Here is a 144,179-nt window from a genome sequence, read left to right as displayed (position 1 = left end):
GGGCAGGCGGGGTGACTTAATTGCTGATTTTTCCACACAGCTGAGACTTCAAGCCAGAGTAGAAGTTGCAATAGGATAGAACAGAAACCAGCTGAAAACAAGACAGAACCACTTTGCTCCACCACACCAGACAGGGCCCCGGTTTCTCAGGCCACAACACTGTACGGGCCCTCGATAAAACCCCAGGGGAAAAACCAAAGGGAGTAAACCATGGGGCGGAATTAGCGGAAAAACTCTGGTAACATGAATAACCAGAATAGATCAACCCCCCCAAGAAAAGATACGGCAGATGTGATTGAAGATCCCATTCATAAACAACTGGCTGAGATGTCAGAAGTCGAATTCAGAATTTGGTTTGCAGACAAGATTAATAAAATGGAATTAGGAATTCGTGGAGAAATTCAAAAACTGTCTCAAGAATTTAACGAATTTAAAGACAAAACCACCAAAGACTTAGACACACTGAAACAAGAACTTACAGCCCTCAAAGATATGAAAAATACAGTAGAATCCCTCAGTAACAGAATGGAGCAAGCAGAAGAAAGGATTTCTGACATTGAAGATAAAGTCTTCGAACGCTCCCAATCTCTCAAAGAGGAAGAGAAATGGAGAGCAAAAACGGATCACTCACTCAGAGAGCTCTCAGATAATTCGAAAAAACATAACATAAGGGTTATAGGAATTTCGGAGGCTGATGACGTGGCAGCCAAGGGCACAGAGGCCCTTCTACATGAAATTATGAAAGAAAATTTTCCAGACATGCCTAGAGAATCTGAAATTCAGATAGCAGACAGCTTCAGAACCCCAGCACGATTCAACCCCAAAAAGCCATCTCCCAGACATATCATAATTAGCTTCACTAAAGTTAACATGAAAGAGAAGATTCTCAAAGCAGCCCGGCGAAAGAAAACTATAACGTACAAAGGTAAGAATATTAGAATAACTGCAGATCTCTCTGCTGAAACTTTTCAAGCAAGAAGAGGCTGGTCATCAACTTTTAATCTCCTAAAGCAAAAAAACTTTCAACCCAGGATCTTGTATCCAGCTAAACTGAGTTTCATCTATGATGGAGAAATTAAATACTTCAATGACATTCATATGTTGAAAAAATTTGCCATAAGTAAACCAGCTCTTCAGGATGTTCTCAGACCTATCCTCCACAATGACCAACCCAATCCTATACCACAAAAGTAAACTCACTCAGAAACTTCGGATCAAACTCCAACTTCCACACTGGCGAAAAGATTAAAAATGTCCATTGGACCTTTGAAAAACTCGATACCCAAAATTCCACCAGACTTATCCTTACTCTCCATCAATGTGAATGGCTTAAACTGTCCTCTAAAGAGGCATAGGTTAGCTGACTGGATACAAAAACTTAAGCCAGATATTTGTTGCATACAAGAGTCACATCTCAACTTAAAAGACAAATACAGACTCAGGGTGAAAGGATGGTCATCCATATTTCAGGCAAATGGTAATCAGAAAAAAGCAGGTGTTGCAATTTTATTTGCAGATACAGTAGGCTTTAAACCATCAAAAGTAAGGAAGGACAAGAATGGTCACTTCATATTTGTTAAGGGTAATACTCAATATGACGAGATCTCAATTATTAATATCTATGCACCCAACCAGAATGCACCTCAATTTATAAGAGAAACTCTAACAGACATGAGTAACTTGATTTCCTCCAGCTCCATAATCGTTGGAGATTTCAACACTCCCTTGGCAGTGTTGGATCGATCCTCCAGAAAGAAGCTGAGCAAAGAAATCTTAGATTTAAACCTAACCATCCAATATTTAGATTTAGCAGACATCTACAGAACATTTCATCCCAACAAAACTGAATACACATACTTCTCATCAGCCCACGGAACTTACTCCAAAATTGATCACATTTTAGGTCACAAGTCTAACCTCAGTAAATTTAAAGGAATAGAAATTATTCCGTGCATCTTCTCAGACCATCATGGAATAAAACTTGAATTGAGTAACAACAGGAATCTGCATACCCATACAAAAACATGGAAGTTAAATAACCTTATGCTGAATGATAGCTGGGTCAGAGATGAGATTAAGAAAGAAATCACCAATTTTTTGGAACAAAATGACAATGAAGACACAAGCTATCAGAACCTCTGGGACACCGCAAAGGCAGTTCTAAGAGGGAAATTTATAGCACTGCAAGCCTTCCTCAAGAGAACGGAAAGAGAGGAAGTTAACAACTTAATGGGACATCTCACGCAACTGGAAAAGGAAGAACATTCCAACCCCAAACCCAGTAGAAGAAAAGAAATAACCAAAATTAGAGCAGAATTAAATGAAATTGAAAACAAAAGAATAATACAACAGATCAATAAATCAAAAAGCTGGTTTTTTGAAAAGGTCAATAAAATAGATAAACCTCTGGCCAACCTAATCAGGAAAAAAAGAGTAAAATCTCTAATATCATCAATCAGAAACAACAAAGACAAAATAACCACAGACTCATCAGAAATCCAAAAAATCCTTAATGAATATTACAAGAAACTTTATTCTCAGAAATATGAAAATCTGAAGGAAATAGACCGATACTTGGAAGCACGCCACCTTCCAAGACTTAACCAGAATCAAGTGGAAATGTTGAACAGACCCATATCAAGTTCAGAAATAGCATCAACTATACAAAACCTCCCTAAAAAGAAAAGCCCGGGACCAGATGGTTTCACGTCAGAATTCTACCAAACCTTTAAAGAGGAATTAGTACCTATATTACTCAACCTGTTCCAAAATGTAGAAAAAGAAGGAAGACTACCCAACACGTTCTATGAAGCAAATATCACCCTGATCCCCAAACCAGGAAAAGACCCAACAAGAAAAGAAAATTATAGACCAATATCACTAATGAATATAGATGCAAAAATATTCAACAAGATCCTAACAAACAGAATCCAGCAACACATCAAACAAATTATACATCATGACCAAGTTGGTTTTATCCCAGGGTCTCAAGGCTGGTTCAATATACGTAAATCTATAAATGTAATTCAGCACATAAACAAATTAAAAAACAAAGACCATATGATTCTCTCAATTGATGCAGAAAAAGCTTTTGATAATATCCAGCATCCCTTCATGATCAGAACACTCAAGAAAATTGGTCTAGAAGGGACTTTTCTTAAACAGATAGAGTCTATCTACAGCAAACCCACAGCCAATATCATATTGAATGGAGTTAAATTGGAATCATTTCCACTCAGATCAGGAACCAGACAAGGCTGCCCATTGTCTCCATTGCTTTTCAACATTGTAATGGAAGTTTTAGCCACCGCAATTAGGGAAGAAAAGGCGATCAAGGGTATCCATATAGGGTCAGAAGAGATCAAACTCTCGCTCTTCGCAGATGATATGATTGTGTATCTGGAAAACACTAGGGACTCTACTACAAAACTCCTAGAAGTGATCAAGGAATACAGCAGCGTCTCAGGTTACAAAATCAACATTCATAAATCGGTAGCCTTTATATACACCAACAACGGTCAAATTGAAAAAGCAGTTAAGGACTCTATCCCATTCACAGTAGTGCCAAAGAAGATGAAATATTTGGGAATTTACCTAACAAAAGACGTGAAAGATCTCTATAAAGAGAACTATGAAACTCTAAGAAAAGAAATAGCTGAAAATGTTAACAAATGGAAAAACATACCATGCTCATGGCTAGGAAGAATCAACATTATCAAAATGTCCATACTACCCAAAGCAATATATACTTTCAACGCACTCCCTATTAAAGCTCCACTGTCATATTTTAAAGATCTTGAAAAAACATTACTTCGTTTTATATGGAATCAGAAAAAACCTCGAATAGCCAAGACATTACTCAGAAATAAAAACAAAACAGGAGGGATCACACTACCAGACCTCAGACTTTACTACAAATCGATAGTGATCAAAACAGCATGGTATTGGCACAAAAACAGAGAAGTAGATATCTGGAATAGAATAGAGAACCAAGAGATGAATCCAGCTACTTACCGCTATTTGATTTTTGACAAGCCAATTAAAAACATTCAGTGGGGAAAAGATTCCCTATTTAACAAATGGTGCTGGGTGAACTGGCTGGCAACCTGCAGAAGACTGAAATTAGACCCACACCTTTCACCATTAACTAAGATAGACTCTCATTGGATTAAAGATTTAAACTTAAGACATGAAACTATAAAAATACTAGAGGAGAATGCAGGGAAAACCCTTGAAGAAATTGGTCTGGGTGAGTATTTCATGAGGAGAACCCCCCGGGCAATTGAAGCAGCTTCAAAAATACACTACTGGGACTTGATCAAACTAAAAAGCTTCTGCACAGCTAAGAACACAGTAAGCAGAGCAAGCAGACAGCCCTCAGAATGGGAGAAGATATTTGCGGGGTATAACTCTGACAAAGGTTTAATAACCAGAATCCACAGAGAACTCAAACGCATCAGCAAGAAAAAAACAAGGGATCCCATCGCAGGCTGGGCAAGGGATTTGAAGAGAAACTTCTCTGAAGAAGACAGGCGCACGGCCTTCAGACATATGAAAAAATGCTCATCATCTTTAATCATCAGAGAAATGCAAATCAAAACTACTTTGAGATATCATCTAACTCCAATGAGACTAGCCTATATCACAAAATCTCAAGACCAGAGATGTTGGCGTGGATGCGGAGAAAAGGGAACACTTCTGCACTGCTGGTGGGAATGCAAATTAATACATTCCTTTTGGAGGGATATATGGAGAACACTCAGAGATCTAAAAATAGATCTGCCATTCAATCCTGTAATTCCTCTGCTGGGCATATACCCAGAAGACCAAAAATCACAACATAACAAAGATATTTGTACCAGAATGTTTATTGCAGCCCAATTCATAATTGCTAAGTCATGGAAAAAGCCGAAGTGCCCATCGATCCACGAATGGATTAATAAATTGTGGTATATGTATACCATGGAATACTATGCAGCCTTAAAGAAAGATGGAGACTTTACCTCTTTCATGTTTACATGGATGGAGCTGGAACATATTCTTCTTAGTAAAGTATCCCAAGAATGGAAGAAAAAATATCCAATGTACACAGCCCTACTATGAAACTAATTTGGGACTCTCACATGAAAGCTATAACCCAGCTACAACTTAACAATAGGGGGAAGTGGGAAAGGGGGTGGTGGGTAGAGGGAGGGGAATCGGTGGGATCACACCTGTGGTGCATATTACAGGGGTATTTGCGAAACTTGGTAAATGTAGAATATAAATGTTTTGGCACAGTAACTGAGATAACGCCGGAAAGGCTATGTTAACCACTGGGATAAAAATGTGTCAAATGGTTTATGAAGTGAGTGTATGATGCCCCATAATCATATCATTGTATACACTTATGATTTAATAAAAAAATTAAAAAAAAAAAAAAGAAAACACACACGCAATGGTGTCAGACTCCCGGGGCAGTGCTGACCCAGAGGACCACTTCACTAAGCCTAACATGCAACTGGCCCCTCAGGGGGTCATAAGCCTAGACAAAGGAGGGCAGGAGGCTAGAACTGACAGCTAACTGTGCTGTAAATACAAACCTGCAGCAGCAAAGACAGGATCTGAGGCGTAGGTTCTGTGAACTAAAAACAGCTTCTCTTCTGCACGGGAATTTAGCCAGGACAGAAACAAATTCTGCAAAGTTGTTCTGTTCTGTCCGTAACATCAATCAGTGGTGGGGCTGAAACTGAGTGAACAGCCCAGCCTCCATTCAGCACCCAGTGTTTTCAGGCCTCAACTCACTCTGTCAGATAGTGGCAGAGAGCTGCGTCCTGGCTGAGGAGACATAGATTTCCTTGTGATTCAGGCAGGTGCACACCCCTGGAGTTTCTGCTCTTAGGTTGCAACTGGGTAACAGCCCTGAGGAGTTATCAGTGACTGGATGTGACAGAGGTGTAAGGTGGGGAAGGAGGCATCAATCTTCCCAGACTAATCTATTTGCTGGGTTGGGACTCTTGACCTCACAGATCCCTGGAGCAAGTCATATTTGAGTTGTCAGCAGATCCCCGAGATCTAGTTGCCAGAGACCTTTTAAACTCTCCCATCTGAGACAGGTGCTGACAGAGACAATTGGTTCTTTTGAACTGAGCCAATTGTGAGGACTATCAAAGTAGTGCCCTGGGTGTGTGGTTGTAGAAAGGTTTGATTTTCCTTTTCCAATTGCTGCCTGTGGGGAGTGGGGTGACTTAATTGTTGGCATTTCTCCATAGCTGAGACTTCAACACAGAGTAACTGTTTCACTAGTGTTGGACAGGGACCAGCTGAAGACAAGACAGAGCCACTTAGCCCCACCACACCAAGCAGGTCCCCAGTTTCTCAGGTCACAGCACTGTATGGGTCCTTGGCAAAACTAGAGGGAAAAAAGTACAGACCTTAGTCCCAGCTTTTGGGAAAAGGGCTGCTTAATCACTACTCCTAGAGCCCAGAACCCAAATTTTCTTTATCCACTCATCTGGTCAAATGGTGTAAAATAATCATGGGGTGGAATCAGTGGAAAACTCTGGTAACATGAATAACCAGAGTAGATCAACCCCTGATCCACCAAGGAAAGCTATGGGAGATGTAACTGAAAATCTCATTCATAAACAAATGGCCGAGATGTGAGAATTTGGATTGCAAACAAGATTAATAGAATGGAGGAAAAGTTGGAATTAAAAATTCAAGGAGGAATTCAAAAGTTGTCTCAAGAATTCAACAAATTTAAAGACAAAAACACCAAAGAGTTTGACACATTGAAGCAAGAATTTGCAACCCTCAAAGATCTGAAAACTACAGTAGAATCCCTCAATAACAGAGTGAAGCAAGCAGAAGAAAGGATTTTTGACATTGAAGACAAACCTTTTGAATGCTCCTGAACTCTCAAAGAAGAAGAAGAGAAATGGAGAGCAGAAACGGATCATTATCTCAGAGAGCTCTGGGATAATTTGAAGAAGGCTAATATCTGCCTCATTGGAATCCAAGTGATAAAGTGGTTTCACAAGGCACAGAGGTTTGTCCCCATGAAATTATGAAAGAGAATTTTCCAAAAGATTCTGAAATTCAGATAGCAGTCAGTTTCAGAAACCCAGCACAACTCAACACTAATAAGACATCCCCCAGGCACATCATAATTAACGTCACTAAAGTTAATATGAAGAAGAAAATTCTAAAAGCAGCCAGACATAAGAAAACCATAACCTATAAAGGAAAAACTATAAGAATGACTGCAGATCTTTCTGCTGAAACCTTTCAAGCCAGAAGATGGTGGTCATCGACTTTTAATCTCCTACAACAAAATAACTATCAACCCCGGATCCTGTATCTAGCTGAACTGAGTTTCAGTTATGATGAGGAGAAATTAAATATTTTAATGACATTCACGGGTTGAAGAAATTTTCCATAACTAAATGAGTTCTTCAGGATATTCTCAACCTATCCTCCATAATGGACAGCACCATACTCTACCACAAAAATAAACTCACTCAGAAACTTTTGATGAAACTGCAACTTCCACAGTGGTGAAAGGATTAAAAATGTCCACTGGAAGTTCGAAAAACTCAATACCCAAAATTTTACGAGACTTATCAATATTCTCCATTAATGTGAATGGCTTAAACTGTTCTCTAAAGAGGCACAGGTGGGCTGATAGGATACAAAAACTCAGGCCAGATATTTGCGGCATACAAAGATCTCAACTTACATTAAAAGATAAATATAGACTTAGGGTGAAAGGATGTTCATCCATATTTCAGGCAAATGGAAATAAAAAAAAAGCAGGTGTTGCAATTCTGTTTGTAGATACAATAGGCTTTAAATCAACAAAAGTAAGGAAGGATAAGAATGGTCACTTCTTATTTGGTTAGGGTAATACTCAATATAATGAGATTTCAATTATTAATATTCTATGCACCCAACCAGACTGTGCCTCAGTTTATAAGAGAAAATCTAACAGACATGAGCAACTTGATTTCCTTCAGCTGCATAATAGTTACAGATTTTAACACTCCTTTGGCAGTGTTGGATAGATCCTCCAAGAAGAAGCTGAGCAAAGAAATTTGAGATTTAAACCTAACCATCCAACATTTCAATTTAACAAACATCTACAGAACATTTCTTGCCAAAAACACTGAATATACATACTTCTCATCAGCCCATGGAACATACTCCAAAATCTATCACATCTTAGGTCACAAGTCTAGCCTCTGTAAATATAAAGAAATAGAAATTATTCCTTGCATCTTCTTGGACCACCATGGAATAATAATCAAACACATAAACAACAGGAATCTCCACATGCATACAAAAACATGGAAGTTAAATAACCTTATGATGAATGATAGCTGGGTCACAGATGAGAATAAGAAGGAAATTTTCAATTTTTTAGAACAAAATGACAATGAAGACATGAATTATCAGAACCTCTGTGATACTACAAAGGCAGTCATAAGAGGGAAATTTATACCACTGAAAGCCTTCCTCAAGAGAACAGAAAGAGACAAATTTAACAACTTAATGGGACATCTCAAGCTAATGGAAAAGTAAGAAGATTCGATCCCAATCCCAGTAGAAAAAAAAAATAACCAAAATTAGAGCAGAATTAAATGAAATTGAAAACAAAAGAATTATACAACAGATCAAAAAATCAAAAAGTTGGTTTTTTAAAAGTTCAATAAAATAGATAAAGCTTTGGCTAAACTAACCAGGAAAAAAAGAGCAAAATCTCTAATTTCATCAATCACAAATGACAAGACAAAATAACAACAGACTCCTCCGAAATTCAAAAAATACTTAATGATATTACCCGAACCTTTATTTTCAGAATTGACCAATACTTGGAAGCATGTCACCTTCCAGAATCAAGTGGAAATGCTGAACGGGCCTACATCAAGTTCTGAAATAGCATCGACCATACAAAATCTCCCTAAAAAGAAAAGCCTGGGACCAGATGGCTTCACCTTAGAATTCTACCAAACCGTTAGAGAGGAACCAGTACCTATATTACTCAACCTATTCCAAGTATACAGAAAGAAGGAAATCTACCCAACACATAATTTCTCTGTTACGTATATACCCAGAAGACCAAAAAAATCGCATTATAACAAAGATATTTGCATCAGAATGTTTATTGCAGCCCAATTCAAAATCACTAAGTCATGGTAACAGCCCAAGTGCCCATCACTCCATGAATAGATTAATAAATTGTGGTATATGTACACCATAGAATATTATGCAGCCTTAAAGAAAGATGGAGACTTTACCTCTTTCATGTTTACATGGATGGAGCTGGAACACATTCTTCTTAGTAAAGTATCTCAAGAATGGAAGAAAAACTATCCCATGTTCTCAGCCCTACTATAAAACTAATTTATGGCTTTCATATGAAAGCTATAACCCAGTTATAGCTAAGAATATAGGGAATGGGGTAAGGGAGCGATGGAGGGGGGAGGATGGGAAGAGGAAATGTGATTGGTGGGATTACACCTGCGGTGCATCTTACAAGGGTATATGTGAAACTTAGTAAATGTAGAATATAATTGTCTTAATACCATAACTAAGAAAATGCCAGGAAGGCAGTGTTAACCAGTGTGATGAGACTGTGTCAAAGTGTTTATAAAACCAGGATATGGTGCCCCATGATTGCATTAATATACACAGGTATGATTTAATATTAATTTAAAAAAACCAAAGAAAAAGTAAAGAAATAGCTGAAAATATTAACTAATGGAAAAACATACCATACTCATGGCTGGAAAGAATTGACATTTTTAAAATGTCCATATTACCCAAAGCAATATACACTTTTAATGTGATCCCTATTGAAGCTCCACTGTCATACTTTAAAGATCTCAAACAAATAATAGTTCATGATATATGGAATCAGAAAAACCTCCAATAGCCAAGACCATACTCAGTAATGACAACAAAGCAGGAGGAATAACGCTACCAGACCTCAGACTATACTATAAATTGATAGTGATCAAAACAGCATGGAACTGGCACAAAAACAAAGAAGTAGATGTCTGGAACAAAATAGAGAACCAAGAGATGAACCCCAGCTGCTTACTGTTGTTTGAACTTTGACAAGCCAATTCAAAACATTCAGTGGAAAAAAGATTCCCTATTTAAAAAATAGTGCTGTGTAAACTGGCGGGCAACCTGCAGAAGACTGAAACTGGACCCACACCTTTCAACATTAACTAAGACAGACTCTCACTGGATTAAAGATTTAAACTTAAGACATGAAAGTATAAAAATACTAGAAGAAAGTGCAGGGAAAACTCTTGAAGAAATTGGTATGGGTGAATATTTTATGAGGAAAACCCCTGTGCAATTGAAGAAGCTTCAAAAATACACTACTGGGACCTGATCAAACTAAAAAGCTTCCACACAGCCAAGAACACACTAAGTAAAGCAAGCAGACAGTCCTCAGAATGGGAGAAGATATTTTCAGGTTATTTCTTGGACAAAGGTTTAATAACCAGAATCCACAGAGAACTGAAACATATAAGCAAGAAAAGAACAAATGATCCCATCACTGGCTGGGCAAGGGACTTGAAGAGAAACTTCAGTGAAGAAAACAGGAGCATGGCCTACAAACATATGAAAAAATGCTGATCATCCTTAATCATCAGAGAAATGCAAATCAAAACTACTTTGTGATATCATCTACCTTCAGTGAGATTAGCCCATATCACAAAATCCCAAGGCCATAGATGTTGGCATGGATGTGGAGAATGCACCTACACTGCTGGTGGGAATGCAAATTAATACATTCTTTTTGGAAAGATGTTTGGAGAACACTTAGAGGTCAATACAATGACTGCCCATTTGATCCTATAATTCCTGTACTAGATATATACCAGAAGACCAAAAATCACATTATAACAAAGATATTTATACCAGAATGTATATTGGGGCCCAATTCATAATTGCTAAGTCATGAAAAAAGCCCAAGTGCCCATCAATCCACAAATGTATTAATAAATTGTGATATATGTACACCATGGAATATTATGCAACCTTAAAGAAAGATGGAGAATTTACCTCTTTCATGTTTAAATAGATGGAGCAGGAATATATTCCTCTTTGTAAAACATCTCAAGAATGAAAGAAAATGTATCCAATATACTCAGCCCAACTATGAAACTAATTTATGGCTTTCATATAAAAGCTTTAATCCAGTTATAACCTAAGAATATGGGGAAGGGGGAGAGGGAGATGAGGGAGGGGGCAGGATAGGCTGAGGGACGGTAATTGGTGGTATTACACCTAGGGTGCATCTTACAAGGGTACATGTGAAACTTCACAATAACTAAGAAAATGCCAGGGAATTTGTATTAACCAATTGATGAAAATATGTCATATGATATATAAAACCAGTGTATGGTGCCCTGTGATCACATTAATGTACACAACTATGATTTAATTAAAAAAAATTTACCCAAACACAGGAGCAGATGAAAGAAATCTTCCTGCAGGAGCAGGAGCAGGAGCAGATGAAAGAAATCTTCCTGCAGGAACACTCACAACTTGTCTGCCCATATATTTTGGGGCAGGAAGCACCCCACCCTTACCCCAGTGACCAGCCAAGGAAAGAGAGTAAAATAGTCCAGGGCCTGTAGCTCAGGAGGCTAAGGTGCCAGCCACATACAACAAAGCTGTGAGGCAGGAATCAAGCCTGGGCCTGCCAAACAACAATGACAGCTACAAGAAAACAATGGCCAGGTGTTGTGGGGGGCACCTGTAGTCCCAGCTTCTTTTGAGGCTGAGGCAAGAGAATCACTTAAGCCCAAAAATTGGAAGTTACTGTGAGCTGTGATTCCACAGCACTCTACCCAGGGTGACAACTTGAGGATCTGTCTCAAAGAAAATAAAAAGAAAGAAAGAAAGAGAGAAAAATAAACAGCTCTAATTACAGAAGAGTATCCACCAGGTATCTGTTAGTACTTGGGTCTTTCTGTTGCAAAAATGCTTCTGATATCATTCATTCATTTCCTTGTATTCAGCTCAAGAGAACTAGAGACTAAATGATGACATTTGCCTGCCACCCATCATGTCTACACATCAGAGTAAAAATAAGAATAGTAATTAAATGAAAACTAATTGAAAGGATAAAGTGCATGCTAACTGAAATACAAAGAACAAATCAAGAAAACTACCTTTAGATTCCACTTCCATGTGGTGGAAGGGAGACAGTGGCTGACAGAGATTGGGGAGGAAGAGTTTGTGGTGACAGCTTGAGTTTGGGAAGCTGAAAAAGTCATGCAGACTGATGGTGTTTACACAGTAATACAGAAGCACTTAGTCCCAAAGAACCACACACATAAAAGCGATCAAAATGGTCATCTTTAAATGCTATATTGCCCTCTTCAACAAAAAAAGATCCCCAGCATGTTTACACTGCGCTCCTGGCCATGAAGCACATAAGTTTGCATGGGCATACACACACTCACACACAGAGTCACACAGTCAACCTTGCGGAGAGGGTGGAGGGCAGAAGGGGAAACAAACAACCCCCCCAAATGTGCCTTGTTTGGGTAGCAAGTGTGTTTCCTTCTGTTTAGCTATAGAATAGCCAAAGGAAAGGAAATTAAAGAAAGGCCAGCTCATCCTTTGCTGTTTTCTTTTAAAGATACTCCCTCTGAGGTCTTGTGCTCATCTGCAAGGGTATAAAGCACTCCTTTCTCCTGCTGCTGGGTCAGAGGGTTTTGTTCTGATAGATGAGCACAACTGTTAACAATGGGAGACTTTTTTCTCACAACATTAAACAAATCCATATTTTATATGCATTATCTCTTTCTTTAGACCCTGTATTATTTGCATAAACATGTCTTATCCTTCAAAAATGTTAATTCTGTGGCGAAATTCATAGAGACAAGAAGTGAAAAAGTTGCCAGGGGCTGAAGGAAGGGAAAATGGGAAGTCATTTAATGAGTATGGAGTTTTGTTTGCAAGATAATAAGGTTGTGAAGATCTGTTGTACAACAAGGTGGATATATTACCATAGCTAAACTACATGCTCAAACATGGCTCCAATGGTGAACTTTGTGTTAAATGTACTCTTTACTACAATTAAAAATAAAAAGGACAGGTGGCACCTGTGATATATATATACCTGTGATATATATATACACATACACTTCTCTAAGAGAAGAAGATAGAATAAAATAAGCTTTTTATTACAAAGAATCAGTACTCATGAAACACAATTTCTCAACATGCTTCATTGACATTTCTTCAAATTATGTTTCCATAGACTACTACAATAATCAAAACCCTGAACCAAGTTGCCTGGGAGTCTGATGTTCTTGGTGAGGAGAAGTTTTACAACTGCTGATTTCATGATATCTCAGGAAGACATAACCCAGTCTAATCCACTGTGGGCTTTGCACCTATTTTAAATAACTTCTGCACTGAGGTATTTCCTCATGTCACTGTCCTTGCTGGGATCACTAACCCCAGCTCATGTTCAATATTCCCCTGCCTATACTTCTATCTCCCACCACCATGCCACCAAGTACTGATCGGATCTTGTAATATGCAGTTGAGTTATTGATGATCCACATTCCCTAGTGAAGAGCATCAGAATGTGTCACCCCAAAATATGACACTTTGGCATAAGGATCATTTTGAGCTGAAAGCAACTGAGAGAAGCAGCAGGTGCATGAAGGGCTCTTCACTTTCTGTCTTTCTGTCTAAAAGCAGGACATGCCTACCCCTTTGGTAAAGGTGACACAAATTTCCATTTCTAAAAAGTTCTCCTCTCCCACACCAGAAAATGCAGAACTGACTGAACAACACTTATCTTTCATACATTTCCTAGTTACTATCCCATAATTTATTGTCTTTACAAGCCCAAACTGCCCTTTTCTTTTCTCTGGTCAATTCTCTGTGATTTATTGACCTTTGTTAAAATAGCATATAAGCTTCCAAGTCTAACCAACCTTTTACATTTTTATTTCTTTTCTATGAAGCTTCTGTGCATGTAAAATATTATCAAGTAAAATTGATATGACTTTCCTCCCATTAATATGTGTATTGTAAGTTTAATTTATAGACCCTAATAACAGAACTGAAGGGAACAGAGGAAATGTTTTTCCTCCCCTGCATGAATCTGGTGACCTAGCCATTATACATAAGGCAAAAAAAAAAAAAAATGTAAATTGTGGAGATGAATTTCTATTTATTTGCATCCAAGAGGTAATCTAGCTAAATCTATACATCTTTACTGTCTAATTCTTTATTAGACAGTAAAGAAACTTCTTGAGCCAAATATGGCTTATACCAAAAAACAGCTTCTTAGTATAAAAAAATATTTTCAATTGAAGGCCATTTGAACCCAAAAAATACAATAAGGGGTTTTCCACATTTCCTGCCCCCTGAACTCAATATATGGCAGAAGTTAAGGTCAAGTTGTCAGCTGACCTGGCTGAAATCATTCAAACAATAAATACCACTACATTTCACAGGAGAGACCTACTACAAACTGAACCTACCTCCCTTACTAGGATGCCTAGGCATTCTCCTGCCAGGCATAAAACTGTATAAATATGTAAATATCCTTTGACGGCAATTCTGAGCTCCCAGCACTTCCCTCCACTCTCTCTGAGACCTGAAAGCCTGTCCCCCAGGAGTTCAGATTCTTGGGTGACTCCTAAAGGGGAGAGGACAGTCCCCAAGCTGCGGCTGGTCAGCGCTGATTCTGGGGCACGGGAGAGAGGTGAGGACAGTCAGCGGAGGGAGACCCTCACCAGGGCGGTACTTCCCTAAGGGGAGGTGCAGCAGACCTCCTTGGGCAACAATACAACCAGGCATATAACTGAGTCAACTCACTACCAGCTGCTCTGAGATCCCTGCTGCTCTGAGCTCCTGGCACTCCCCCACCCTCACTCTGTGGTCCAGAGAACTGAGCACCTGCTGTGTGACCAGGCAGGGAGCAGGGTGAGCTGAGTCTGTTTTTTACAGCCTGGTGGTTCTGGGCTCAGCCGCTCCCTCCACCCCGCCCCCACTCTGAAGCCTGAAGGTTTGTGCTGCAATGGTACAACCAGGCGAGAGACTAGGAGGAACGGTATTTGCTCGATGTTGACCGGGCTCCCTATGGCTCAGAGCCCCTGCTGGCTCTGGGCTGCAGGCGCTCCCCGCCCTCACTCTGTGGTCTAGAGACCTGAGCACCTGCAGTGTGGCTGGGCAGGGAACTGGGGGGAGCCGAGTCTGTTCACTGCCCAGCGGTTCTGGGCTCCAACCGCTCCTGAGCCTGCCCCCAGCCTGAAGCCTGAGCTGCGGCAGTACAACCTGGTGAGACACTGGGAGAAACTGAATTTCCTCACTGCAGACTGGGCTCCCTGCAGCTCTGAGCCCTTGCTGGCTCTGGGCTCCCAGGGCTCCCCCCTGCCCTCGCTCTGTGGTCCGGAGACCTGAGCATCTGCCGTATGGCTGGGCAGGGAATGGGGTGGAGCTGAGTCTGTTTGCTGCCCTGTGGTTTTGGGCTCCAGACACTCCCCCAACTCCGTACCCACTCTGAAGCCTGAAGACTTGAGCTGTGGTGGTACAAATGGGTGAGAGACTGGGAGGAACTGAATTTGCTGGCTGCTCACTGGGCTCCCTACAGCTTGAAGAACCTGCTGGCTCTGGGCTCCCAGCGTTCTCCCCGCCCTCCCTCTGTGCTCTGGAGACCTGAGTGCCTGAAGTGTGGCCGGGCAGGGAACTGGGTGGAGCTGAGTTTGTTCTCTACCTGGCGGTTCTGAGCTCCAGGTGCTTCCCCCACACAGCCACCACTCTGAAGCCTGAAGACTTGAGTTGTGGTGATACAAATGGGCAAGAGACTGGGAGGAACTGAATTTGCTCACTGTCGACATGGCTCCCTGTGTCTCGGAGCCCCTGCTGCCTCTGAGCTCCCGGCGCTCCCCCGCTGCCCTTGCTCTGTGGTCTGGAGACCTGAGCTTATGCCGTGTGGCTGGGCAAGGAACTGGGTGGAGCTGAGTCTGTTCGATGCCTGGCGGTTCTGGGCTCCAACTGCTCCCCTCACACCACCCTCACTCTGAAGACTGGAGGCTTGGGCTGCAGCCATGTGGTGGAGCCAAAGATTGGGAGGAATTGAGTGAGCTTGCTGCCGTTGGCTCTGAGCTCTCAGCACCCCACCCCACCCTCACTCTGGGATCTGGAGGCCTGTACCCCAGGAGTTCAGATTCTTGAGGGATTTGTTGGGGCGTAGACAGTGCCTGAACTGCAGTACCGTCTTGACTCTGGTACATAGGAGTGAGGCTGGGGGATACCTACATAAGAGCGGCAGTTCCCTGAGGTGGCTGAAGCCATACCCCCTGCCTCCGTGGGCAACCAGAGGAGGCCACCCCTGAGTACAGGATTTGCCTGAGGTGACTCACAGACCCCAGAAACATCCAGGGTAGGGCCGCCTCAGAGAACTGAGACTTCAACCCAGAGTAAGTGCTTCACTGAGATCAAACAGAAGCCAGCTGACAATAAGTCAGAACCACTCAGCCCCACCACACCAGACAGGGCCACAGTCTCTCAGGCTACAACAATAAATGGGCCCTCAACAAAACCTTAGGAGAAATATCAAAGGGAGTAAAACAACCATGGGGCAGAATCAGCGGAAAATCTCTGGTAACATGAATAACCAGAATAGATCAACCCCCCCACCCAAGGAAATAAATGGCGAATGTAATTCAAGATCCCATTCATAAAAAACTGGCAGACATGTCAGAAATTGAATTCAGAATTTGGATTGCATACAAGATTGATAAAATGGAATTAGGAATCCGAGGAGAAATTCAAAAGTTGTCTCAAGAATTTAACGAATTTAAAGACAAAACCACCAAAGACTTAGACACACTGAAGCAAGAATTTGCAGCCCTTAAAGATATGAAAAATACAGTAGAATCCCTCAGCAACAGAATGGACCAAGCAGAAGAAAGGCTTTCTGACATTGAAGATAAAGCCTTCAAACACTCCCAAACTCTCAAAGAGGAAGAGAAATGGAGAGATAAACTGATCATTCTCTTAGAGAGCTATGGGATAATTCGAAGAAGGCAAATATACGAATAATAGGAGTTCCAGAAAATGATGAAGTGGCATCAATGGGCACAGAGGCCCTTCTGCATCAAATGATGAAAGAGAATTTTTCAGACATACCTAGAAATTCTGAAATTCAGATAGCAGACAGTTTCAGAACTCCAGCATGATTCAACAACAATAAGTCATCCCCCAGACATATCATAATTAGCTTCACTAAAGTCAGCATGAAGGAGAAAATTCTCAAGGTTATTAGGTGAAAGAAAGCCATTACCTACAAAGGTAAGAACATAAGAATGACTGCAGATCTCTCTGCTGAAACTTTTCAAGCCAGAAGAGGTTGGTCATTGACTTTTAATCTCCTACAGCAAAATAACTTTCAACCCCAGATCTTCTACCCAGCTAAACTGAGTTTCATCTATGATGGAGAAATTAAATACTTTAACGACATTCATATGTTGAAGAAATGTGCCAAACCAAACCAGCTCTTCAGGATATTCTCAGACCTATCCTACATATTGACCAACCCGATCCTCTACTACAAACATAAACTCACTCACAAACTCCTGATCAACCTCCAACGTCTACAATGGGGAAAATATTAAAATTGTCCACTGGACTTTTGAAACACTCAATACCCAAAATTTCATCAAATTTATCAATAATCTCCCTTAATGTAAATGGCTTAAACTGTCTTCTAAAGAGACATAGGTTAGCTGACTGGATACAAAAACTCAGAACAGATATCTGTTGCATACAAGAGTCACATGTTAACTTAGAATTCAAATACAGACTCAGGGTGAAAGGATGGTCATCCATATTTCAGGCAAATGGTAATTTGGTTGCAATGGTTGCAATTTTATTTGCAGACACAATAGACTTTAAACCAACAAAAGTAAGTAAGGACAAGAATGGCCACTTTATATTTGCTAAGGTTAATACTCCATATGATGAGATTGCAATTATTAATATCTATGCACCCAATTAGAATGCACCTCAATTCATAAGAGAATCTCTAACAGACGTGAGCAACTAGATTTCCTCCAGCTCCATAATTGTCGGAGACTTTAACACTCCTTTGGCAGTGAGGGATCGATCCTCCTCTCCCTAGACTCAGCCAAGAAGAAATAGAGCTCCTGAACAGACCAATGTCAAACGCTGAGATCAAAGAAATAATAAAAAATCTTCCAACCAAAAAATACTCTGGTCCAGATGGCTTCACTCCAGAATTCTTTCAAAGCTTCAATGAAGAGCTTATATCTGTACTGCAGAAATTATTTCAACATTTGAGGAGGAAGGAATCTTCCCCAACACATTCTATGAAGGAAACATCAACCTGATAACAAAACCAGGAAAAGACCCAAGGAAAAAGGAGAATTTCAGACCAATCTCACTCATGAATATAGATGCAAAAATTCTCAACAAAATCCTAGCCAATAGATTACAGCTTATCATCAAAAAAGTCATTCATCATGATCAAGTAGCATTCATCCCAGGGATGCAAGGCTGCTTTAACATATGCAAGTCCATAAACGTTATCCACCATATTAACAGAGACAAAAATAAAGATCACATGATCCTCTCAATAGATACAGAAAAAGCATTTTACAACATCCAGCATCCTTTTCTAATTAGAACACTGAAGAGTATAGGCATAGGTGGCACATTTCTAAAACTGATTGAAGCTATCTAGGACAAACCCACAGCCAATATTTTAAACAATGGAGTAAAACTGAAAGCTTTTCCTCGTAGAACAGGAAACAGACAAAGTTGTCCTCTGTTACCTTTACAATTCAACATAGTGCTGGAAGTTCTAGCCAATACAATTAGGCAAGACAAGGAAATAAAGGTAATCCAAATGGGAGCAGAGGAGGTCAAACTCTCCCTCTTTTATGACGACATGATCTTAGACTTAGAGAACCCCAAAGACTCAACCACAAGACTCCTAGAAGTCATCAAAAAATAAAGTAATGTTTCAGGATATAAAATCAATGTCCACAAGTCAGTAGCCTTTGTATACACTAATAACAGTCAAGATGGGAAGCTAATTAAGGACACAACTCCCTTCGCCATAGTTTCAAAGAAAATGAAATACCTAGAAATATACCTAACGAAGGAGGTGAAGGACCTCTATAAAGAAAACTATGAAATCTTCAGAAAGGAAATAGCACAGGATATTAAAAAATGGAAGAACATACCATGCTCATGGATGGGAAGAATCAACATTGTTAAAATGTCTATACTTGAAAAAGCAATCTACCTATTCAATGCCATTCCTATCAAAATACCAACATCGTACTTTCAAGACTTGGAAAAAATGATTCTGCGTTTTGTATGGAAATGGAAAAAAACCCGAATTGCTAAGGTAGTTCTTAGTAATAAAAATAAAGCTGGGGGCATAAGCATCCCAGATTTTAGTCTGTACTACAAAGCCATAGTGGTCAAGACAGCATGGTACTGGCACAAAAACAGAGACATAGACACTTGGAATAGAATTGAAAACCAAGAAATGACATGAACATCTTACAACCACCTAATTTTCGACAAACCAAATAAGAACATACCTTGGGGGAAAGACTCCCTATTCAATAAATGGTGTTGGCAGAACTGGATGTCTACATGTAAAAGACTGAAACTGGACCCATACCTTTTCCCACTCACAAAAATTGATTCAAGATGGATAAAGGACTTAAATTTAAGGCATGAAACAATAAAAGTACTGAAAGAAAGCACGAAAAAAACACTGGAAGATATTGGGCTGGGGAAAGACTTCATGAAGAAGACTGCCATGGCAATTGCAACAACAACAAAAAAAAACAGATGGGATTTCATTAAACTGAAAAGCTTCTGTACAACCAAGGAGACAATAACGAAAGTAAAGAGACAACCCACACAATGGGAAAGGATATTTGCATATTTTCAATCAGACAAAAGCTTGATAACTACGATCTATAGAGAATTCAAATTAATCCACATGAAAAAAGCCAACAATCCCATATATCAATGGGCAAGAGACATGAATAGAACTTTCTCTAAGATGACAGACGAATGGCTAACAAACACATGAAAAAATGTTCACCATCTGGGTAGCGCTTTTGGCTCAAGGCGTAGAGTGCCAGTCCCATATGCTGGAAGTGGCGGGTTCAAACCTAGCCCCGGCCAAAAACCAAAAAAAAAAAAAAAAAAATGTTCATCATCTCTATATATTAGAGAAATGCAAATCAAAATAACCCTGAGATATCATCTAACCCCAGTGAGAATGGCCCACATCACAAAATCTCAAAACTGCAGATGCTGGCGTGGATGTGGAGAGAAGGGAACACTTTTACACTTCTGGTGGGACTGCAAATTAGTACAACCTTTCTGGAAGGATGTACCGAGAAACCTCAAAGCACTCAAGCTAGACCTCTCATTTGATCCTGCAATCTCATTACTGGGCATCTACCCAGAAGGTAAAAAAATCCTCTTATCATAAGGACACTTGTACTAGACTGTTTATTGCAGCTCAATTTACAATCGCCAATATGTGGAAACAGCCTAAATGCCCACCAACCCAGGAATGGATTAACAAGCTGTGGTATATGTATACCATGGAATACTATTCAGCCATTAAAAAAAATAGACTCATCCCAAGGATGCAAGGCTGGTTTAACATACGCAAGTCCAAAAACGTTATCCACCATATTAACAGAGGCAAAAATAAAGATCACATGATCCTCTCAATAGATGCAGAAAAAGCATTTGATAAAATCCAGCATCCTTTTCTAATTAGAACACTGAAGAGTATAGGCATAGGTGGCACATTTCTAAAACTGATTGAAGCTATCTATGACAAACCCACAGCCAATATTTTACTGAATGGAGTAAAACTGAAAGCTTTTCCTCTTAGAACTGGAACCAGACAAGGTTGTCCTCTGTCACCTTTACTATTCAACATAGTGCTGGAAGTTCTAGCCAATACAATTAGGCAAGACAAGGAAATAAAGGGAATCCAAATGGGAGCAGAGGAGGTCAAACTCTCCCTCTTTGCTGATGACATGATCTTATACTTAGAGAACCCCAAAGACTCAACCACAAGACCCCTAGAAGTCATCAAAAAATAATGTTTCAGGATATAAAATCAATGTCCACAAGTCAGTAGCCTTTGTATACACCAGTAACAGTCAAGATGAGAAGCTGATTAAGGACACAACTCCCTTCACCATAGTTTCAAAGAAAATGAAATACCTAGGAATATACCTAACGAAGGAGGTGAAGGACCTCTATACAGAAAACTATGAACTCCTCAGAAAGGAAATAGCAGAGGATATTAACAAATGGAAGAACATACCATGCTCATGGATGGGAAGAATCAACATTGTTAAAATGTCTATACTTCACAAAGCAATCTACCTATTCAATGCCATTCCTATCAAAGTACCTACATCGTACTTTCAAGATTTAGAAAAAATGATTCTGCGTTTTGTATGGAACTGGAAAAAACCCCGTATAGCTAAGGCAGTTCTTAGTAACAAAAATAAAGCTGGGGGCATCAGCATACCAGATTTTAGTCTGTACTACAAAGCCATAGTGCTCAAGACAGCATGGTACTGGCACAAAAACAGAGACATAGACACTTGGAATCGAATTGAACACCAAGAAATGAAACTAACATCTTACAACCACCTAATCTTTGATAAACCAAACAAGAACTGATCTTGGGGGAAAGACTCCCTATTCAATAAATGGTGTTGGGAGAACTGGTTGTCTACATGTAAAAGACTGACACTGGCCCACACCTTTCCCCACTCACAAAAATTGACTCAAGATGGATAAAGGACTTAAATTTAAGGCATGAAACAATAAAAATCCTCAAAGATAGCATAGGAAAAACACTGGAAGATATTGGCCGGGGGGAGGACTTCATGAAGAAGACTGCCATGGCAATTGCAACAACAACAAAAATAAACAAATGGGACTTCATTAAACTGAAAATCTTCTGTACAGCTAAGGAGACAATAACCAAAGCAAAGAGACAACCCACACAATGGGAAAGGATATTTGCATATTTTCAATCAGACAAAAGCGTGATAACCAGGATCTATAGAGAACTCAAATTAATCCACATGAAAAAAGCCAACAATTCCTTATATCAATGGGCAACAGACATGAATAGAACTTTCTCTAAAGACGACAGAAGAATGGCTAACAAACAGATGAAAAAACGTTCATCATCTCTATATATTAGAGAAATGCAAATCAAAACATCTCTGAGATATCATCTAACCCCAGTGAGAATGGCCCACATCACAAAATCTCAAAACTGCAGATGCTGGCGTGGATGTGGAGAGAAGGGAACACTTTTAAACTGCTGGTGGGACTGCAAACTAGTACAACCTTTCTGGAAGGAAGTATGGAGAAACTTCAAAGCACTCAACCTAGACCTCCCATTCGATCCTGCAATCCCATTACTGGGCATCTACCCAGAAGGAAAAAAATCCTTTTATCATAAGGACACTTATACTAGACTGTTTATTGCAGCTCAATTTACAATCGCCAAAATGTGGAAACAGCCTAAATGCCCACAAACCCAGGAATGGATTAACAAGCTGAGGTATATGTATACCATGGAATACTATTCAGCCATTAAAAAAAATGGAGACTTTACATCCTTCGTATTAACCTGGATGGAAGTGGAAGACATTATTCTTAGTAAAGCATCACAAGAATGGAGAAGCATGAATCCTATGTACTCAATTTGATATGAGGAAAATTAATGACAGTTATGGTTATAGGGGGGGAAACAGAAAGAGGGAAGGAGGGAGGTGGGTGGGGCCTTGGTGTGTGTCACACTTTATGGGGGCAAGACTTTATGATTGCAAGAGGGACTTTACCTAACAATTGCAATCAGTATAACCTGTCTTATTGTACCCTCAATGAATCCCCAACAATAAAAAAAAAAAAATAGAGACATTACATCCTTCCTACTAACCTGGATGGAGTGGAAGACATTATTCTTAGTAAAGCATCACAAGAAAGGAGAAGCATGAATCCCACGTATTCAATTTTGATATGAGGACAATTAATGACAATTAAGGTTATGAGTTGGGGGGAAGAAGAAAGAGGAAGAGAGGGAGGGGGGTGAGGCCTTAGTGTGTGTCACAATTTACAGGGGCAAGACATAATTGCAAGAGGGACTTTAACTAACAATTGCAATCAGTATAACCTAGCTTATTGTACCCTGAACGAATACCAACAATGAAAAAAAAAAAAGCTATGAAAAAAAAAGATATTTTAGATTTAAATCTGACCATCCAGCATTTAGATCTAGCAGACATCTACAGAACATTTCATCCTAACAAAACTGAATACACATACTTTCATCAGCCCACAGAACTTAATCCAAAATTGATCACATCATAGGTCACAAATCTAACCTCAGTAAATTTAACGGAACAGAAGTTATTCCATGCATCTTCTTGGACCATCATTGAGGACAACTTGAGCTGAGTAACAACAGGAATCTACATACTCATACAAAAACATGGAAGTTAAATAACCTCATGCTGAACGATAGCTGGGTCAGAGATGACATCAAGAAGGAAACTGCCAAATTTTTGGAACAAAATGACAATGAAGACACGAACTATCAGAACCTCTGGGACACCACAAAGGCAGTGCTAAGAGGGAAATTTATAGCGCTGCAAGCCTTCCTCAAGAGAATGGAAAGAGAGGAAGTTAGCAACTTAAGGAGACATCTCAAGCAACTGGAAAAGGAACAACAGTCCAACCCAAACCCAGTAGAAGAAAAGAAATAACCAAAATCAGGGGAGAACTAAATGAATTTGAAAACAAAAGAACAGTACAACAGATCAATAAATCAAAAAGCTGGTTTTTTGAAAAGGTCAACAAAATAGATAAACTATTGGCCAACCTAATCAGGAAAAAAAGTGTAAAATCTCTAATCTCATCAATCAGAAATGACAAAGAGGAAATAACAACAGACTCCTCAGAAATCCAAAAAAATCCTTAATGAATATTCCAGGAAACTTTACTCTCAGAAATATAAAAATCTAAAGGAAATGGACCGATACTTGGAAGGTCGTCACCTTCCAAGACTTAGCCATAATCAAGTGGAAATGTTGAACAGTTCCCATTTCAAGTTCGGAAATAATATCAACCATACAAAACCTCCCCAAACAGAAAAGTCCGGGACCAGATGGTTTCACATCAGAATCCTACCAAACCTTTAAAGAGGAATTAGTACCTATATTACTCACACTGTTCCAAAATGTAGAAAAAGAAGGAAGACTCACCAACACGTTCTATGAAGCAAACATCACCCTGCTCCCCAAAGCAGGAAAAGACCCAACAACAAAAGAAAATTATAGACCAATATCACTAATGAATATAGACGCAAAAATATTCAACAAGATCCTAACACACAGAATCCAGCAACGTATCAAACTAATCATACATCATGATCAAGTTGGCTTTATCCCAGGGTCTCAAGGCTGGTTCAATATACATAAATCTATAAATGTAATTCACCACAAAAACAAAGTAAAAAACAAAAATCAAATGATTCTCTCAATCAATGCAGAAAAAGCTTTTAATAACATCCAACGTCCCTTTATGATCAGAACACTAAAGAAAATCGGTATAGAAGGGACATTACTTAAGCTGATAGACACCATCTACAGCAAACCGACGGCCAATATCATATGAAACAGAGTTAAATTGGAATCATTTCCACTTAGATCAGGAACCAGACAAGGCTGCCCATTGTCTCCATTGCTTTTTAACATTGTAATAGAAGTTTAAGCCACCACAATTAAGGAAGAAGAGGCAATCAAGGGCATCCACATAGGGTTGAAAGAGATCAAACTTTTGCTCTTCACAGATGATATGATTGTACATCTAAAAAAAACTAGGAACTCTACTACAAAACTCTTAGAAGTGATCAAGGAATACAGTAACGTCTAAGGTTACAAAATCAACATTCATATATCGGTAGCCTTTATATATACCAACAATAGTGAAGCTGAAAAAACAATTAAGGACTCTATCCCATTCACAGTAATGCTAAAGAAGATGAAATATTTGGGAGTTTATCTAACAAAGGATGTGAAAGATCTATATAAAGAGAACTATGAAACTCTAAGAAAAGAGATAGCCAAGAATGTTAATAAATTGAAAAACATACCATGCTCATGGTTGGGAAGAATCAACATTGTTAAAATGTCCATACTACCCAAAGCACTATATAACTTCAACGCAATCCCTATTAAAGTTCCACTGTCATACTTTAAAGATTGTGAAAAAACAATACTTCATTTTATATGGAATCAGAAAAAACCTCGAGTAGCCAAGACATTACTCAAAAATAAAAACAAAGCAGGAGGAATCATGCTACCAGACCTCAGACTATACTACAAATCGATAGTGATCCAAACAGCATGGTATTGGCACAAAAACAGAGAAGTAGATGTCTGGAACAGAATAGAGAACCAAGAGATGAACCCAGCTACTTACTGTTATTTAATCTTTGACAAGCCAATTAAAAACATCCAGTTGGGAAGACAGTCCCTATTTAACAAATGGTGCTGTGTGAACTGGATGGCAGCCTGTAGAAGACGGAAACTGGATCCACACCTTTCACCACTAACCAAGATAGACTTTTACTGGATTAAAGACCTAAGCTTGCGACACGAAACTATATAAATACTAGAAGAGAGTGCAGGGAAAACCCTTGAAGAAATTGGGTTGGGTGAGTTTTTAATGAGAAGGATCCCCCTGGCGATTGAAGCAGCTTCAAAAATACACTTTTGGGACTTGACCAAACTAAAAAGCTCTGCACAGCCAAGAAGACACTATGTAAAGCAAGCAAACAGCCCACAGAATTGGAGAAGATATTTGCTGGTTATGTTTCTGACAAAGATTTAATAAACAGAATCCACAGAGAACTCAAATGCATTAGCAAGGAAAGAGCAAGGGATACCATCACAGGCTGGGCAAGAGAATTGAAAGAAACTTCTCCGAAGAAGACAGGCGAGCGGCCTTCAGACATATGAAAAAATGCTCATCATCTTTAATCATCAGAGAAATGCAAATCAAAACTACTTTGAGATATCATCTAACTCCACTGAGACTAGCCTATATCCCAAAATCCCAAGACCAGAGATGTTGGCGTGGATGTGGAGAAAAGGGAACACTTTTGCACTGCTGGTGGGAATGCAAACTAATACATTCCTTTTGGAAAGATATATGGAGAACACTCAGAGATCTAAAAATAGATCTGCCATTCAATCCTGTAATTCCTCTGCTGGGCATATACCCAGAAGACCAAAAACCACATCATAACAATGATATTTGTACCAGAATGTTTATTGCAGCCCTATTCATAATTGCTAAGTCATGGAAAATACCCAAGTGCCCATGGATCCATGAATGGATTAACAAAATGTGATATACATACACCATGGAATACTATGCAGCCTTGAAGAAAGATGGAGACTTTTCCTCTTTCATGTTTACATGGATGGAGCTGGAACATATTCTTCTGAGTAAAGTGTCTCAAGAATGGAAGAAAAAATATCTAATGTATTCACCCCTACTATGAAACTAACTTAGGACTTTCACATGAAAGCTATAACCAAGTTACAATCTAAGAACAGGGGGAAGGTGGAAAGTGTTGGGAGGGAGGGGGGATGTGGGTAGAGGGAGGGGGATTGAAAAGATCACTCCTGTGGTGCATCTTACAAGGCTACCTTTGAGCCTTGGCAAATGTGTAATGTAAATGTCTTGGCAAAGTAACTAAGAAAATGCCAGGAGGGCTATGTCAACTAATGAGATGAAAATGTCTCAAATATTCTATGTAACAAGTGTATGGTGCCCCATGAGCATAATGATGTACACAGCTATAATTTAATAAAAAAAAAACAACTATAAATACCTGTCTGTTGTTGTAATCTACAAGTCATTCTCTTGCCCCCACCCATTTGTTATCCTCAGAAACCCTTTTTTGGACCTATATTTCCAAATTCCCCCTCCAAAAGGTAAGCATAAAAATATCTGAACTTCAGGGGGGTGGGGCAATATGGCCGACTGGAAGCAGCTTCTGACAGAAGCTCCCAACCAGAGGGAAAAATAATGTCCAGAAAATACCCAATTAAGCTGAAGACTGGGAACCTAGCCAAGAGAGAAGAGTGATGACTGCAGGCCACCTCTGATGAGGCAAGCTCTGACTCCAAGAAAGCAAACTTCAGATATAAAATTCATCAGAAAAAAAAAGTGTCCAAATCTTCCCCCAAAGAAGCTGTGTGTTTTTTCTTCTTTTTTTTTTTTTTTCCTTTTTCTCTTCATTTGCAGATGCAGGTTTTCTATAGGCCAGTGGTGAACTGAGGACCTCTTATCTCACCCCACGAGAGAGAGCTGTAGGAAGTGGGAACTACTTCCCCAGAGGAACTCTGCTATGACTCTGAACACTATTTTGCCAGAAAAAAAAAATTGAACTAATGTTTTCCCTGCCATTCTGAACTTTTAGTCCATCCTTCACCCCTCATCTGATGAACCAGAAGCCTAATCCCTGTAGAGACTGTAATAGGAAACTCAGGAGGATCTTCCCCACCTCCAGCCCCACCCTGGTCTTCTGGACCAAGTATCCTGCCCACTCCCCTAAGGCCAGAGCCTGCTACATCTGCATGTCCCTGGTGCCCTCCCTGCCTCTGTGTTGTGTGGCTAGAAACTTCTAGAGCCACACATCCTCACTGCCTTTGTGCCACACCCAGCCAGAGACTGCCAGAGCCTTCCACAATGCACCCTGCCCCACCCACATGCCCTATCTCCAAGATGCGCCCATCCTTCCCAGAATTGTGAGCCAACTGCTCTCCTTGCCAATGTCACCAGGCACCAGGCACTGCCAGAATCATGTGCAGCATCCCCCGCCCTGCTGCTGGATCCATGCCCCACACTCCCAGAGCTGATGCTACAGTCAGATCTCCCTGGCAGTGGCAGTCACAAAGGACCTGCACAAGGTTACTTCCCACAAAGATCCAGCAACAGTAGAGTGATCCCAATGTAGAGGGACATCTCCCCAACTCTCAGGTCTGCCAAAGGAAACCAGAACTCACCCTATAGTTATACCAGTGCAGCAGAGCACCAGGGGCAAAGGCTTGATGGATGAGAGAGAAAAGCATTTGCTGACTTGTTACCCTCAGGATTAGACTGAGTCCTGGTGGAACACTGGCCAATTGTTATTGAGTACCCAAGACAGGCAGGTCTCAGCTCTCAGCTCCCCCAGCTGGCTGATGGCAGATGGTAGTGGCCAGGCAGCGGGCACATCGACCTTCCTTTGACTCTGACAGGCATTAAGCCCTGGCACATCTGCTTATTGGAGGGAATAGGACTGCAGCCCTGTGAGGTCAACAGTGCCTGGTGTGAAAGAGGAGCAAAGTGGAGAAAGAGACTCAGTCCCCTGGTCCAACCCTGCTACTGGGCGGGCCTTTCTGACTCCATAGAGCACCTGTGTGAGAGAATCTTAGTGATAGAGACAATAATTGCCTCTAGGAGTGATGAAATTGACATTCCAAGAAAAAAAGTTATTGCTTACAGACTTGCCCTGTACGCAACATGAAAGGCAACAGTTTGTAATGAATGGACTGGAAAGACAGTATCTGATGTATTGAATGTAATCAATTCACAGAAATAGAAGAGAGATAATAAAAGAGATAGGAGATAAAACTTCTAAGAGGACAGTGCCTGTGGCTCAGTGAGTAGGACGCCAGCCTCATATATGTAGGGTAGTGGTTTTGAACTCTCCCCAAGCCAAACTGCAACAAAAGAATAGCCGGGTGTTGTATTGGGGGCCTGTAGTCCTAGCTTTTCAGGAGACTGAAGCAAGAGAACCACCTAAGCCCTAGAGCTGGAGGATACTATGAGCTGTGATGCCACGGCACTCTACAGAGTGCAAAAAAGTGAGACTGTCTTTAAAAAAACAAAACAAAATAAAACTTCTAAGTAGAGGGGAGGAGACAAGATGGCTGACTGAAGCCAGCTTTCCACAGAGGCTCCCATCCAGAAGGAGAGTTAAAGTACAAAAATTCAGCAAGTAACCTGGTGGATTTGAGCTGCACTAAGAGAGAAGGTTGTAGAATGCACGTTGAGGCGAGCTGTGACCACAAAGATACAAACAAAAGGTACAAAATCCATCACCAAGCAGACGGGAGTCCCCTCCCCCATGGGAATGGCTTAGAGTACCCCACACACAACCGGGCAGAGTTCAAAGGTCCTCCCACTACACTCCATGGGAGAAACCCTCTAAAAACTGGACCTACCTCCCCTACTAGGGTGTCACGGCGTCCTCCTGCCAGGCATAAAACTGTATAAACTGTATATAGTCTCTACCTGGAATTCTGAGCTCCAAGCACTCCCCTTCACTCACACTGGTATCTGGAGGCCAGTCCCGGTCAGTCGGTGGAGAGGAGACTGAACCAGAGTGGCAGTTCCCTGAGGCACAGTGCGACAGCCGTCTTTTGGTGACAATACAGCCAGGCATAAAACTGTGTAAAGCTGTGTGTGTTCTCTACCCGCAACCCCAGGCTTCCAGTGCTCCCCGCGCTCCCCTCTGCTCTTGCTCCCAGGTCTGGAGGCCTGTCCCCCAGGGGTCCAAACACTTAGGCAATTGCTCAAGGGGTGTAGACAGTGCTGGGCTGCAACCGGTTGCTGCAGACTCTAGGATACGGGAGCAGAGAGAGGACGGTTGGCCAGAGGGGAGCTACACTGGAGCAACAGTTGCCTGAGCCATAAGGCAGCAGCCCTCTTTTGCTAGCAATATGGCTCACTACAGAATATTCTGAAGCCACACCCCCTGTCTCCCTGGGCAACCAGAGACTCTGAGTTTGCCTGAGGCAACTCCAATTTGCAAACCAGGGAAACTCCCAGGGTTGGGCTGACCCAGAGGTCCGCTTTACTAAACCTAAGACACACCTGGCCCTCAGGGGATTGTCAGCCTATAGACAATACAAGAGCAAAGACAAGCTGATTTGGAACTCAATTCAGCTTCTCTTCTGCAGGGGAAATGCAGAGTTGTTCTGTTCTGTTCTGTCAGCAACATTAATGAGGATTGAGACTGGACCTGAGTGAAAACCCCTCAACCTTCATCTAGAGCCCGAGGTTGTCAGGCCTCACCTCCTCCTGCTGGAGAGAGGCAGAACACAGCGGCCTGGCAGACTTCCTTGTAATTCAGGCAGGTACAAACCCCTGGAGTACCGATTCACTACAGGCAACTGGGTCAGCCACCTACAGGGCTATCAGTGACTGGATGTGAAGTGGTGCAAGGTGGGGAAGGAGGCAGCAAACTTCCCAGACTGATTCATAGGCTGGGTGGCTTCTCCTGACTCCACGCAGCACTGGAGCAAGCCATACCAGAGTAGTCACCAGACCCCTGTGATCCAGTTCCCAGAGACCTCTTAAACTCTCTAACCCGAGACAGGTGAAGACTGAGACAATTGATTTGGACATTTTTGAACAAAACCAATCACCTGAGGACAAATCAGGTAGTGCCCTAGGTGCACGGTGGTAGGAAGGTTTGATTTTTATTTTCCAATTGCTTGCCAGTGGGGGGGTGGAGTGACTTAAATGCTGATATTTCTCCACACCTGAGACTTCAATCCAAAGTATCTGTTTCACTAGGCCCCAGTTTCTCAGGCCACAGCACTGTATGGGCCCTTGACAAAGCCCCAGGTGATAAAATCAGAGGGACTCAAACAACCATGGGGCAGAATCAGCCGAAAAACTCTGGAAACAAGAATAACCAGAATAGATCAACCCCCCCAAGGAAAGATATGGCAGATGTAATTGAAGATCCCATTCATAAACAACTGGCTGAGATTTCAGAAATCGAATTCAGAATTTGGATTGCAGACAAGATTAATAAAGTGGAATTAGGAATTCGAGGAGAAATTCAAAAGTTGTCTCAAGAATTTAACGAATTTAAAGACAAAACCACCAAAGACTTAGACACACTGAAGCAAGAATTTGCAGCCCTCAAAGATATGAAAAATACAGTAGAATCCCTAAGTAACAGAATGGAGCAAGCAGAAGAAAGGATTTCTGACATCGAAGATAAAGCCTTTGAATGCTCCCAAACTCTCAAAGAGTAAGAGAAATGGGGAGCAAAAATGGAACACTCTCAGAGAGCTCCAGGATAATTCGAAGAAGGCGAATATCTGAATCATAGGAGTGCCAGAAACAGATGAAGTGACCTCACTGGGCACAGAGGCCCTTCTGCATGAAATTATGAAAGAGAATTTTCCAGACATGCCTAGAGATTCTGAAATTCAGATAGCAGACAGCTTCAGAACCCCAGCACGACTCAACCCCAATAAGACATCCCCAAGGCATATCATAATTAACTTCACTAAAGTTAATATGAAGGAGAAAATCCTCAAAGCTGCCAGGAGACAGAAAACCATTACCATCAAGGGAAGAATATTAGAATGACTGCAGATCTCTCTGCTGAAACTTTTCAAGCCAGAAGAGGGTGGTCACTAACTTTTAATCTCCTAAAGCAAAATAACTTTCAACCCCGGATCTTGTATCCAGCTAAACTGAGTTTCATTTATGATGGAGAAATTACTTTAATGACAATCATATGTTGAAAAAATTTGCCATAACCAAAACAGCTCTTTAGGATATTCTCAGACCTATCCTCCATAATGACCAACCCAATCCTATACCACAAAAGTAAACTCACTCAGAAACTTTGGATCAAACTAGTGAATGATGCCCCATGATCATATCAATGTAGACAGCTATGATTTAATAAAAAAAAAAACTTCTAAGTAGAAAAGAGATAAGATGAGAAGAAGAAACAAAGTAGTTATATTTACCCAGGAAGAACATTTTGATGACAAAATATGGCAGTCATGTGTAGGTGATGTAATTACTTCTCTATGTTGTAAAATTTTCTTTCCAAATCAAGTCCACCTATAATCAATGGTAAAAATGACATATTGTTCCTAAAATTACTTTATAACAACTATTAATACTCAGTGACTAAGTGAATAATAAAAGCAGGAAAAAAAAAGAGAGGAGAGGTGGGTGGGATTAAGGAAAGTAGAAAGAAAGAAACTGCAAAAATTGGTAAAGGCATAACAGAAGAAACAAATAACAGCAGAGACATCTGAGTTTTAGAGCTTATGGATAATGAAGACAAATAAAATCCAGATTATTAATATAGGAAATGTAATCTGTTCTCTCCTATAAGTGAAATATGACTTTAATGTATTTTGTACCTTTGTGTCCCCTGCAGCAACTTCCCTATCCTCTGAAACCTATACGTCAATATGACTTTAATGCATTTTGTGCCATTGTGCCTTCTGCAGGAACTTCTTTCTCTTCTGAAAACATGAAAATACACTGACCTAGACAGTGTATTTTTTTAAACATTGAGGAAAACATGTACATACCCAAGAGTCTTACAGTTTTGAGTAGATGAACCATAGTTCTATAAAGTAAAAGTAAAATTAAGAATCACAAAACAATGAGTCTTTAGTCCCATAATAATAAATAACCATGTTTGTTTATATTGTACAGACATACTTCCCTAGCAGATGACTCAGTGAATCAAACTAAGAATACATATACTGCATCTCTGCTACTTTGAAAATAGGTTTATGTAGGACATTTCTTAAACTGATAGAGGCCGTCTACAAAAAACTCACAGCCAGTAGCAGCATCTCAGGAAACATGATCAATACCTACAAATTAGTAGCCTTTGTACATGCCAACAGTAAAGTCAAAAATAAAATCAAAGACTCACCTCCTTTTACAGCAGCTCTAAAGAATATGAAATACCTAAGAATGATATCTAACAAAGGATGTGATGATCTGAAGAGAACTATGAAACTTTGAGAAAAGAGAGGGCAGAAGCTGTTAACAAATGGAAAAACATACCATGCTTTGGGCTGGGAAGAATCAAAATTTATTTTTTCTTTTTTTATTCGAGACAGAACCTCAAGCTGTTGCTTTGTTGAATACTGTACCATCACAGTTGACACCATACCATCATAGTTGACACCGAACTCCACTCCTGGGCTTAAATGATTCTCTTGCCTGAGCTTCCCAAGTAGTTGAAACTACAGGCCCATGCCACAACACCTGGCTATTTTTTGGTTGTAGTTGTCCTTGTTGTTTGGAAGGCCCAAGATGGATTCTAACCAGCCAATTCTGGTGTATTTGGCTGGTGCCTTAGCTGCTTGAATTTCATGGAGAAATTCAAAAGCTGTCTCAAGAATTGAATGAATTTAAAGACAAAACCACCAAAGACTTATACACACTGAAGCAAGAATTTGCAGCCCTCAAAGATATGAAAAATACAGTAGAATCCCTTAGAAACAGAATGGACAAAGCAGAAGAAAGGATCTCTGACATTAAAGATAAAGCCTTTGAATGCTCCAAAACTCTCAAAGAGGAAGAGAAATGGAGAGCAAAAATGGATCAGTCTCTCAGAGAACTCTGGGATAACTTGAAGAAGGCAAATATCCGACTTATAGGAATTCCTGAAACAGATGAAGTGGCCTCACTGGGCGCAGAGGCCCTTCTGCATGAAATTATGAAAGAGAATTTTCCAGACATGCCTAGAGAACCTGAAATTCAGATAGCAGATAGCTTCAGAACCCCAGCACAACTCAACCCCAATAAGACATCACCCAGGAATATCATAATTAAGTTCACTAAATTTAATATGAAGGAGAAAATTCTCAAAGCAGCCAGGCGAAAGAAAACTATTACCTTCAAAGGCAAGAATATTAGAATGACTACAGATCTCTCTGTGAAACTTTTCAAGCCAGAAGAGGGTGGTCATCAACGTTTAATCTCCTCAACCAAAATAACTTTCAACCCTGTATCTTATACCCACCTAAACTGAATTTCATTTATCATGGAGAAATTAAATACTTTAATGACATTCATATGCTAAAGAAATTTGCCATAACTAAACCAGCTCTTTAGGATATTCCCAGACCTTCCTCCATAATAATCAACCCAATCCTCTACTACAAAAGTAAACTCACTCAGAAAATTCTGATCAAACACCAACTTCTACAATGGCAAAAGGATTAAAAATGGCAATTGGACTTTCGAAAAACTCGATACCCAAAATTCCACCAGAATTATCAATACTCTCCATTAATGTGAATGGCTCAAAATGCCCTCTAAAGAGGCATAGGTTAGCTGATTGGATACAAAAACTAAGGCCAGACATTTGTCGCATACAAGAGTCACATCTTAACTTAAAAGACAAATACGGACTCAGGGTGAAAGGATGGTCATCCATATTTCAGGCAAATGGTAACCAAAAAAAAGCAGGAGTTGCAATTTTATTTGCGGATACAATAGACTTTAAACCAACAAAAGTAAGGAAGGGCAAAAATGGTCACTTCATATTTGTTAAGGGTAAGACTCAATATGATGAGATTTCAATTATTAATATCTATACACCCAACCAGAATGCACCTCAATTTATAAGAGAAACTCTAACAGACATGAGCAACTTGATTTCCTCCAACTCTATAGTAATCGGAGATTTTAACACTCCTTTGACAGTGAGGGATCAATCCTCCAACAAAAAGCTGAGTAAAGAAATTCTAGATTTAAATCTAACCATCCAGCATTTAGATTTAGCAGACATCTACAGAACATTACAACCCAAAAAAACTGAATACACACACTTCTCATCAGCCCACGGAACTTACTCTAAAATTGATCACATCTTAGGTGACAAGTCTAACTTCCGTAAATTTAAAGGTATAGAAATTATTCCATGCATCTTCTCTGACCATCATGGAATAAAACTTGAGATGAATAACAACAGGAATCTTCATACTCATACAAAAACATGGAAGTTAAATAGCCTTATGCTGAATGATAGCTGGATCAGAGATGAGATCAAGATGGAAATTGCCAAATTTTTGGAACAAAATGACAACGAAGACACGAACTATCAGAACCTCTGGGACACCAAAAGACAGTTCTAAGAGGGAAATTTATAGCACTGTCATCCTTCCTAAGGAGAACAGAAAGAGAGGAAGTAAGCAACTTAATGGGAAATCTCAAGAGACTGGAAATGGAAGAACACTCCAACCCCAAATCCAATAGAATAAAAGAAATGACGAAAATCAGAGCAGAACTCAATGAAATTGAAAACAAAAGAATAATACAACAGATCAATAAATCAAAAAGCTGGCTTTTTGAAAAGGTCAACAAAATAGATAAACCTTTGGCAAACTGAACAGGAAAAAAAGAGTAAAATCTCTAAACTCATCAATCAAAAATAACAAAGATGAAATAACAACAGACTCCTCAGAAATCAAAAAAATCCTTAATGAATATTACAAGAAACTTTACTGTCAGAAATACGAAAATCTGAAGAAAATTGACCGTTACTTGGAAGCACATCACCTTCCAAGACTTAAACAAAATCCAGTGGAAATGTTGAACAGGCCCATATCAAGTTCAGAAGTAACATCAAACATACAAAATCTTCGCAAAAAGAAAAGCCCGTGACCAGATGTTTTTACATCAGAATTCTAACAAACCTTTAAAGAGGAATTTGTACCAATGTTACCCCACCTGTTCCAAAAGGTAGAAAAAGAAGGAACACTACCAAACACGTTCTATGAAGTAAACATCACCCTGATCCCCAAATCAGGAAAAGACCCAACAAAAAAAGAAAATTATAGACCAATATCACTAATGAACATAGATGCAAAAATATTCAACAAGATTCTAACAAACAGAATCCAGCAACACATCAAACAAATCATACATCATGACCAAGTCGGTTTTATCCCAGGCTCTGAAGGCTGGTTTAATATACGTAAATCTATAAATGTAATTCAGCACATAAACAAATTAAAAAAAAAAAGACCATATGATTCTCTCAATTGATGCAGAAAAAGCTTTTGATAACTTCCAGCATCCCTTCATGATCAGAGAACTTAAGAAAATTGGTATAGAAGGGACATTTCTTAAACTGATAGAGGCCATCTATAGCTAACCCGCAGCCAATACCATATTGAATGGAGTTAAATTGGAATCATTTCCACTCAGATCTGGAACCAGACAAGGCTGCCCATTATCTCCATTGCTCTTTAACAGTGTAATGGAAGTTTTAGCCACCGCAATTAGGGAAAAAAAGGGTATCCACATAGGGTCAGAAAAGATCAAACTTTCGCTCTTCACAGATGATATGATTGTATATCTGGAAAATACTAAGGACTCTACTACAAAACTCTTAGAAGTGATCAAGGAATACAGCAGCATCTCAGGTTACAAAATCAATATTCATAAATCGGTAACCTTTATATATACCAACAATAGTCAAGTTGAAAAAACAATTAAGGACTCTATCCCATTCACAGTAGTGCCAAAGAAGATGAAATACTTGGGAGTTTATCTAACAAAGGACGTGAATAATCTATATAAAGAGAACTATGAAACTCTAAGAAAAGAGATAGGTGAGAATGTTAACAAATGGAAAAATATACCATGCTCATGTCTGGGAAGAATCAACATTGTTAAAATGTCCATTCTACCCAAAGCAATATATAATTTCAACGCAATCCCCATTTATCTCCACTGTCATACTTTAAAGATCTTGAGAAAACAGTACTTCGTTTTATATGCAATCAGGAAAAACCTCGAATAGCCAAGACATTAATCAAAAATAAAAACAAAGCAGGAGGAATTATGATACCAGACCTCAGACTATACTACAAATCGATAGTGATCAAAACAGCATGGTACAGGCACAAAAACAAAGAAGTAGATGTCTGGAACAGAATAGGGAACCAAGAGATGAATCCAGCTATTTACCATTATTTGATCTTTGACAAGCCAATTAAAAACATCCAGTGTGGAAAAGATTCCCTGCTTAACAAATGCTGCTGGGTGAACTGGCTGGCAACCTGTAGAAGACTGAAACTGGACCCTCACCTCTCACCATTAAGCTAGATAGACTCTCACTGGATTAAAGATTTAAACCTGAGACATGAAACTATAAAAATACTACAAGAGAGTGCACGGAAAACCCTTGAAGAAATTGGGTTGGGCGAGTTTTTTATGAGAAGGAACCTCCGGGCAATTTAAGCTGCTTGAAAAATACACTATTGGGACTTGATCAAACTCAAAACTTCTGCACAGCCAAGAACACAGTAAGTAAAGCAAGCAAACAGCCCTCAGAATGGGAGAAGATATTTGCAGGTTATGTCTCCGACAAAGGTTTAATAACCAGAATCCACAGAGAACTCAAACGCATTAGCGTTTGAGAAAAGAACAAGGGATCCCATCGCAGGCTGGGCAAGGGACTTGAAGAGAAAATTCCTGAAGAAGACAGGCGCACGGCCTTCAGACATATGGAAAAATGCTCATCATCTTTACTCATCAGAGAATTCAAATCAAAACTACTTTGCGATATCATCTAACTCCAGTGAGGCTAGCCTACATCACAAAATCCCAAGACCAGAGATGTTAGCGTGGATGTGGAGAAAAGGGAACACTTCTGCACTGCTAGTGGGAATGCAAATTAATACATTCCTTTTGGAAAGAGATATGGAGAACACTTAGAGATCTAAAAATAGATCTGCCATTCAATCCTGTAATTCCCCTACTGGGCATATACCCAGAAGACCAAAAATGACATTATAACAAAGATATTTGTATCAGAATCTTTATTGCAGCCCTATTCATAATTGCTAAGTCATGGAAAAAGCCCAAGTGCACATTGATCCACGAATAGATTAATAAATTGTGGTATGTGAACACCATGGAATATTACGCAGCCTTAAAAAAGGTGGAGACTTTACCTCTTTCATGTTTACATGGATGGATCTGGAACATATTCTTCTTAGTAAAGTGTCTCAAGAATGGAAGAAAAAGTACCCAATGTGCTCAGCCCTACTATGAAACTAATTTGGGGCTTTCACATGAAAGCTATAACCCAGTTACAACCTAAGAATAGGGAGAAGGAGGAAAGGGAGGGGAGGGGTGGGTAGGTAGGTGGAGGGAGGGGGATTAATGGGATTACACCTGCGGTGCATCTTACAAGGGTATATGTGAATCCTAGTAAATGTGGAATGTAAAGGTCTTAGCAAAATAACTAAGAAAATGCCAGGAAATCTATGTTAACTAGTGTGATGAAAATGTGTCAAATGGTCTATGAACCAATTGTATGGTGCCCCATGATCATACTAATGTATACAGCTATGATTTAATAAAAAAATTAAAAAATAAAAAAAAATAGCCAGGTATTGTGGTGGGCGCCTATAGTCCCACCTACTCGGGAGACTGAGGCAAGAGAATTACCTAAGCCCAAGAGCTGGAGGATGCTATGAGCTGTGATGCCACAGAACTCTACCGAGTGTGACAAAGTGAGACTCTCTCTACAAAAAAAAAAAAAGGAAACTTCTAAGTAGAAAATAGAGAAGATGAGAAGTAGAAAACAAAGTAGTCATATTTACCCATGAAGAACATTTTGATGACAAAATATGGCAGTCATGTGTGGGTGATGTAATTACTTCTCTAAATATGTTGTAAAATATTCTTTCCTAATCAAGTCCATCTATAATCAAATGGTAAAAAAGACAAATCGACCCTAAAATTACTTTATAACCAGCTATTAATACTTAGTGACAAAGTGAATAATAAAAGCAGGAAAAAAAAAAGAGAGGAGAGGTGGGTGGGAGGAAGGAAAGTAGAAAGAAAGAAACTGCAAAAATTGGTGAAAGGCATAACAGAAGAAACAAATAACAGCAGAGACATTTGAGTTTTAGAGCTTATGGATGATGGAGACAAATAAAATCCAAATTATTTTTAATATAGAAAATGTAATCTGTTCTCTCCTATAAGTCAAATATGACTTTAATGTATTTTGTACCTTTGTGCTTCCTGCAGGAACTTCTCTCTCCTCTGAAAACATAAAAATACACTGACCTAGACAGTGTAATTTTTTTAAAACATTGAGGAAAACATGTACATAATCAAGAGTCCTACAGTTTTGAAGTAAATGAACCATAGTTCTATAAAGTAAAAATAAAATCAAGAATCACAAAGCAATGGACTTTAGGCACATTATAATGAATAACCATGTTTGTTTATATTGTGCAGACATACTCCCCTAGCAGATGACTCAGTGAATCCAAGTAACAAGACATATAGTGCATCTCTGCTGCTTTGAAAATAGGTTTATGTGGGACATTCCTTAAACTGATAGAGGCCATCTACAAAAAACTCACAGCCAATAGCAGCATCTCAGGATACCAGATCAATACCTACAACTCAGTAGCCTTTGTACATGCCAACAGTCAAGCCAAAAATAAAATCAAAGACTTTCTTCCTTTTACAGCAGCTCTAAAGAAGATGAAATACCTAAGAATGATATCTAACAAAGGATGTGATGATCTCAAGAGAACTATGAAACTTTGAGAAAAAGAAATAGCAGAAGCTGTTAACAAATGGAAAAACAAATCATGCTCTGGGCTGGGAAGAATCAACATTTGTTTTTCTTTTTTTTCCAGACAGATCTCCAAGCTGTTGCCTTGTTGAGTGCTGTAGCATCATAGCTCACAGCAAACTCCACTCCAGGGCTTAAGTGATTCCCTTGCCTCAGCCTCCGAAGTAGCTGATACTACAGGCGCCTGCCACAATACCTGGCTATTTTTTGGTTGTAGATGCCATTGTTGTTTGGCAGGCCCAAGATGGATTCTAACCAACCAACTCTGGTGTATGTGGCTGGCTCCTTAGCCACTTGAGATACAGGCGCCAAGCCAGAATCAACATTATTAAAATGTCCATACTACCCAAAGCAATCTACAGATTTAATGTAATCTCTATTAAAGTACCAAGGTCATACTTCCCCTAAATAGCAAATATATTATTTAGAAATAAAGACAAATCTGGAGACATCACATTACCAGACTTCAGGTTATTATTTTACAGATTTATAGTGATCAAAGCAGCATGATATTGGGCACAAAAATAGAAAGGCAGATATATTGGATAGAATAGAGAATCTAGAGATGAACATATCATCATTTGATTTTCCATAAGCCTAACAAAAACATGTACTGAGGAAAAGAAGCCCTATTTAATAATGGTGCTGGGAGAACAGGTTTGTCACATGTAGAATGAAATTACACTCACACCTCTCACTACCAACAAAAATCGATTCTCACTGGATAAAAGATTTAAATTTAGGACATGAAACATTACAAATTATAGAAGACAGTATGGGGAAAATGCTTTAACTATTGGCCTGGGTAAAGATTTTATGTGAAAGAACCCCCTGTCAATTACAGCAACACCAGTAAATAACTGTGATTTGATTAAGCTAAAAAGCTTCTGCATAGCTCAGGCATGGTGGCTCATATCTGTAATCCTACTACTTTGGGAAGCTGAGGAAAGTGGATTGATTGAGGAGTTTGAGACCAGCCTGAGCAAAAGCAAAACCCCATCTCTAGTAAAAATAGAAAAACTGAGGCAGGAAGATTGCTTGAGCTCAAGAGTTGGAGGTTGCTGTGAAATATGCCGGTAGGACACTCAATCCAGGGCAACAACTTGAAACTGTCTTAAAAAGACCAAAAAAAAAAAAAAAAAAAAAAAGCTTTTGCACAGCTAAGGGTACCATCACTCAATGAAACAGCCTACAAAATGGGAGAATATTTTTTATTATTTTTGCATTTTGAATCTGACAAAGGCCGGATAATCAGAATTTACAGAGAACTCAAATTAAACAAGAGCAACCTCATTTCTATATGGGTAAGAAGATAACAGATAAGTGACCAACAAACATGTCAAAATTCTCATTGTCTTTATCATCAGAAAAGCCCAAATCAAAACCATGCTGAGATACCACTCAGCCTACATCACAAAGTACCCAAACTGCAGATTTGGGCATGCATGTGGAGAGAAGGGAACACTTCTACACTGGAGGTGGGACTGCAAACTAATACAACATTTAGGGAAAGAAGTACAGAGAATCCTTAAAAAAATACAAGTTTATCTTTCATTTGATCCCACAATCCCATTACTAGCTATCTACACAGAAGAACAAAAATCTTGTTTGTTTGTTTGTTTTTTGAGACAGGGTTGCACTTGGTTGCCCTCAGTAGATTGAAGCTATTGTCACAACCACAGAAACCTCAAACTTCTGGACTTAAACAATTCTCTTGCCTCACACTCTCAAGTAGTTGGGACTATAGGCACCCGCCACAACACCCAGCTATTTGTTTTGTTGTAGTTGAAATTGTTGTTTAACAGGCCCAGGCTCCGTTCACCAGCCCCAGTGTATTTGGCTAGCACCCTAACCACTGAGCTACAGGGGAAAACCCAAGAACAAAAATCATTTTACCTCAAAGATATTTGCACCAGATTTTTTTTCCCCACTGGTTAAAGACTGCTTTATGGGTAGCAATTAATACAAATCAATAAATATTGATCCCCAGTGAAGAGCTCAGTTACTCATCAGTTTACTAGTCCATACAGAGCTAAATGAAAGTGAACCAAGTGATTGCTGGGAGGACTGAAGTCAATCCTGCTTCTTGGGAAATGAAGCCAGCCAGCAGATATATGGCACCTGCTGTTCCACCAACTGTAAGGACTATGGTGGCTCTATACAGTAGGAGGGCATCAAGGCAGCACACCCTTTAGGTGAACTGGAATCCCATTATCCTCCTGAAACAGCTTTTGCTTTTCTGAAACTTTATTTTCAAAATGCCTGCATGAATCAGTGCTTATGGTCCTCTGCAAAATCAGACAGACAGCCAACAGATTCTGCAGCATCTTGCCTCAGTTACTGCCCACCAACCGCTACAACTGAACACAGAGAAGGAAAAGTTGCCACACCGGAACTGGTGCAGGGTGCACCAGAATTTTTATTGCAGCTCAATTCATAGTTGCCAAGTTGTTGAAGCAACTTGAGTGCCCATCAACCCATGAATAGATTGAAACATTTTGGTATATGTACACTATGGAATGCTATTCAGCAATAAAAAAGAGCTAGACTTTACATCTTTTATGTTTACCTAGATGGAGTTGAAACACATTCTTCTTAGTAAAGTATCTCAAGAATGAGAAACAATTCTAATATGAAGCCAATATAAAAAAAAATCACATGCTCTGGGCAACGCCTGTGGCTCAAGGAGTAGGGCACCGGTCCTATATGCCAGAAGTGACAGGTTCAAACCCAGCCCCGGCCAAAAACCATAAAAAAAAAAAAAATCACATGCTCATACAATTGGTAAAGCATAAATATATTGTAGCAAGTGGGGTGAGGAGGGTTTAGGGGGAGGGTGATACGTGGGAGGCAGGAGGGCATTAGACAAGGTCTCACCTAGTGTGCACAATGCAAGGGTGTTCAGCGGAAGGGTTCTTGTGTAATTTGAACTTTATCTTGGAAGATAGAACAATGTAACCTAAATACTTGTACCCTCGTATTAATTTGAAATTTAAAACAATATTGAAAAATTCAGGTACCATATCTAGTGGGAGGACCTGTTACAACTTCTCAAAAAGGTTAATAATGTGGAAAAAAAAATTTTGTAGTTTTTTTTTTTGGCAGGGGCAGGATTTGAACCCACCACTTCCGGCATATGGGGCTGGCGCCCTACTTCTTTGAACCACAGGTGCCACCCAGAAATTTTTGTTAACACATTGTCAATACAGAAAATTCTGAGTTTAGAAAAATACTGTGTTAAACTGAACAAACTTCTAACCCTTTTCTAGCATAACTGAACTGCATCCTAAAATATGGTATGTATTAAAATCAATACTTGTTTCTCCCATATGTATTAAACATTTACCAAAGTAGGAGTTAGGATTTAATACATCACTCTTCTTTCAACCACAAACTTAAAGAAGTTATGTTCTACTGTATGTCTTACTATAACTGGAGCCTGTTTATTTTTTTAAAGTCAAGATTTTTTATTCAATATTAATATTATTTTGCAAAATTAAGTCCTATTTTAAAATTATACCATTATATTGTGGCATGCAAAGATTCCTAAAAATATTTTTAATATAAATATTTAGCTTTTGGGATAAAAGTAAATTTCCCTTTAGTTATATGCATCAATTCACATTACTGTATTATTATTTTTATCTTACTCTTCAGAATCTTCACAGTAGACCCAAACACTTCAAAAATCTTACAGTAATTTATATTTATCAGATAATCATAGACACATCAAATAAAAACTTTTGTGTGTGTGCATTTGAATTTTATCTTACAGATGGGGACATGCCCAGTTGCCCAGGCCGGAGAACAGTGGTATATACATAGCTCACTGAAACCTAAACTCCTATTCTTAAGCTTCCTGTCTCTCTGGGACTTACCAGCATGTGACATCACACCTGGTTAATTTCTTAAGTATTTTTTATGACTGATTTGAAACTTCTGACTTCAAACAATGTAGCATGGTCCTTGGGCTCGCAAAGTGCTAGAATTTATATTCATGAGCCACTGTGCCCAGCAAACTCATATTTATTCTACTGGTACATGTCTAAAAAGTTTTTGAATATTGAGTTTAATACATAATTTTTCTACTGAATCCTAATTATGGTTCATTTTAATGGCTTAATACATAATATTTCTACTGAAACTTAATTATGGTTCATAAGTGTTACCTTAATTTTTAAAAGTAAATACAACACAATATAAAACTATTTTAAAGTTTGTAATTCAGTGGTAATAAACTTTTCCATCACCCAGTAGGAAACTCTATACTCATTACTTAGTTCTCCTTAATCCCTAGACTCAGGGAGCCTGTCACCTGCTTTCTTATGTCTATACCAATGTTTTTGTTACATACAGGTTCTGCACTGATTAGAGTTCCAAACTGATACAGCATTTAAAATTATTTTTTATTTCATTTTCTGTATCGTCCTATTACCCAGCCCTATCCTCCTGTCACCAATCTAGTAAAAATGTGTTTTAAATGTTTGAAATCCCCTTCACTTCAAGGATTTTTTAACAAACCTTCAAGGGATATTCATGATTCTCACCACAAAGAAAGCCAGTGACTGAGACATAGGGATTGTCCAGGAGGAAAGGATTTTCTACAGGAGATGCATCTGCTGGGTGGGGAGGGACATAGAATGCTTCAAATTCACCCCCCATCCAACATGGTCAGTGAGTTCAAGAAGGTAAAAATAATACCTGAGGGACGTAAATGCCATCACATATTTGGGGTTGAGTGCAGGGCACACAAGTGCAGTGAGAAATCATTCCAGCACATACAGCCCAGGAACAAAAATGGTGGGCAAGTCCCTCCTAGATTAGGGATTTAGTATTATAATGAGCTGGGGGTGAACAATGCTCATTCCCTCAGCCTGTGGACAGGCTCAGTGTGTCCTTGGACACAATGTGGTGATGTTACTGCTAATCTTTTATAAACACACAGGTGGTGTAAGGTCCTATAGTGATCTGAGGGTTTTAAGGAGGATCTGTCATTGCTGGGAAATAAACTGCTTATCTTTTATAAACACACAGGTGGTGTAAGGTCCTGTAGTTATCTCAGGACTTTAAGGGAAAGAAACTCAAAAGCAGATCCCTTAGTGTGACAGAAAGTTATAACGTTTTGGTCAGTACCTCTTACTGGCTTGCAACTTGAAACATAACAACTATAAACCCCATCATCACTAGCACTATCACAAAACCAGAAAAAATATTTTCTTGTTTACAGCACTGGTTGCAAAAGAGATCTATGTATTCATTTACTTATTTGTTTAAAACATTCTGTAGGAATGAGATTAAATACATCATACTAAGTAAAATAAGTAGTTTGCACTATTTTAATTAGATAAATTTCACATAGTAGGAAGCAATGCTCTTGGCTAAGTGTTACAGATTTATTCATTCATCTCACACAACGAGCTCGGCCCAATTCGGCTCACCCGGACATCCCCCCTCACCTCTCTTCCCCTGTCTGACTTATATGCTTGGCTCTCCTTGTCTCTCCCAACATCCACTCTTGGCCCCTCTTAGTCTCTTTGACCTTCGTGATCGGCCCTCTTCGTAGCTCTCATGTAAAGGTTCGTCCCCTTCCTCACTTCCCAACATCCACATTCATCTGTTTTTGTCTCTCCTGAAGTCTATGCTCGGCTGTCTGTTTCCCTCCTGCCTGTCAGGGCTCGGCCCTCCCCGCCCCCAAGAAAAATTCTCATAGACACATTATAATTAACTTCGCCAAAGTAAATAGGAAGGAGAAGATTTTTCAAGCTGTAAGACATAAGAAAATCATAACCTACAAGGGGAAGAATGTTAGAATGAGGGCAAATCTCTCTGCTGAAACTTTCAAGCTAGAAAAGTGTGGTCATTGACCTTTAATCTTCTTAAAGAAAATAACTTTCAACCCAGGATCCTGTATCCAGCTAAAATGAGTTTCATCTATGATGGTGAAATTAAATACTTTAATGACAGTTACATGCTGAAGAAATTTGCTATTACTATACCAGCTCTGCAGGATATTCACAGACCTATCCTCCATAATGAACAACAAAATCCTCCACCACCAAAGTAAAATCACTCAGAAACTTTAGATCAAATTCCAAGTTTGATAGTGGTGAAAGGATTAAAAATGTCCACTGGACTTTTGAAAAACTCGATACCCAAAACTCTATGTGGCTTATCACTTCTCTAGATTAATGTGAATGGCTTAAATTGTCCTCTAAAGACACACAGGTTGGCTAACTGGATACAAAACCTCAAGCCTGACATCTGCTACATTCAAGAATCTCACCTTACATTTAAAGATAAGCATGACTCAGGGTGAAGGGATGGTCATCTATAATTCAGGCAAATGAAAATCAAAAAAAGGGGCATGGGTGAGTATTTTATGAGGAGGAATCCCCCTTCCCGGGCAATTGAAGCAGATTCAAAAATACACTACTGGGACCTGATCAAACTAAAAAGCTTCTGCACAGCCAAGAACACAGTAAGTAAAGCAAGCAAACAGCCCTCAGAATGGGAGAAGATATTTGCAGGTTATGTCTCTGACAAAGGTTTAATAACCAGAATCCACAGAGAACTCAAATGCATTAGCAAGAAAAGAACAAGTGATCCCATCGCAGAAACTTCTCTGAAGAAGACAGACACGTGGCCTACAGACGTATGAAAAATTCTCATAATCTTTAATCATCAGAGAAATGCAAATCAAAACTACTTTGAGATATCATCTAACTTCAGTGAGACTAGCCTATACCACAAAATCCCAAAACCAGAGATGTTGATGGAGCTGGCGTGGATGTGGAGAAAAGGGAACACTTCTACCCTGCTGGTGGGAATGCAAATTAATACATTCCTTTTGGAAAGCTGTTTGAAGAACACTTAGAGATCAAAAATAGATCTGTCATTCAATCCTATAATTCCTCTACTAGGCATATACCCAGAAGACAAAAAATCACATCACAACAAAGATATTTGTAGCAGAATGTTTATTGCAGCCCTATTCATAATTGCTAAGTCATGGAAAAAGCCCAAGTGCCCATCAATCCACAAATGAATTAATAAATTGTGGTATATGTACACCATGGAATACTATGCAGCCTTTAAGAAAGATGGAGACTTTACCTCTTTCATGTTTACATGGATGGAGCTGGAACATATTCTCAGTAAAGCATCCCAAGAATGGAAGAAAAAGTATTCAATGTACTCAGCCCTACTATGAAACTAATTTATGGCTTTCAGATGAAAGCTATAACCCAGTTACAACTAAGAATAGGAGGAAGGAATGGGAGGGGGGGAGGTGGGCAGAGGGAGGGGGATTGGTGGGATTACACCTGCGGTGCATCTTACAAGGTTATATGTGAATATTAGTAAATGTAGAATGTAAATGTCTTAGCATGATAACTAAGAAAATCCCAGGAAGTCTATGTTAACCAGGTGATGAAAATGTGTCAAATGTTCTATGAAACTAGTGTATGGTGCCATGATCACATTAATGTACACAGCTATGATTTAATAAAAAAAAAAAAAAAAGAAAGAAAGAAAGAATTCAAAGCAATAAAAAAAAGAAAATCAGAAAAAAGAAGGTGTTGCAATTTTATTCACAGATACAATAGGCTTTAAACCACTAAAAGTAAGGAAAGATAATGATGGTCACTGCTTATTTGTTAAGGGCAACACTCTACATGATGAGATTTCCATTATCAACATCTATGAACACAACCAGAATGCGCATCAATTTATATGAAAAACTCTAACTGACATGAGCACCTTGATTTCCACCAGCACTGTAATTGTCAGAGAATTTAACACTCCTTTGGCAGTGTTAGAACCTCCAAAAAGAAGCTAAGCAAAGACATGTTTGACTTAACCATTCAACATTTGCATCTAACAGACATCTAAAGAATATTTCATCCTAACAAAAGTGAATACACATTCTTCTCATCAGCCCATGGATCATCCTCCAAAACTGATCACATCTTAGGTCACAAGTCTAACCTCAGCAAATTTAAAAGAATAGAAATCATTCCTTGTATTCTCTTGGACCATCATGCAATAAAATTTGAACTCAGTAACAACTCCACATGCATACAAAAACATGGAAACAAAATAACATCATGCTGAATGATAGGTAGGTAATAGATGAAATCAAGAAGGAAATTACCAAACTTCTGGAACAAAACACAAACTATCAGAACCTCTGGGATACCCCAAAGGCAATTCTAAGAGGAAAATTTATAGCGTTGCAAGCCTTCCTCAAAAGAACGTAAAGAGAAGAAGTCAACAACTTAATGTGACATCTCAAGCAACTGGAAAAAAAAGAACTTTCCAACCCTATACCCAGTGGAATAAAATAAATAACTAAAATTTGAGCAGAACTAAATGAAATTGAAAACAAAGGAATCATACAATAGATAAACCAATCAAAGAGTGTTTTGTGTTTTTTTTTTTAAGGTCAATAAAATAGATAAACCTTTGGCTAACCTAACCAGAAGTAGAAGAGTAAAATCCCTAATTTCATCAATCAGAAATGATAAAGGCCAAATAACAACAGACTACTCTGATATGATTAATAAATAGTGGTATATGTACACTATGGAATATTATGCAGCCTTAAAAAATGATGGAGACTTTACTTCTTTCATGTTTACATGGATGGAGCTGGAACATATTTTTCTTAGTAAAGTATCTCAAGAATGGGAGAAATAATACCCAATGTCACAGTATTATTATGAAACCAATTTGTAATCACCCACACTTTCATATGAAAGATAAAAGACAACTATAGCTCAGGATGAAGGAGGACAGAGGAGGGGGATGGGAGTAAAGGGAGGAGGTTGAATGGAGGAAGTCTAAAGGTGGGGAAACACCTATGGTGCATATTGCCAGAGTACATGTCAAATCGATTAAGTGTATAGGATAAATGTCTTTATGCAATAATTGAGGTGAAGGCTATGTTAATCAGTCTGATGTAAGCATTCCAAATTGTATGCAAAATCAGCACATTGTACCCCATAAATACATTAATGTACAGTTATGATTTAATTAAAAAAAATAAAAACAAAAAGAAACAAAAATTACATTAGATGATAGTGTATCAGAATTACATATTAGCGTTTATGGATTCCTGATAAAATAATGGGTTATAGATGATGATAATTTAAGGTTGATAAACTAGTGAATGAAATTCTGAGAGAATCTTTTTTTTTTTTTTTTTTTTTTTGGCCAGGGCTGGGTTTGAACCCGCCACCTCTGGCATATGGGACCGGCGCCCTACTCCTTGAGCCACAGGCGCTGCCCAAATTCTGAGAGAATCTTAATGATGAGACACAATAATTGCCTCTAGAAGTGATGGAATTGACATTCCAAGAAAAAAAAAAATTATTGCTTACAGACTTGCCCTGTAAGAAACATGAAAGGCAACATTTTGTAATGGACCAGATCATTTTGTAATGAATGGACCAGAAAGACGGTATCTGAACTAATCAGTTCATAGTACTAGAATAGAGATAATAAAAGAGATAGGAGATAAAAATTCTAAGTAGGATGGTGCCTGTGGCTTAGTGAGTAGGGCACAGGCCCCATATACCTAGGTGGCAGGTTTGAACCCAACTCCAGTGCTGCAGTTGGAAATCTGAACTAATCAATTCACAGTAATAGAAGAGAAATAATAAAAGAGATAGGAAATAAAACTTCTAAGTAGGATGGTGCCTGTGGCTCAGTGAGTAGGGCACAGGCCCCATATACCTAGGTTGACAGGTTTGAACCTAACCCCAGCCCAACTGCACAAAAGAATACCCGGGTGCTATGGTGGGTGCCTGTAGTCCCAGTTACTCGGGAGACTGACTCAAGATAATCACCTAAGCCCAAGAGCTGGAGGATGCTATGAACCATGATGCCACAGCACTCTACTGAGTGTGACAAATTGAGACAATCTCTATAAAAAGAAAGAAAGAAAGAAAGAAAGAAAGAAAGAAAGAAAGAAAGAAAGAAAGAAAGAAAGAAAGAAAGAAAGAAAGAAAGAAAGAAAGAAAGAAAGAAGAAAGAAAGAAAAAAAGAAACTTCTAAGTAGAAAAGGGAGAAGATGAGAAGAAGAAAACAAAGTAGTCATATTTACCCATGAAGAACATTTTGATGACAAAATTTGGCAGTCATGTGTAGGTGATGTAATCATTTATCTAAATATGTTGTAAAATTTTCTTTCCAAATCAAACCCACCTATACTCAAATGGTAAAAAGGACAAATAATTCCTAAAAGTACTTTATAAACAACTATTAATACTTAGTGGATAAGTAAATAATAAAAGCTTATTATATACATGATATACATATATTATATATTATATAAAATATATTTTATATATTATATATAAAATAAAAGCTTATTATTATATAGGTGGGAGGCACTACTCCAGGAGTGTTAGGATTAGAGGATTGAGCCACCACTCCAGGCCTTGAAGTTACGATATTTATTTATTTTCATATTTTATACTTAATTTATTTTTTATTAAATCATAAATCTGTACATTTATACAATTATGGGGTTCACTGTAGTGATTTGATATACAAAATGAAATGCTTACATTGAACTGATTAAAACAGCCATTACAAATATATTCTTTTCTTAATAGTTTTGAAATATTCCACTGCATCATGCACATTAGGTAAGGCCTCCCAAACACCCTTCACCTCATGCCTCCCACATCCCTTTCCCTTTCTGTCCTCTTCCCTTCTACTTTCTTGACTATAGTTATGTTTTTCCATTCCTATGAATGTGTAGGTGATTCTATACTGAATTCATAGTGGTAATGAGTACTTTGGATACTTTTTCTTCCATTCTAGAGATACTTCACAAACAAGAATGTGTTCTACGTTCATCCAGGTAAATAAGATGGGAGGTCTTTGTCTTTTTTAAAGCTGCATAGTATTCCACGAGGTACATATATCAACATTTGTTCATGCATTCATGGGTAGATGGGCACTTGGGCTGTTTCCATGTCTTCTAAATGATGAATTGGGCTCCAATAAACAGCAGGATCCAAATGTTATTATTTTAAAATGATTTTTGTTCATCTGGGTATCTATCTAATAGAGGGATTGAAGGATGAAATGTAGGTCTACTTTTAGTTCCATTGGTATTCTCATGTGCATAATGCAATGATAAATTTCTGTACTATTATGAATAGAGTATGAATATTTTAAGGAAGGACACCATTCTATTATTCTGTCGTATGTAAACATTCTACATTGTATATCAAATCCCCACATTGCACCCTCTAAATGCATCAATGTACACAGTTATGATTTAATACAGAATTTTCAAAATTGCCATATTAACTTGCATTCCCAACAGCAGTGTAGAAGTTTTACCTTCTCTCCACATCCATGCCAATATCTGTGGGATTGGGATTTTGTGATGTGGGCTCATCTTACTGCAGTTAGGCAAGATCTGAAAGTGGTTTTGATTTGCATTTCACTGCTGATTAACTATGCTGAGCATTTTGTCATGTGTGTAGAGGCCAGGTACTTGTCTTCCTCACATAAATTTCTGTTCAAATCTCTTGCACACATAGAAATAGGATTATTCTTTTCTTATTGATGAGTTTGAGTTGTATATGGATTCCAGTTATCAGATCTTCATCAAGAAAACAGGAAGAGAAGAACCAATGCCTTAATGGGTCATCTCAAGCAAATGAAATAGGAAGAACATTTCAGTCCCAAACCCAGCTGAAGAAAAGAAACAAAATTAGGCGATAATTAAATAAAATTGAAAGAAAAGAATTATTCAGAAGATCAATCATATCAAAAGTTGTTTTTTTAAAGGGATTAATAAAATTAAGAAGCCTTCGGCCAACCTAACCATAAACAGAAATGTAATATCTCTAATACCATCTATCTAAAATGATAATGGATAAATAACAATAGACATCTGATAAATTCAAGAAATCCTCAATGATTACTACAAAAGAACTCTATTCCCATACCATGAAAAAATGAGGGAAATGAACCAATACCTGGAATCACAACTTTCTGTGACTGAAATAGTCAGAAATCTAGAATAGACTATTACTGAAAGAGCTTCCACTAGGCACAATCTCCCAATAAAGGAAAGTCCGGGACTAAACACATCTAAATTCTGTCAAACCTTTAAAAAGGAACTAGTACCAATATTATACAAACTTTTCCAAAACATAAAAAGGAAGGAAAACTGCCCAACACATCCTATGAAATAAATATCACTCGCAAGTGTGGATTTGTTTAAAACTATTGTTTGTGGCCAGCAGTGGTTCTTCATGATTGTCATCTTGGTAATTTGGGAGGCCCAGACAGTTGGAGTGTCTGAGCTTCTGAATTGGAGCCCAGCCTGAGCAAGGGTGAAACCCCGTCTCTGAACCACAAAAAATAGCTAGAGATTGTGCAGACACTTATAGTCCCGGCTGAGAGAATAGGTTCACTTGATGACAACACTTGAAGACTGCTGTAAGCTATGCTACCAGGACACTCTACCGAGGGCAACAAAATGATACTCAGTCTCCATGTAGAAATGAAGAAAACTGTTGTGATGAAACTTACCCCTCATTTTTACTCTTTACCCTGGATCTAGTTTCAAAATTTTGCCCATAGATTAGATGTAAACTAGAGAAATTATTCTATCATAATGAAGTTGTTTTCCTAAAACTTGAATTAATAAAGCCTTTGGATTTTATGTAACTCTGACCCTTTTATATCCTGGGTTCACTGTAGTCCCCTAAAAACTGCACCCACAGTGAATTCATGCCTAAAATCAGGCTTTTTATATGAACACTATCTAATCCAGAATGTACTCTATCTCCTCATTTGGGGTCTTTCAATTTTAGCCAATATTCCCTTGGCCCAGTCACTCTATGGCTGCATCCCAGACATTTCTGGACAACACCTACACTTCAGATCCATTGACAATATCCCAACTAAACAATCCCAAACCCTCTTGTACTGAATCACTCATTCCTCCATACATGGGCCCAAATAAACTTACTCCTTTATGTAGTCCCCTATTCCACCTGACTACAGACCCATCCTTGTACTTTTGCTCTTGTAAACTTGGAACAGCAAAATGTTGTTCTTTCTTTGTTTTTCTTTTTTAATTTTTATATAGGCAGACACTCACTGTGTTGCCCAGGCTACAGTGTCATGGCATAAGCCTAGACACAGCCACCTCCAACACTTGGGTTGAAGGAATCCTCTTGCTTCAGCCTCTTGAGAAGCTGAAGCAACAGGAAAGTGCCACAGGCTTGGCTAATTTTTCCATTCAGTAGAAACCAGGTAGGGGATCAGTGGTTAGCGTGTCTCCATGTTGCTCAGGCTTGTCTCCAACACCTGAGCTTGGAGGATTAATCCCTCTTGGTCTGCTAGAACATCCAAATATTTTAGTCATGTTTATCAAAAGTCATTGAGTTCCAGCTAAAAATTGACCCTTTCTGCAGCTTTGAGGACTGTCCAATCCTCAGGTCTTTATGACACATGAGGATTATATCAGGATTATTTTGATATCTGTGGTGGCACATATCACAGAAATTATGCACGGATCTTTTATTTGCCTATCAATTTTCATAAGTGTTTGTGTATTCATTGTCAGGCCCAACATAACTCTTGTACTTCCTATGTGGTCAAGAGAAACCAAAAGTCTGGACACCACTTGCACTGAGGTGAGGAATGTTGAAACTTTCCAGATAGGCTAATATTACCAATGATCTTCATAAATACATGGAGCTATTGAGGACATTATTGGACACAGTGCCTATCTCTGTGTTAAGAGAGCATGTTCAGTGAGGCACCTACCTTTCTAATCAAGCCTATTCTAAAGAAGTAAAACACCATGAAAGTAGAAGTGAGAATTATGTGACATATCTGTCAGGTCTGTAAAATCAATGTCTGATTTTTGTGCTTGATTTCCTGGTCTACAACATTCCAGGGCAGAAGTAGGTGTAAACCATACTGTTCCATGTTCTTACAGCTTCATGGAGTGAAAAAGGAAAGAAAGTGCCCTTGAATACCTTTGCACCCAGTTACAAAGAAACTTTGCAGAACAGGAATTGAGTGTGGAGAAAAGAAACCACTCTTTTGTAACAGTTTGAAACACAAGAACCACAAGAAATCCTGACATCCATTACCCAGGCTTAGCATGAATAAGGCTAAGCTTGAAGATGGTAACATGGGACAACACCCATGTGATGTCATCCACTGTGACAATGTAGTGACTTCATCTTGTAAGGTCTTGGGATCCAGGCTATGGTCAAAGATACTAGATGGCCTTTTCTGATCATTTCGGCTGGTATCCATGAAGGGTTTGGAATGGGAAACTTGTTTGAAATCCATCCATAGAGAGAGGAATGTTCTCCCATTTGTGCCTTATTGACTCTCATGACAGTTCAGTTTCTGACACTAGGTTAGCACAACAGTTAAGATTTTGTAAAGCACTGTGACTCAAGCTTCATCACAGCTGACAAAACTAGATGGAGTATCTTAAGTGGCATCCTATTTCAAATAACTGTTTTGATACATATCTAAAATGATCCATATTGTAGAAGCTTCCAATTTCCTATGTTTACCAATAGCCTCAATTTTTTCATATCTTTGAAAGTCTTCAAACACGTCCAGTTTTCTTAAACAATCAAGGCAATTCTGGTGTTCATAGATGATAAATATATTTGCTGTTAGTTTGTTTAATTACCTGGGCGCATGCATGTGTGTATGGGTATGATTGTGATATAATTTCCCTATGTTGCTAAGTGGCCTCAACCTAGATCACAGCAACCTCAAACTCTGGGATTCAGGTAATCCTCCTGCCTCAGCCTCCAAATGAGTAGGACTACAGACCCTGAAGCAATGCCTAGATAATACTTCAATTTTGTAGCAGAGACACGATTTCACTCTTGGCCACTCTCTTCTCAAAACCACCTACTTCAAGAACTGCACTCATTTCAGCTTTTCAGAGAGCTAGGAGTGTAATTGGGAGCCACTATTATTGGGTCATTTCCTCTTTCTTGGTTACCCCCCCCTTTATCCATCCTTCTCTCATTCTATCTATTTCTCTCTCTCTTGTTCTTTCTCTACTTTCTTTTCATTCTTTCATCTCTTTATAACCTCTCTATATCATTTTCACTCTCTCTCTTCTACACATTCGGGGAAACAACTCTAGGAAAATATGAAGAAAGTATACGAGTGATCCCTGACAGTATAGTCTTGAACTACATTCATTAAATGGGTGAATTGTGGAGTGTGTGAATTATCTGAATACAGATGTTATTTTTATTTTTTTTGTTTATTTATTTATTTATTTTTATTAAATCATAGCTGTGTACATTAGTATGATCATGGGGCACCATACACTTGGTTCATAGATTGTTTGACACATTTTCATCACACTAGTTAACATAGCTTTTGTAGCATTTTCTTAGTTATTTTGCTAAGACCTTTACATTCCACATTTACTAGGATTCACATATACCCTTGTAAGATGCACTGCAGGTGTAATCCCATTAATTCCCCTCCCTTCACCTATCTCCCCCCTCCCTCCCCACCCTTTCCCCCTTCTCCTTATTCTTAAGTTGTAACTGGATTATAGCTTTCGTGTGAAGGTCCTACATTAGTTTCATAATTAGTTTCATTAGTTTCATAATGAGTACATTGGGTACCTTTTCTTCCATTCTTGAGACACTTTACTAAGAAGAACATGTTCAAGCTCCATCCATGTAAACATGAAAGAGGTAAAGTCTCCATCTTTCTTTAAGGCTGCATAATATTCCATGGTGTACATATACCACAATTTATTAATCCATTCGTGGATCGATGGGCACTTGGGCTTTTTCCCTGACCTAGCAATTATGAATAAGGCTGCAATAAAGATTCTGATACAAATATCTTTGTTATGGTGTGATTTTTGGTCTTCTGGGTATATGCCCAGTAGAGGGATTACAGGATTGAATGGCAGATCTATTTTTAGATCTCTAAGTCTTCTCCATATCTCTTTCCAAAAGGAATGTATTAATTTGCATTCCCACCAGCAGTGTAGAAGTGTTCTCATTTCTCCACATCCACGCCAACATCTCTGGTCTTGGGATTTTGTGATATAGGCTAGTCTCACTGGAGTTAGATGATATCTCAAAGTAGTTTTGATTTGCATTTCTCTGATGATTCAAGATGATGAGCATTTTTTCATATGTCTGAAGGCCGCTTGCCTGTCTTCTTTAGAGAAGTTTCTCTTCAAGTCCCTTACGCAGCCTGCGATGGGATCCCTTGTTCTTTTCTTGCTAATGCGTTTGAGTTCTCTGTGGATTCTGATGTTATTTTTAAATGTACGGGCTCTTATTTGCTATGAAAATATAGAGAAACCTTCATCAAAACAAAAGAATGGATGAGCATCGTAGCTGAAACCTATAATTCTAGCACATTACAGGCCCTAGGCTCACTTGAATCAAGGGGTTCCAGAGCAGAATTAACAACTTATTGAGACCCCATTTGTCCAAAAAAATTGCAAAACTCAGCCAGAAGAGATGGCATGTGCCTGTCTTCCCAGTGGCTGAGGAGGATCAATTTAGGAATATCACATGAGGTAAGCAGATTGCATTACCTAGAGCCATGACTGCACCCTGTATTTTTCTGGGGGGAAAGGGGGAGACAAAGTCTCAAATATATAAGTGACAGACTGTATATTTGCAGAAGAAGTCCTGTAGTATACAAAATATTCTAAATAATGTCATCAAATTTGATTTCATACCAGTAAATCAAGTCTTTGTCAATAAAGGAAAATCAACAAATAGAATACACTACATTAATACAACAAAGAAAAGAAATCACATGATCATGTCCAGAGACAAAAAAAAAGACATTGTATAGATGGAAGACATCCTGAAGATGAAAATCATTTAAGAAAATAAGACTAGAAGGGACTTCTTCAGGAGTGTAAATGCAATCAACAGATGATGGGATAGGTATAATGTGCTATGTTCATATGATGGATTATTTTTTAACATTAAAAAGGAATGAAGTGCATATTTATGTTACAATGCAAATGAACCTTAAGAATATTATGATGAGGAAAAGGGGACTTCCAAAAGGCCACATATACTATCATTGAACATATGAGAAAACATCAAGACAAGGCCAAACAATGCACTCTAAGAGTAGAAGGGAGATGGGGGAATGTAGTGGAGAAGATGAAAATGACTGTTAGCAGGTATTGAGTTTCTCTGGGAAGGAAGAGAAGAAAAAGTTTTGAAGTTAGATTGTGCTGATAGCTGTACAATTCTATGAATATACTAAGAAACACAGAATTGCATTTTACAAGGGTATATGTTAAATTTACTAAGTGTACAATATAAATGTCTTGACACAATAATGAAGAAAATACAGTGAAGGTTATGTTAACCGGTTTGATGAAAACATTTCAAATGGTATAGAAAACCAGCACATTGAACCCATGATTGCATTAACATACACAGCTGTGATTTAATAAAAAAACAAAAAAGAAAGAAAGAAAAGAAAATGGTGACCTATTTAAATAAAACCACTTAAACATGTTTTCCAATTTTTTAGGTGCTCTAAATGCTCCCAGAATAATAAATACCATTGTAATGTGAGTGGTGAGGAGACAGTTAACCCTATGTCCCTTCTCACACTAATGCTATCATGAATGGACATGGAAGGCATATTGATCTGTACTATTGAAGTAGGTTTTTTTTTTCCTTTGAGACCGAGTCTTGCTCCTTCACTCTGGGTAGAGTGCCCTGATGTCCTTGTAGCTAACAGCAATCTCAAATTCTTGGTCCCTAGACATCCTATTGCCTAAGCATCCTCAGTATCTGGGAGTACAAGTGCCCATCTCCAATTCCCAGTTACTTTTCACCACCCAGTTCTGCTCCCCAGCGTATTAGGATAATAGGTGGGAGCCACCACTCCAAGAGTGTTAGGATTAGATATGTGAGTCATGACTCCAGGTCTTGAAGTTGTGATAGTTTCTTCAACTTTTATACTTTTACTTCTTTTTTATATATTTTATTTGCTTTTATTAAATCACAAGTGTGTACATTTATGCATATCTGGGGTTCACTGTATTGATTTGATATACAATGTGAAATGCTTAAATTGAACGGATTAGGACAGCCATCACAATAATGTTCTTTATAGTTTTGAAATGTTCCACTGCATCATGCACATTTGGTGAGGTCTCCCCAAAAATCCTCTCTCCTCCTGCCTAACCCATCAACTCCCCACCTTCTCCAATTCCTTTTACTTTCAGAACTGTAGTTATGTTTTACCATTTGTGTGAATGTGCAGGTGATTCTATATTGAATTCATAGTAATATTGAGTACCTTGGATACTTTTTTTCCATTCCTGGGATACTTTACTAAGAAGTTGAATATGTTTTATCTCCATCCAAGTAAACATAAAAGATGTTAAGTGTCCATCTTTTATGACTGCATAGTATTTCATGGTGTACATGTATCATCATTTGTTAATCCATTCATGGGTCGATGGGCACTTGGGCTGTTTTCATATCTTGGCAATGATGAATTGGGCTGCAATAAACATCCTGGTGCAAATGTCTTGGTTGTAAAATTATTTTTGTTCATTTAGGTATCTTCCTGGTAGAGGAATTGCAGGATGACATAGTAGGTCTACTTTTTGTTCCTTCAGTATTCTCCAAACGTCTTTGAGAAAGGTCGTCTTAGCTTGCATTCTCACCAGCAGTGTAGAACCATTCCCTTCTCTCTGCATCCATGACAAAATCTGTGGTTTGGGGATTTTTGTGATGTGGACTCATGTTACTGGAGTCAGGTGATATCTCAAAGTCCTTTTGATATGCATTTTACTGATGATTAAAGATGATGATCATTTTGTCATGTTTTTAGAGGACACATACCTGTCTTCTTCAGAAAAGTTTATGTTCACTTCCCCTGGCCACATAGGAATGGGGTTATTTGTTCTTTTCTTTTGATTACTTTGACTTTTCTATGGATTCTAGTTATCAGCCCTTCATCAAGAAAATAGAAAAAGAGGAAGCCAACACCTTAATGGGTCCTTTCAAGCAACAGGAAAAAGAAGAACATTCCGACCCCAAACCCAGCAGAAGAAAAGAAATAACAAAATTTCAGCTACAAATAAATGAATTTGAAAACAAAAGAATCATTCAGAATATTAACAAATCAAAAAGTTGGTTTTTTTGAAAGGATTAACATAATTTAGAAAACTTTGGCCAACCTAAGCAGAAACAGAAACGTAACATCACTAATACCCTCTATCCAAAATGATGAAGGAGAAATAACAACAGACACCTCAGAAATTCAAGAAATCCTCAATGATTACTATAAAATAACTCTATTCCCAGAACTGTGAAAATATGAAGGAAATGGACCAAAACCTGCAAGCATGCCATTATCCTAGACTCAAGCAGAAAGAATTAGAAATCTCAAATGGACCAATATTCATCGCTGAAATCTCTTCAACAAGACCCAATATTCCAAAAAAGGAAAGTCCTGGATTAGATACATCCAAATTCTATCAATCTTTTAATGAGGAACTAGTCCAGAGATTATGCCACATTTTTCAAAGCACCAAAAAAAGGAGGAAAACTTCTCAACACATCCTATGTAGCAAATATCACCCTGAATTGGTGTTATGTTTAAAATTATTGCATGTGGACAGTAGTGGTGCTTCATGTCTGTCATTGTGGCACTTTGTGAGGTGCAGCCAGTTGGATAGTCTTAGTTCTGAATTGTAGCCAAGCCTAACCAAGAGTGAAACCCCAATCTCTGAACAAAAAGAAATGGCTGGATTTTGTGAAGGCATTTGTGGTCTAAGATGAAGGAATAGATTCATCTACTGACAACACATTAAAATGTGGCAAGCTATGATACCAGGACACTCTACTAAGGGTAAAAAAAAGAGACTCTTTCTCAATATAGAAATGAAGAAAACCATTGTGATGGGACTTACCCCTCTTTTTATTTTTTTTATCACAGATTAGTTTTGAAAGTTCACCCCTAGATTGGATGTTTATTACAGAAAATACTATATCAGAAGGGAATTGTTTTCCTAAAATCTACATTATTCAAACCTTTTCATTTGATGTAACTCTTACCATTTGACATATCCTGGATTTTTTCAGTCCTCTAGAAAAAGCCCCCACAGTGAATTCTTGCCTAAAATCAGGCTTTTTATACGTATGCACCCTAACTAATGCATAGTGTCTCCTCCGCCCACTCTGTTGGTCTCTGTCAATCAGGGCCAAAGTTCCCTTGCCCTAATTACTCCAAGCACAGTTACCAGACAACTCTGGACACTTCAAGTACACTGACAATATCTCAACTCCTACACTTCAAGTACACTGACAATATCTCGACTAAGCAATCCCAAATCTGCTTTTCCTGACTCACTCATTCCTCCATACATGGGCCACAATAAACTTGCTCTTTTATGTAGTCTGCTATTCCACCGGACTACTGACACATCCTTGCTCTTGGAAACTGTGAATAGCAAAATTTCTTTCTTTCCATTGTTTTCTTTTTAGTCAGACATAGTCTCATTTTGTTCCCCAGGCTATAATGTCATGGTATCAGCCTAGAACACAGTCACCTCCAACTCATGGGTTGAAGTAATCCTCTTGCCTCAGCCTCTGAAATAGCTGAAACTATAGGCAAGTGCCACACAATGCTTGGCTACCTTTTCCAATTTAGTAGAAACCAGATGGGAGATCAGGGCTGAGGGTGTCTTGCTATTGCTCAGCCTTGTCTCCAACACCTGCACTCAGGCAATCAACACCCCTTGGCCTGCCAGAGAATTCAAATATTTTAGTCATGCTTATCAAAAGTCATTGAGCACTAGTTATAAAATGACCCTTTCTTGGGCTTTGATGACTGTCCAATCCTTAGGCCTCAATGACACATATGGATTATGTCACTGCTATTCTGCATAACTGTGGTAGTAGATATTACCAAAATTTTTTGCTTGTCAGTTTTCATTAGTGTAGTGTATTCAATGTGTGGCCCAACATAATTCTTTTCTTTCCTATATGGCCAAAGAAGCCAAAAGGTTTGACACCCCTGGTATTGAGGTCAGGAATGTTGGAACTTTCCAGATTGGCTAATATTATCATTGATCTTCATAAATAACAGGAGCTATTGAGGACATTGATGGGCAGAGGGCCTTTCCCAATGTTAAGAAAGGACTTTCCCAGTGAGATACTTTTTTTTTTTTTTCCAAATCAAGCCTATTATAGAGAAAGATGTAACATACAATGAAAGTAGAACTGAGAATTGTATGACGTACTTGTCAGGTCTTTGAAATCAGTGTCTGATCTTTGTGCTTGGGTTCCTGGTCTATAACATCCCAGAGCAGCAATAGGTATAAACCACACTCTTCCACTTTCTTGCAAATTCATGCATGAAAAGGAAAGAAAGTCTGCTGGCATATCTTTGCACACAGATACAAAGAAATTTTGCAAAGCAGGAATTGAGTGTGAAGAAAAATCCCACTTTTGTAATAGTTTGAAACACAAGAACAACAACAACAAGAATCCCCAATACCCACTACCCAGGCTTAGCAGAAATAAGGGTAAACTTGAAGAAAGTAACACAGAGCCACACCCACTGTGATCTCATCCACTGTGACAATGTAGTGACTTCATCCTGTGATGTCTTGGGATCCAGGCTAGTGGTCAAGGATACCAAGTGGCCTTTTCTGCTCACTTCAGCTGGTATCCTTGAAGGGTTTGAAACAGAAAACTTTTCTTTTTCTTTTTATTTTTTTTTTGCAATTTTGGCCAGGGCTGGGTTTGAACATGCCACCTCTGTCATATGGGGCCAGTGCCCTACTCCTTTGAGCCACAGGTGCTGCCTAGAACAGAAAAGTTTTAGCCCTCCATCCACAGAGAGAGAAATGTTCTCCCATTTGTGCCTTATTGATTCTACTGACAGTTGAGTTCGGGATCTAGGTTCACGCAACAGTTGAGATTTTGTACAGCACTGTGACTCAAGCTACATCACAGCTGACAAAACTCCATGGGTCATTTAAATGAGATGCTATTTCAGGGACCTATTTTGACACATATCTAAAAAGATACAATTTATAGAAGTTTACTAATTTCCTATGCATGGATACAGCCCCAATTTGGTCATATCTTCACAGGTCTTCAAACATGTCCACTTTGCTTGGATCATGAAGGTAATTCTGATCTTTTTAGATGTTGAAAATATTTGCTGTTGTTTGTTTGTTTGTTTGTTTCTGAGTGTTTTTCTATGTGGTGGGGAAATTTTTGAGATAGAGTTTCTCTGTGCTGCCCAGGATAGACTTACATCTCCTCCACCTCCTCTGTGGGGCTTTTTGAATCTGCACAACTTTTTCCTTGCCCCACTCACTCCATGGCCAGATCTGAGAAATCTCTGGACTGCCCCTACCTTTCAGATCCACTGACAATACCTCAACTAACCATTCCCAAACCTGCTTGTACTGACTCACTCATTCTTCATACATGGCCCACAGTAAAATGTTTATTTATATAGTCGCTTATTCCATCTGACTACTGACCCATCCTTGTAATTTTGCTCTTGGAAACTCTGAAAAGCAAAAATTTTTTTTATAGATTTTTTTGTTTGTTGTTGTTGTTGTTTTTAAGAGATAGATGCTCACTCTGTTGCTGAGGCTAAAATGTCATGGCATCAGCCTAGAACACAGCCACCTCCAATTCTTGGGTTGAAGAGATCCTCCTGCCTCAACCTCTTGAGAAGCTGGACTGACAGGGATGTGCCATAGGAGTGGTGACCTTTTCTAGTTTAGTAGAAACCTGGTGGAATATAGGGGCTGAATGTGTCTTGCTGTTGCTCTTGTCTCCAACACCTGAGCTCAGGGGATCAACCCCTCTTGTCCTGCCAGAGCAACCAAATATTTATCAAAAGTCATTGAGCTTTAGTTTAAAAAAATGTTCCTTTTCGGGGCTTTGAGGACTGTCCAATCCTCAGGGCCTTATGACACATATAGGTTATGGCTGGACTATTTTTCATACCTGTGGCGGCAGATATCAGCATAATGTTGCAGAGAAATTTTTTTTTCACTTTTCAGTTTTCATTACTGTTTGTATATTCAACATATAGCCCAACATAACTCTTCTCCAACCTATGTGGATAAGACAAGCCAAAAGCCTGGACACCCTTGGCACTGAGGTCACAAATGTTAGAACTTTTGAGATAGCCTCATATTTCCAATGATCTTCATAAATAACTGGAGTTATGAAGGACATTACTGGACACAATGCCTATGCAGATGTTAAGAGAGGATGTTAAGTAAGGCACCTTTTTTTTCCAATCAAGCCTATTCTAGAGAAAAGTAAAACACCATGAAAATAGAACTGAGAACCGTGTGACATACCTGTCAAGTCTGTGAAATCAATGCCTAAAATTGGTACATGTGCTCCTCGTCTACAACATCCCAGGGCAGTAGGTTGTTTTTTAAACACACTCTTCAATTTTCTTACAAATCTATAACATGAAAAGGAAAGAAAGTTTCCTTGAATACCTTTGCACACATACAAAGAAACTGCAAAATGGGAATTGAATGTGGAGAAAAGAACCTCATTCTTTTATAACAGTTCGAAATACAAGAACAACAACAAGGAACCCTGACACCCACTACCCAGGCTTAGCAGGAATAAGGCTAAACTTGAAGATGGTAACATGGGGCAACACCCATTGTGATGTCATCCACTGTGACCATGTGGTGACTTAATCTGGCAATGTCTTGGGCTCCAGGCTTGTCCATGATACTAAGTGAAAAATGCTGCTCACTTTAGCTGGTATCCCTGAAGGGTTTGGAACAGGATACTTGTTATCCTTCCATTTACAGAGAAGGAAATGTTCTCCCATTTGTGCCTTATTGATATTAATGACATTTGAGTTTCTGGCATAAAGTTAACAGAACAGTTGAGATTTTGATAGCACTGTGACTCAAGCTGCATAACAGCTGATAAAACTGGATGGAGTCATTTCAGTCAGATGCTGTTTCAAGGGCCTGTTTTGAAATATATCTAAAATGATCTCCCTTCCCCATATTCTTATGTTATAACTGGGTTATAGCTTTCGGGGAAGAGGGAGGGGAGGGGAAGAATGGGCAGAGGGAGGATGATTGGTGGGGTCACACCTATGGTACATCTTCCAAGAGTACATGTGAAACTTACTAAATGTAGAATATAAATGTCTTAACACAATAACTAAGAAAGTTCCAGGAAAGCTATGTTAACCAGTGTGATGAAAATATGTCAAATGTTATATAAAACCAGTTTATGGTGCCCCACTATTGCATTAATGTACACAGCTATGATTTGATGATTAAAAAAATTTAAAAGAAATTAAAAAATTAAAAAGAGGGGCGGCGCCTGTGGCTCAGTTGGTGGGGCGCCGGCCCCATATACCGAGGGTGGCGGGTTCAAACCCGGCCCCGGCTGAACTGCAAACCAAAAAATGGCTGGGCGTTGTGGCGGGTGCCTGTAGTCCCAGCTACTTGGGAGGCTGAGGCAGGAGAATCGCTTGGGCCCAGGAGTTGGAGGTTGCTGTGAGCTGTGTGAGGCCACGGCACTCTACCGAGGGTGATAAAGTGAGACTCTGTCTCTACAAAAAAAAAAAAAAAAAAAAAAAAATTAAAAAGAAAGGATCCATTTTATTGATGCTTACTTACTTCCTAAGCCTGGCTATTGCCTGAACTTTGTCATAGCTTCACAGGTCTTAAAACATGTTCACTTTGCATGAACCATCAAGGTAATTCTGCTCTCAGATGATCAAAATGTTTGCTGTTGGTTTGTGTGCGGGGGAAGTGGAATTTTATTGCTATTTACATTCCCTATGTTGCCCAGGCTAGACTTACTTGGCCAGCCTACATCATGGCAACTGCAATTCCAGCATTCAGGCTATCCACCTGCCTCAGACACCCAAATGGCTAGGACTACAGGCCCTAACACAATGCCTTGATAATTGTTTTATTTTATAGAAGACACAGGGTCTGACTGGTCACTCTATTCTCAGGACCACGTTGTTCAAGAATTCCACTCATCTCAGTCTCACAGAGGGTTAGAATTATTGGTGAGAGTCACCAAGATTGGTAATTACTCTTTCTTTGTTTCTCTCCCTCCCTTCATTTATCCTTCCTTCCTACCACATTTTCTCTCTCTCCTTTCTCTTCTTTTTTCATCTCTTTCTTTGCACCTTCTCCCACTTTCATTCTCTCTCTTCTACATATTCAGGAAAATTACTCTAGTTATAAATGAGCAATAACACAAGTGACCCCTGAAAATAATGGCTTGTACTGTATACTGGAAATGAGTGAATTTGGAGTGTGTGAATTGTTTCTGACTAAAAATATTATTTTTAATTTATAGGATATTATCTTTTGTGAAAATAGAGAATATCCTTCATCAAAACAAAAGCATGGATGAGCACTATAACTCATGCCTATAAACTTAGCACTTTAAGAGGTCCAGAAAATAGGGACACATGAAGCGAGGGGTTCCAGACCAGAATGAGCAACTTAGCGAGATCCTCACTTCTCAAAAAAATAAATAAATAAATAAATAAAAAGTTAGCCAGCACTGGTGGCATGTGCCTATACTCCCAGCTTCTGATGAGGATAATGAAAGGAAGATAACTTATGGTAAGCAGGTTGCATTGACTAGTTCTATGATGGTATCACTGTATTTTTCTTGGATGAAGGAGGGAAACATGATCTCAAATACATAATGGACTGCATATGTGCAGAAGAAGCTGGTAGCATAAAATATAAACACATCCACCAAATTTGATTTCATACCAGTAAATCGAGTCTACATCATAAAGGGAAAATCAACTAATGGAATATACCACATTAATAGAACAAAGAAGAAAGACCATGTGATCGTGTCAAGAGCTCTCAAAAAGGCATTTGAGAGGAGCATTACATTTTGAAGTTGAAAACAATTTAAGAAACTAAGACTAGAAGAGAACTTCTTCAATAGTGTAAAGGGATCTACAGATAATTGGATAAGTATAATGTGCTTTATTCTTATAATAGGATATTGTTTAACATTGAGAAGTAATGAAGTGCATATGTATGTTATAATATGAATGAACCTTAAAAGTATTATGAAAAGCAAAAAAGGCCAGTTACAAAAGACCACATATACTGTGATTGAACATAAAAGAAAACATAAGGACAATGCCAAACAATGCATGCCAGGAGTAGAGAGGGAAGGGTGGTGGAGAAGATGAAAGAGACTGCTAGTAGGTATTGGCTTTCTCCTTGTTGGGGGAGAAGAAAAAGTTCTGAATTTAGATTGTGATAATATAGCTGTACAATTCTGTGAATATAGTAAGAAACACAGAATTGTACACTTGAAAAGGGTGAACTACATCTTTCAATAAAGGTACTTAAAGATGTTTTCCTAAACTTTAGGTGCTCTAAATGCTGCCAGAATAAAAATTACCCAGGTAGGGGAGGGAGACAAGATGGCGGACTGAAGCCAGCTTTCAACAGAGGCTCCCATCCAGAAGGAGAGTTAAGGGACAGGAATTTAGAAAGTATCCTGCTGGACTTGAGCCTCACCAAGACAGAAGGTTGAAGAACGCACATCAACAACGCTGAGGCAAGCTGTGATCACAAGGATGCAAACAAAAGCTGAGACTTCAAGCCAAAGTAGAAGTTGCAATAGGATCGAACAGAAACCAGCTGAAAACAAGACAGAACCACTTTGCTCCACAACACCAGACAGGGCACCAGTTTCTCAGGCCACAACACTGTACGGGCCCTCGATAAAACCCCAAGGGAAAAACCAAAGGGAGTAAAATAACCATGGGGCAGAATCAGCAGGAAAACTCTGGTAACATGAATAACCAGAATAGATCAACCCCACGAGGAAAAGATACGGCAGATGTGATTGAAGACCCCATTCATAAACAACTGGCTGAGATGTCAGAAATCGAATTCAGAATTTATTGCAGATAAGATTAATAAAATGGAATTAGGAATCCGAGGAGAAATTCAAAAATTGTCTCAAGAATTTAACGAATTTAAAGACAAAACCACCAAAGACTTAGACACACTGAAGCAAGAATTTACAGCCCTCAAAGATATGAAAAATACAGTAAAATCCCTCAGTAACAGAATGGAGCAAGCAGAAGAAAGGATTTCTGACATTGAAGATAAAGTCTTCAAACGCTCCCAATTTCTCAAAGAGGAAGAGAAATGGAGAGCAAAAATGGATCACTCACTCAGAGAGCTCTCAGATAATTCAAAAAAAAGCAACATAAGAATTATACGGATTTCTGAGAAAGATGAAGTGGCCTCCAAGGGCACAGAGGCCCTTCTGCATGAAATTATGAAAGAAAATTTTCCAGACATGCCTAGAGAATATGAAATTCAGATAGCAGACAGCTTCAAAACCCCAGCACGATTGAACCCTAAGTCATCCCCCAGACATATCATAATTAGCTTCACTAAAGTTAACAAGAAAGAGAAGATTCTCAAAGCAGCCCGGCGAAAGAAAACTATAATGTACAAAGGTAAGAATATTAGAATAACTGCAGATCTCTCTGCTGAAACTTTCAAAGCCAGAAGAGGTTGGTCATCAACTTTTAATCTCCTAAAGCAAAAAAACTTTCAGCCCAGGATCTTGTATCCAGCTAAACTGAGTTTCATCTATGATGGAGAAATTAAATACTTCAATGATATTCATGTGTTGAAAAATTTGCCATAAGTAAACCAGCTCTTCAGGATATCCTCAGACCTATCCTCCACAATGACCAACGCAATCCTATACCACAAAAGTAAACTCACTCAGAAACTTCGGATCAAACTCCAACTTCCACACTGGCGAAAGGATTAAAAATGTCCACTGGACCTTTGAAAAACTCGATACCCAAAGTTTCACCAGACTTATCAATACTCTCCATCAATGTGAATGGCTTAAACTGTCCTCTAAAGAGGCATAGGTTAGCTGACTGGATACAAAAACTCAAGCCAGATATTTGTTGCATACAAGAGTCACATCTCAACTTAAAAGACAAATACAGACTCAGGGTGAAAGGATGGTCATCCATATTTCAGGCAAATGGTAATCACAAAAAAGCAGGTGTTGCAATTTTATTTGAAGATACAGTAGGCTTTAAACCATCAAAAGTAAGGAAGGACAAGAATGGTCACTTCATATTTGTTAAGGGTAATACTCAATATGATGAGATCTCAATTATTAATATCTATGCACAAAACCAGAATGCACCTCAATTTATAAGAGAAACTCTAACAGACATGAGTAACTTGATTTCCTCCAGCTCCATAATTGTCGGAGATTTCAACACTCCCTTGGCAGTGTTGGATCGATCCTCCAGAAAGAAGCTGAGCAAAGAAACCTTAGATTTCAACCTAACCATCCAATATTTAGATTTAGCAGACATCTACAGAACATTTCATCCCAACAAAACTGAATACACATACTTCTAATCAGCCCACGGAACTTACTCCAAAATAGACCACATTTTAGCTCACAAGTCTAACCTCAGTAAATTTAAAGGAATAGAAATTATTCCATGCATCTTCTCAGACCATCATGGAATAAAACTTGAATTGAGTAACAACAGGAATCTGCATACCCATACAAAAAAATGGAAGTTAAATAACCTTATGCTGAATGGTAGCTGAGTCAGAGATGAGATTAAGAAGGAAATCGCCAATTTTTTGGAACAAAACGACAATGAATACACAAACCATCAGAACCTCTGGGACACCACAAAGGCAGTTCTAAGAGGGAAATTTAAAGCACTGCAAGCCTTCCTCAAGAGAACGGAAAGACAGGAAGTTAACAACTTAATGGGACATCTCACGCAACTGGAAAAGGAAGAACATTCCAACCCCAAACCCAGTAGAAGAAAAGGAATAACCAAAATTAGAGCAGAATTAAATGAAATTGAAAACAAAAGAATAATACAACAGATCAATAAATCAAATAGCTGGTTTTTAGAAAAGGTCAATAAAATAGATAAACCTCTGGCCAACATAATGAGGAAAAATGAGTAAAATCTCTAATATCATCAATCAGAAACAACAAAGACGAAATAACCACAGACTCATCAGAAATCCAAAAAATCCTTAATGAATATTACAAGAAACTTTATTCTCAGAAATATGAAAATCTGAAGGAAATAGACCGATACTTGGAAGCACGCCACCTTCCAAGACTTAACCAGAATCAAGTGGAAATGTTGAACAGACCCATATCAAGTTCAGAAATAGCATCAACTATACAAAACCTTCCTATAAAGAAAAGCCAGGAACCAGATGGTTTCACGTCAGAATGCTACCAAACCTTTAAGAGGAATTAGTACCTATATTACTCAACCTGTTCCAAAATGTAGAAAAAGAAGGAAGACTACCCAACACATTCTATGAAGCAAACATCACCCTGATCCCTAAACCAGGAAAAGACCCAACAAGAAAAGAAAATTATAGACGAATATCACTAATGAATATAGATGCAAAAATATTCAACAAGATCCTAACAAACAGAATCCAGCAACACATCAAACAAATTATACATCATAACCAAGTTGGTTTTATTCCAGGGTGTCAAGGCTGGTTCAATATACGTAAATCTATAAATGTAATTCAGCACATAAACAAATTAAAAAACAAAGACCATATGATTCTCTCAATTGATGCAGAAAAAGCTTTTGATAATATCCAGCATCCCTTCATGATCAGAACACTCAAGAAAATTGGTCTAGAAGGGACTTTTCTTAAACTGATAGAGGCTATCTACAGCAAACCCACAGCCAATATCATATTGAGTGGAGTTAAATTGGAATCATTTCCACTCAGATCAGGAACCAGACAAGGCTGCCCATTGTCTCCATTGCTTTTCAACATTGTAATGGAAGATTTAGCCACCGCAATTAGGGAAGAAAAGGCGATCAAGGGTATCCATATAGGGTCAGAAGAGATCAAACTCTCGCTCTTCGCAGATGATATGATTGTGTATCTGGAAAACACTGGGGACTCTACTACAAAACTCCTAGAAGTGATCAAGGAATACAGCAGCGTCTCAGGTTACAAAATCAACATTCATAAATCGGTAGCCTTTATATAAACCAACAACAGTCAAATTGAAAAAGCAGTTAAGGACTCTATCCCATTCACAGTAGTGCCAAAGAAGATGAAATATTTGGGAATTTATCTAACGAAAGACATGAAAGATCTCTATAAAGAAAACTATGAAACTCTAAGAAAAGAAATAGCTGAAAATGTTAACAAATGGAAAAACATACCATGGTCATGGCTGGGAAGAATCAACATTATCAAAATGTCCATACTACCCAAAGCAATATGTAACTTCAACGCACTCCCTATTAAAGCTCCACTGTCATATTTTAAAGATCTTGAAAAAACATTACTTCGTTTTATATGGAATCAGAATAAACCTTGAATAGCCAAGACTTTATTCAGAAATAAAAACAAAACAGGAGATATCACACTACCAGACCTCAGACTTTACTACAAATCGATAGTGATCAGAACAGCATGGTATTGGTAGAAAAACAGAGAAGTAGATATCTGGAACAGAATAGAGAAGAAGAGATGAATCCAGCTACTTACTGCTATTTGATTTTTGACAAGCCAATTAAAAACATTCAGTGGGGAAAAGATTCCCTATTTAACAAATGGTGCTGGGTGAACTGGCTGGCAACCTGCAGAAGACTGAAATTGGACCCACACCTTTCACCATTAACTAAGATAGACTCTCATTGGATTAAAGATTTAAACTTAAGACATGAAACTATAAAAATACTAGAGGAGAATGCAGGGAAAACCCTTGAAGAAATTGGTCTGGGTGAGTATTTCATGAGGAGAACCCCCCGGGCAATTGAAGCAGCTTCAAAAATACACTACTGGGACTTGATCAAACTAAAAAGCTTCTGCACAGCTAAGAACACAGTAAGCAAAGCAAGCAGACAGCCCTCAGAATGGGAGAAGATATTTGCAGGGTATATCTCTGACAAAGGTTTAATAACCAGAATCCACAGAGAACTCAAACGCATCAGCAAGAAAAAAACAAGGGATCCCATTGCTGTCTGGGCAAGGGATTTGAAGAGAAACTTCTCTGAAGAAGACAGGTGCACGGCCTACAGACATATGAAAAATGCTCATCATCTTTAATCATCAGAGAAATGCAAATCCAAACTACTTTGAGATGTCATCTAACTCCAATGAGACTAGCCTATATCACAAAATCTCAAGACCAGAGATGTTGGCGTGGATGCGGAGAAAAGGGAACACTTCTGCACTGATGGTGGGAATGCAAATTAATACATTCCTTTGGAAAGATATATGGAGAACACTCAGAGATCTAAAAATAGATCTGCCATTCAATCCTATAATTCCTCTGCTGGGCATATACCCAGAAGACCAAAAATCACAACATAACAAAGATATTTGTACCAGAATGTTTATTGCAGCCCAATTCATAATAGCTAAGTCATGGAAAAAGCCCAAGTGCCCATCGATCCACGAATGGATTAATAAATTGTGGTATATGTATACCATGGAATACTATGCAGCCTTAAAGAAAGATGGAGACTTTACCTCTTTCATGTTTACATGGATGGAGCTGGAACATATTCTTCTTAGTAAAGTATCTCAAGAATGGAAGAAAAAGTACCCAATGTACACAGCTCTATTATGAAAGTAATTTGGGACTCTCACATGAAAGCTATAACCCAGCTACAACTTAACAATAGAGGGAAGTGGGAAAGGGGGGGTGGCGGGAGGGGGATCGGTGGGATCACACCTGTGGTGCATATTACAGGGGTATTTGTGAAACTTGATAAATGTAGAATGTAAAGGTTTTGGCACAGTAACTGAGATAACGCCAGAAAGGCTATGTTAACCACTGTGATAAAAATGTGTCAAATGGTTTATGAAGTGAGTGTATGATGCCCCATGATCATATCAATGTATACAGTTATGATTTAATAAAAAAAAAATTACCCAGGTAGGGAGAGTCCCTCTGGAGACAGTCAACCATATCTCCCTGTTCACTGTCATGCTGCCATGAATTGACAAGGAAGGCACATTCCTCAGTAGTATTGAAGTTGGGAATTTATTTTTATTTGCAACACTGTCTTTACTTCACTCTGGGTAGAATGTGCTGATATCATTGTAGCTAATAGAAATCTTATGCCCCTGGGATCTAGAGATCCTTTTGCCTCAGCCTCTTGATTATCTGAGTATAGGTTTCCCCACCCCACAAAGCCCAGTTGCTTTTCAACTCCAGCTTCTGATTCACAGAGTATTAGGATTAAAGTTGGGAGCAATCACTGTAGTACTGATAGTATGAGAGGTGTGAGCCACCACACTGGGGCTTGAAGTTGTGATTTTTTTTTTATCTTTTATACTTTTTTATACTTTTATACTTCATTTTTATTTATTTTTAATTTTTTTATTTTATTCAATAAAAACTGTGTATATTTTTATATATATGGGGTTCACTATACTGATGTGATATACAATGTGAAATGCTTAAATTGAAGTGATTAAAACAGCCATCACATTATATTCTTTTGTTAATAGTTTTGAAATGTTCTATTGCATCAAGAACATTTGGTGAGGTCCCCCTAAAACACTTCCCACCTCCCACCTTACTGTCTGCTTAACTCTCTGTCTATGTCACTTCTATTTTCTGGATTATAGTTTTGTTTTACCATTAGTACAAATGTGTATGCTATTCTATATTGAATTCATATTAGTATTGAGTACATTGGATACTTTATGTTCCATTCTGGACGTACTTCACTAAAAATATGAATATGTTCTAGCTCCATCCAGGTAAACCTAAAAAAAGTGACGTCTCCATATTTTTGATGGCTGCATAGTATTCCACTGTGTACATATACCAGCATTTGTTAATCCATTCATGAGTAGATTGGAACTTGGGCTCTTTCCATGTCTTGACAACAATAATTTGGGTTGAAATTAATATCCTGGTCCAAATTTCTTTGTTGTAAAATCGTTTTTGTTCATCTGTGTATCTATCTAGTAGAGGAATTGCAGTATGAAATGGTAGTTTTACTTTTAGTTCTTTAGTATTCTCCAAACATCTTTCCAGAAAGGTCATATTAGCTTGCATTCCCACCATCAGTGTAGAAGTGTTCCTTTCACTCTGTATCCACACCAATATCTGGAATTTGGAGATTTTGTGATTGTGAGTTCATCTTACTGGAGTTAGGTGATATCTCAAGGTGGTTTTCATTTGCATTTCACTGATAATTAAAAACGATGAGCATTTTGTCGATGTGTTTAGAGGCCATGCACCTGTCTTCTTCAGATGATTCAGTTCATGTTTTTTACCCACATAGAAATAAGGTTATTTGTTCTCTTTTTATTAATTAGAGTTCTACATGGACTCCAGTCATCAGTCCTTCATCAGGAAAACAAAAAGAGAGGAAGTCAACAATTTAAGAGGACATCTGAAGCAACTGAAAGAGCTAGAATACTCCAACCCCAAACCCAGGAGAAGAAAAGAAATAACCAAAATTAGACCAGAATTAAATGAGTTTAAAAACAAAATAAAAGAATCATTCAGAATATTAGTGAAAGAAACAGTTTGTTTTTTGAAAGGATTAATAAAATTGAGAAAACTGTGGTCAAGCAAACCAGAAGCAGAAACATAACATCTCTAATATTGGCTATGCAAAACAATTAAAAGAAATAAAAACAGACACATGAGGAATTCAAGAAATTCTGGAAGATTACTACAAGAAAAACTCTATTCCCAAAAGTATGAAAATCTGAAGTAAATGGACCAATAACCTGGAAGCACACCACCAAAGAATATATGATTCTCTCAATTGATGCAGAAAAACCTTTTGCTAATATACAGCATCCCTTCATGATCAGAGCACTGAAGAAAATTGGTATAGAAGGGACATTTCTTAAACTGATAGAGGCCATCTACAGCAAACCCACAGCCAATCTTGTATTGAATGGAGTTAAATTGAAATCATTTCCACTCAGATCAGGAACCAGACAAGGCCGCCCATTGTCTCCACTGCTCTTCAACATTGTAATGGAAGTTTTAGCCACCACAATTAGGGAAGAAAAGGCGATGTATCCATATAGGGTCAGAAGAGATCAAACTTTCGCTCTTCGATGATATGATTGTATATCTGGAAAACACCAGGGATTCTACTACAAAACTCTTAGAAGTGATCAAGGAATACAGCAGCATCTCAGGTTACAAAATCAACATTAATAAACTGGTAGCCTTTATATACCAACAATAGTCAAGCTGAAAAAACAGTTAAGGACTCTATTCCATTCCGGTAATGCCAAAGAAGATGAAATATTTGGGAGTTTCTCTAACAAGGGACATGAAAGATCTCTATAAAGAGAACTATGAAACTCTAAGAAAAGAAATAGCTGAAAATGTTAACAAATGGAAAAACATATTATATTCATGTCTGGTAAGAAACAACATTGTTAAAACGTCCATACTACCCAAAACAATATAGAATTTTAATGAAATCCCTATTAAAACTCCACTGTCATACTTTAAAGATCTTGAAAAAATACTTCATTTTATATGGAATCAGAAAAAACTCAAATAGCCAAGACATTACTCAAAAATAAAAACAAAGCAGGAGGAATCATGCTACCAGACCTCAGACGATACTACAAATCAATAGTGATCAAAACAGCATGGTACTGGCACAAAAACAGAGAAGTAGATGTCTGGAATAGAATAGAAAACCAAGAGATGAATCCAGCTTTCCCATTATTTGATCTTTGACAAGCCAATTAAAAACATTCAGTGGGGAAAAGATTCCCTATTTAACAAATGGTGCTGGATGAACTGGCTGGCAACCTGTAGAAGACTGAAACTGGACCCACACCTTTCACCATTAACTAAGATAGACTCTCACTGGATTAAAGATTTAAACTTAAGACATGAAACTATAAAAATACTAGAAGAGAGTGCAGGCGAGTGCAGAAAAACCTTTAAGAAATCAGTCTGAGTGAGTATTTTATGAGGAGGACCCCCATGGCAATTGAAGCAGCTTCAAAAATACACTACTGTAATCTGATCAAACTAAAAAGCTTCTGCACAGCCAAGAACACAGTAAGTAAAGCAAGCAAACAGCTCTCAGAATGGGAGAAGATATTTGCAGGTTATGTTTCTGACAAAGGGTTAATAACCAGAATTCACAGAGAACTCAAACGTATAAGCAATAAAAGAACAAGTGATCCCATCGCAAGCTGGGCAAGGAACTTGAAGAGGAACTTCTCTGAAGAAGACAGGCGCACGGCCTACAGACATATGAAAAAATGCTCATCATCTTTAATCATCAGAGAAATGCAAATCTAAACTACTTTGAGATATCTAACTCCAGTAAGATTAGCCCATATCACAAAATCCCAAGATCAGAGATGTTTATGTGGATGTGGAGAAAAGGGAACACTTCTACACTGCAAATTAATACATTCCTTTTGGAAAGCTGTTTGGAGAACACTTAGAGATCTAAAAATAGATCTGTCATTCAATCCTATAATTCCTCTACTATGCATATACCCAGAAGACCAAAAATCACATAGAATGTTTATTGCAGCCCTATTCATAATTGCTAAGTCATGATGGAAAAAGCCCAAGTGCCCATTGATCCATGATAGGATTAATAAATTGTGGAATATGTACACCATGGAATATTATGCAGCCTTTAAGAAAGATGGAGACTTTACCTCTTTCATGTTTACACTGATGGAGCTGGAACACATTCTTCTTAGTAAAGTATCTCAAGAATAGAAGAAAAAGTATCCAATGTACTCAGCCCTACTATGAAACTAATTTATGGCTTTCACGTGAAAGCTGTAACCCAGTTATAACCTAAGATTTGGCAGAAGGGAGAAAGGGAGGGGAGGGGGGTGAAGGGAGGATGACTGGTGGAGTTACACCTGTGGTGCATCTTTTTTGTTTTTTTTTTTTTTTCAGTTTTTGGCCAGAGCTGTGTTTGAACCCACCACCTCCAGTATATGAAGCCAGCACCCTACTCCTTGAGCCACAGGGGCTGCCTGTCTGCGGTGCATCTTACAAGGGTATATGTGAAACTTAGTAAATGTAGAATGTAAATGTCTTAACACAATAACTAAGAAAATGCCAGGAAGGCTATGTTAACCAGTGTGATGAAAATGTGTCAAGCGGTCTATAAAACCAGTGTATGGTGCTCCATGATTGCATTAATGTACACAGCTATGATTTAATTAAAAAAAAAAAAAAAGAGAAAGAAGTAGAAAATCTCCAATAAACCTATATCCATCACTGAAATAACTTCAACTAGATGCAATCTCCTATGAAAGAAAATCTGGGACTAGATACATTCGTATTCTATCAAACCTTCAAAGATGAACTAGTACTGATATTATACAAGCTTTTCCAAACCATTGTAAAAGATGGAAAACGTTCCAACACATCCTCAGAAGCAAATATACCCTGAAGGTGATATATTTAAAACTATTGTTTGTGGGTAGCACCTGTCGCTCAGTGAGTAGGATGCCAGCCCCATATACCAAGGATTGCAGGTTCCAACAGGGCCCCAGATAAACTGCAACATAAAATAGTGTGGCACCTGTAGTCCCAGCTACTCAGGAGGCTTAGGCAAAAGAATCATCTAAGCCCAAGAGCTGGAGATTGATGTGAGCTTTGACACCACAGCACTCTACCAAGGGCAACAAAGTGAGAATCTGTCTCAAAATAAACAAATGAACAAACAAAAAACCTATGGTTTGCAGCCAGGTGTGGTGCTTCAAGCCTGTCACCTTGGCACTGTGGGAGGCCAAGTCATTGAACTGGAGCCCAGCTGGAGCAAGGGTGTGACTCCCATCTCTAAAGATTAAAAAATGGCTGGACATTGTGCAGGAACCTATAGTACCAGGTGAGGGAATAGGTTCACTTGATGATAACACTTGAAGATTGTGGCAAGCTATGATACCAGGACACTCCACCGAGGGCAACCAAATAAGATGCTTTCTCAATATAGGAATGAAGAAAACCATTGTGATGGGACTTATCCCTTATTTTGACTTTTTACCATGAATCTAATTTTGAAATTTTACCCCTAGATTGGATGTCAATTAGAGAAAATACTATTAAAAAACAAAGAAAATACTATATAAGAAGGGAATTGTTTTTCTAAAAATTTTTGTTAATGAAGCCTTTCATTTGATGGAACTCTTATCCTTTGATAACTTGGATTGTTGTAGTCTCCCCCATAGTGAATTCTTACCTAAAATCATGCTTTCTATATGCACAAAAACAAACCAGAGTGTCCCCTTCACCTTTTCTTTTGGGTTCATTCAATCTGGGTCAATATTCCCTTGCCCCAGTCAGTTCAAACACAGGTACCAGATATATCTGGACAACCCCTACACTTCAAATCCACTGACAATATCCCAACTAACCAATACCACACCTGCTTGACTTGACTTACTCATTACTCCACACAAGGGCCACAATAAACTTGCTCCCTTTTTTTTTTAAATTAAATCATATCTGTGTACATTAATGCAATCATGGGGTACCATGCCCTGGTTTTATACACAATTTGAAATATTTTCATCACACTGGTTAACATAGTGTTTCTGACATTTTCTTAATTATTGTGTTAGGACATTTATATTCTACAATTAGTAAGTTTCACATGTATCCTTGTAAGATGCACTGTAGGTGTGGTCCCAACAATTACCCTCCCTCTTCCCATCCTCCTCCTCCCCTCCCCTCCATTTCCCCTTTTCCCATATTCTTAGGCTATCATTGCATTATAGCATATGAAAGCTATAAATTCATTTCATGGTAGGGTAGAGTACATTGGATATATTTTCTTCCATTCTTGAGATACTTTGCTAAGATTAACTTGTTCCTTTAAGTAGTCCACCATTCCACCAGACTACTGACCCATCCTTCTATTTTTGCTCTTGGAAAGTGTGAATAGCAAAATTTCTTTCTTTCTTTTATTTTTTGTTTTTTAATGAGACAGACTCTCACTCTGTTGCCAAGGCTAGAGTGTCATGGCATTAGCCTAGAACACAGCCAACTCCAGTGCCTGGATCAAAGGGATCCTTCTTCCTCACTCTCTTGAGAAGCTGGAACTACAGTTAAGTGCCAGAAGACTTGGCTACCTCTTCTATTTTAGTAGAAACCATGTGAGGGTTGAGGGTAAGGGTGTCTTGCTATTGCTCAGGCTTGTCTCCAACACCTGAGCTCAGGGGTCCTATCCCCCTTGGCCCACCCAAGCATCCAAAAATTTTTTATTCATGTTTATCAAAAGTCATTGAGCTCTACTTAAAAATTGATTGTTTCTGGGGTATATAAGACTGTCCAGACCTTAGGCCCCTATGACACATATGGATTATTTCATGAATATTTTGCATATCTGCAGTGGCATATATCACCAACATTATGCATGTCCTGTTTTTCCTCTTACCACTTTTCATTAGTGTTTGTGTATTCAATGTGTGGCCCAACCAAACTATTCTCCTTCCTATGTGGCCAAGAGAATCCAAAATCTTGGGCACACCTAGCACTAAGGTCAGGAATGTTGGAACTTTCCAGATAGCCTGATGTTTCCAATGATCTTCATAAATAACTGGAGCTATGGAAGACATTACTGGACAGAATGCCTATCCTGATGTTAAGAGAGGATATTCAGTGAGACACCTAGCTTTAAAATAAAGCCAATTCTAGAGATAGAAGTAAAATGCCAGGAAAATAGATCTGAGAATATTGTGTCATGCCTATCAGTGAAATGAGTATCTGAACTTTGTGCTTGAGTTCCTGGTCTACAACATGCAAAGGAAGCAGTAGATATAAACCACACTCTTTCATGTTTTAGAAATCCATGACATGAAAAGGAAAGAAAGTAGCCTTGAATACCTTTACACAAAGATACAAAGAAAATTTCCAAAGCAGGAATTGAGTCTGGAGAAAAGAACCCCACTCTTTTGGAACAGGTTGAAACACAAGGAATACAACAATAAGAAACCCTCACAGCCACTTCCCAGGCTTAGCAGCAATAAGGCTAAGCTTGACAATGGTAACAAGGGACAATGCCCATTGTGATGTTATCCACTGTGACAATGTAGTGACTTCATCCTGTAATGCCTTGGGATCCAGGCTTGTGGTCAAAGATAATAAGTGGCCTTTTCTGCTCACTTCAGATAATATCCCTGAAGGGGTTTGGAAGAGGAAACTTGTTAGTCCTCCATTCCCAGAGAGAGAAATGTTCTCCCAATTGTGCCTCATTGATTCTAATGGCAGTCGAGTTTCTGGCTGTAGGTTCAGACAAAAGATGAGATTTTGTACATAATAAGTTGCATAATAGCAGACAGAACTGGATGGAGTCACTTAAATGGGATGCTATTTCAGAGACCTGTTCTGAGGCATATCTAAAAAGATCCTTTTCACAGAAACTTACAAACTTTCTATACCTGGCTACAGCCTCAACTTGGTTATAGCTTTCACAGATCTTAAAACATGTCCACTTTGCTTGAACCATCAAGGTAATTCCAGTCTTTTTAGATGATGAAAATGTTTGTTGTTGATTTCTTTTTTTGTCTGTGCATGAGCGTGTGTCGGGAAATTTTCGAGATACAGTTTCACTCCATTGACAGGCTAGGGGAGCACTGGGAGCTCAGAATTGCAGGTAGAGACTATATACAGTTTATACAGTTTTATGCCTGGCAGGAGGATGCCGTGGCACCCTAGTAGGGGAGGGAGGTCCAGTTTTTAGAGGATCTCTCCCGTGGAGTGTCGTGGGAGGACCTTTGAACTCTGCCCGGTTGTTTGTGGGGCACTCTGAGCTGTTCTCATGGGGGAGGGGACTCCCGTCCTCTTGGTGATGGATTTTGTATCTTTTGTTTGTATCCTTGTGGTCGCAGCTCGCCTCAGCGAGGTTGATGTGCGTTCTACAACCTTCTCTCTTAGTGCAGCTCAAATCCACCAGGTTACTTGCTGAATTTTTGTCCTTTAACTCTCCTTCTGGATGGGAGCCTGTGTGGAAAGCTGGCTTCAGTCAGCCATCTTGTCTCCTCCCCCAAGAAATTATTATATAATAAGGGAATTGTTTTCCAAAAACCTGTATTAATCATGCCTTTTTATTTGACATTAATTCTGACCCTTTGACATCATGGAGTCTAGCAGACCCCTGGAAACTGCACCCCCTCCAGAGAATTCTTGTCTCAAATCAGGCTTTTCATATGCAAACTAGCCAATCAAGAAGTCCCCTCCATCTCCTCTGTTGTGCTCTTTCAAACTGAGCCAATATTTCCTTGCTCTAATCACTCCAAGGACAGGTACCAGATATCTCTGGACAATTCATACAATTCAGACCCACTGACATTATTCAAACTAAACAGTCCTGAACCTGCTTATCCTGACTCACTCATTACTTCCCACAGAGGCCATAATAAAGTAGCTCCTTTATGTTGATCGATATTCCCACTGCCTACTGACTCATCCTGGCAGGAAACTGTGAATAGCAAACTGTTTTTGAGACAGATTCTCACTCTTATGCCAGTATAGAGCGTAATGGCCTCATACTAGCTCACAGTCAAGTCATTAAATCATTAAGAAAACACAGGAGTTCACCACCCACCTCCCTCCTTCCCTCTTTCTGTTTTCCCCCCCCATAACCATAATTGTCATTAATTGTCTTCATATCATGTGTGTCACACTTTATGGGGGCAAGACATGATTGCAAGAGGGACTTTACCTAACAATTGCAATCAGTGTAACCTGGCTTATTGTACCCTCAATGAATCCCCAACAATAAAAAAAAGAAAACACAGGAGTTCCAAATCGTAACAACTGCATGGCAGAATCCAAAGGTGTATTTGGAGTCTGTGTAAATAGTGGCCATTTTTTCTTCTGCCAATGTGCAAGCTCTAGTGAGGGCTACAAGTTTAGTAGATTGTGCTGATTTTAGAGTAGGTAGAATTATGTCTCCAGGGTTTCATGTGGGGAAACTAAAGCATAGCCAGCTATTATACTACCTTTTGAATCATGTTTGCAAGAGCCATTGCAAAAGAGAATTAAGTCTGGGTTGTTTGTAGGAATGTCTGAGATATCTTCTTGTGGTTTTGTGATCATATCAACAGCTGTAAGGCAATCATGTGAGATGGAGTGGAGGTTTCTATCATCAGGGAGAGATAGGAGTGTAGCTGGATTTAAAGTGTTGCAATGGGGTAAAATAATGGAGGGGTTGGTTAGTAAGGCTTTTTCATAGGTGATTTGTCATCTAGTAGAGAGATGATGTGTTTTATGGACTTGTAATGTTAAGGTGAAAGAAAAGCAAGCATAATTCCATTTTGATATAATTCTTTTTCCTGAAAATCAGTAAGAAGGCAAAGAAGGCCTGATTCCATTTTGTTGTTTTGTTACATTTTATTGCATTTAAAAGCCCAATTCCACTTACCTCCCCTCACGCATGGTATTTTATGTGTACTTGGTTAGAACTGTTAGAATTCTTAGAATTGTGCAGAAAGTCACTAACTACACTTGTGACAACTCTCATGATTATGTTAAGGTGGTCTTCATGCCATCTGTATATGATATGGAAATGATAAAAGAGCAAGTTTGACTTCATTTTACTGTTCACTCACTTTCTGTCACATTCCATTACTTTAAAAACTGGTTCTTCTTGTTTGCCTTCCCTTTGTATAACTGTGAATGCATTCAAGTAAAATTGTTATTGATGTAAGTTACTGACTGCACTTGTATTTATATTCTTGGTGATTATTGCTTTTTGTGATTATACTGTTTATGAACCCCACCTGCAAGTCCCTCTCCCTAAACTACTTTAGGACATTGTTTATTGTACTTGTTTTATAAAAAAGAATTACTAAGTGCATTCACAATCATAGCACTGTCAACTGACTAAGCCACCTTACCCTCATGATTTCCCCTAACTGCTGGTTTTTGCTTCAGTAACTATGCTTGCTTGCCCCTGGAAATATTTTGCCTTATTAAAGTCAGAGGGTCGAACTACTCTGGGCTGCTCTCAGAAACCCCATGTTGGGACACTGAGGCAGTCACTGACTGCTTGTCAATAAAAGGACTCTTTTTTCATTTGACTTGTCCGGTAATATGATCTTTGAGAGACTCCTGGGTATAACAGTAAGAGAGCAGATGCAGCTTGGGGGAACAGGCAAATAAATAAGGGAACCTAATTTAGGGGCACTGGCTTTGTTAATTAGGGTGGCAGCTGCTGCTACTGCATTAGGTATGCAGTCAGTATGTCAGGCATGTCTAGTCACGCCTGAAGCCATGGGTTTCAATTGACATGAAAAATACACTATAAGACAGATCTGAGATGAAAAAGGTTATCCTGAAATAAGAACAGCAATTCCATTACTTTGATGGCAATATAGATGAAAAGGAAGGCTATGTTAACCAGTTTGATGTAAGCATTCCAAATAGTATATAAAATCGGCACATTGTATGACATAAATGCATTAATGTATACAGTTATGATTTAATAAAAAAAATCATAAATTAGGCTCTGCACTGGTCGCTCTGAGGCTAGAGCACCAGCCACATAAACCAGAGGTGGCAGGTTTAAATCCAGCTTAGGCCTGCCAAATAACAATGGCAACTACAACCAAAAATAATAGCCAGGCATATTGATGGTCACCTGTAGTCTCAGCTACTTGGGGGGCTGAGGCAAAGAATCACATAAGCCCAAGAGTTTGAGATTGCTGTGAGGAGTGATGCCACAGCACTCTAACAAGGGTGACAAAGTGAGACTTTCTCAAAAAAAAAAAAATCATAAATTAAAATAAAATAATAAGAAATTAAAATAAAGTAAAATTTTAAAGAAAGGGGAAAAAATGGGTAAGCCCTGTGCAGGAGGTGAGGATAGAGCTAATTGAAGACTTTTAAAGGAGTCTAATTTCTCTGAAGGCCACAGGATACGCTCGTGGATACTATCAGGAAGGATGGAATATAATGATTTAGTGAGGGTAGCAAAATCAGGAATCTTTGGGTGGCAGTAACCAGGTGCTCTTAGAAATTTACATAGTTGTTTTTTAGTTTTGGGAAGGGGCATAGACAAAATTGACTCAAGGCATTTTGTGGTGAGTTTTTGAGTATCTTGAGATACTTCATGTTCTAAGTAAATAACAGTTGTCTGTACCCTTTGAAGTTTAGACTTAGACACTTTATGGCCTTTTTTAAGCTAGAGTTTTCAAAAGAGTAAGAGATTCTGAGAGGGCACCTTGTTAATGTGGAATACAGAGTAGAAGATCATCAATGTAGTAAACCAGAGTGGACTCGTGGGGTAAAGGTTATAGAATCTAAATCAGTTTTGAGAATTTGAGAGAATATTGAGAGAGATTCACAGTATCCTTGGGTCCAAGTTAATTGTCTCCCTCTAAAGGTAAATGCAAAGAGAAAATGTGAGTCAGGGAGTAAGGTTATTGAAAAGAAAGCTGAGCAGAGGTCAATTACTGTAAACCAGGCAGCATTAGCAGAAATCGAGGTAAGGGTTGTAGATGATTTAGGTACAACAGAGTGTCCAGAAATTACAAAGGAATTCATAGCTCCCAGATCTTCTACAAATAGATAGATCTAGTTTCTTTCTGAATCAAATTTTCCTTCCCTTTTTACGGGTAGAATTGGGTGTTACAGGGTTAGGTGGTAAATTGAGTATTCCTTGCTACAAAAGGGAGTCTATTATAGGTTCAATTGCCTATTCTACATCTCATGAGAGGGGATACTGAGCTACTGAAGGAGAAGATTTTTTTTTCTAGGAAATGCTTATAGGCTCTGCACCCACTAGTAGTCCAACATTGTTTACGTGTTGTGCAAAAGGGTATTCAAGACACTGTCTAGGATTATGTCATTAAGGGAATTTAAATCAGAAAGAATTGCTATTAAGGAGAGTAAGAAGTTTGGAGTTCGATCTGAGGGCAGGGAAATAAAGATACGATTTTCATTACATTGTAAAGTAGCATATAATTTACATAACAGGTCTCTACCAAAAATGTTTGCTGGTGAAGAATCAGATATTAGAAAGTCTTGTTGAGTATTTAGAGGACCCAGATGTGAGAGACAGGCTAACAAAATAGGTTGTCTAGAGACTCCAATAGCTTGAATAGAATTAGAGGAGAGAAGTAGAGAAAATTCTTCTGATGGAATGGTAGAAAATGTTGTACCAGTGTCAGTTAAAATTCCAATTCCCAATCCTCTAATTTAAGTTTATTGGTGGGACCTGTGGTGTGACTGAGGATTGGCTGTCCCTGTGAATCAACTGGATACTGGCCTACAGGAGAACAATTAACTTTCTGAGACTTGGGAAGGTTTATCCTTGAGATTTTTTTTTTTTTAATTAAAGGAGTGGACAGTTAATTTTCCAATGTCCAGGTCTTCTGCAATATTTTCAGACATCTGGAGGAATTAAATAAGACAATCTTATTTTCAGAGCACTGTCTTTGCTTTTGCAATGATGCAATTTGTAAAGCAAAGAGTACATGTTTTAAATCTTTATTTTCTTGTTCTCTTGTAAGTTATTTTCAAAACATTGTGTGGCTGCTTCTATTATAACACTTAAAGGTTGACCAGTCCAGCTGAGTATACTATTTTGAATTTGTTTTTTTACTATGGGGAAGTATATTTCCTACCAGGGCACTAATTAAAAGATTTCTATGATCTGGCACTTCAGGATTTAATGACCTATGTCTTTGGAAAACTAAAACTTGGCTGACTCTTTCAATGAAGGCTTTAGGATGCTCTCCCTTCTTCTGAGTACATAATTCAACTTAAGACCAATTCACTTTATAAAGGAAAGCCTATCATATTGCCCCTGATAGGTCCTGAATGTCAGCATTTATCTGAGCAATTTTTTGTTCATCTGCAGTAGGTCCAGGAAGAGTATCTGGCCACCTGCACCCTCTATGAAAAGGATCTTCACTTTTGGCTTGTCAAATGACTGCAGTATAGTCATATGGGGGAATAACACTGCTTAGCAGCCAGTCAAGATACCTTGAGAGAGATTATGTATGGCTATAAGCCTCTCCAATTCATCTCCAAATTTGGTGAGGTCTTCTGAAAGTGCAGGCAAAAAGTTTTTGCAATTCAGAAGATCTATGGAAGTCCAGGGGACATGAATTCTCTGTTGCATGTAGAGGGTGGTGCTGGGTACATTCTTAAAGGTTAATGCATAGAGGGAGGCCCAGGGTTGATGGATTTAGGTTACACAGCCCTGGGAAATAAGAGGCATTATATGGCACAGAAAATAGTTTTAATTTGTCTCTGTAACAGACCTAATTCTTGCTTATCAGCTTTTATGCAATCAACCTGTATGTTTCTGGATGGTAGATCAGGCCTGTGTGCCTTCTGTAAATTTTAAAAATATACAGAGATTAAGGTAGGCAACTGGCTATCAAAAATATTTTCTGGATATGAGCCAGTGCAGCACATCTGCACTGATTCTGAAAGGCAGCTTGGGGTCAACTCTGAAGGAACACCAGACCCGGCCTGGGGAGGGAACGTTCTAGTCCCAACTCCATTTCTCCCATACTGGGAGACCACCTGCTAGGCATGTTTCCTGCAGACAGAAAATGGATGGCTTGTGTTTTTAAATCCCCTCAGGTAATCTATGCCTCTTCTGTGGGGAATTCAAGCCTTTAACATTTATTGAGATAGACCTCACAGATTTGAGATCAGTCTGAGCCAGAGAAAGACCTCATTTCTAAAAATAGCGGGGTGTTTTGGCAGATGCTTGTAGTCCCAGTTATTTGGGAGGCTGAGGCAAGAGAACTTAAGTAAAGAGTTTGAAATTGCTGTGAGGTAGGACACCATGGCACTTTACCAAGGGTGACAAAGTGAGACTCTGTCTTAGAAGAAGAAACAAAAAAGGATTTTTCACGTGTTTGTTATGTTGTGAACTGAAGGACTTCAGAAAAACCATGGAATCCTTTCAAAATAGTATATCCAAACCACTCTACCCGCAGAGATGGTGGCCAGAAAAAGAACATCCTGTGGGCCATGCAGCTGCAGAAGGAGGGAGTGGTGGTGAAGTTGCCAACTATTATTCTTTCTCATGTTTTTTTTGTTGTTGTTGTTGAGACAGGATCCCACCCTATGCCCCTGAGCAGAGTGCAGTGGGCGTGGTAGCTCACCACAACCTCAGACTCGGGCTGCGGGCACCCCGCTGCCTCAGCCTCCCGAAGCCGCTGGGATTACAGGCGCTTGCTGTGGCACCCAGCTGGGTTTTTCCATTTTTTTCACGAGTCGGGGTCTCACTGTCGCTCAGGCGAGCCTCGAACTCCTGAGCTCAAGCGATTCTCCCTCCTCAGCCTCCCACAGTGCTGGGATTACAGGCGTGAGCCACTGCGCCCAGCCTTTCCCACGTTTTTAAACAAACTCCATGATTCTTCCACCCGGACCTCTGTAAGAGGTGCACTGTGATACACGACTCATGATTGGCACCCACCCAGACCTCCAGAAGAGTTGTGCCACAACCAGTGACTGGTACCTGCCCGGAACTCCAGAAGAGCTGCACTGTCACCCACGACTGATACCCACCCAGACCTCTGTAAGAGCTGCGCAGCCACCTGCAACCTGCGACCGGACCTCCATAAGAGCTGTGCCACAACATGCGACCTGCGCCCACTGGGCCTCCACAGGCCCTGAGCAGGAACTCTGGCAGCCTTGCAACCCTACATCCTACCTCTTGTACCCTCCCTGCCTCCACACTGGCCCACTAGTCTGGCCAGGGATTCTGGTAGCTGTGTGCCCTCCAAGCCCTCACTGTTTCTGTGTGAAGCCCTTCTCCTGGACAGAGACTTCTGGAGACTTGGGCCCTGTGTGCAAACGTTACTAGGTGCCAGGCACTCCCAGAACTGTGTGCACCACACCCCACCTTGTTGCTGGATCCAGGTGTGTCTAATTCCAGTGTCTAACAACCAGAACTCCCTGGCTGGGGCATCCCCAGAGGAGCTATACAGGGTCACTCCCTACAAAGATCCAGCAACAATAGACTGAACCCACTGGGGTCTAATCTTGGAGAAACACCTCTCCAACTCTGAAGATGACCAGAGGCAATGGTAAAAATCAATTATGAGGTGAAATCAATGAAAAACTCTGGCAATATGAATAATCAGAGTTGATCAACTCCCACAAGGAACAATGGGGAAGACACAGCACAAGATCCCATGCACAAACAAATAGCCGAGATGTCAGAAATTGAATTCAGAATCTGGATAGCAAATAAGATTGAATTAGAATTTCAAGCAGCAACCCAAAAGATGTCTCAAGAATTCAACAAATTCAAAGATCAAATGACCAAAGATTTTGACACATTGAGACAAGAAGTTGCAGCCCTCAAAAATTTGAATAACACAGTAGAATCCCTCTGTAACAGAATGGAGTAAACAGAAGAAAGGATTTCTGACATTGAAGACAAAGCTTTTGAACACTCCCAAACTCTCAAAGAGGAAGAGAAATGGAAGGCAAAAACAGATTACTCTCTCAGAGAGTTCTGGGATAATTCAAAGAAAATCAATATTCGTCTTATAGGAATCCCCAAAAGTGATGAAGTGGCTTCACAAGGCACAGAGCCTCTTCTCCATAGATTATGATAGAGAACTTTCCAGACATGCCAAGAAATTCTGAAATTCAAATAGCAGAAAGTTTCAGAACTCCAGCACACCTTAACCCAAAAAGACATCCCCCACATACATCATAATCAATTTCACTAAAGTTAATATGAAGGAGAATATTCTGAAAGCAGTCAGACAAAAGAAAACCACTACCTACAGGGGAAGAATATTAGACTAACTGAAGATCTCTCTGCTGAAACCTTTCAAGCTAGAAAAGGATGGTCATTGACTTTTAATCTCCTAAAACAAAGTAACTTTAAACTCAGGATCATGTACCCAGCTAAACTGAGTTTCTTTTATGATGAAGAAATTAAATACTTTAATGGCATTCACATGTTGAAGAAATTTGCCATAACTAAACTAGCTCTCCAGGATATTCTCAGACCTATCCTCCATAAAGACCAGTGGAATTTTCCACCACAAAAGTAAACCCACCCAGAAAATTTTGATCAAATTCAAACTTCTACAGTTACAAAAGGATTAAAAATATCCACTGGAGCTGCGCCTGTGGCGGCAGCACCTATGGCTCAGTGAGTAGGGCGCTGGCCCCATATGCCAAGGGTGGCAGGTTCAAACCCAGCCCCGGACAAACTGCATCCAAAAAATAGCTGGGCATTGTGGTGGGTGCCTGTAGTCCCAGCTGCTTGGGAGGCTGAGGCAAGAGAATTGTGTAAGCCCAAGAGTTAGAGGTTGCTGTGAGCTGTGTGACCTCAGGGCACTCTACCCAAGGGCAGTACAGTGAGACTCTGTCTCTACAAAAAAAAAAAAAAAAAATCCACTGAACTCTCAAAAGGCTAATCAATATTCTCAATTAATGTGCATGGTTTAAATTGTCCTGTAAAGAGGCACAGGTTGGCTGACTGGATACAAAACTCAAGGCAGATATCTGCTGCATACAAGAATCGCATCTTACATTAAAAGACAAATATAGACTCAAGGTGACGGGATGATCATCTATACCCCAGGCAAATGGAAAGCAGAAAAAAAGCAGGCAGTGCAATCTTATTCACAGATGCAATAGGCTTTAAACCAACTGAAATAAGGAAGAATAAGGATGGACACTTCATATTTGTTAAAGGTAATACTTAATATGATGAGATTTCAATTATTAATATTTATGCACCCAACCAGAATGTACCTCAATTTATAACAGAAACTCTAACAGACATGAGCAACTTGATTTCCTCCATTTTCATAGTAGTTGGAGATTTTAACACCCCTTTAGCAGGGCTGGATAGATCCTCCAAAAAGAAGCTAAGCAAAGAGTTTTGAGATTTAAACCTAACCATTCAACATCTGGGCTTACAGACATCTACAGAACATTTCATCCCAACAAAACTGAATACGCATAGTCATCAGCCCACGTAACATACTCCAAGATCAACCACATTCTAGGCCACAAATCTAACCTCAGCAAATTTTTAAAAATAGAAATTATTCCTTGCATCTTCTCAGACAATCATGGAATAAAAGTTGAACTCAATAACAACAGGAATCTGCATACCCATACAAAAACATGGAAGCTAAATAACCTTAAGCTGAAGGATAGATGGGTTATAGATGAGATTAATAAGGGAATCACCAAATTTTTGAAACAAAACAACAATGAAGACACAAATTATCAGGACCTCTGAAACACTGCAAAGGCAATCCTAAGAAAGAAATTTATAGTACTGCAAGCCTTCCTCAAGAAAATGGAAAAAGAGAAAGTTAATAACTTACTGGGACATGTCAAGCAACTGGAGAAGGAAGAAGATTCCATCCCCAAACCCAGCAGAAGAAAATAACCAAAATCAGAGCAGAATTAAATGAAATTGAAAAAAAAGAATCATACAACAGATCAATAAACCCAAAAGTTGGTTCTTTGAAAAGATCAATAAAATAGATAAATCTTTGGCCAGCCTATCCAGGAAAAAAAGAGTAAAATCTCTAATTTCATCAATCACAAATGGTAATGATGAAATAACAACGGACCCTTCAGAAACTCAAAAAATCCTCAAAGAATATTACAGAAACTTTACTCTCAGAAATATGAAAATCTGAAAGAAATCGACTAATACTTTGAAGTACACCACCTACAAAGATTTAGCCAGAATGAAGTTGAAATTTTGAACAGGCCTATATCAAGTTCTGAAATAGCGTCAACTATACAAAATCTCCCTAAAAAGAACAGCCCAGGACCAGATGGCTTTATGTCAGAATTCTACCAAACCTTTAAAGAAGAACTAGTACCTATATTACTAAACCTCTTCTAAAATATAGAAAAAGTAGGAACACTACCAAACACATTCTATGAAGCAAACATCACCTTGATTCCTAAACCAGGGAAAGACTCAACAAGAAAAGAAAATTATAGACCAATGTCACTAATAAAGATTGGTGCTAAAATACTCAATAAGATCCTAACAAACAGAATCCAAAACTCATCAAAAAAAATAATACACCATGACCAAGTGTGATTTATCCCAGAGTCTCAAGGCTGGTTCAATATACGTAAATCTATAAATGTAATTAGTACATAAACAAACTAAAAAATAAAGATCATATGATTCTGTAAATTGATGCAGAAAAGGCTTTTGATAATATCCAGCATCCCATCATGATCAGAACACTTACGAAAATTGGTACAGAAGGGACATTTTTTAAACTAATAGAGTTCATCTACAGCAAACCCACCTCCAATATTGAATTGAATGGAGTTAAATCGAAGTCATTTCCACTTAGATCAGGAACAAGGCAAGGATGCCCATTGTCTCCATTGCTCTTTAACATTGTAATGAAAGTTTTAGCCATTGCAATCAGGGAAGAAAAGGCATTAAAGGGTATCCACAAAGGGTCGGAAGAGATCAAACTTTCACTCTTTGCAGATGACATGATCATATATCCGGAAAACACTAAAGATTCTACTACAAAACTTTTAGAAGTGATTAAGGAATACAGCAATGTCTTAGGCTACAAAATCAACACCCATTAATCTGTAGCCTTTACATACACCAACAATAGCCAAACCAAAAAAACAGTCAAGGACTCTTTTCCTTTCACAGCAGTGCCAAAGAAGATGAAAAATTTGGGAGTTTATCTAACAAAGGACATAAAAGATCTCTATAAAGAGAACTATGAAACTTTAAAAAAAGAAATAGTTGAAGATGTTAACAAATGGAAAAACATATCATGCTCATGGCTGGGAAGAATCAACATTGTTAAAATGTCTATACTACACAAAGCAATATATAATTTTAATTCAATTCCTATTAAAGCTGCATTATCATATTTTGAAGATCTTGAAAAAATAATACTTTCTTTTATGTGGAATCAGAATAAACTTTGAATAGCCAAAACATTACTCAGCAATATAAACAAAGCAGGAGGAATCACACTACCAGACCTGAGACTGTACTATAAATCGATAATGATCAAAACAGCATGGTACTGGCAAAAAAAACAGAGAAGTAAATGTATGGAACAGAATAGAGAACCAAGAGATGGATCCAGACACTTACCATTATTTATCTTTGACAAGCTAATTAAAAACATTTAGTGGGGAAAAGATTCCCTATTCAACAAATGATGCTGGGTGAACTGGCTTGCGATCTCTAAGACTGAAACTGGACCCACACCTTTCATCATTAACTGAGATAGACTCTCACTGATATAAAAGATTTAAACTTAAAACATGAAACCATAAAAATACTTGAAGAAAGTGCAGGGAAAACTGTTGAAGGAATGGGCCTTGGTGAATATGTTATGAGGACTACCCAGGCAATTGAAGCAGTATCAAACATAAATTACTAGGACCTGATCAAACTAAAAAGCTTCTGCACAGCCAAGAATATAGTAAGTAAAGCAAGCAGACAGCCCTCAGAATGGGAGAAAATATTTGCAGGTTATACCTACGATAAAGGTCTAATAACCAGAATCCACAGAGGACTCAAACATATTAGCAAGAAAAGAACACATAACCCCATCTCAGGGTGGGCAAGGGACTTGAAGAGAAACTTCTCTAAAGAAGACAGACGCACGATCTACAAACACTGAAAAAAAGCTCATCATCCTTCGTCATCAGAGAAATACAAATGAAAACTACTTTGAGATATCACCTAACTGCAGTAAGATTAGTCCACAAAACAAAATCCCAAAACAATTGATGTTGGCCTGGATTTGGAGAAAAGGGCACACTTCTACACTGCTTGTGGGAATGCACACTAATACATTCTTTTTGAAGGATGTTTGGAGAATAATTAGAGATCTAAAAATAGACCTGCCATTCGATCCTATAATTCCTTTACTGGGTATATACCCAGAAGATCAATAATCACAATATAACAAAGACATCTGTACCAGAATTTTTATTGCAGCCAAATTTATAATTGCTAACTCATGGAGAAGCCCAAATGCCCAATGACCCATGAATGGATTAATAAATTGTGGTACATGTATACCATGAAATATTATGCAGCCGTAAAGAAAGATGGAGAATTTACCTCTTTCATGTTTACGTGGATGGAGCTGGAACATATTCTTCTTAGCAAAGTATCTCAAGAATGAAAGAAAAAGTATCCAATGTACTCAGCCCTACTATGAAGCTAATTTATAGCTTTCATACGAAGGCTATAACCCAACTATAGCACAAGAGTATGGGGAAAGGGCCAAGGTAGGGGAAGGAAGGGGAGAGGTTGCAGAAGAGAGAGGGTAATGGGTGGAGCCACACCTATGGTGCATCTTAGAATGGGTACAGGTGAAACCTATTAAACGCAGAATATGAATACCTACATACAATAACTAAGAAAATGCCATGAAGGCTACATTGAACAGTTTGATGAGAATATTTCAGATTGTATATGAACCAGGGGTTCAATACATTGTATCCCTTGATTGCACTAATGTACACAGCTATAATTTAACAATAAAAAAGTATGAAAAAAAGAAAAAAATATATTTTCTTAAAAAGTTGGATCTGTGATAGTTTTATCTCTTAAGGATGGGGTTTGAGGAATTGAGATTGCATTTTGAAGTTGAATTTGTCCAGGAACCCAGTGATCCAAAAGATCTTTTGAGGGAACAGGGATAGCTAATTGAAGATAGAGAGGAGTCTAATTTGCAGGGGGGGTTAAGGTGGAGGCATATTTTAACTTTCCTCCTAGTTCAGATTTCTGCTCCTCAGTTTTTTTAAGGGAGTTTTTAAGGCTAACCAAAACGCTGATGTTTATTTTCTTTTCAATTTGATCTTCCCATAAATATAAACAAGGAAATTTCTTAGGATGACAGCCCTCTAAAATTTTCTTCATATTAAGCAGTTTTCAAACTTTTGTCAAAAGCATAACCTGCGAATATCCTCTCCCATTCTGAGGGCTGTCTGCTTGCTTTACTTACTATGTTCTTGGCTGTGCAGCAGATTTTATTTTGATCAGATCCCAGTAATGTATTTTTGGTGTTGCTTCAATTGCCCAGGGGATCCTTCTCATAATGTATTCTCCCAGGCCAATTTTTTCAAGTGTTCCCCCTGCACTCTCTCCAAGAATCTTTAGAGTTTATGTCTTAAGTTTAAATCTTTATCCAGTGAGAGTCAATTTTTGTTAATGGTGAAAAGTGTGGGTCCAGTTTCAGTCTTCTACAAGTTGCCAGCAAATTCACCCAGCACTATTTGTTAAATAGGGAATCTTTCTCCTAATTTGTATATTTGATGGCTTTATCAAAGATGAAATGACAATAAAGTGTCTGGATTCATCTCTTGATTCTCAATTTTCTTCCATACATCTTCCTCTCTATTTTGTGCCAATACCATGCTGTTTTCATCACTATAGATTTGTAGTATAGTTTGAAGTGTGGTAATGTGATTCCTTCTGATTTGTTTTTATTTCTGAGTAATATCTTGGCTATTCAAGTTTTTTTCTGATTCCATATAAAATGAAGTACTCTTTTCTCAGCTCTTTAAACTATGACGGTGGTGCTTTGATAGCGATTGCATGGAATTTGTAAATTGCTTTGGGTTATATGGACATTTTAACAACGTTGATTCTTACTAGCCATGAGCATGGTATGTTTTTCCATTTGTTAAAACCAGAATCCACACGGAACTTAAATTTATAAATAAGTAAGGTAATCCAATTTCATTGTGGGCAAGGAACTTGAACAGAAGCTTCTCTGAAGAAGATAAGCACATGGCCTACAAACACATGAACAAATGCTGATCATCTTTAATCATCAGAGAAATGAAAATCAAAACCACATTGAGATATCATCTAACACCAGTAAGAGTGGCTCACATAACAAAATCCTAAAACTACAGATGTTGGTGTGGATGTGGAGAAAAGGGAACACTTCCACACTGCTGGTAGAAGTGTAAGCTAATACATCCCTTTTGGGAAAAAGTATGGAGAATACTCAGGGGTCTAAAAGTAGACCTGCCCTTTGATCCTGCAATTCCTGTACTATGTATATATCCAAAAGACCAAAAATCACATTATAACAAAGATATTTGCACCCAATTGTTCATTGCAGCTCAATTCATAATAGACATGTCATGGAAGAAGCCCAAGTGCCCATCAACCCATGAATGGATTAATAAATTTTGGTATATGTATATCATGGAATATTATGCAGCCTTAAAAATAGAGACTTTATCTCTTTTACATTTACATGGATAAAGCTGAAACATATCCTACTTAGTAAAATATCTCTTTTTTTTTTTTTTTAATTTGGCCGGGGCTGGGTTTGAACCCGCCACCTCCAGCATATGGGACCGGCGCCCTACCCACTGAGCCACAGGCACCACCCAGTAAAATATCTCAAGAATGGAAGAAAAAATATCCAATGTTTTCAGTACTATTATGAAGTGAATTTACAATCACTCACACTTTAATGTGAAGAATAGATGAGAACTATTGCCCAACATGAAGAAGGGAGGAGGGGAGGATAGAAAGGGTGGAGAGGGTTCAATCAAGAAAGGGTGAATGGTTGGATCACACCTGTGGTTCATAATGCAAGGCTACATCTCAGATCTATTAGTATAGAGTATAAACGTCTTAACACAATAATTAAGTAAATGAGATGAGGTATATATTAACCAGTGTGATGTAAGCATTCCTAATTTGTACCCCATAAATGCATTAATGTATACATGATCTATGTGTTTATCATTTAGTAAAATTGACTAATTAATTAATTTAGGGGGTTTTCTAGTTCAAAGCATCCATTTTCTGCCCATTTACCATTAGAATTTTCTTTGGTAGACTCAGTCTAATGCATTTTTATAAAGTCCAGGTGATAAAGGGCATATAGAAAGCTCAAAGACTTTTCAAAGAAAAGGCTGTTTCCCAGATTCCTAATACTTCACTCTCAGAAATATACTTCTGTTAGAATACACAATAACAAAAGACTCACACCTCAGACCTTCAAACATTTGGTACACACAGTGTGCTGCTTAGAATCTTATGTATCTTGGATTCCCAGTCTTAACAGACTGGCTGCCTGATCTGTTCCTGAAAATGCATGCCCTCCAGATGCAGGAGACTGAGGAGAGAATTCCCACTTAGTCACCAAGTCAAACTCACAGAAATAAAACAGGATGAGAGGAAAACCTCTTATGGGTTTTGTTTCAGGGACCTACAACAAAATTTGTCTTAAGAGACACAAAACTAGCCAGAGCCATGCAACTAGCTAGTATGCAGGACCATTTTGAGTATTGAGCTGATGGGGAGCTAGGCCTACATTCTTTCCCATGGTAACCCTTTTTAGACAAAATGACACAGAAAAACAAGTGACAAAACAAAAACAAGCAATAACAATGACAGTGACTAGAATCTATTACTGAGAGGAGGTGGAATCAAACAATATGAATATCCATACACCACAAAGTATCTAAAAACATACCTATACCAGAGTTGCTTTCAAGGCTAGTCACCAACAATAAGTTTTTCAATGTGAAAAGGACAAAGATCTTTTACCATCTGCTCAACTGAAGCCCCAAGAGAGAGAAAAACGTGGAAACTGACTGGCAGGTAAAACGTCTCACCATATCCAGGGAGGTGTATGGGTTTAAATCCTTCTGCTGTTGATTTCAGAAATGCAGAGTGTCTTTGAGACCCTGCTGTCTATTGCACAAAGTAGGGATGAGGGCAAAACCTGCCCTTTTCCTTTTGGTTGTTTCACTGAAAGATCAACTAACAATTATAGCAGATTAAGAAGACAAAAGTTTCTTTCCAAATACCATGTACCTGGGGGGAAATCACAAGAATGATTACCCAAAGTTTCAATGATGATCAGAGACTTTTATACATGGCTTTTGGAAGGGAGGGGGAGATTGTGGAAAATATTGGTGCACCAAGTAGTTGCCAGAGGGGGATGTGTGTAGATGGGTGAAAACCGATTGATTTGTAGATTAACCTGAGAAACAGGTCTTATGCTTCAAAAGACCTAGGGGCCTGGTCTATTAGCATGTAATAAGGAAGTCAGCAGCCACCTTTTATAAATCAGGTTAATCAGGTTTTATGTAGAGAGAGTAAAAGCTTCAAATGCATTCTGATCATTAATGGGTTGAAATTCAAAATATTCATTATACCAAGGAATCATATTTTGGGGTTAAATTTCCTTAGCTCCTTGACATGAAAATTATTTCTCTTTAAATTTCACCATCTTCTTGGAATTTTAGAATTTGTTTCCCTAGTCTCAACTGATTCCTGACTGTCTCCTATGAACAATGAAATATGAACAATCAGGTCTTAGGATTGGAACCACCTGGAAAAATAATCTGTCTTCAGTCTTGTTAGAGGAAAAATGGACACAGCATTCACATTCACACTACACTGTCAATTTTGGCTACAGTTACTTTTTTTATCCCCCTTAAATTTAAGCACCCTCTGGACCTTAGGGCAGACAATCTTCCTTTTCTTTTTTTTTTTCCAGTTGTATACCATCCTATATCCCTTCTCTCTGTTCCCTCTCTTTCTCCTCCCCCTTCTAAAATATAAAACATACATTTCAATTCTATTCTTGGTCCAGAGAAATTCTTTTCGCATCCAGGTGAGAGAGCACCTCCTGAGTTTTTCCACTGAACGGTTCCACATCCAATAAACAGGTTTATAACCAGTACCTCTCAGTGAGATATTTAACAAAGTCTAGTTACACAGTCAAGAGGTCATCTTTAGTTTACAGGCCTAGGTTTTATTACTCATGTGTCCAATAAAGGCATCTTGAGTCACTATCAATTTTTTTTTTCATTTTTTTCTGCCTATCTTATATCAAACCTTTAACTATCAATGTGAGACTTGGTAGGGACATAGCCTTTTACCCATCACAGCACCAGCAAAACTTAAAAATGTACCTTGAGTTCAAAACAGGAGGATTGGCGGCTCCCAGGAGTTTGATGTTGCAATGAGCTATGATGGCACCACAACAGTGTAGCCAAAGAGATGGAGAGAAATGGCTGGGTGCCCATAATCAGTGGTTAGGGCACTGGGCCACATATACCAGGGCTGGCAGGTTCCATCACATCCTGGGACTGCTACACAACAATGAACAATGACAACTACAACAACAACAATAACAAAATAGTCTGAACTTGTGGCAGGCACCAGTTGTCCCAGCTACTTGGGAGCTTGTGGTAAAAGGTTCCCTTGAGCCCAAGAGTTTAAGGTTTCTGTGAGCTGTGGTGCCACGGCAATCTCCCAAAGGTGACACAGTGAGACTCCACCTAAAAACAAACAAACAACCAGAAACCCTGTCTCAAAAACAATATGTAGTTTGTATTCTACAACAATTAATTTTTTAAATTCCTTTCAAAAAAGAAGTGTGCATGATTTCCTCCTTGAGAAGGGACAATAAAAAGGGGGCTTTAAACAGGGGGAAAGATAATCTGGCCTGATGAACTAAGAAGTCGGAGAACCCATAAGAATGTGGGTATGAAGTCTCCTAGGTAACCAATGACCAATAGAAAGAGACCATCAATGACCAATAGGAAGGGGCAATACTGCCTGGAAGCCCAGAGAAGCTAATGAAAGACTTGCAGCCAATTTGAAATGGAGAAAGTATTTACACTCCTGTCCATCTTTGCCTCTCTGTCTCTCACACATTTTCTCCTCTATGAGAGGACCTACCTTTACCTCTCTTTGGAAGTGCTCTAAACTTTCTCTTTGTTCTTCTTAAATAAAATCTCTCTTCATTACCCTGAAATTTGTTTATCCCTGAAATTTTCTATCCACACCACCTGAGCAGCTACAGGTTTTTTCTCAGTTTCCACTCACTATTTCTCTTGGTTACCACTGTGTTTGAGAAGTTGTCCCAGCTACTTGGGAGCTTGTGGTAAAAGGTTCCCTTGAGCCCAAGAGTTTAAGGTTTCTGTGAGCTGTGGTGCCACGGCAATTGTTCAGCCCAGTAATTGAACCAGGGCAACTGAGTTCGGGAATTGGGGCCCCTGATCCTCAACTTTCCTACTCTAAATAGATGTCCATTTCATCAGAAGCACTTAATGTTGAGGGTTACTAGGAATCCTCTACAAACCACTGCAAGCCATGATTTGTATAAGTGTACAGCTTCTGCATTAGATAAAACAAGCTGCTGACTTTAGAACTTCTATCAAAAACAACAGAAGAAAATTATACCCAGCTAATTTTATTCTATTTTAAGTAGAGCCATGGTCTCCATTCTTGCTCAGCCTGGGTCAAAATCTTGAGCTCAAGGGATCCACTGTCCTCAGCCTCCCAGAGTGCTAGGATTACAGGTATGAGTCACCACACCCAGCCTCATGTAACATTTCAGGAAATATTTAGGGGACCAAGGGGGCCTTGTTCACTAAATTTCCTACTCATATTTCCTATTATTACACTACAACACACACTGAAACACTAATATTGAAATAGCATAGCACCCTTCCCTCTCATAGATATGGAAGCATAAAATTGAGAGTGGAGAAAATGTAATAGAGGAAATACCCTGAAAAAAATATCAAAAAATATTTTTTGTCTCTTTTCAAAACTGAGACATGCATCCCTACCTTTTTTGGTAATCAAGAGGGGCAGGGAAATGGTCTTTTATTATTTTGCACTAGGAAGGTGGGCTTAGAAGTTGGAGCTTGGCTGATTGGAAAAGGTTCTGAGCTGCTGAGCTGGGGGGTAGGCCTCCCAGGTGTGCAACAGAGAGGGCAGTTGTGTCTTCAACTGACATGGGACATTAACTATAATTGAATAACAAGAAACTATCTTTCTTAAGAGCTCTGTGATGCTAGACTTAGTGGCCCACGCCAATTATCCTATTGCTCTGTGAGGCCTAGGCAGATGGTTTGCTTGTGCTCAGGAGTTTGAGACCAGCCTGAGCAAGAGCAAGACTCCATTTATACTAAAAATAGAAAAAATGAACCCGATGTTGTTGTGGGTCGCTATAGTCCTAGGTTCTGTGAGGGCGGGTGGAAGAGAATCACTTGAGCCCAACACTGTGAGGTTGCTGAGAGCTATGATGCCTCAGCACTCTACCCAGGGTAACAGAGGTAGACTCTGTCTCAAAAGAAAAAGAATACGAAACTCTGTTTCTGCTTTGTGTAGAAAAAATCAGTATTTTGAGACTTGAAATCTGTCATTTTTCCTCCTTGAGAGGAGGTACCTAGAAAGGAAAAGTCTAAGAAAACAGACCTCTTCTCAAGGTGGCCCCAAGGACACACCTGCAAAATCCTCCCCATGGTGAATTTGTAAAACTTCACTTCCTGGTACCTTGAAAGTAAGGCTTGCGACTGGTTATGTAATAGCCTGCAGTTCTGTAAAAGCAGGAGTCCCTTTCTCCAGCTTGATTCAAACTGACCTTTCAGAAAGGTACTCATGCGCTGGAACGTTTTGACCAGACATACAAAGGAGACAAGTGAGCCAGTCACAGAGCATGGTTATATGGAGAGTCTGGGTATGCTCCAGCTATGCCAGCTAGAATACAGCCCTTCCAATTTTATACAGGGTGTTTGGATGTTATTTCTGTCCATTGGGCCTCATCTTCCTGTACCACCTGTAGTGCAATAGATTTCCTTTTCCTTCTGAAAAAACACTTCTTCTTGTGTGTTTTTTGATGTGGCTTCCAGAAGAAGTGTCAGAATGCTTACTACCCTTCTTTAGAATTCTATCCCTTGAAAGCTTATTTTATATTCAGAATGTATTTTATACTTGTCTGTTCACTTCTTTTTCAAAGGGCTAGACTGTATGTCACCTGGATTCATGGGTGACCCATGAAAATTTCACTAGTATATGCTGAAAGTCCACCCATAACAGTGCTTTATAGGATCTCCAATAAGCATTTTTGCAAAACCTTGGAGTTAGACACATGAGTGTCTCTCTTCCTTGAAAACTATTTATAGCAGATATGATAAAGGTTTATTACCTGTAATATATAAAGAACTGATATATATCTAGAATCTCTTTTTGCAGCAACTTGATGATGTAATCAACTTTAAAGATTCCTGTGAGGAGGAGCATGATGGCGGACAGGACGGACGTGTAGCCCACCTCTCCCAAGCCACCAGGTGAGAGGAAAGGTGGTCTAGACCTTCCCTGTGTGTAGATTATTGGAGTAGACAGACAGCTGGAGATGCCCAGCGAACTGGCGTTTTGCTATATATGAGGGGTAATTTAAAATCACAGACTCTGTTGCAGAGATTCTTCCCTGCTTGGCCATGCCGGCCAGCAGGCCCCTCCCCTACGGAGGTCAGGGCTTGTAAATGCTGGCAAAATCCAATTGACAAATAATTAATCCTGAACTGAGGGAAGCATCCGAAAGGAGAGCCACTCAAAACCATGGGAAGCTGGGCAAACTGTTGGACAATTGAAGGGAAGGGATCCTGCCCAGGAAACAGATATTTTGAACTACCCAAAAGGGGGGTCACCTTTCCCCCAGGTGTTGGATGGGGCACGGCAAACTGGCCGGCGCCCATCCAAAAGGGAAACTCTGAACCATAAAAGTCAGAATAAGTCCCCTGAGCTCTCCACCCATGGGAACCAACTTGAAGCCTAGGACCCGGCTTTGGCTTCTGGAGCCATGAAGCTACTGAAGCCGTGGACCGGCTTTGGCTGCTGAAGCTGCGGGAACCAGCTACAGGAGATAGAGCCGCGAGCCCACCAAAGACCTCGCGAACTCAGCACCACTCCCCTTATGGCTGATTGCAGTCATCAGTTTGCGGGGTCCCTGGAAAAAGAGTGGAGGGACTTAGGAAGTGTGGACACCTGCACTGAGTGGGAAGGACCGTCGCAAATGCTGTCTGGTAAAGAACAGCTGAGGTTGCACAATTCTTAGGCAACAAACTTTTACAGAAACTCCAAAATAGCGATTGGCCATGGAATGTGGTTACCATGGTAACGGTATAAACTGTAAATAAGGTATAAGTCTGGGAACCACTCACACAGCCATCTGGTGTCCAGAAAGTATATTGCAGTATGAATATATTCCTACGAAAGTTGATCCCTACAGCAGACATATAAATATTTATAGGTATATTTCTACACACTAGAATATTTTTGTAGTCGGTGCCTTTTCTTTTGTTTTGTTTTGATTTTTTTTTTGGTTTTTGTGGGGGGTTTTTTGTTGTTATTGTTTTGTTTTTGTCTGTTTTTTCCTCACCATTATCTTAGAGGAGATTTCGATAATTTTTTATTATTACTTTTTATAGAAATTTTTTTTATTTCTATGTATTCTAATTTTAATTTCTTCTTTCTTCTCATTTAAGCATTTCTTCTAACACCACTTTTTCTCTCTTTTTTTTCCTTTCTTTCAATTATTTTATCATTATCACTATTTTTATTGCAGTTGTTCTTATATTGCTGTTCTCGTGGCTGTTGCCGTTATGTCTATGTGTTTCCATCTGTCTCTATATCTATGGGCCCATGTGCCTGGTAACCTTTGTATCTGTTTATTTGTTCATTTGGTCTCAATGAGCCTGGTGTAATGACCTGCAACTCTGAGCTCCTAACAGTCCCCTCCACTCTCACTCTGTGATCTGGAGACATGCCCCTCCCCCAGGAGTCCAGATTCTTGGGTGAACTCTCAAGAGGTGTAGACAGGACCTGGAATGCAGATGTCCAGTGCTGACTCCATAGCAAAGGAGAAAGAAGACGATGGTTGGCTCAGAGGGAATTACACTGGAGCGGTGGTGCCCCGAGGTTCAGAGCAACAGCCGTCTTCAGCAATAATAAGGCCCACCTTCAGATATAACATTGCCTCTCCTCCTGTCTTCCTGGGAAACCAGATGAGGCCGAGCATCTTCTCAGATAACAACCACCATGGAACAGACCTGGGACTGAAACACAGGCCCCATGAGTAAAGGGTTTTCCTGAGACGGTACCGACCTGGGTGGAACACAGGGACTAGAAAACACACCCGCAGAGCTGGGAAACTCCCAGGGTGGGGCTGATACCAAAGACTGCTATACAGAGCCTAAGACGCACCTGGACTTTAGGGGATCACTAGCATATACACAAAGGAGGCCAAGAGGCTACAGCCAACAAGTGATTGTGCTGCGAATACAAACCCGCAGGAGTAAAGACAGGGCCTGAGGCACAGGTTCTGGGAACTCAAATCAGCCTCTCCTCTGCAGAGGAATCTGGCAAGGTCAGAAACAAACTCCCACAGGGTTGTTCCTACACCCAGTAACATAAACTAAGGGTGGGGATGGAACTGAGTGAACACCTCCAGCCTCCATAAAGTGCCCGAGGTTGACAGGCCACACCACCCCCTGCTGGAAAAAGACAGGGAATAGCAGCCTAGGCAAACAGATGCAGACTACCCTGTGACTTAGGCAGGTGCAAACCCTTGGAGTATCTGCTTACTGCAGACAACTGACTGGGTCACAGCCCTGTGGGGCTAGCAGTCACTGGGTGTCACAGAGTTGCAAGGTAGGGAAGAAGGCATCAATCTTCCCATACTGATCTATTTAATGGGTGGCTCTTACTGACTGCATGCAGCACTGGAGGAAGCCATATTAGAACAGTCACCAGAACCCTGTGATCCAGTTCCCAGGGACTTCTTGAACTCTCCCACCCAAAGGGCCTGCTGACTGAGACAATTGACTTGGACTTTTTCAACTGAGTCACTCACCTGGGGACAATCCATGTGGTGACCTGGGTGTGTGGTTGTAGGAAGGTTTGATTTTCCTTTTCCATTTCTTGCCTGTGGTGGGTGGGGTGACTTAATTGCTGGTATTTCTCCACAGCTGAGACTTCAAACAAGAGTAACTGCTTCACTAGGGTCACATAGAAACCAGCTGGAAACAAGACATAACCACTTAGCCCCTCTACAAGAAACAGGGCCCCAGTTTCTCAGGCCACAGCACTGTATGGATCCTCAACAAAACACCAGAGGAAAATTAAAGGGAGTAAAACAATCATGGGGCGGAATCAGCAGAAAAACACTGGTAACATGAATAACAAGAACAGATCAAAAACCCCCCCAAGGAAAGATACAGCAGATGTAATTGAAGATACAATTCACAAACTACTGGCTGAGATGTCAGAATTCGAATTAAGAATTTGGATGGCGGAGGCAGAGCAAGATGGCAGCTGAGTAACAGGTTCCTTGCATCTGGGCACCGTGAGTCTGGGGATATAGGACTCCAGGCATCTCTGGCTGGTGGGATCTGCCTATCATCACCCCTGAGAGGATACAGGGAGGCAGCAAGAGACTTCTGGACCCCAAGAGGAGGATTAAAACAGTGGAAAACCGGCAGGTGGTCGCATGTGTTCAATCCGTCTAAACCCGCCCGCAACTGTAAGTTCAGTAGCAGCGAGACTGCAAACCAGAAAGGCCTTACCTGTGAACTGTTTTGGTGTCTTTGGACTTGGCACTCAGCTGAACTGCCTTGGCGAGAGCCAGAGCGGGAGTGTGGAGAACTTTGGCCTTTGTCTAGGGCCCCAGTCTGAGACGCTAAGCCAGACGGAGCTAATAGTGTTTGGCTCTGAGTCACAGGCAGACATTGTGAGTGATCTGCCCCGGCAAGCTCCGCCATCAGGGTCACAGAGCTGGAACTCGGTGGGAGTTGGTAACCCAGCGACCAAGTAGCCTAAGGGTGGGGTCTGAGCCGCCTTGCAGCCCTAACCCTCGGGGGCAGAGGGAGAGCAGTTTTGGCACACAGGGTAAGTGGATAGCCACTTCAGCAGTGATTCCAGCGACAAGCACTTCCCTGAGAAAGCTTCTGCTCAGTAAGTGAACAAGATCAAAGTGCCTTTTAAGTGGGCTGAAGAGAGATTTAGGGTGTCTACCTGCTCGGGTTTGAGTAACTAGCAGCCTCGAGTTGTATCAGAACTGTGATTAACATCTCATACCCCAGAAGACCACGTGTTGCCCAGACAATATTCAATAACATATACATACTGCTTTGTTTTTGGTTGTGGTTTTTTTTTTTTTTTTGGTTTGGTTGTTTTTTTTGTTTGTTTATTTTGATGTTGTGGATTGTTGTTTTGTTTTTTAAGTTCAACCTTTTCCATACAGATCCTTTTTCTTTCTCAATTTTTCTAGTTTAATTATAATTTCCCATTGCTGCCTATTTCAATAATTAGAACTTCATTTTTGTTAGTGTTTCTACCGCTATTATTTGATTTTTCCAGCCAATTTTATCCAGTAAAATTTTCTGTTTGCTTGTTTTGGTTTGATTTGTAGCATTTTTGTCTTTCCTCTCTACTTGGTGGAGGTGGGGTACTGTGTCTGATCAGGTTAGCAAAGAGCTGCTGACCTCAAGGTAACCACCCAACTGGGCACCCCCAGAAGGTGGTTTTTTTCAGATTGTATCAAAGTACCCTACACTACACCTATATTGCTCTGTCTCCCTCTTTCTGTGCCTCTCTTCTTTTTGTTAATATTCCTTTTACCCACCCCTCTCCTTTCCTTACTTTTCTTTTTTTTCCTTATCATTCGGTCCTCCTTTCTTTCCTCCCATTTTTGCTCTTAAACATTCTCACCCTTATGGTCCTGTAACCCTTAGTCCACAGGCACGAGAACTTAAATAGCAAGAGGAAGAGAAAGGAAAATTAGGGCAAGGAAACAGATAAAAGAAATCACCCATGAGGAAGAATTAACAGAAAACTCCAGGCAACATGAAGAACCATTCCAGAACAACCCCGCCAACGGACTATGAGGTAGCTACTGCAGAGGATTCCACCTATACAGAAATGTTAGGCATAACAGAAAGGGAATTTAGAATACACATGTTGAAAACAATGAAAGAAATGATGGAAACAATGAAGGAAAATGCTAATAAAGTGGAAAATAACCAAAAGGAAATTCAAAAACACAATCAAATCAGAGATGAACGATATGAAGAATATAAAAAGGATATAGCAGAGCTGAAGGAAATGAAACAATCAATCAGGGAACTTAAAGATGCAATGGAAACTATCAGCAACAGGTTAGACCATGCAGAAGAAAGAATTTCAGAGGTAGAAGACAAAGTTTTTGAGATAACTCAGATAGTAAAAGAGGCAGAAAAGAAGAGAGAGAAAGCAGAACGTTCACTGTCAGAATTATGGGACTTTATGAAATGTTCCAACATACGAGTTATAGAAATTCCAGAAGGGGAAGAAGAATGCCCCAGAGGAATGGACGCCATACTAGAGAATATTATAAAAGAAAATTTCCCAAATATCACCAAAGATTCTGACACACTGCTTTCAGAGGGCTATCGGACCCCAGGTCGCCTCAACGCTAACCGAGCTTCTCCAAGACACATTGTGATGAACCTGTCCAAAGTCAAGACAAAAGAAAAGATTCTGTAGCTGCCAGGAATAAGCGCTAGTTGACCTACAGTTGACCTACAAATCCATCAGATTGACAGCAGACTTCTCTAATGAAACTTTCCAAGCAAGAAGACAATGGTCATCTACCTTTAATCTACTTAAACAGAACAATTTCCAGCCCAGAATTCTGTACCCTATGAAGCTAAGCTTCAAAATTGATGGAGAAATCAAATCAATAACGGATATACAAACATTGAGGAAATTCGCCACAACAAGACCAGCTCTACAGGAAATACTTCAACCTGTTCTTCACACTGACCACCACAATGGATCAGCAGGAAAGTAAGAACTCAGAAATCAAACGACAGAACCTAACCTCCACACTGATGCAAAAGATAAAACTAAGCAATGGACTCTCACCAAATAAGACGAATAGAATACTACCACACTTATCAATTATCTCAATAAATATTAATGGCTTGAATTCCCCACTGAAGAGACATAGATTGGCTGACTGGATTAAAAAATACAAGCCATCCATTTGCTGTCTGCAAGAAACACACCTGGCTTCAAAAGACAAATTAAAGCTCTGAGTCAAGGGTTGGAAGACAATTTTTCAGGGAAATGGAATTCAGAAGAAAAGAGGAGTTGCAATCTTATTTGCAGATACATGTGGATTTAAAGCAACTAGTGTCAAAAAAGACAAAGAGGGTCACTTTATATTGGTTAAGGGAAAACTACAACAAGAAGACATTTCAATTCTAAATATTTATGCACCCAATGTAAATGCTCCCAGATTCTTGAAACAGACATTACTCAGTCTGAGCAATATGATATCCGATAATACCATCATAACAGAGGACTTTAACACTCCCGTTACAGAGCTGGACAGATCCTTTAAACGGAAATTAAACAAAGATATAAGAGATTTAAATGAGACCCTAGAACAACTGTGCTTGATAGACGCATATAGACCACTCCACCCCAAAGATAAAGAATATACATTCTCCTCATTACCCCATGGAACATTCTCCAAAATTGATCATATCCTGGGACACAAAACAAATATCAACAGAATCAAAAGAATTGAAATTTTACCTTGTATCTTTTCAGACCATAAGGCACTAAAGGTGGAACTCAACTCTAAAAAAATGCTCGACCCCACCCAAAGGCATGGAAATTAAACAATCTTCTGTTGAATAACAGATGGGTGGAGGAAGAAATAAAACAGGAAATCATTAACTTCCTTGAGCATAACAACAATGAAGACACAAGCTACCAAAACCTGTGGGATACTGCAAAAGCCGTTTTGAGAGGAAAATTCATCACTTTAGATGCCTACATTCGAAAAACAGAAAGAGAGCACATCAACAATCTCACAAGGGATCTTATGGAATTCAAAAAAGAAGAACAATTTACACCTAAACTCAGTAGAAAAGTAATATCCAAAATCAAATCAGAGATCAATGTAATTGAAAACAAAAGAATATTCAGAAAATTAATGACACAAAGAGGTGGTTTTTTGAAAAAATAAACAAAATACATAAACCATTGGCCAGACTAATTAGAAATAGAAAAGTAAAATCTCTAGTGACCTCAATCAGAAACAATAAAGGGGAAATAACAGCAGATCCCACAGAGATACAAGAGATCATCTCTGAATACTACCAGAAAAACTATGCCCAGAAATTTGACAATGTGAAGGAAATGGATCAATATTTGGAATCACACCCTCTCCCTAGACATTGACAGTAAGAAATAGAGCTCCTGTACAGACAAATTTCAAGCACTGAGATCAAAGAAACAATAAAAAAACTTCCAACCAAAAAATACCCTGGTCCACATGGCTTCACTCCAGAATTCTATCAAACCTTCAAGGAGAGCTGATTCCTGTACTGCAGAAATTATTCCAAAAAATTGAGGAAGAAGGAATCTTCCCCCACACATTCTATGAAGCAAACATCATGCTGATACTAAAACCAGGAAAAGACCCAAACAAAAAGGAGAATTTCAGACCAATCTCACTCATGAACATAGATGGAAAAATTCTCAACAAAATCCTAGCCAATAGATTACAGGTTATTATCAAAAAAGTCACTCATCATGATCATGTAGGATTCATCCCAGGGATGCAAAGCTGGTTTAACATACGCAAGTCCATAAATGTTATCCACCATATTAACAGAGGCAAAAATAAAGATCACATGATCCTCGCAATAGATGCAGAAAAAGCATTTGATAAAATCCAGCATCCTTTTCTAATTAGAACACTGAAGAGTATAGGCATGGGTGGCACATTTCTAAAACTGATTGAAGCTATCTCTGACAAACGCACAGCCAATATTTTACTGATTGGAGTAAAACTGAAAGCTTTTCCTCTTAGAACTGGAACCAGACAAGGCTGTCCTCTCTCACCTTTACTATTCAACGTAGTGCTGGAAGTTCTAGCCAATACAATTAGGCAAGACAAGGAAATAAAGGGAATCCAAATGGGAGCAGAGGAGGTGAAACGCTCCCTCTTTGCTGACGACATGATCTTATACTTAGAACACCCCAAAGACTCAACCACAAGAATCCTAGAAGTCATCAAAAAATACAATAATGTTTCAGGATATAAAATCAATGTCCACAAGTCAGTAGCCTTTGTGTACACCAAAAACAGTCAAGATGAGAAGCTAATTAAAGACACAACTCCCTTCACCATAGTCTAAAAGAAAATGAAATACCTAGGAATATACCTAACGAAGGAGGTGAAGGAAGTCTATAAAGAAAACTATGAAATCCTCAGAAAGGAAATATCAGACGATATTAACAAATGGAAGAACATACCATGCTCATGGATGGGAAGAATCAACATTGTTAAAATGTCTATACTTCCCAAAGCAATCTACCTATTCAATGCCATTCCTATCAAAGTACCTACATCGTACTTTCAAGATTTGGAAAAAATGATTCTGCGTTTTGTATGGAACCGGAAAAAAACCTGTATAGCTAAGGAAGTTCTTAGTAACAAAAATAAAGCTGGGGGCATCACCATACCAGATTTTAGTCTGTACTACAAAGCCATAGTGCTCAAGACAGCATGGTCCTTGCACAAAAACACAGACATAGACACTTGGAATCGAATTGAAAACCAAGAAATGAAACTAACATTTTACAACCACCTAATTGTTGATAAACCAAACAAGAACATACCTTGGGAGAAAGACTCCCTATTCAATAAATGGTGTTGGGAGAACTGGATGTCTACATGTAAAAGACTGAAACTGGACCCACACCTTTCCCCACTCACAAAAATGGATTCAAGATGGATAAAGGACTTAAACTTAAGGCATGAAACAATAAAAATCCTCCAAGAAAGCATAGGAAAAACACGGAAGATATTGGCCTGGGGAAAGACTTCATGAAGAAGACTGCCATTGCAATTGCAACAACAAAAATAAACAAATGGGATTTCATTAAAGTGAAAAGCTTCTGTACAGCTAAGGAGACAATAACCAAAGCATAGAGACAACCTACACAATGGGAAAGGATATTTGCATATTTTCAATCAGACAAAAGCTTGATAACTAGGATCTATAGAGAACTCAAATTAATCCACATGAAAAAAGCCAACAATCCCTTATATCAATGGGCAACAGACATGAATAGAACTTTCTCTAAAGACAACAGGCGAATGGCTGACAAACACATGAAAAAAATGTTCATCATCTCTATATATTAGAGAAATGCAAATCAAAACAACGCTGAGATATCATCTAACCCAAGTGAGAATGGCCCACTTCACAAAACTGCAGATGCTGGCGTGGATGTGGAAAGAAGGGAACACTTTTACACTGCTGGTGGGACTGCAAACTAGTACAACCTTTCTGGAAGGAAGTATGGAGAAACTTCAAAGCGCTCAAGCTAGACCTCGCATTTGATCCTGCAATCCCATTACTGGGCATCTACCCAGAAGGAAAGAAATCCTTTTATCATAAGGACACTTGTACTAGACTGTTTATTGCAATTCAATTTACAATCGCCAAAATGTGGAAACAGCCTAAATGCCCACCAACCCAGGAATGGATTAATAAGCTGTGGCATATGTATACCATGGAATACTATTCAGCCATTAAAAAAAATGGAGACCTTACATCCTTCGTATTAACCTGGATGGACGTGGAAGACATTATTCTTAGTAAAGCATCACAAGAATGGAGAAGCATGAATCCTATGTACTCAATCTTGATATGAGGACAATTAATGACAATTAAGGTTATGGGGGGGAAGCAGAAAGAGGGATGGAGGGAGGTGGATGGGGCCTTAGTGTGTGTCACACTTCATGGGGGCAAGAAATGATTGCAAGAGGGACTTTACCTAACAATTGCAATCTGTGTAACCTGGCTTATTCTATTATCAATGAATCTCCAACAATAAAAAAAAAAGAATTTGGATGGCAAACTGCATTAACAAAAGGGAACTAGGAATTCGTGGAGAAATTCAAATGCTGTCTCAAGAATTTAACGAATTTAAAGACAAAACCACCAAAGTCTAAGACACACTGAAACAAGAATTTGCAGCCCTCAAAGATATGAAAAATACAGTAGAATCCCTTAGCAACAGAATGGACAAAGCAGAAGAAAGGATCTATGACATCGAAGATAAAGCCTTTGAATGCTCCCAAACTCTCAAAGAGGAAGAGAAATGGAGAGCAAAAATGGATCACTCACTCAGAGACCTCTGGGATAACTCGAAGAAGGCAAATATCCGACTCATAGGAATTCCTGAAACACATGAAGTGGCCTCAATGGGCGCAGAGTCCCTTCTGCATGAAATTATGAAAGAGAATTTTCCAGACATACCTAGAGAACCTGAAATTCAGATTGCAGATAGCTTCAGAACCCCAGCACGACTCAACCCCAATAAAACATCCCCCATGCATATCATAATTAACTTCACTAAATTTAATATGAAGGAGAAAATTCTCAAAGCAGCCAGGTGAGAGAAATCTATTAACTTCAAAGGGAAGAACATTACAATGACTGCAGATCTCTCTGCTGAAACTTTCAAGCCAGATGAGGGTGCGAATCAACGTTTAATCTCCTCAAGCAAAATAACTTTCAATCCTGGACCTTCTACCCAGCTAAACTGAGTTTCATTTATGATTGAGAAATTATATACTTTAATGACATACAATGCTAAAGAAATTTCCCATAACCAAACCAGCAATTCAGGATATTCTCAGACCTATCCTCCATAATAACCAACCCAATCCTCTACTACAAAAGTAAACACACTCAGAAACTTCTGATCAAACTCCAACTTTCACAATGGCAAAAGGATTAAAAACTCTCACTGGACTTTCAAAAAACTCAATACACCAAATTTCACCAAACTCATCAATACTCTCCATTAATGTGAATGGCTTAAACTGCCCTCTGAAGAGACATAGGTTAGCCGATTGGATACAAAAACTCAGGCCAGACATTTGTTGCATACAAGAGTCACATCTTAACTTAAAAGACAAATACAGACTCAGGGTAAAGGATGGTCATCCATATTTCAGGCAAATGGTAACCAGTAAAAAGCAGGAGTTGCTATTTTATTTGCGGATACAACCGGCTTTAAACCAACAAAAGTAAGGAAGGACAAAAATGGTCACTTCATATTTGTTAAGGGTAAGACTCAATATGATGAGATTTCAATTATTAAAATCTATGCACCCAACCAGAATGCACCTCAATATATAAGAGATACTCTAACACACATGAGCAACTTGATTTCCTCCAACTCTATAATAATTGGAGATTTTAACACTCCTTTGGCAGTGAGGGATTGATCCTCCAACAAAAAGCTGAGTAAAGAAATTCTAGATTTAAATCTAACCATTCAGCATTTAGATTTAGCAGACATCTACAGAACATTTCATCCCAACAAAACTGAATACACATACTTCTCATCAGCCCACGGAACTTATGCTAGAATCTATCACATGTTAGGTCACAAGTCTAACCTCAGTAAATTTGAAGGAATACAAATGATTCCATGCATCTTCTTGGACCATCATGGAATAAAACTTGAGATGAGTAACAACAGGAATCTGCATACACATACAAAAACATAGAAGTTAAATAACCTTATGCTGCATGATAGCTGGGTCAGAGATGAGATCAAGAAGGAAATTGCCAAATTTCTGGAACAAGACGAAAATGAAGACATGAACTATCAGAACCTCTGGGACACCGCAAAGGCAGTTTTAAGAGGGAAATTTATAGCACTGCAAGCCTTCCTCAGAAGAACGGAGAAAGAGGAAGTAAGCAACTTAATGGGACATCTCAAGAGACTGGAAATGGAAGAACACTCCAACTCCAAATCCGGTAGAAGAAAAGAAAAGACCAAAATCAGAGCAGAACTAAATGAAATTGAAAACAAAAGAATAATACAACAGATCAATAAATAAAAAAACTGGTTTTTGAAAAGGTCAACAAAATAGATAAACCATTGCCCAACCTAATCAGGAAAAAGAAGTCAAATCCCTAATCTCATCAATCAGAAATAACAAAGATGAAATAACAACAGACTCTTCAGAAATCCAAAAAATCCTTAATGAATATTACAAGAAACTTTACTCTCAGAAATAAGAAAATCTGAAGGCAATTGACCGATACTTAGAAGCACGTCACCTTCCAAGACTTAAACAAAATCAAGTGGAATTGTTGAACAGGCCCATATAAAGTTCGGAAATAACATCAACCATACAATCTCTCCCCCAAAAGTAAAGCCCAGGACCAGATGGTTTTACGTCAGAATTCTACCAAACCTTTAAAGAGGAATTAGTACCTAAGTTACTCAACCTGTTCCAAAAGGTACTAAAAGAAGGAAGACTACCCAACACGTTCTATGAAGCAAAGATCACCCTGATTCCCAAACCAGGAAAAGACCCAACAAGAAAAGAAAATTATAGACCAATATCACTAACGAATATTGATGCAAAAATATTCAACAAGATTCTAACAAACAGAATCCAGCAACATATCAAACAAATCACACATCATGACCAAGTCGGTTTTATCCCAGGGTCTCAAGGCTGGTTTAATATACATAAATCTATAAATGTAATTCAGCACTAAAACAAATTAAAAAACAAAGACCATATGATCTGCTCAATCAATGCAGAAAAAGCTTTTGATAACATCCAACATCCCTTCATGATCAGAACACTCAAGAAAATTGGTATAGAAGGGACATTTCTTAAACTGATAGAGAACATCTACAGCAAACCCACAGCCAATATCATATTGAATGGAGTTAAATTGGAATCATTACCACCCAGATCAGGAACCAGACAGGCTGCTCATTGTCTCCATTGCTCTTTAATATTGTAATGGAAGTTTTAGCCACCACAATTAGGGAAGAAAAGGCGATCAAGGGTATCCACATAGGGTCAGAAGAGATCAAACTTTCACTCTTCCCAGATGATATGAATGTATATCTGGAAAATACTAGGACTCTACTACAGAAGTCTTAGAAGTGATCAAGGAATAAAGCAGTTTCTCAGGTTACAAAATCAACATTCATAAATCGCTAGCCTTTGTATATACCAAAAATAGTCAAGCTGAAAAAACAATTAAGGACTCTATCTCATTCACAGCAGTGCCAAAGAAGATGAAATACTTGGGAGTTTATCTAACAAAGGACATGAAAGATCTATATAAAGAGAACTATGAAACTCTAAGAAAAGAGATAGCTGAAAATATTAACAAATGGGAAAATATACCATGCTCATGGTTGGGAAGAATCAACATTGTTAAAATGTCCATACTACCCAAAGCAGTATATAATTTCAAAGCAATCCCCATTAAATCTCCACTGTCATACTTTAAAGATATTGAAAAAACAATACTTTGTTTTATATGGAATCAGAAAAAACCTCAAATAGCCAAGATATTACTCAAAAATAAAAACAAAGCAGGAGGAATCACGCTACCAGACCTCAGACTATACTACAAATCGATAGTGATCAAAACAGCATGATACTGGCACAAAAACAGAGAAGTAGATGTCTGGAACAGAATAGAGAACCAAGAGATGAATCCAGCTAATTACCGTTATTTAATCTTTGACAAGCCAATTAAAAACATTCAGTGGGGAAAAGATTCCCAACACATGGTGCTGGGTGAACTGGCTGGCAACCTGTAGAAGACTGAAACTGGACTCACACCTCTCACCATTAACCAAGATAGACTCTCACTGCATTAAAGATTTAAACTTAAGACATGAAAATATAAAAATACTAGAAGAGAGTGCAGGAGAGTGCAGAAAAACTTTAAGAGCAAGGGACTTGAAGAGAAACTTCTCTGAAGAATACAGACGCACGGCCTTCAGACATATGAAAAATGCTCATCATCTTTAATCATCAGAGAAATGCAAATCAAAAGTACTTTGAGAGTGCAGGGAAAACCCTTGAAGAAATTGGGTTGGGCGAGTTTTTTATGAGAAGGACCCCCTGGGCAATTGAAGCTGCTTCAAAAATACACTACTGGGACTTGATCAAACTAAAAAGCTTCTGCACAGCCAAGAACACAGTAAGTAAAGCAAGCAAACAGCCCTCAGAATGGGCAAAGATATTTGCAGGTTATGTCTCCAACAAAGGCTTAATAACCAGAATCCACAGAGAACTCAAAGGCATTAGCAAGAAAAGAACAAGGGATCCCATTGCAGGCTGAGCAAGGGACTTGAAGAGAAACTTCTCTGAAGAAGACAGACGCACGGCCTTCAGACATATGAAAATATGCTCATCATCTTTAATCATCAGAGAAATGCAAATCAAAACTACTTTGAGATATCATCTAACTCCAGTGAGACAAAATCTCAAGACCAGAGATGTTGGCATGGGTGTGGAGGAAAGGGAACAATTTTGCTCTGCTGGTGGGAATGCAAATTAATTATTGGAAAGAGATATGGAGAACACTTAGAGATCTAAGAATAGATCTGCCATTCAATCCTGTAATCCCTCTACTGGGCATATACCCAGAACACCAAAAACCACACTATAACTGATATAAAGATATTTGTATCAGAATATTTATTGCAGCCCTATTTATAATTGCTAAGTCATGGAAAAAGCCCAAGTGCCCATCGATCCATGAATGGATTAATAAATTGTGGTATATGTACACCATGGAATACTATGCAGCCTTGAAGAAAGATGGAGACTTTACCTCTTTCATGTTTACTTGGATGGAGCTGGAACATATTCTTCTCAGGAAAGTATTTCAAGAATGGAAGAAAAAATATCCAATGTATTCACCCCTGCTATGAAAGTAACTTAGGACTTTCACATGAAAGCTTTAACCAAGTTACAACCTAAGAACAGGGGGAAGGTGGAAAGTGTGGGGAGGGAGGGGGGAGGTAGGTAGAGGAAGGGGGATTGAAAGGATCACACCTGTGGTGCAACTTACAAGGGTACATGTGAGCCTTGGCAAATGTGGGATGTAAATGTCTTGGCAAAGTATCTAAGAAAATGCCAGGAGGGCTATGTCAACTAATGAGATGAAAATATGTCAAATATTGTATGAAAAAAGTGTATGTTGCCCCATGATCATATTGATGTATACAGCTATGATTTAATAAAAAAAAAATTGTGGTATATGTACACCATGGAATATTATGCAGCCTTAAAAAATGGAGACTTTACCTCTTTCATGTTTACATGGATGGAGCTGGAACATATTCTTCTTAGTAAAGTGTCTCAAGAATGGAAGAAAAAGTACCCAATGTACTCACCCTTATTATTAAACTAATGTAGGACCTTCACCTGAAAGCTATAACCCAGTTACAACCTAAGAATAGGGAGAAGGGGTAAAGGGAGGGGAGGGAGGGGGGAGGTAGTTGGAGGGAGAGGAATTAATGGGATTACACCCGCGGTGCATCTTACAAAGGTTAATCATAGTAAATGTGGAATTTTTTTTTTTTTTTTTTTTTTTGTAGAGACAGAGTCTCACTGTACCGCCTTCTGGTAGAGTGCCGTGGCGTCACACGGCTCACAGCAACCTCCAACTCCTGGGCTTACGCGATTCTCTTGCCTCAGCCTCTCGTGCAGCTGGGACTACAGGCGCCCGCCACAACGCCCGGCTATTTTTTTGTTGCACTTTGGCCGGTGCCGGGTTTGAACCTGCCACTCTCGGTATATGGGGCCGGCACCCTGCTCACTGAGCCACAGGCGCTGCCCCATAAATGTGGAATTTAAAGGTCTTAGCAAAATAACTAAGAAAATGCCACGAAAGCTTTGTTAACTAGTGTGGTGAAAATGTGTCAAACGATCTATGAACCAAGTGTATGGTGCCCCATGATCATACTAATGTACACAGCTATGATTTAATAAGAATAAATAAATAAATAAATAAATAAATAAATAAATAAATAAATAAATAAATAAATAAATAAATAAATAAATAAATAAAAAAGATTCCTTTTACAATAGACCTAGAAACATTTTATGGATTAGTTGAGGTGTTCGTGCAAGTTACCCTGGCTGAACATTGGAGGTATTTTTCCCTTCCTTTGTTTACCCTTTCCATTTTTCATCCAGCCATTCTGTTCATGTGAAGTGTAGACTCTCTTCCCTCCTTCAAATATTTAGAAATATTCATTGCATCTGACATAATTTTCTACCACATATCTGTGACATCACATGAGAGTGTCTTAACTTACTATATGTGTAACAAGAATATCAACATCGATGGCACCGGCAGCCTTGACTATATGTGTGTGTGTGTACATATGTGTATATATATATTTATATATATATATATATATATATATAAAATTTCATTTTCATGTGGTCAGTGCTTCAAGATTAATTCTCATTTCACATTGGAGAAAAGACATGAATAAATATTATCAATCCCAAATACTGGAGTTTTAAAACATGTTTTAACATAAATGTGAACCTTAAAAGCAAAAGTGAACTCAAAACCAACATTGAACAAAACAAAAAGTGAAATCGTTCTGATTGAAACTTTAAATAGGGAAGTTTTACATCTCAGCCAAATGATTATTTGAGAGGAAATAAATGTCTTATGTGTCAGTGTCCTTAATGGAGAAGAATTTCATTTTAAATTTTGTCTCCTCAAATAATAGATGCACAATGTCAATGGCTGGAGGAGTTGGAGCCAGAGTGTACACTCTCCCCAAAGACTTTGTGGAAGTAAAGCCCCAAATGGTATGACAATGTTTCGTGTTAATGGGCAGGGCAATGAAGAGAGTGTAAAATAATTAATATGAATAAAACCACCTTACTCCCAGGGGGATGATTCCCCAGTCAGCTATATGCAGGTGAAGTGCTCATGGCTTAAGGAACTCTTGGTCCTTAAAAGACTTCAGTTTTGATTAAAATTCTAGTTCAGGGTGGCACCTGTGCTTAAAGGAGTAGGGCGCTGGCCCTGTATACTGGAGGTGACAGGTTCAAACCTGGCCCTGGCCAAAAACTGCAAAAAACAAAACAAAACAAAAAAAGAAAAATACTATCTCATCATGAGAGCCCTCAGAGGAAAATGTTCTAATAAAAACAACTCCTCTTTCCAATTGTCAAACTTGGATTTCCCAGGCACAGCTGAAGTGTGCTCATAACCAAACTATTTTACTCTTTCCTGTTGCTCTATGTTCTTTCTCCCTCTCTTCTTTTTTCCTCTTAAAATGTCTCTGTCTTTGGTCCTGCTTAGATGACTGGATATGAATATTATTAGATAACAATTTTGCTTCCCAACCAATGTTAGTTCTCATTTGAAAACAATGGCGATAGGGTATTTGGATATGAGTATCCTTTCCTTATATTGCTGTACTGAAAATTTGCAAAAGTAACTGTCAGTGAAGAATGTAATAAAAGATTTCCTTATGCTTTTATTTTTAAGATCAGTATCTTTTACAGTATTCTTTCTACATGATTCATTTTTATTCATTTAAGAATATTTTGATTACATCAAACAAGACTGCTGATCTTGCTACTTTTTCTAGGGGTCTTCAAGTAAGTGAAAAACATACATTTGTAGATAGAGAAAAAAATGTACCATAAATTCACATCTTCCCTCTCACACTAAAGCTGTAAACATTTGAAATATTTTGTCTTAAATCACTTGGTGAAATACATGCTTATTTGTTTTAAAACCTGTGTTATCATGCTGTCTCTTTAAAATTAGAATGCTCTGGAATAGGCACCAGAGGAGAAAGTGTGCTCAGAACATCAATGCAATTCAGTAGGGCAAGTCTGCTAAGTGTACATTATATTATATTCACTTAGCTGAAATGGAGATACTAGTTAAGTAAGAGCAATATATATGAAATACCATGGTTTTCTCCAATTTACCAAAATTTCCTTATCTAGTTTTTCCCCACCCCTATTTTTAGTCTCCCTCAATCTTTATACAGACCCTGAAACAATGGAGATCTGAACAACTTGAGAAGTGAAATGATGAATGGAAAATTTTTTTCAACTTCATCACTATGAACATTTTGGGATGGGTATTAATTCTTCCTTGGAGGTGGAATATGAAGAGATTGTCATGTATATCATGGCAGATTTAGCCATATTAATAACCTCTACCTGCTAGATGTCAATAGCACAGCCCCCAGTTGTATCAATCAAAAATTTCTCCAGACAGGGCCAGATGTTGCCTATGTGGCAAAATCCTCCCTCTTTGACAACCAGTGGTTTATTGTACCCTTTTAAGCCTTTATGTGAATGAGTAATATGAAGTATAGTCCTTCGAGGATCTGATTACAGGGTAATATTATAAAATATATATATAATCTGAAAATAACAATAGGAAAAGTCTTTCTAAATATTGTATAAATTCCAAGGACATAGAAAAATAAAAGTATGATAAAGTTGACAACACTACTTTGTCTCAAAAAATAAGAGGTTTTATTTTTCTATTTGGTACTTTTTTGTGTATTTGAGACAGATGCTCATACTGTAGTGGTGTCAGCCTAGCTCATACCAACTTCAAACTCCTGGTCTTAAGGGATTGTCTTGCCTCAGCCTCTCAAGTAGCTGGGACTACAAGGCCACCACCACAACATCAGGCTAACTTTCCTATTTTTAGTAAAGACAAGATTTTAAGGCTGACCTCAAACTCCTGAGCACAAGGGATCTGCTGCCTCATCCTCCCAGAGTTTTAGGATTACAGGGATGAGCCACCTAACACAACCAAAAGTTGAATATTCATATAAAGCAGTGGGCATGATCAGACACATGATTTTGTCTTTCCTCCCAAAAAATCTGGAACACACAGGACAATGGAATGAAATACTAATACATTAAGAGTTCTACCAAACCTATAAGAAAAAGTTCTAGTAGAAAATGGGCAACATGGCTCAGGGCAGTGACTCATGCCTGAAATCTGAGCTACTCTGGAGGCTGAGATGGGAAAATCTCTTGAGCCCAGATGATTAAGACCAGCCAGGGTAACATACCAAGACTTTTTGTTGTTGTTATTGCTGTTGTTGTACAGAGTCTCACTCAGTTGCCCTGGGCTTGAGTGCAATGGTCTCATATCTCATGGCAACCTCAAACTCCTGGGCTCATGTCATTCTCTTGCCTCAGCCTTGAGAGTACCTTGGACTACAGTCAGCTGCCACAATGCCTGGCTATTTTTAGACATGGGGTCTCACTCTGGCTCAGGCTGGTCTGGATCTCATGAGCTCAGGTAAGCCACTGCCTTGGCCTCCCGGACAGCTAGAATTTTGTGAGCCATTGCACCAGGCCCAAGCTTTTGTCTTTAAAAAGAAAAAGAAAGAGAGGGTGGAGCAAGATGGCAGCCGAGTAACAGCTTCCTTGCATCTGGGCACCGTGAGTCTGGGGATATAGGACTCCAGGCATCTCTGGCTGGTGGGATCTGCCTATCATCACCCCTGAGAGGATACAGGGAGTCAGCGAGAGACTCCTGGACCCCAAGAGGAGGACTAAAACAGTGGAAAACCGGCAAGTGGTCGCGTGTGTTCAATCCGCCTAAACCCGCCCGCAACTGTAAGTTCAGTAGCAGCGAGACTGCAAACAAGAAAGGCCTTACCTGTGAACTGTTTTGGTGTCTTTGCACTTGGCACTCAGCTGAACTGCCTTGGGGAGAGCCTGAGCGGGAGTGCGGATAATTTTGGCCTTTGTCTAGGGCCCCAGTCTGAGCCGCTGAGCCAGACGGAGCTAATAGAGTTTGGCTCTGGGTCACAGGCAGACATTGTGACCGATCTGCCCTGGCAAGCTCCGCCCTCAGGGTCACAGAGCTGGAATTGGGTGGGAGCTGGTAACCCAGCGACCAAGTAGCCTAAGGGCGGGGTCTGAGCCGCCTTGCAGCCCTAACCCTCGGGGGCAGAGGGAGACCAGTTTTGACACACAGGGTAAGTGGATAGCCACTTCAGCAGTGATTCCAGCAACAAGCACTTCCCTGAGAAAGCTTCTGCTCAGTAAGTGAACAAGTTCAAAGTGCCTTTTAAGTGGGCTGAAGAGAGATTTAGGGTGTCTACCTGCTGGGGTTCGAGAAACTAGCAGCCTCCAGTCGTATCAGAACTGTGATTAACATCTCATACCCCAGAAGACCACGTGTTGCCCAGACAGTATTCAATTCCATATACATACTGCTTTGTTTTTGGTTGCGTGTGTGTTTTTTTTTGTTTGTTTGTTTGTTTGTTTTTTTGGTTTGGTTGTTTTTTTTGTTTATTTTGACGTTCTAGATTGTTGTTTTGTTTTTTAAGTTCAACCTTTTCCATACAGATCCTTTTTCTTTCTCAATTTTTCTAGTTTAATTATAATTTCCCATTGCTGCCTATTTCAATAATCAGAACTTCATTTTTGTTAGGGTTTCTACCACTATTATTTGGTTTTTCCAGCCAATTTTATCCCATAAGGTTTTCTGTTTGCTTGTTTTGGTTTGATTTATAGCATTTTTGTCTTTCCTCTCTACTTGGTGGAGGTGGGGTACTGTGTCTGATCAGGTTAGCAAAGAGCTGCTGACCTCAAGGGAACCACCCCACTTGGCACCCCCAGAAGGTGTTTTTTGTTTTTTTTTTAAGGTCGTATCAAAGTACCCTACTGTACACCTATATTGCTCTGTCTCCCTCTTTCTGTGCCTCTCTTCTTTTTGTCAATATTCCTTTCACCCAACCACTCTCCTTTCTCTATTTTTCTTTTTTTTCATTTTTTTTTTTCTTATCACTCGGTCCTCATTTCTTTCATCGCTTTTTTGCTCTTAAACCTTCTCACCCTTCTGGTCCTGTAACCCTTAGTCCACAGGCACAAGAACTTAAAGAGCAAGAGGAATTGAAAGGAAAATTAGGGCAAGTAAACAGATAAAAGAAATCACCCATGAGGAAGAATCAGCAGAAAACTCCAGGCAACATGAAGAACCAGTCCAGAACTACCCCGCCAAGGGACCATGAGGTAGCTACTGCAGAGGATTCCACCTATACAGAAATGTTAGGAATGACAGAAAGGGAATTTAGAATACACATGTTGAAAACAATGAAGGAAATGATGGAAACAATGAAGGAAACTGTTAATAAAGTGGAAAATAACCAAAAGGAAATTCAAAAACATAATCAAAAAAGAGATGAACGATATGAAGAATATAAAAAGGATATAGCAGAGCTGAAGGAAATGAAACAGTCAATCACAGAACTTAAAGATGCAATGGAAAGTATCAGCAACAGGTTAGACCATGCAGAAGAAAGAATTTCAGAGGTAGAAGACAAAGTTTTTGAGATAACTCAGATAGTAAAAGAGGCAGAAAAGAAGAGAGAGAAAGCAGAACGTTCACTGTCAGAATTATGGGACTTTATGAAGCGTTCCAACATACGAGTTATAGGAATTCCAGAAGGGGAAGAAGAATGCCCCAGAGGAATGGAAGCCATACTAGAGAATATTATAAAAGAAAATTTCCCAAATATCACCAAAGATTCTGACACACTGCTTTCAGAGAGATATCGGACCCCAGGTCGCCTCAACTCTAACCGAGCTTCTCCAAGACACATTGTGATGAACCTGTCCAAAGTCAAGACCAAAGAAAAGATTCTGCAAGCTGCCAGGAGTAAGCGCCAGTTGACCTACAGGGGCAAATCCATCACAGTGACCGCAGACTTCTCTAATGAAACTTTCCAAGGAAGAAGACAATGGTCATCTACCTTTAATCTACTTAAACAGAACAATTTTCAGCCCAGAATTCTGTAACCTGCTAAGCTAAGCTTCAAAATTGACGGAGAAATCAAATCAATAACGGATATACAAACATTGAGGAAATTCGCCACAACAAGACCAGCTCTACAGGAAATACTTCAACCTGTTCTGCACACTGACCACCACAATGGATCAGCAGCAAAGTAAGAACTCAGAAATTAAAGGACAGAACCTAACCTCCACACTGATGCAAAAGATAAAACTAAGCAATGGACTCTCACCAAATAAGACGAATAGAATACTACCACACTTGTCAATTATCTCAATAAATGTTAATGGCTTGAATTCCCCACTGAAGAGACATAGATTGGTTGACTGGATTAAAAAACACAAGCCATCCATTTGCTGTCTGCAAGAAACACACCTGGCTTCAAAAGACAAATTAAAGCTCCGAGTCAAGGGTTGGAAGACAATTTTTCAGGCAAATGGAATTCAGAAGAAAAGAGGAGTTGCAATCTTATTTTCAGATACATGTGGATTTAAAGCAACTAAAGTCAAAAAAGACAAAGATGGTCACTTTATATTGGTCAAGGGAAAAATACAACAAGAAGACATTTCAATTCTAAATATTTATGCACCCAATTTAAATGCTCCCAGATTCTTGAAGCAGACCTTACTCAGTCTGAGCAATATGATATCTGATAATACCATCATAACAGGGGACTTTAACACTCCTCTTACAGAGCTGGACAGATCCTCTAAACAGAAATTAAACAAGGATATAAGAGACTTAAATGAGACTCTAGAACAACTGTGCTTGATAGACGCACATAGAACACTCCACCCCAAAGATAAAGAACAGACATTCTTCTCATCACCCCATGGAACATTCTCCAAAATTGATCATATCCTGGGACACAAAACAAATATCAACAGAATCAAAAGAATTGAAATTTTACCTTGTATCTTCTCAGACCATAAGGCACTAAAGGTGGAACTAAACTCTAACAAAAATGCTCGACCCCACCCAAAGGCATGGAAACTAAACAGTCTTCTGTTGAACAACAGATGGGTGCAGGAAGAAATAAAACAGGAAATCATTAACTTCCTTGAGCATAACAACAATGAAGACACAAGCTACCAAAACCTGTGGGATACTGCAAAAGCAGTTTTGAGAGGAAAATTCATCGCTTTAGATGCCTACATTCGAAAAACTGAAAGAGAGCACATCAACAATCTCACGAGAGATCTTATGGAATTGGAAAAAGAAGAACAATCTAAGCCTAAACTCAGTAGAAGAAAAGAAATATCCAAAATCAAATCAGAGATCAATGAAATTGAAAACAAAAGAATCATTCAGAAAATTAATGAAACAAGGAGTTGGTTTTTTGAAAAAATAAATAAAATAGATAAACCATTGGCCAGTCTAACGAGGAATAGAAAAGTAAAATCTCTAGTAACCTCAATCAGAAATGATAAAGGGGAAATAACAACTGATCCCACAAAGATACAAGAGATCATCTCTGAATACTACCAGAAACTCTATGCCCAGAAATTTGACAATGTGAAAGAAATGGATCAATATTTGGAATCACACCCTCTCCCTAGACTCAGCCAGGAAGAAATAGAGCTCCCGAACAGACCAATTTCAAGCACTGAGATCAAAGAAACAATAAAAAAGCTTCCAACCAAAAAATGCCCTGGTCCAGATGGCTTTACTCCAGAATTCTATCAAACCTTCAAGGAAGAGCTTATTCCTGTACTGCAGAAATTATTCCAGAAAATTGAGGAAGAAGGAATCTTCCCCAACACATTCTATGAAGCAAACATCACCCTGATACCAAAACCAGGAAAAGACCCAAACAAAAAGGAGAATTTCAGACCAATCTCACTCATGAACATAGATGCAAAAATTTTCAATAAAATCCTAGCCAATAGATTACAGCTTATCATCAAAAATGTCATTCATCATGATCAAGTAGGCTTCATCCCAGGGATGCAAGGCTGGTTTAACATACGCAAGTCTATAAACGTTATCCACCATATTAACAGAGGCAAAAATAAAGATCACATGATCCTCTCAATAGATGCAGAAAAAGCATTTGATAAAATCCAGCATCCTTTTCTAATTAGAACTCTGAAGAGTATAGGCATAGGTGACACATTTCTAAAACTGATTGAAGCTATCTATGACAAAACCACAGACAATATTTTACTGAATGGAGTAAAACTGAAAGCTTTTCCTCTTAGAACTGGAACCAGACAAGGTTGTCCTCTGTCACCTTTACTATTCAACATAGTGCTGGAAGTTCTACCCAATACAATTAGGCAAGACAAGGAAATAAAGGGAATCCAAATGGGAGCAGAGGAGGTCAAACGCTCCCTCTTTGCTGACGACATGATCTTATACTTAGAGAACCCCAAAGACTCAACCACAAGACTCCTAGAAGTCATCAAAAAATACAGTAATGTCTCAGGATATAAAATCAATGTCCACAAGTCAGTAGCCTTTGTGTACACCAATAACAGTCAAGATGAGAAGCTAATTAAGGACACAACTCCCTTCACCATAGTCTCAAAGAAAATCAAATACCTAGGAATATACCTAACGAAGGAGGTGAAGGACCTGTATAAAGAAAACTATGAAATCCTCAGAAAGGAAATAGCAGAGGATATTAATAAATGGAAGAACATACCATGCTCATGGATGGGAAGAATCAACATTGTTAAAATGTCCATACTTCCCAAAGCAATCTACCTATTCAATGCCATTCCTATCAAAATACCAACATCATACTTTCAACATTTGGAAAAAATGATTCTGCGTTTTGTATGGAACTGGAAAAAACCCCGTATAGCTAAGGCAGTTCTCTGTAATAAAAATAAAGCTGGGGGCATCAGCATACCAGATTTTAGTCTGTACTACAAAGCCATAGTGCTCAAGACAGCATGGTACTGGCACAAAAACAGAGACATAGACACTTGGAATCGAATGGAAAACCAAGAAATGAAACTAACATCTTACAACCACCTAATCTTTGATAAACCAAACAAGAACATACCTTGGGGGAAAGACTCCCTATTCAATAAATGGTGTTGGGAGAACTGGATGTCTACATGTAAAAGACTGAAACTGGACCCACACCTTTCCCCACTCACAAAAATTGATTCAAGATGGATAAAGGACTTAAACTTAAGGCATGAAACAATAAAAACCCTCCAAGAAAGCATAGGAAAAACACTGGAAGATATTGGCCTGGGGAAAGACTTTATGAAGAAGACTGCCATGGCAATTGCAACAACAACAAAAATAAACAAATGGGACTTCATTAAACTGAAAAGCTTCTGTACAGCTAAGGAGACAATAACCAAAGCAAAGAGACAACCTACACAATGGGAAAGGATATTTGCATATTTTCAATCAGACAAAAGCTTGATAACTAGGATCTATAGAGAACTCAAATTAATCCACATGAAAAAAGCCAACAATCCCTTATATCAATGGGCAAGAGACATGAATAGAACTTTCTCTAAAGACGACAGACGAATGGCTAACAAACACATGAAAAAATGTTCATCATCTCTATATATTAGAGAAATGCAAATCAAAACAACCCTGAGATATCATCTAACCCCAGTGAGAATGGCCCCCAGTGAGAAAATCTCAAAACTGCAGATGCTGGCGTGGATGTGGAGAGAAGGGAACACTTTTACACTGCTGGTGGGACTGCAAACTAGTACAACCTTTCTGGAAGGAAGTATGGAGAATCCTCAAAGCACTCAACCTAGACCTCCCATTTGATCCTGCAATCCCATTACTGGGCATCTACCCAGAAGGAAAAAAATCCTTTTATCATAAGGACACTTGTACTAGACTGTTTATTGCAGCTCAATTTACAGTCGCCAAAATGTGGAAACAGCCTAAGTGCCCACCAACCCAGGAATGGATTAACAAGCTGTGGTATATGTATACCATGGAATACTATTCAGCCATTAAAAAAAATGGAGACTTTACATCCTTCGTATTAACCTGGATGGACGTGGAAGATATTATTCTTAGTAAAGCATCACAAGAATGGAGAAGCATGAATCCTATGTACTCAATTTTGACATGAGGACAATTAATGACAATTATGGTTATGGGGGGGAAACAGAAAGAGGGAAGGAGGGAGGTGGGTGGGGCCTTGGTGTGTGTCACACTTTATGGGGGCAAGACATGATTGCAAGAGGGACTTTACCTAACAATTGCAATCAGTGTAACCTGGCTTATTGTACCCTCAATGAATCCCCAACAATAAAAAAAAAAGAAAGAAAAAAAATAAAGAAAATGTGTCACATGGTCTATAAAACCAGTGTATGGTGCCCCATGATCGCATTAATGTACACAGCTATGATTTAATAAAAAATAAAAATAAAAAATAAACTCACTAAAAAAATAAAAAAAAAAAAGAAAGAAAGCCTGTCTCAGAGGCTCATGTTTGTAATTCTAGCACTCTGGGAGGTCAAGGCAGTGGGAGGATTGCTTGAGGTCAAAAGTTGGAGACCATCCTGAGCCAGAGTGAGCCCCTATATCTCCTAACACTAGGAAAACCTTGCTGGGCATGGGGGTTCATGCCTGTAATCCTAACACCCTGGAGGCCATAGCTATGAGCTGGAGACAAAGGTGGGTAGATTGCCTGAGCTCACAGTGAGACCTCATCTCTAAACATACCCTAACATAGTGGTGGGTGCCTGTAGTCCCAGCTACTTGGGAATCTGAGGCAGGAGAATCACAATTTGCTGTGAGCCAGGCTGATATCATAGCTCTTCAGCCTGGTCAACTAAGGGAGATTCTGTCTCAAAAAAAAAAAAAAAAAGAAAGAAAGAAAGAAAAAGAAAAGGAAAAAGAAAGAGAAGAAAAGAAAGAAAGATAGAGACTTTACCTCTTTCATGTTTACATGGATGGAGCTGAAACATATTCTTCTTAGCAAAGTATCTCAAGAATGGATGAAAAAGTATCCAATGTACTCAGCCATACTATGAAGCTAACTTATAGCTTTCATATGAAGGCTATAACCCACCTATAGCACAAGAATATGGAGAAAGGGCCAAGGGAGGGCAAAGGAGGGTGTGGGTTAGGGTGCATCTTAGAATGGGTACAGGTGAAACCTACTAAATGCAGAATACAAATGTCTACATACAATAACTAAGAAACTGCCATAAAAGCTATTTTGAACAGTTTGATGAGAATATTTCAGAGTGTATATGAAACTAGCACATTGTACCCCTTGATTACACAAATGTACACAGCTATGATTTTACAATAAAAAAAAGAAAAGAAAAGAAAAAGGGAAAAAGAAAAAATCGGAAGAACAACAATAAATAAAATGAGCAAAGGAGATGACTATTAATTTCTTTTTTTTTTTTATTAAAACATAGCTGTGTACATTAATGCAATCATGGGGCACCATGCACTGGTTTTATATACAATTTGAAATATTTTCATCAAACTGGCTAACATAGCCTTCTTGGCATTTTTTTACTTATTATGTTAAGACATTTGAATTCTACATTTAGTAAGTTTCACATGCACTCTTGTAAGATGCTCCATAGGTGTGGTCCCACCAATTACCATCCCTCCACCCATCCTCCCCCCTCCACTCCATTTCCCCTTTCCCCATATTCTTAGGTTATAGCTTTCATATGAAAGGTATAAATTAGTCTCATAGTAGGGTTGAGTACATTGGATACTTTTTCTTCCATTCTTGAGACATTTTGTTAAGAAGAATATGTTTCAGTTTCATTCATGTAAACATGAAAGAGGTGAAGTCTTGATCGTCATCATGGCAACAGGCCTCACTCAACTTTCCTTTTCTATTCACCTCAAGGAAGTGAGGAGACAAAATGGCTGACTGCAGCCAGCTTTCCACAGAGGCTCCTGTCCAGAGGAGAGTAAAAGTACAAAAATTTAGCAAGTGACCTGGTGGATTTGAGATGCACCAAAAGAGAAGGTTGAAGAACACATGTCAACCCCACTGAGGCAAGCTGCAACCACAAGGATACAAACAAAATGTACAAAATCCATCACAAAGTGGATGGGAGTGCCCTCCCCCATTAGAATGGCTAGGAGTGCCCCACAAACAATTGGACAGAGCTCAAAGTTCCTCCCACTACACTCCATGGGAGAGACCCTCTAAAAACTGGACCTACTTTCCCTACTAGGATGCCATGACATTCTCCTGCCAGGCATAAAACTGTATAGAATTGTGTATGTTCTCTGCCTGAAACTCTGAGCTCCCAGCACTCCACTCCATTCTCACTCTGGGGTCTGGAGGCCAGTCACCCATGAGTTCAGATTCTTGGGTGATTTCTCAAGGGGTGTGGACAGTGCCTGGACTGCGGCTGGTCGGCACTGAATCTGGGGTGTGGGAGCGAGGAGATGATGGTCGGCTGAGACAGAACCATGCCTGAGCAGTGGCTCCCTGAGGCACAGTGCGCCAGCCATCCTTTGGCGACTATACACCAGGGATAGAACTGTGTAAAACTGTATGTGTTCTCTGCCTGCAACCCTGAGCTCCCGGCACTCCCCTCCACTCTCACCCTCAGGTCTGGAGGCCTGTCCTCCAGGAATCCAGACTCTTGGGTGATTTCTCAGGGGGTGTAAAGAACATGTCAGCACACAGTGCCTGTGCTGTAGCCAATAAGTTCTGGCTCTGGGGCATGGGGGCAAGGAGAGGACGGTTGGCTGAGAAGGAACCACACCAGAGCAGCAGCTCCCTGAGGCATAAAACAGCATCCTTCTTTTAGCAGTAATACAGCTCACCCCCAGATATTCTGAAGCCACACCCTCATCTCCCTGGGCAACCAGAAACCATGAGTAAAGGATTTGCCTGAGGCAGCATCAACTTGCTTACTGGGGAAACTCCCAGGGCAGGGCTGACCCAGAGGACCACTTTATTGAGCCTAAGACACACCTGGCCCTCAGGGGATCATCAGCCTATGACTAAGGAGGGCAGCAGGATAGAACTGACAGCTAAACGAATACAAACCTGCAGGAGTAGACAAGCTGATTTTGAAATCAAATCAGCTTCTCTTCAGCAGGGGAACCGCAAAGTTGTTCTGTTCTGTTCTGTCAGTACCATTAATCAGGGGCGGGACTGGACCTGAGTGAAAACCCCCCAACCTTCATCAAGCATCTGAGGCTGTCAGGCCACACCTCCTCCTGCTAGAGAGAGGAAGAGCTCAGTGACCTGGCAGACTTTCTTGTGATTCAGGCATGCACAAACTTCTGGAGTATTGGTTCACTACAGGCATCAGGGTCAGCCAACTGCAGGGCTATCAATGACTGGGTGTGACAGTGGTGCATGGTGGGGAAGGAGGCATCAACCTTCCTAGACAGATCTATTGGCTGAATGGCTCCTCCTGATTCTATGCAGCACTGGAACAAGCAAGCCACATCAGGGTAGTCACAAGACCCCTGTGATCCAGTTCCCAGAGACCTCTTAAACTCTCTCAACCAAGTCAGGTGCAGACCATGACAATTGATTTGGACTTTTTGAACTGAGCCAATCGCCTGAGGAAAAAACAGGTGGTGCCCTGGGTGTGCAGTTGTAGGAAGGTTTGATTTTCCTTTTTCAATTGTTGCCAGTGGTGGACAGGGTGACTTAATTCCTGATATTTCTCCACAGAGGAGACTTCAATACAGAGTATCTGTTTCACTAGGGTCGAACAGAAACCAACTGAAAACAAGACAGAACTACTTAGCCACACGACACCAGACACGGCCCCAGTTTCTCAGGCCACAACACTGTACCGACCCTTCACAAAGCCCCAGGGGAAAAATCAAAGGGAGTAAAACAACCCTGAGGTAAAAATAGCAGGAAAACTCTGATAACATGAAAAACCAGAATAGATCAAACCCCCCCCAAAGGAAAGATATGGCAGATGTAATTGAAGATCCCATTACAAACAACTGGCTGAGATGTCAGAAATTGAATTCAGAATTTCAATTGCAAACAAGATTTATAAAATGGAGGAAAAATTGTAATTAAAACTTCAAGCAGCAACTCAAAAGTCAGAATTAGGAATTCGAGGAGAAATTCAAAAGTTGTCTCAAGAATTCAACAAATTTAAAGACAAAACCACCAAAGACTTAGACAAACTGAAGCAAGAATTTGCATCCCTCAAAGATATGAAAAATACCGTAGAATCAATCAGTAACAGAGTGGAGCAAGCAGAAGAAAGGATCTCTGACATTGAAGACAAAGCCTTTGTTTCTTTTTGTTGTTGTTTTTTTTTTTATTAAATCATACCTGTGTACATCGATATGATCATGGGGCACCATACACTTGTTTCATAGAATATTTGACACATTTTCATCTCATTAGTTGACATAGCCCTCCTGGCATATTCCTAGTTACTTTGTCAAGACATTTACATTCCACATTTGCCAAGGCTCACATGTACCTTTGTAAGATGCACCACATGTGTGATCCTTTCAATCCCCCTCCTTCTACCCCCTCCCCACTCCCTCTCTGCACTTTCCCCCTTCCCCCTGTTCTTAGGTTGTAACTTGGTTATAGCTTCATGTGAAGGTCCTAAGTTAGTTTCATAGTAGGGGTGAATACATTGCATATTTTTTCTTCCATTCTTGAGACACTTTACTGATAAGAATATGTTCAGGCTCCATCCATGTAAACATGAAGCAGGTGAGGTCTTCATCTTTCTTCAAGGCTGCATAATATTCCACGGTGTACCTATACCACAATTTGTTAATCTATTCGTGGATCGAAGGAACTTGGGTTTCTTCCATGACGTAGCAATTATGAATAGGGCTGCAATAAAGATTCTGGTACAAATATCTTTGTTATGATGTGGTTTTTGGTCTTCTGGGTATATGCCCAGCAGAGGAATTACAGGATTGAATGGCAGATCTATTTTTAGATCTCTAAGTGTTCTCCATTTATCTTTCCAAAAGGAATGTATTAGTTTGCATTCCCACCAGCAGTGCAAAAGTGTTCCCTTTTCTCCACATCCACGCCAACATCTCTGGTCTTGAGATTTTGTGATATAGGGTAGTCTCACTGGAGTTAGATGATATCTCAAAGTAGTTTTGATTTGCATTTCTCTGATGATTAAAGATAATGAGCATTTTTTCATATGTCTGAAGGCCGCTCGCCAGTCTTCTTTGGAGAAGTTTCTTTTCAATTCCCTTGCCCATCCTGTGATGGTATCCCTTGTTCTTTTCTTGCTAATGCGTTTGAGTTCTCTGTGGATTCTGGTTATTAAACTTTTGTCAGAGACATAACCTGCTAATATCTTCTCCCATTCTGAGGGCTCTTTGCTTGCTTTACTTACTGTGTTCTTGGCTGTGCAGAAGCTTTTTAGCTTCTGTAAAAGTCCCAAAAGTTTATTTTTGAAGCTGCTTCATTTGCCTGGGGGCGGGAGGGGAGTCCTTCTCATAAAAAACTCACCCAACCCAATATCTTCAAGGGTTTTCCCTGTATTCTCTTCTAGTATTTTTATAGTTTCATGTCTTAAGTTTAGGTCTTGAATCCAGTAAGAGTCTATCTTGGTTAGTGGTGAAAGTTGTGGATCCAGTTTCAGTCTTCTACAGGTTGCCAGCCAGTTCACCCACCACCATTTGTTAAATAGGGAATCTTTTCCCCACTGGATGTTTTTAATTGGCTTGTCAAAGATTAAATAATGGTAACTAGCTGGATTCATCTCTTGGTTCTCTATTCTGTTCCAGACATCTACTTCTCTGTTTTTGTGCCAATAACATGCTCTTTTGATCACTATCGATTTGTAGTATAGTCTGAGGTCTGGTAGTGTAATTACTCCTGCTTTGTTTTTATTTTCGAGTAATGTCTTGGCTATTTGAGGGTTTTTCTGATTCCATATAGAACGAAGTATTGTTTTTTCAAGATCTTTAAAATATGACAGTGGAACTTTAATAGGGATTGCGTTGAAGGTATACATTGCTTTGGGTATTATGGACATTTTAACGATGTTGATTCTTCCCAGCCATCAGCATGGTATGTTTTTCCATTTATTAAAATTCTCAGCTATCTCTTTTCTAGAGTTTCATAGTTCTCTTTATATAGATCTTTCACATCCTTTGTTAGATAAACTCCCAAATATTTCATCTTCTTTGGCATTACTGTGAATGGGATAGAGTCCTTCATCGTTTTTCCAACTTGACTATTGTTGGTATATATAAAGGCTACTGATTTATGAATGTTGATTTTGTAACCTGAGACGTTGCTGTATTCCTTGATCACTTCTAAGAGTTTTTTACTAGACTCCCTGGTGTTTTCCAGATATACAATCATATCATCTGCAAAGAACGAAAGTTTGATCTCTTCTGACCCTATGTAGATACCCTTGATCACCTTTTCTTCCCTAATTGCGGTGGCTAAAACTTCCATTACAATGTTAAAAAGCAATGGAGACAATGGGCAGCCTTGTCTGGTTCCAGATCTAAGTGGAAATGGTTCCAATTTAACTCCATTCAATATGATATTGGCTGTGGGTTTGCTGTAGATGGCCCCTATCAGTTTAAAAAATGTCCCTTCTATACCAATTTTCTTAAGTGTTCTGATCATGAAGGGATGTTGGATGTTATCAAAAGCTTTTTCTGCATCGATTGAGAGAATCATATGATCTTTGTGTTTTACTTTATTTATGTGCTGAATTACATTTATAGATTTACGTGTATTGAAACAGCCTTGAGACCCTGGGATAAAGCCAACTTGAACATGATGTATGACTTGTTTGATATGTTGCTGGATTCTGTTTGTTAGGATCTTGTTGAATATTTTTGCATCTATATTCATTAGTGATATTGGTCTATAATTTTCTTTTTTGTTTGGTCATTTCTCGGTTTGGGGAGCAGGATGATGTTTGCTTCATAGAACGTGTTTGGAGTCTTCCTTCTTTTTCTACATTTTGGAAGAGTTTGAGTAATATAGGTACTAGTTCCTCTTTCAAGGTTTGGTAAAATTCTGATGTGAAACCATCTGGTCCCGGGCTTTTCTTTTTGGGGAGGTTTTGTATGGTTCATGTTATTTCTGAACTTGAAATGGGCCTGTTGAACATTTCCACTTGATTCTGGTTAAGTCGTGGAAGGTGATGAGCTTCCAAGTATTGGTCCATTTCCTTCATATTTTCATATGTCTGACAGTAAAATTTCTTGTAATATTCATTAAGGATTTTTTGGATTTCTGAGGAGTCTCTTGTTATTTCCTTTTTGTCATTTCTGATTGATGAGATTAGAGATTTGACTCTTTTTTTCCTGATTAGGTTGGCCAATGGTTTATCTATTTTGTTGACCTTTTAAAAAAACCAGCTTTTTGATTTATTGATCTGTTGTATTGTTCTCTTGTTTTCAATTTCATTTAGTTCTGCACTGATTTTGGTTATTTCTTTTCTTAACTGGGTTTGGGGTTGGAGTATTCTTCCTTTTCTTGAGATGTCCCATTAAGTTGATAACTTCCTCTCTTTCCAGTCTCCTGAGGAAGGCTTGCAGCTCTATAAATTTCCCTCTTAGTTCTGCCTTGCGGTGTTCCAGAGGTTCTGATAGTTCATGTCTTCATTGTCTTTTAGTTCCAAAAATTTGGCAATTTCCTTCTTGATCTCATCTCTGACCCAGCTATCATTCAGCATGAGGTTATTTAACTTCCATGTTTTTGTATGAGTATGTAGATTCCTGTTGTTACTCAGCTCAAGTTTTATTCCATGATGGTCTGAGAAGATGCATGGAATAACTTCTATTCCTTTAAATTTACTGAGGTTAGATTTGTGACCTAAGATGTGATCGATTTTGGAGTAAGTTCCGTGGGCTGATGAGAAGTATGTGTATTCAGTTTTGTTAGGGTGAAATGTTGTGTAGATGTCTGCTAGATCTAAATGCTGGATGGTTAGATTTAAATCTAAAATTTATTCACTCAGCTTTTTTTGGAGGATCGATCCCTCACTGCCAAAGGAGTTTTAAAATCTCCGAATATTAGGATATCGAGGAAATCAAGTTGCTCATGTCTGTTAGAGTTTCTCTTATAAATTGAGGTGCATTCTGATTGGGTGCATAGATATTAATAATTGAAATCTCATCATATTGAGTATTACCCTTAACAAATATGAAGTGACCATTCTTGTCCTTCCTTACTTTTGTTTGTTTAAAGCCTACTGTATCTGCAAATAAAATTGCAACACCTGCTGTTTTCTGGTTACCATTTGCCTCAAATATAGATGACCATCCTTTGACCCTGAGTCTGTATTTGTCTTTTAAGTTAAGATGTGACTCTTGTAAACAACAGATATCTGGTCTTAGATTTTGTATCCAGTGAGCTAACCTATGTCTCTTTAGAGGACAGTTTAATCCATTCACATTAATAGAGATTATTGATAAATTTGGTGAAATTTTGGGTAACGAATTTTTCAAAAGTTTGGTGGACGAATTTAATCTTTTCACCATTGTAGAAGTTGGAGTTTGATCATGAGTTTCTGAGTGAGTTTACGTTTGTAGTAGAGTATTGCGTTGGTCATTACGGAGGATAGGTCTGAGAATATCCTGAAGAGCTGGTTTGGTTGTGGCAAATTTCTTCAACATATGAATGTCGTTAAAGTATTTAATTTCTCCATCATAGATGGAACTCAGTTTAGCTGGGTACAAGATCCGGGGTTGAAAGTTATTTTGCTTTAGGAGATTTAAAGTCGATGACCACCCTCTTCTGGCTTGAAAAGTTTCAGCAGAGATATCTGCAGTCATTCTAATGTTCTGACCTTTGTAGATAATGGCTTTCTTTCACCTGATAACCTTGAGAATTTTCTCCTTCATGTTGACTTCAGTGAAGCTAATTATAATATGTCTGGGGGATGACTTATTGGTGTTGAATCGTGCTGGAATTCTGAAACTGTCTGCTATCTGAATTTCAGAATCTCTAGGCATGTCTGGAAAATTCTCTTTCATCATTTCATGCAGAAGGGCCTCTGTGCTCATCAATGCCACTTCATTGTTTTCCGGAACTCCTATTATTCATATATTTGCCTTCTTCGAATTATCCCAGAGCTCTCTAAGAGAAAGATCTGTTTTTGCTCTCCATTTCTCTTTCTTTGAGAGTTTGGGAGCGTTCAAAGGCTTTATGTTTGATGTCAGAAATCCTTTCTTCTGCTTGGTCCATTCTGTTGCTGAGAGATTCTACTGTATTTTTCATATCTTTAAGGGCTGCAAATTCTTGCTTCAGTGTGTCTAAGTCCTTGGCGGTTTTGTCTTTAAATTCGTTAAATTCTTGAGACAACTTTGGAATTTCTCCTCGGATTCCTAATTCCATTTTATTGATCTTGTATGCAATCCAAATTCTGAATTCGATTTCTGACATATCTGCCAGTTGTTTATGAATGGGATCTTCAATTACATCCGCCATTTCTTTTCTTGGGGGGGTTGATCTATTCTGGTTATTCATTTTACCAGAGTTTTTCCACTGATTTCACCCCATGGTTGTTTTACTCCCTTTGATTTTTTCCCGTAGGGTTTTGTTGAGGGCCCGTTCAGTGTTGTAGCCTGAGAGACTGGGGCCCTGTCTGATGTGGTGGGGCTGAGTCGTTCTGACTTCTTGTCAGCTGGCTTCTGTTTGACCTCAGTGAAGCACTTACTCTGGGTTGAAGTCTCAGTTCTCTGAGTCAGCCCTACCCTGGATGTTTCCGGGGTCTGTAAGTCACCTCAGGCAAATCCTATACTCAGGGGTGGCCTCCTCTGGTTTCCCAGGGAGGCAGGGGGTGTGGCTTCAGCTACCTCAGGGAACTGCTGATGTCTGTCTCCCCCAGCCTCACTCCTGTGTTCCAGAGTCAGGACCGACAAGCCATAGTTTTGGTACTGTCCATGCCCTGACAAATCCCTCAAGAATCTGGACTCCCGGGGGAACAGGCCTACAGATCCCAGTGGATGGGGTGGGGTGCTGTGCACTCAGAGCCACCGGCAACAAGCTCACTCCTTTTCTCCCAATCTTTGGCTCCACTGCACTGCCACAGCCCAAGCCTCCAGGCTGCAGAGTGAGGGGGGGTGTGGTAGTGGCTGGAGCCCAGGACCGCCGAGCAGTGAACAGACTCAGCTCCACCCAGGTCCCTGCCCAGCCACATGTCAAACGCTCAGGTCTCCAGATCACAGATTGAGGGCTTGGAGAGTTCCAGGAGCCCAGAGCCAGCAGGGGCTCCGAGCCGCAGGGAGCCCAGTCGGCAGCGAGCAAATTCAGTTTCTCCCAGACTCTCACCTAGTTGTACCGCCACAGCTCAAGCCCTCAGGCTTCAGAGTGTGGGTGGGGTAGAGGGAGCGGCTGGAGCCCAGAAACGCGCTGGCGCTCAGGTCTCTGGACCACAGAGCGAGGGCAGGGTGAGCGCAGGGAGCCCAGAGCCAGCAAGGGCTCAGAGCTGCAGGGAGTCCAGTTGGCAGCAAGCAAATTCAGTTTCTCCCAGTCTCTCGCATGGTTGTACCACTGCAGCTCAAGCCTTCAGGATTCGGAGTTGGGGCGGGGTGGTGGGGAGCAGCTGGAGCCCAGAACCACTGGGCAGTGAAAAGACTTGGCTACCCCCAGTTCCCTGCCCGGCCACATGGCAGGCGTTCAGGTCTCTGGACCACAGAGTGAGGGCGGGGTAGCACCTGGAGCTCAGAGCCAGCAGGGACTCCAAGCTGTAGGGAGCCTGGTGAACAGCGAGGAGATTCAGTTTCTCCCAGTCTCTCTCCCGGTTGTACTGCCACAGCTCAAGTCTGCAGGCTTCAGAGTGGGGGCGGGGTGTGGGGGAGCAGCAGGAGCTCAGAACCGCTGGGCAGTGAACAGACTCAGCTACCCCCAGTTCCCTGCCCAGCCACACGGCAGGCATTCAGGTCTCTGGACCACAGAGCATGGGCGGGGTGAGCGCTGGGATCCCGGAGCCAGAGCCCAATCAGCAGTGAGAAAATTCAGTTTCTTCCAGTCTCTCACCTGGTTATACTGCTGCAGCTCAAGCCTTCAGGCTTCAGAGTGGAGGGCAGGGTGGGACAGAGCTGCTGGAGCCCAGAACCGCTGGGCAGCGAACAGACTTGGCTATCCCCAGTTCCCTGCCCAGCCACACGGCAGGTGTTCAGGTCTCCAGACCACAGAGTGAGAGCGGGAGAGCGCCTGGAGCTCAGAGCCAGCAGGGGCTCCAAGCCATAGGGAGCCCAGTCAACAGCGAGCAGGTTCAGTTTCTCCCGGTCTCTCACCCAGTTGTACCGCCGCAGCTCAAGCCTTCAGGCTTCAGAGTGGGGGTGGGGTGGGAGGTTTGGCTGTAGCCCAGAACAGCTGGGCAGCGAACAGACTCGGCTATCACCAGTTCCCTGCCTGGCCATATGGCAGGCGTTCAGGTCTCCAAACCACAGAGTGAGGGCTGGGGGAGCGCCAGGCACTCAGAGCAGCTGGTAGCAATTTCGACTCAGCTATATGCCTGGTTGTATTATTGCCCAAGGAGGGCTGCTGCACCTCGCCTCGGGGAAGCACCACCCTGGTGAGGGTCTCCCTCCGCTGACTGTCCTCATATCTCTCCCATGCCCCAGAATCAGCGCTGACCAGCTGCAGCTCGGGGACTGTCCTCTCCCCTTTAGGAGTCACCCAAGAATCAGAACTCCTGGGGGACAGGCTTGCAGACCTCAGAGAGAGTGGAGGGAAGTGCTGGGTGCTCAGAGTTGCCGGCAAATGATATTTACAGATTTATACAGTTTTATGCCTGGCAGGAGAACGCCTAGGCATCCTAGTAAGGGAGGTAGGTCCAGTTTGTAGTAAATCTGTCCCGTGAAGTGTAGTGGGATGGCCTTTGAATTTTGCCCTTTTGTTTGTGGGGCCCTTAAGCCGATCAGATGGGGGAGGAGGGACTCCCATCCACTTGGTGATGGGTTTTGTACCTTTTGTTTGCTTCCTTGTGGTCGCAGCTCTCCTCAGCGGGGTTGATGTGCATTCTTCAACTTTTTCTCTTGGTGTTGCTCAAATCCATCAGATTACTTGCTAAATTTTTGTCCCCTAACTCTCCTTCAGGATGGGAGCCTCTGTGGAAAGCTGGCTTCAGTCCGCCATCTTCCCATCATCCAAGACAAAGCCCCTGAATACTTTCTACTCTCAAAGAGGAAGAGAAATGGAGAGCAAAAGCCGATCATTCTCTCAAAGAGCTCTGGAATAATTCAAAGAAGACTAATATCCTATTCATTGGAGTCCCTGAAACCGATGAAGTCATCTTGCTAGGCACAGAGGCCCTTCTCCACGAAATTATGAAAGAGAATTTTCTAGACATGCCTAGAGATTTTGAAATTCAGATAGCAGACAGCTTCAGAACCCCAGCACGACTCAACCGCAATAAGACACCCCCTAGGCATATAATAATTAACTTCACTAAAGTTGATATGAAGGAGAAAATTCTCAAAGCAGCCAGATGAGAGAAAGCCATTACCTACAAAGGTAAGAATATGAGAATGACTGCAGATCTCTCTGCTGAAACTTTTCAAGCCAGAAGAGGGTGGTCATCAACTTTTAATGTCCTAAAACAAAATAACTTTCAGCCCCAGATCCTGTATCCAGCTAAACTGAGTTTTATTTATGATAGAGAAATTAAATACTTTAATGACCTTCATATGTTGAAGAAATTTTCCATAACCAAACCAGCTCTTCAGAACATTCTCAGACCTATCCTCCATAATGATCAATCCAATCCTATACCACAAAAGTAAACACACTCAGCAACTTTGGATCAAACTTCAACTTCCAGACTTGCAAAAGTATTAAAAATGTCCACTGGACTTTTGATAAATTTGATACACCAAATTTTATCAGACATTAATATTCTCCATTAATGAGAACAGCCTAAACTGTCCTCTAAAGAGGCATAGGTTAGCTGATTGAATACATAAACTCAGGCCAGATATTCGTTGCATACAAGAACCACATCTTAACTTAAAAGACAAATATAGACTCAGGGTGAAAGGATGGTTGTCCATATTTCAGGCAAATGGTAATCAGAAAAAAGCAGGTGTTGCAATTTCATTTGCAGATACAATAAGCTTTATGCCAACAAAAGTATGGAAGGATAAGAATGGTCACTTCATATTTTTAAAGGTAATAGTCAATATGATGAGATTTCAATCATTAATTTCTATGCATCCAACCAGAATGCACCTCAATTTATAAGAGAAACTCTAACAGACATGAGCAACTTGATTTCCTCCAGCTCCATAATAGTCAGAGATTTCAACATGCCCTTTGCAGTGTTGGATTGATTCCTCCAATAAGAAGTTGAGCAAAAAAATCTTAGATTTAAACCTAACCATCCAACACTTGGATTTAGCAGACATGTACAGAACATTTCATCACAACAAAACTGAATACACATACTTCTCATCAGCCCATGGAACATACTCCAAAATCAACAGCATCTTAGGTCACAAGTCTAACCTCAGGAAATTTAAAGGAATACAAATTATTCCTTGCATCTTCTCAGACCACCATGGAATAAAAATTGAGCTCAGTAAGAACAGGAATCTGCAAACTCATACAAAAATATGGAAGTTAAATAACCTTATGCTGAATGATAGCTGGGTCAGAGATGAGATCAGGAAGGAAATTGCCAAATTTCTGGAACAAAATGACAATGAAGACATGAATTAACAGAACTTCTGGGATACTACAAAGGCAGTTCTAAGAGGGAAATTTATAGCACTTCAAGCCTTCCTCAGGATGACAGGAATAGAGGAAGTTAACAACTTACTGGGACATCTCAAGCAATTGCAAAAGGAAAAACATTCCAACCCCAAACGAAGTACAAGAAAAGAAATAACCAAAATTAGAGCAGAATTAAATGAAATTGAAAACAAAAGAATTATACAACAGAACAATAAATCAAAAAATTGGTTTTTTGAAAAGGTCAATAAAATAGATAAACATTTGGACAAATCGGGAAAAAAAAGAGTGAAATCTCTAATCTCATCACTCAGAAACAACAAATATGAAATAATAACAGACCCCTCAGAAATTCAAAAAATTCTCAATGAATACTACAAGAAACTTTATTCTAAGAAATATGAAAATCTGAAGGAAATTGACCAATGCTTGGAAGCACATTGCCTTCCAAGACTTAGCCAGAATCAAGTGGAAATGTTGAACAGGCCCATATCAAGTTCGGAAATAGCATCAACCATACAAAACCTCCCTAAAAAGAAAAGCCCAGGACCAGATGGTTTAACATCAGAATTATACCAAACCTTTAAAGAGGAATTGGTACCTATATTTCTCAACTTGTTCCAAAAGGTAGAAAAAGAAGGAAGACTACCCAACATGTTCTATGAAGTGAACATCACCCTGATTTCAAAACCAGGAAAAGACACAACAAGAAAAGAAAATTATAGGCTGATATCACTAATGAATATAGATGCAAAAATATTCAACAATATCCTAACAAACAGAATCCAGCAACACATCAAACAAATTATACATCATGACCATGTCGGTTTTATCCCAGAATCTCAAGGCTGTTTGAAAATCCGTAAATTTATAAGTATAATTCAGCACATAAACAAATTAAAAAACAAAGACCACATGGTTCTCTCAATCAATGCAGAAAAAGCTTTTGATAATATCCAGCATCCCTTCATGATCAGAGCACTTAAGAAAATTGGTATAGAAGGGACATTTCTCAAACTAATAGAGGCCGTCTACAGCAAACCCACAGCCAATATCATATTGAATGGAGTTAAATTGGAATCATTTCCACTCAGCTCAGAAATCAGACAAGGCTGCCCATTCTCTCCATTGCTCTTTAACATTGTAATGGAAGTTTTAGCCACCGCAATTAGGGAAGAAAAGGCGATCAAGTGTATCCATATAGGGTTAGAAGAGATCGAACTTTTGCTCTTCACGGATGATAGGATTGTATATCTGGAAAACACTAGAAATTCTACTACTAAACTTTTAGAAGTGATCAAGGAATACAGCAGCATCTCATGTTACAAAATCAACATTCATAAACCGGTAGCCTTTATATATACCAAAAATAGTCAAGTAGAAAAAACAGTTAAGGACTCTATTCCATTCACAGTAGTGCTAGAGAAGATGAAATATTTGGGAATTTATCTAATAAAAGATGTGAAAAATCTATATAAATAGAACTATGAAACTCTAATAAATGAATAGCTGAAAATGTTAACAAATGGAAAAACATACCATGCTCATGGCTGAGAAAAATCAACATTATTAAAATGCCATACTACCCAAAGAAATATATAATTTCAACACAATCCCTATTAAAGCTCCACTGTCATACATTAAAGAGCTTGAAAAAACAATGCTTCATTTTATATGGAATCAGAAAAAACCTCAAATAGCCAAGACATTACTCAGAAATAAAAACAAAACCGGAGGAATCACGGTACCAGATCTCAGACTATACTACAAATCGATAGTGATCAAACAGCATGGTATTGGCACAAAAGCAGAGAAGTAGATGTCTGGAACAGAATAGAGAACCAAGAGATAGATCCAGCTACTTACCGTTATTTAATCTTTGACAAGCCAATTAAAAACATTCAGTGGGGAAAAGATTCCCTATTTAACAAATGGTGCTGGGTGAACTGGCTGGCAACCTGCAGAAGACTGAAACTGGACCCACACCTTTCACCATTAACTAAGATAGACTTGCACTGGATTAAAGATTTAAACTTAAGACATATAAATATAAAAATACTAGAAGAATGTCTAGGGTCAACTCTTGAAGAAATTGGTCTGGTTGAATATTTTATGAGGAGGACACCCTGGGCAATTGAAGCAGCTTCAAAAATACACTACTGGGACCTGACCAAACTAAAAAACTTCTGCACAGCCAAGAACAAAAGCAAGCAGACAGTCCTCAGAATGGGAGAAGATATTTGCAGGTTGTATCTCCGACAAAGGTTTAATAACCAGAATCCACAAAGAACTCAAACGTATAAGCAAGAAAAGAACAAATGATCCCATCACTGGCTGGGCAAGGGACTTGATGAGAAACTTTAGTGAAGAAGAAAGGTGCATGCCCTACAGACATATGAAAACATGCTGATCATCCTTAATCATCAGAGAAATGTAAATCAAATCTACTTTGTGAAATCATCTACCTCCAGTGAGATTAGCCCATATCACAAAATCCCCAGACCACACATGTTGGCATGGATGTGGAGAATGCACCTACACTGCTGGTGGTAATGCAAATTAATACATTCTTTTTGGAAAGATGTATGGAGAACACTTAGAGATCTAAAAATAGATCTGCCATTCAATCCTATAATTCCTCTACTAGGCATATACCCAGAAGACCAAAAATCACACCATAACAAAGACACTTGTGCCAGAATGTTTATTGCAGCCCTATTCTTAATTGCTAAATCATGGAAAATACCCAAGTGCCCATTGATCCATGAATGGATTAATAAATTGTGGAATATTATGCAGCCTTAAAGAAAATGGAGACTTTACCTCTTTCATGTTTACGTGAATGGAGCTGGAACATATTCTTCTTAGTAAAGTATCTCAAGAATGGAAGAAAAAGTATCCAATGTTCTCAGCCCTACTATGAAACTAATTTATGGGTTTCACATGAAAGCTATAACTATAGCTATTCTTAGTTACAACCTAAGAATAGGGGGATGGAGGAAAGAGAGGGGAAGGAGGGAGAAGGTGAGCAGAGGGAGGGGGATTGGTGGGATTACACCTGCAGTGCATCTTACAAGAGTATATGTGAAACTTAGTAAATGTGGAATGTAAATGTCTTAGCACAATAACTAAGAAAATGCCAGGAAGGCTATGTTAACCAGAGTAATGAAAATGTGTCAAACGGTCTATGAAACTAGTGTGTGGTGCCCCATAATGGCATTAATGTACACAGCTATGATTTAATAAACAATAAAAATAAAAAATAAATATATATGTATTTTAAAGTAATAAAAAGCAAAAAATCAATAAATAAATAAAAAGAAGAGGTGAAGTCCCCATCTTTCTTTAAGGCTGCATAATATTCCATGGTGTACCAATACCACAATTTATTAACCCATTTGTGGGTCAATGGGCACTTTGGCCTCTTCCATGATTTAGCAATTATGAATTAGGCTGTGATAAACATTCTGGTACAAATATCTTTGTTATAATGTGTTTTTTGTCTTCTGAATATATGCCTAGTAGAGAAATTATAGGATCAAATGGCAGGTCTATTTTTAAATCTCTAAGTGTTCTCCAAACATCTTTCCAAAAGGAATGTATTAGTTTAGGTTCCCACCAGTAGTATAGATGTGTTCCCTTTTCTCCATCCATGCCAACATCTCTGGTTTTTGGATTTTGTGATAGGGCTAATCTTATAATTTCTTTCTTTTTTTTTTTTTTTTTTTTGAGACAGAGTCTTACTATGTCACCCTAGGTAGAGTGCTGCAGCATCACAGCTCACAGCAACCTCAAACTCTTGTGCTTAAACAATTCCCTTGCCTCAGTCTTCTGAGAAGTTGGTAATACACATGCCAGCCACAATGTCTGGCTAATTTTTGATTCAGTTTTCAGTGTTGTTTAACAGGCCTGGGCCTGGCTCAAATGGCCAGTCTTTGTGTATGTAGCTGTAACCTTACTCACTGAGCCACGGGTGCTGAGCCATGACTATTAAATATGGAAAATGAACATAGAAAGAGATGGTGTTTCTCAATGGTAATTAGGGCTATGGTATTTAAAACAACTACACTTTTTAAAATAGACTTTATTGATTAGTTTTAGTTTCACAGAAAATTTGAGCAGAATGTACAGAGATGTTCCATATAGTCCTTACCCCCACACATACAGAGCCTCCCCTGCTATCAACATCCTGTATAGACTTTGTACCTTTGTTAGAACTGATGTAACTACATTTCTCCATCATTGTCACCCTAAGACAGCCATAGTGTGCATCAGGGTTCATTCTACATTTCATGAGTTTGTATAAACACAGTGACATATACTCAGCAGTGTATTACCACACAGAAGATCAGTGTCCTAAAATCTCTGTTCCACCTATGTATCTTCCACCAACACCAGTAACCATTGATCTTTTCATTGTTGTCATATTTTCTTCTTTCTAGAATGTCATATAATTGGAATTATAAAGCATGCAGACTTTTCAAATTGTTTTTTTCCATTTAGAAGCATTTCTAAATAGAACAGCTTCATTTATGAATGTCCTTTTTGCCTATTAGACTAATACAAATTGATAATTATCTGATGTTGATAAAGTTATGGGTATACAGGCAGTATCTAATGCCATAGGTGGATAAGTGATCATTGACAGTTTTGTCAAAGACAAGGGGGTGACAGTTATAAACCGAAAACTGGCATATCCTTTTACTTTACAGCCACCAAGTACGGCAAAGTTCTTGATATATCTTGTGTTGTAATGAAGAGTTGTTAAAAATAAACTGTGCTCCATCCATGCAGTAGGATATTTATGTAACTTAATAATAAAATCTGCTATGGTGCGTGGCGCCTGTGGCTAAAGGAGTAAGGCACTGAGCCCATATACCTGGGGTGGTTGGTTCAAACCTGGCCTTGGTGAAAACTGCAAAACAAAATTCTTCTCTCATTACTATATTTACTGTATATATACTGACATGGAAATATGTCACATATTAATCTTTTTTTAATGGTAATATGTACATGGAAAAAAATGTTGACAAAACTACATAAATATGTACATTACTATAGTTATACCTGTGATGGGGGAGTAAAGTGGAGTGACAAGAGCTTTTACTTTTGTTACATGTTCCTATAATTTTGAGAAATTACTATTTTTGAATAGAGGACAGAGTTTCACTCCAATCACCCTAGGGTTGAGCGCCCTGGTGTCACAGCTCACAACCTCAAACTTTGGGCTCAAGTGAGTCTCTTGCCTCAGCCTCCCAAGTAGCTGAGACTACAAGTGCCCACCAGAATACCTACATATTTTTTACAAATGGGGTCTTACTCTTGCTCTGGATGATGTCAAATTCCTGAGCTCAAACTATACACCTGTGTTGGCCTCCCAGATTTCTGGGATTGCAGGCCTGAGCCACCACGCTGAGCCAATTTGGGGAAACTTTAAAGGAAAGTAAAAGTATGGATCAGGCTTAAGGGTCCACTTTTG

General features: G+C 39.2%; 1 pseudogene; it reads right to left on the bottom strand.

Annotated features, from left to right (window-relative positions):
- Nucleotides 1–41,614: 41,614 nt before the first annotated feature.
- On the bottom strand, nt 41,615–41,868 carry LOC128579172 (cytochrome c oxidase subunit 7A2, mitochondrial-like; annotated as a pseudogene).
- Nucleotides 41,869–144,179: the final 102,311 nt, after the last annotated feature.

The sequence above is a fragment of the Nycticebus coucang genome, chromosome Y (assembly GCF_027406575.1).
Source record: "Nycticebus coucang isolate mNycCou1 chromosome Y, mNycCou1.pri, whole genome shotgun sequence".
NCBI lineage: Eukaryota > Metazoa > Chordata > Mammalia > Primates > Lorisidae > Nycticebus > Nycticebus coucang.
The sequence above is the reverse complement of the archived record's forward strand: the minus strand, read 5'-3'. Positions and strand labels throughout refer to the sequence as shown.